Source organism: Lactuca sativa, chromosome 9 (assembly GCF_002870075.4).
Source record: "Lactuca sativa cultivar Salinas chromosome 9, Lsat_Salinas_v11, whole genome shotgun sequence".
Taxonomy (NCBI): Eukaryota; Viridiplantae; Streptophyta; class Magnoliopsida; order Asterales; family Asteraceae; genus Lactuca; species Lactuca sativa.
Window position 1 is genome coordinate 14,857,093 of NC_056631.2, and position 118,325 is coordinate 14,975,417.

A 118,325-nucleotide genomic window follows, 5' to 3' on the forward strand; every position below is an offset into this window, starting at 1 on the left:
TCGACGCTACGGCTTGGCGGTAATCCAGGCAAATCTTCTGGAAACACATCGGGATAGTCAAATACTTGGTGTATGTCCTTGATTTCTTTCGTTTTTCTCTTCTTATCTATCACATGTGCCAAGAAGGTATAACACTTCTTGTGTAGATATTTTTTAGCCTTATTGTAAGAAATAAGGTTCAAGTTTTGACCCCACTTATCACCACAGATTATCATGGTCTCTCCGTTAGGTAGAGTTAGTCGTATAGATTTTTTGAAGCACATAATTTCACCATGGTGAAGAGCCAGCCAATCCATACCGATAATAATGTTAAAACTCCCAATTGGCATTGCCATTAAATTGGCATAGAATGTATGGTCATTTATAGTTAGGAGACAATTACGTAATATTTCGGTGGTGCTTTCTATCTGACTGTTTGCTACTTCTACTTCGTATGCTACGTCTAATTTACTAGACTCGTGATTTAATAGTTGTTTAAATAATAGGGTTATAAAACTTCTATCGGCATCGGGGTCGAAGAGAATGGTATCATATACATTATTGATGAGGAACGTACTAGTAACCACCAAGGGATCTTGTATAACATCTTTGTTCCCAATCACAAAAGCCCGACCACGAGCATTCCCATTACCTTTGTTCATTTTTGGTCAATTTCGCCTGTAGTGCCCATTTTCTCCATATTCGAAATAAGATCCTCCTCCACTTGAACCTGATCCATTACCCCTTTCCTGTACTACTACAACCAGTGTCGTGCCACGGAAAATGTTTGCAGTATGACCTTTCTTGTTGCATGTGGTACAATGGAAAAATTCCCCAATGTGGGCCGGTTTCATTGGGCACATAAAAGGCTTGTTCCCGATGTAACACTTCTGTTGGGTTGGAATTGGGGCTGATGCCACATCATACACTTTTTCAGTTTGTTGCTTTTTTTTGTTGGTTCTGATTTCCTCCGTTGAATTTGCACTTGTGGTGGTAGTTGTTAACTTTTGAAGTTTCAACTTTTTCCACCATTGATCCTTGTTCGATTTCGTTTTGATCAATTGCAGAGCTAGACGCTTATCATAGAGGTATGTGGTAGGTTTTGACGAAAGTACCATCGCTCTTATTAGTGGTTCCAGACCCCATTATAACGCTCCTCCTTTTTGCTTTTTGGGTTCACCATGTCAGGACAAAGGAGTGTAAGGTCATTAAACCTTGTGGTGTAAGCTTTGACATCATAACCTGTAACGTCCCAAAAATACGAGCCAAAAATTTCATTTTTAAAACATATACTTAGCAAAACATTAGAAATAAAACGTTCACCGATCATAACATTTCATAAAAGATATCGCATGTCTAGAAAAACATTTTCATAAAACATAATAGTGTCAGAGTACAAATCCCCAGGAAGATCTCATAGTGCGGAATGCAAAGCATGTGTGTGATGGGCCACTACCACGCCAGATCCTTCCCCTTCGAAGAAGAGGTACCTGAAACCAACATACCACATACCATACAATCACATAACATACATATATTGTCAGGCATATCTGGGTGCCCGACCTACCCCTTCGGTCCTCTCGACCGGATACTGTCTAGTATATCTGGGAGCTTGCCTCCCCTTTGGTCCTCTCGATCGGATACTGACCAGTATATATGGGAGCTTGCCTCCCCTTCGGCCCTCTCGACCGGAAGCTGACTTGCATATCTGGGTGATGGCCTCCCCTTCGGTCCTCTCTACCGGGTACTGGGGACTATTTCACCCCTACTACTACCCCATAACACATATATCTATCTAGCATGGTTGGGCATGATCACCCTTTCCGCCCTATCGACCAGTAATCTGGGGGACTATCTCCCTTTACTGTCTTTAGCACATAGCATCGTATCATACTAGCACAATAACATATCACAAGTAGTAGCAACCCAGGATGAATATCAAAGAGACAATCATCCATCATACAACTCCTATTGGTGGGTCGGCATTGTGGTCGTAGACCCACCGCTACTGGAAGGTAACTCACCACAAAGTAGCTGCTGATCGGTGTGGGAACTGACTGTCTTCTGCTGCTACTGTTCCGGATATCCTCTGGCTATAATCCCACAAAACACTTAGTCAAATACTGCTAACCGACCTCAGGGTAAAATGACCATTTACCCCTAACCAAACCAAGAGTCAAAGTCAAAGTCAATTGCCAGTTGACCCGACTCGCCGAGTTGGCTTGCCAACTCGCCAAGTCCCTATCCCTTTGTCTGACCATAAACCCGTCTCTACTCGTCGAGTTAGGCATTGACTCGACGAGTTTTCCTTCTAAACCAAAGTCCAATAATCCTTCATCCTACTCGCCGAGTTGTATGAACAACTCGTCGAGTTCATCTTCATCCGAAGAACACTCTATGCTGAGACTCGTCGAGTTGTATGAACAACTCGTCGAGTCTGTTCTTGAGGCAAGAAGATTGCCTTGAACTCGCCGAGTCATGGCATTGACTCGCCGAGTTACTTCATGGGTCAGTCCGGCTTCCGACCCACTGAGTCACACCCTATGACTCGCTACCCCAACCCGCAAACACAAAAATGGGGAAAACTCAGGGACTCACGACTTGACTAGCCGAGTCCGATGAACGACTCGCCGAGTCTGCCACATGCAAATACTATATACTCGATTTTGCTTGAATGCAGCTCATGCCATTCATAGATCTGGGTTTCTAGGGATCGATTAACACGTAAAGTTTCCAACTTTACGTGTAAATAAACACCAATGAAGGTTTTAGGGCTCAAAATGCACTAAAAGAGTAGATCTAGGGCTTTCATGCAATATGGCTCCATAAAGGTAGTAGATCCAAGATCATGGAGCTCAATCATGCCTAGATCTAGAGGCTAAACAACTTGTTACAAACCCTAATACACAATCAAGCTTGGGGAAAGGCTAAAGAAGGACTTTCATGGAGCTATAACGGACTATAAGCATGAAAACAGGGGGAAACTGAGTTATACCTCAAGGAAACCACTGAGATAACACAAGGATGCCTGGCCTCCTTCTTCTCTTCTTGATCTACTCTCATTCCCTCACAAAATCTTCAAGAAAACACACCAAAATGCTTCAATCTCACAAGGAACAAGGCTTAGACGAAGTAGAGAGCTTTGAGGGTGAAGGGGGCGAGCTTGGGGGCGGATAAGAGGGTTTAAATAGGGTGCAAACCCTTGAAATTTAGGGTTTCATCAGACAGCGGGGACTCGTCGAGTCCAGAATGTGGACTCGCCGAGTCGCCAACTTAAACGTGCTCCCAAACCCGTCTCTACTCGGCAAGTCAGGCCTACAACTCGCCGAGTCCAAGGCCAAAAATGTAAAATACTTAGATAAATTTTACGTACCAGGAACCTGGTGCTACAAATCTCCCCCACTTATTTTAGACTTCGTCCTCGAAGTCTGCTACTCGATCCTGAAACAGCTCAGGGTAATGCTCCATCATTCCTTCCACCGGATCCCAAGTCCATTCCGAACCCTTTCGGTGCTGCCATTGCAACTTTACTAATTCCATTCTCTTTTTCCTCAGATCCTTCGACTTTCGGTCGAGGATTGCGACTGGGCGCTCAATGTAATTCAGGCTGTCATCAACCTGTATATCCTCTAGCGACACCACCGCTGAATCATCCACTAGGCACTTCCGCAGCTGGGAGACATGGAAAGTGTTGTGGATCTGACTGAGCTCGGCTGGTAGATCCAGCCTATATGCCACCTTGCCAACCCGGGCTACAACCCTGAATGGACCAATGTATCTCGGGCCCAACTTGCCCCGCTTCCTGAATCGAATGACGCCTTTCCAAGGTGACACCTTCAGGAGAACCATATCCCCGACCTGGAACTCCAGGTCTGATCGACGCTTGTCGGCGTAACTTTTCTGCCGACTCTGAGCAGTCCGAAGCCTGCTTCGAACCTGCTGGATCCTCTCGGTCATCTTGAGCACCACCTCGGTGCTCCCCATGACCCTCTGGCCAACTTCACCCCAACATATCGGGGTCATGCACCTCCGTCCGTACAACATCTCGAATGGAGGACGGTCAATACTCGCGTGGTAGCTGTTGTTGTACGAGAACTCATCCAAGGGAAGATAGGTATCCCAACTACCACCGAAGTCTAGCACGCATGCCCGCAACATATCCTCCAACGTCTGGATGGTCCGCTCGCTCTGACCATCCGTCTGCGGGTGAAAGGCGGTGCTAAAATGTACACGAGTGCCCAACTCATCATGAAACTTCTTCCAAAACCTGGAAGTGAACCGCACATCTCGGTCTAATATCACTGACACTGGCACCCCGTGCCGCGCCATTATCTCCCTGATATAGATATCGGCCAACTTTTCGGCCGAGATACTCTCCTGAATCGGAATAAAATGGGCGCTCTTGGTCAGCCGATCCACGATGACCCAAATTGAATCTACTCCTCGTGCCATCCGGGGAAGCTTTGTGATAAAATCCATTGTAATATCCTCCCATTTCCACAACGGGATATCCAACAGCTGCATCTTGCCGTGCGGTCTCTGATGCTCGGCCTTGACCTTCCTGCAGGTCAAACACCGCTCGACGTACCACGCCACATCCCGCTTCATGCAAGGCCACCAATAGTCTAGACGAAAATCCCGATACATCTTCGTCGCCCCTGGATGAATAGAGAATCGGGATTTGTGCGCCTCCTCCATTAAGATCTGGCGCACGCCTCCGTGATACGACACCCACACCCTACGGTGTAGGGGCAATAACCCTCGGCTATCATAATCGAAGGAGGTGACTTGACCCACTATTCGCTCACTCTTCTGATGCTCCTCCTTCATAGCCTCCTGCTGAGCTTCCCGAATCTTCTCTAACAGTGGAGTCACCACTGTCATCCTCGTACACACATCCCTGATCGTTGCCGCCTTACGGATAAGCGCATCGGCCACCACGTTGGCCTTCCCCGGGTGATAAAGGATCTCGCAATCATAATCCTTGACCACGTCTAACCACCGACGCTGCCTCATGTTCAGATTCGGTTGATCCATGAGGTACCTCAAACTCTTGTGGTCCGTGTAAATGGTACATCGAACCCCGTAGAGGTAATGCCGCCAAATCTTGAGGGCGAAGACCACCTCCCCCAACTATAAATCATGCGTCGGGTAGTTCACCTCATGAGGCTTCAGCTGCCTCGAGGCATAAGCAATGACATGCCCCCTCTGCATCAATACTGCGCCTAAGCCCGAGATAGATGCATCATAGTATACCACAAAATCCTCTACACCCTCAGGTAGGGCTAAGATTGGCGCCTCGTACAATCTCTGCCTCAGATCCTCGAACGCGGCCTACTGCTCAGGCCCCCATCGAAAGACCACGACCTTCCTAGTCAACCGCGTCAGGGGCATGGCTATCTTGGAGAAATCCTGAATGAATCTCCGATAGTAGCCTGCTAATCCGAGGAAACTACGAATCTCGGATGGAGACTTCGGAACCTCCCATCTCATCACGGCCTCCACCTTGGCCGGGTCTACTGAAATCCCGTTCTGGTTGACGAGGTGCCCAAGAAACTGCACCTCGCGCAACCAAAACTCACATTTGGAGAACTTGGCGTACAAGCTCTCCCTCCTCAAGGTATCCAAAACCTTTCCCAGATGCTCCTCGTGCTCCTCCTGTGTCTTGGAATAAACCAAGATGTCATCAATGAAAACTATCACAGACTGATCCAGCATCGCTCTACACACGTGGTTCATGAGGTCCATGAACGCGGCAGGAGCATTGGTGAGCCCAAACGGCATCACCACGAACTCATAATGGCCATAACGCGTCCGAAACGCGGTCTTCGGTACATCCTCCTCTCTGACCCTCATCTGATGATAACCTGAACGCAAATCGATCTTAGAGAACCAAGATGCTCCCTGTAACTGATCAAAGAGGTCATCAATCCTCGGGAGTGGGTAACGGTTCTACACCGTCACCTTATTCAGCTTCCGATAATTTATACACATCCGATGCGACCCGTCCTTCTTCTTCACAAAGAGGATTGGGGCTCCCCAGGGTGAACTGCTCGGTCGAATAAATCCCTTGTCTAGCAGCTCCTGCAGCTGCGTAGACAACTCCTGCATCTCGGGAGGAGCCAACCGATAGGGTGCCTTGGCTATCGGAGCCGCTCCAGGAACTAGGTCGATCCTGAACTCTACCTAACGCTCCGGAGGTATTCCAGGAAGCTCCTCTGGAAACACATCATTGTAGTCTCGCACCACTGGAACCTCGCTCATTGTCGCCTTACCCGTCTCCCGGGTATCCATAACATACGCGACATATCCCGCGCAACCCTGTTGAAGGTAGCATCTAGCTCTCGCTGTTGAACATACTGCAGGTCCATGCTGTGGCCTCTCGCCATGGATCACCAACTCTCCCCCTCTTGGGGTCCTGATCCGCACTATCTGCTGTGCACAATCTATCACCACCCCATTAGGGCTCAACCAATCCAAGCCTATAATCACTTTGTTCCCACGCAACGGAATGGGAACCAAATCCACCAACTAGCGCTCCTCAAATAACCTTAGAACACAATCCCTGAATACTGCTGACGCTCGCACCGATCGATCATCGGCAATCTCTACCTCTAAAGGGGAATCCAACATGCCCGAAGACTCAGCAAACCTCTTGCTAAGTGTAAGGGAAACAAATGATCGGGTGGCACCCGAGTCAACCAACACATGAACAGGGATACCGTTCACATGGAACGATCCTAACGCATATACACAGAGCACATATCAATATCATAACATCATAAAAATAAGATAGAGGGAAAGAATCATACCCATCACCACATCGGGTGCGGCGGGTGTCTCCTCTGCAGTCAGCTGAAATGCCCGGCTCCTCACCACTGGAGCCTCTGCCTTGCCCTGCCGGCCATCTGTAATCTGCAGGGTAGCTGGAGTTGGCGCCTTAACCGGCACTGATGTTGTCAACTGGGGGCAATTGGCCTTCTTGTGGCCCCTCTGGTTGCAGTGGAAACACAGCAACTCAGACGTCTGTATCACAGGTGCAGGGGCGGTACAATCCCTGCTGAAGTGCCCTAGCTTGTCGGACTTGTAGCAGCCTGACAATCCCAACTTGCACGCTCCCTCGTGCGTCTTGCTGCATTTCCTACAGCGGCCCTGCCCCTGTTGGCCTTTCGGCCCCGCATCTGGTCCCTTGGGCTTCTTCCCCGAAGCCCCCATAACATGCCCCTCCTCCGCCTTCCTCTTCCAGATGTGCTCCAGATCTATCTCCCTCTCCCTTGCCCTAGCAATCATAGAGTCCAGGGTAGGGCAAGCTAAAAAACTGACATGCTCCCGAATATCAACTCGTAGCATGTCATGATAGCGAGTCCTCCTCATATCCTCATCACCCGCATACTGGGGCACCAGCAACGCCCTCTCCCAGAACTTGGCAGTGATCTCCACCATAGTCTCCATCGTCTGTCTCATATCTAGGAACTCCCTGGCCAGCTGATGAAGCTCGACAGCTGGCGCAAACTCTGCCCTGAACCTGGTCATGAAATCCGACCAGGTCATAGCCTCGACATCCGAGGCTCCCAACGAGTCACCAACAGACTCCCACCAATCCCTAGCTCGATCTCTCAAACATCCTTCTGCATATCTCACCTTTGACCCCTCAAGGCAGAAGGTAGTCAACTGCGCAGACTCAATGTCTGCAATCCATCGCCTGGCAGATATGGGGTCCTTCGCCCCGTGATAATCCGGCGCACCACTGCCCCTGAAGTCCTTAAAGGACAATGTGCGAGATCCCGACTGGACAGATGCCATGTCGCTCCTGAATGCCCGGAGGCGATCCTCCATCAGCTCCAATATCCCTTCCTTGATCGACCCGAAGATAATGGGGGTCGACTCAAGGATGCCTCTGGTAATCTCTGACGCGATGAACTCGCGTAGCCCCTCATCTACTGCCTCGGAACCTGATCTCGAACCCGATCCCTCTCCTATACTGCCAACTGCTGGCCTCGAGCGTAGTACCACCATTCTGAAATACATAAATAATAACTGTTAGCGATACTAATACCTCTGGAGGGATCACACCTACTACAAGTTCCCTGGTCTTATCTTGGCCTTCCTCGGTTTGGGTACGGATCCTCTGCTTTCAATAGTACGGGCCCATACTACCTTCCACATCTATTCGTACCTTCTCCAAGGACTGCCTTGACTCCACCAGGTCCCTTTCACTACTGCTGATCACTGCTATACTCAACCTGGGCTTGCCCCAAGAAAATCTCTAACTCCACCCTACCCGGTCCTCAGCTGCTGAAGGCCTCCTTGTAATGCCAATTAGTCATTACTTGAATACCATCAAATGTGGTGAGGCTCATATAATCCTTCGAGTAACAAACTCGGCTCTACAACGGTTAGACTCAGACAAGAGCTGCGCAATAGGGCCAAATCCAGCACTCTAAGATTATTCAACCCTGATCACATGTGACGTGACATATTCACCTAATGTCTAACTCCCATCACTCAGAGACCCACGAAGCACAAAGCAAGCAACATTCAGACAAAAGGGAACAATCTCAAGCAAATCCGTCCTCATAGAGAAAAGCTGAACTAGCATACAATGCTAAACTCATACTACCAGGCATAACCTAAACAAGCTATCCTACTGCTGTCTACTCAATTCTAGCATGCAGTTTCTCATACACTGAAGCACATAAAACAGGCACATAAGGCATCACTCCTAGATCCTTAGTCCTATTCTAGCATGTTGTTCTACTAAAACTGATAAACATAACATAAGCTTGTATGGGTACTTTGGGGAATACTTACTTGAGCTCGGTCGGTCGCGCACATCACACACTTCGTTCCTTCTTAAAACTCTTTACTTAGCTTTTTTTTTTGAAAATATTTTCTTCTTTAAAATCTTTTAATCCCTCGATTTGAGTTCAGACTCCCCCGAAGGTGTGTCCGAATCCCTAAAACCAGGGCTCTGATACCAACTTGTAACGTCCCAAAAATACGAGCCAAAAATTTCATTTTTAAAACATATACTTAGCAAAACATTAGAAATAAAACGTTCACCGATCATAACATTTCATAAAAGATATCGCATGTCTAGAAAAACATTTTCATAAAACATAATAGTGTCAGAGTAGAAATCCACAGGAAGATCTCATAGTGCGGAATGCAAAGCATGTGTGTGATGGGCCGCTACCGCGCCAGCTTCTTCCCCTTCGAAGAAGAGGTACCTGAAACTAAACTAAAAATTGTAAGCACGAAGCTTAGTGAGTTCCCCCAACATACCAAATACCATACAATCACATAACATACATATATTGTCAAGCATATCTGGGTGCCCGACCTACCCCTTTGGTCCTCTCGACCGGATACTGTCTAGTATATCTGGGAGCTGGCCTCCCCTTTGGTCCTCTCGACCGGATATTGACTAGTATATATGGGAGCTTGCCTCCCCTTCGGCCCTCTCGACCAGAAGCTGAATAGCATATCTAGGCGGAGGTGATGCGGATGATTCTTAATCGGTCACCATTATTACTTCGTCTACGTCATCCCCATCCATATCTTCTTTAGAGTCCTCCTTAGGATCCTCATCAATTTCTTCTTCTGGATCATCCTATGGATCTTCTCTAGGATCGGTTTTAGCTAGAGGAATGGGTTGGTACACGACTGGATGGTCTGGGTAGTAAGGGTCTCCTGGTAGCACAGGAAACATAGGCTCGTCTGCTGGTGGCATGATTGCTCTCCATAAATCATCCATCTAAACAAAGAACTCTCAAGTATTTTAGTATCTCAAATATGTTACACATATTTTATACACATATTAAAGAACATTTTAATTATTGACATTTATTGATTTGTGATCGTATTTTAAGTTTCTTAAATCACCAAGATTTTAGTTTATCAACTACTTCCTTTAAGTTGGATAATGCATGAGGCCCGACCAAAATATAACTTAGGTGCACAAGCTAGGTTTAGTTGTGGTATGACCTATGTCTTATGAAACCTAATTGAGTATTTGATATAAATCCTTGTGTTTAAGTTTATTTAATTTTATTAAATTCCTTTAAAAATTTTGGTTCAAAAAGTTTTATTTTTAATTGTTGTAGAGTAAGGATATACATAGACCTACTAGAGCAAACCATAGACTATACTTGTATTTTTATTAAAAAGAAGATACTAAGTTCTCTATAGTCACTAGCTCTGACCAATCTATCACACCTCGACCGCAAAAACATCGGGGTGGCGACGTTACAATTGGATCACAGTCAACCACATATATTGAAAAATTAACATATTTAAATTAATATATTACAAACTTTTGAGTTTGCAAACGAAATTATATCATCTTAATTTAAACACACAACGATAATATAAAACATATCAAGTTTATTGCAAAAGAGAGGAAATATAATTTACTTAGAACCGATGTCCTACCTCCAACTTCTTAGTTACCCGAAAATACACATTTTTTTTTTAAATATGTGAACAAAAATTGTTGGTGAGTTCCACAGGGTTTGACTCTGTGAGTTTTATAAAAAGAAATCTTTATAAAACATAGAATGTTTAAACGGAAAAGTTTGTACAAAAACATAGCCAACAATGTTACTGATATGATTTGTGTGAGACCCGATACTTGTAATCCAATACAAGTATTCATGTTGATTTACTTATAATAAATAAGTAAAAATTAACATATTTTCGTGAAATGAAATATTAAGGGTTTATTTTATATAAATAAACACTAAAAATTTGTTTAACATTCTACATGTGAATCCTTATATTACAAAGAACCTTATCTTAGTCTGTAGTAGTATTTTTGTATCCGTGATTTTGTGGAACAATAATCGAACTATATGACTTGAACCCGCCTCCATGAAGCACAATGAAAAAAGTTCGGTGCTTGTTGTCCTAACGGAGCTTCATCGACATCGTGATGAAAAGTGTAAAATAAAAATAAGAAGTTGTCATCAAATTTTGTTTCAACAAACGATAGTTGTAGCTAGCAACCGTAGACAAATGTGTCAACCTGTATAGATCTATACACACATTCTTCGCTCACAAAAGATTAACTGTTATTACAGAGGACTTCACTAAGTTGGTGTCTTAGTTTGATGAATGAGAAACTTTCACAACAATCTCACGTTTTAGTTACAATTCCCAATTGTTTACATTCGGAAACTTTTTTTTAAAAGTTTAATTACTTTTAAAGTAAATCAAAATTGTTTCCTATCTAAATTTTGACAACACCCCGAATCTAAGTAACCATAACCAACACATTTCTAATCATTTATACCATAAGACTTTTGACATCATCATTTTATGAACAACTTATTATAATTAACATCTTTATGTCTATAAAGTGTGTAAATTGAACAATATCATAAATTGTGTTTCTCTTATCTACAGCAAGTCTTTATTTATGTATTTAAACACTTATAATCACTTATAAGTTTTTAGGAAATGTTTGATTTAAGATCATAAGTTTTCATGACATATTTGATGGTTTTTCATACACTAACTATAAATAAGAGTATTGTTTGACACAAAAGTTTTCATGTAAAACACAAAGGTACCACAACACCAATATGGCATCATATATATATATATATATATATATATATATATATATATATATATATATATATATATATATATATATATATATATATAAACTTAAATAGTAAACTTTTAAGATTATATCTACTTTTTATGTGTACCCCCCCCCCCCCCCCTGCAAAAATGTTTAAAAACAATAAAATGGGGTCGTAGATACTCACATTTGTCGTGTGAAGTTATTCGGTTTAAGAAGGATTCGTGAGGTTTTCGGTTTTACCCAAGCAAGAGATTTGAGTACTTTTTGAGATGTCTTAATACATATAGACATATATTTACAAATAAGTTAGTCTTTTATCAAGTTTTAACTCACTTAAAACAAGTGAGTTTTATGACAAAAGGAAAGAGTAAAATCAAGAAATTACATGGCTTTTACTTGGATCTAAAGTACGTTGCCAAAAGGAGGTTGAAACACAAGCTTTTTGAAGGATGGAAGGTAAATTTTTTAGGGTTTAAAGTACTTGAAAACAACAATTTATGGGCTCCTATGATTCTAATAAATGGGCAATAAAATGGAAGATTTTTGTGGATTGTTTTGATGCTCGAAAACAACCACTGTTTTGGGTGGTTGTTGTCTTGAAATTTCCAGCAAAGAAGCAAGAAAAAGAGTGGTTTAGCTACTGTTTTGAGTACATGTTACATCCATAAATTTCATAAAAATTTTAAACTTTTCAAACATTCCAAAAATCCATTCATTGATTAGAAATTATTTTCAAAATAGTTTAACATCAGAGAAAATCCTACAAATCGTAACATAAAATGTGAGGAGGTGCATGATCAAGCCTTCACATTCCCACGATCATCAGAAGTACTTGAAACAAAATCCAAAATTGTAAGCCTGAAGCTTAGTGAGTTCCCCTAAAATACCGACACATAACAAATAGTACACATAATAACATGTAATGGGTCCACAACTTTTACAGACTGGATTACCCCTGAGCCCACAGTATGAGTCTGGCTTGCCTTACAGGCCCACAACTCATATCTGGATTACTCTCGAGCCCACAACATAAGTTTGGCTTGCTCTCGAGCCCACATCTTATATTTGTCTTGCTCCTTCAGTCCTCGGACTGGGATATAAATGACTAGCCCTCAGTGCGAGTCTGGCATGCTCTCCTTGGCCCCCGGCTAGCATCTAGAATGCTTAGGAGTCCTCAGTATGAGTCTGGCATGCTCTACCTGGCCCTCAGCTCATATCTGGCATACTCCAGGGTTTGTTGGCTACAGCACAGAGCAGTACAACCTCAACCCAACCCACACAACATGTAGACATGTAACAGATAAATACACATATAGATAAGTAGACAATATCACATGTAGTTTTACAGATCTACCAGACTAACATATCAAACTAGAATGCATATCTAACTCATACTCAGCATATCAATAACCACTAGGATATCTAATGGGCCGGCCTTGGTGCCTTCGACCCCTAAGTATAGTGAGGAAACTCACCTTACAAGTAGCACTAACTGTCAAGATCCAATTTGAATCACAGCTCCGAACTCAAACGCCTACAACCACTATGTGACTCATTTCATTAAAATACCAAATTACCAAAATACCCTTAAAGTTAAACTTGGTCTACCATGGTAAAAGTCAAAGTCAACAATTAAGGTCAACAGTCCATGTTGACCCAACTCGTCGAGTGCATCCTCCTGACTCGTCCAGTTCCTTCACAACTCAGAAAATTATGAAAAAGCTCGAGGCAACTCACCGAGTTACTAGAGAAACTCTTCGAGTTCTTCAGCATCCAGAAAGCAGGAAAACCCTAACCAACTCGTGGATTTGGTAGAGTAACTCGTCGAGTTTTCCTAGCCGTAATGCATTCAGACTCTTCCAAGTAAAACCAAAGCTCCAAAGTATAGATCTTGTCCCCTAGGATTGAGATACGATGTAAAGTTGTTAACTTTACGTCCATGCATGGCATCAAAGGGGCTAAAACACTCAAATAAGGCTTATCGAGGGATTTAGGGCATGAAAGAGGGCCAATACTTGATAAAGCTTGGAACTTTAGGCTCAAGGAGCCACAAAAGGAAGGTGCAAATGACTGAAATGGTGGTTGAATATCGAGGGGCAGCAACCCTCTTCTTGCTCTCGGTTTTAGTGGGTTTCGAAGGGGGTGTGTGGGGATGAAAAATGATGATGTTTGAGAGCATTTCTTGAGAGAGTTTTCTGGAAAAAGGAAGGAAGAAATGAGAGAGAGGAGAGCTTGAGATTTATAAGAGAAAAGGAAGGAGGATAAGAACTAATCTTTAGTAACATTTGATGTGGTCATTCTTATTACATCATATATATATATATATATATATATATATATATATATATATATATATATATATATATATATATATATATATAATAGCATTACAGTTTGTATGTATTGGAAATTAAATGTTTATATTTAATTATTTTATTTATAAACAGTTGGGTACATTTTAATTATGCCTCATAATAATCTATTTTATATTTACATAAATTAAATATAAGAATGACTGACCAATGTATAATTTTGTGATATTTAACTGTTTGAAAAATATCATTAACCACGTTTCGTTGTTTTCGTTCGTATAATTGTCAAATTTCGATCCCTCACTACTATTAGGCACAAGTTTGAATATAGAATTTAAATTACTCATCAACCGGAGACGTATTTAAATGATAATTAAATTTCGTGTTTGAATGACGTTATTTGCTATATATCACGAACCATTTTTAGTTCAGAATAATACGTCGTAACAAAATTTATCAATAGTCACTGGTTTTATTTCCGCAACACCATTTCTAAATAAAACGTATTAAATTCCTCAAACCATTTTTGATATTGGTTGATTTGGAATCAGGCCGAGTGTGCTCTCACGACGTAACCAAGGGCCGGTTATGACTTGAGACTCAATGGTGGACAATATTGGTTGTTGACTTTGAATTTGGCCGTTAACTTTTGGTATGGGTTGACTTTTGGTCAAATTTCTATTTTTGGAAGCTAGACTTAAGATTTACCTTGTGTGAGTTATTAGGAGGTGTTTGGCTCTCATTCTTTGTCTGGGACAGAACTATTAGATGTAGGCCACATGGCATTAAGTTGAGTTTTTTGCCCATCAACTACCTTATGGGCTATCAGTAAATCACTACCTTATGGGCTACTTGTAAATCTTCTCCTCCTATTATTGCAAAGTGGGTTGCTAGATGGGTGAAATGGGAACCTATTTTTACATAGTCGAAATAAACAAATTTGATATTAAAATAAAGAATAAAATTAATAGAGACATGTTAAAGATAATGGTCAATAAATAATTTTATTGATTGAAACAAATGAAAACCCATCTATTAATTAGTCTCTTGGCCATGTGTAAGTCCCCAAATCTGCTTGTGTATCAATCAGATCCGTTTGATGGTGCGGAATCCCAATCAAACGGATGATGCCAGATCAAAATAGAAGAGAAGGAGAAGAAGCATAACTTGAATCTATGATGTATTTTGTGAATAGAATGATGCTCCACACACATAGTTCACACACTAGCTCTTCTCTCTTCTTTCTCTCACACCTTAGAATACACACACTTAAGCTCCCCTCCAGTAATGCACTCCTCACCCACCTAACATCTATTTATATGAATATGGGAACATGGGCCGTAAATGGGTTTACAACCGTAAACACCCGCCTGACCGTAAACGAAACCGTAAACACTGAAAAATACATTTTCCTAGAAAAGTAAAGTATAAACCATAATTTTGACCCAACAATCTCCCCCTTGGTTTATAGCTTTCTTTTCTTAATTGACCCAACAAGCTCCCCCTAAAAAGCAGCTGGATTTTCTTGTCAATCTTCATCGAGAGCTTGGTTTCAACATTAATCTTCGAATTCTTCACAGCTTCAAGATGAACTTAATGAATCTTCAACGAATGACTTCATCTTGAGCAGTTGGCCTTGTCTTCAAAATTTGACTCTGAACGCACATTGGGTGAGGAGGCTTCTTGTAGAGATTCGGTGGTGCATTTGGTCTTGCAGCTTCGTTTTTCTTTGGACAGTTCTTTGAAATATGCCCATCATTTCCACATTCGTAGCACTTCTTGTTGTCGAATGTACAATCTTTGGAATAGTGATTGGTCCTACGACACTTATAGCACGTCACTTCTCCATCACATCTTCCGAAGTGTATAATGACGAGAATTAAGATAGGAAATATTTTATTTACGATCGACGTGTAAATCTTCCTATTATTCCGAAAAGTTACATGCCGGTTCTAATACCATATCTAAACGTTTAGAAATCTGAACACATAAAATTTCCAGATCCGGTCGGCAACAGACCATAGATCCGTTCAGACATTTAGCATCATAAATCATTTAGCACATAAAAGCATGTTAGGCATTTTCACTAAATAAGATAGTGCTTATGTCTATTCAGGTGTATTACCTAAGACACACTCCTCACAATCATTGCTTAGCATTCTAAGTTTAAGTCTAGAAATAAATCCATATTCCTAGTTCTCTGAAACTAATGATCTCATATCAACTGTGACTTCCCATTTTCACGGCCAGAAAAGACCGATTTTGTTTATGCTTTATAAAAATCAGAGTACTTCTTTTAATAAAATGTTGCGGAATTTGTTCCCAGAAAAACATGATAAATACGTTATCAAAGCATTTTCGAAGAAATGTTTTTTATTCATTTAAAACAACTGGGATGTCATCGTCAATACAGAAACATAAGCATAAACAGAACTTACATTCATTTACACTAGTGATCTACATCTCTTTTAAATCTCTCAGTGCAAAGTAGCTTCATCTCGACGCTTGTGATACAAATAAGCTGGAGTGGGTCAGGTTGGGAAACCTGACGAGTACATAGGGTTTTCAACCCACAATAATATAATTATTATATTTAAACATCAAACAATCAACCCGATTACTCATCCCCGTTATCTTCTTTAATATTCCTGAAAGAATTATCTTAAGGGTCATCTCCTATATCATATTTACCTCTCATCTTTTTACCTCACATTTCCTTAATTCCTTATATCCTCGTTCCTAAGGCATGAATACGTAGTTACAACGTCGCCTGAACTCGTAATTCATAGTAAGGGTTAGAGTATCATCACCTTAATATACAGTCACAACATCACCTGGACTCATAATTCATCACCTACAGGTTATAAGTCTGTTGGTGTTTCCACGGGTTGTCTAGAATAGTCCGTGGTCGCCATCTATACTCTAGTAGATGACTACATCTCCAAATTACCGGACAAGGTTATAGTATCTTTCATCCTACATCACCGATTCATCATCACCTATCCATCGCCTAATTATTATCACCTTCCTATCATCACCTATCTCTCATCATTTTATTTCATCACACACCAACTATTTCATCTACCGATGTTTTATCCCAACATATTCGTAGATATAAAATAAATATATATTTATATCATTTAAAACATGTATAAAATCATTCATCCATCATAGACAGCAAATATTCAGATAATATGCACACATAGCACGTAATTTATATAAAATACTTCATATCTATGTGTAAGGTGAAAGAGACCATGTATTCACTTGAAAAGGTGGTGAATCCGAACTCAGACAGTGCTTCGCTTCTTAAAAATAATTTCCTTTGACGAAACCTAGTATTATTACCACTAGAATTTAGTCTATTATTCGCCGAGACTAATTTATAGTCTAGCTATTATTATTATTATATAAGCGTTAAACAATACTTATATAACTCATAATAATAGCCCAAGTAATTATTATAAGTTCCTAATAACGTTACTATAATTAAATAAACGATATATTAAAAATAGCGTAGGCGTAGCTCACTTACAGCGGGTTTTATAGAAATTCGGGCTTTGCTTGTAGCAGCGTTCCTGAGCCGAAAAGCTCTTCTTCTCGGAGCCATCGAGCACTCCAGGGCTTTCACCTCGTGCTAGGCAGGTTCCCTAGGTTTTTCGGGGGGGGGGGGGGGTTCGGGGCTAGAGAGAGGTTCTAGAGAGAGAGTAAAGAGAAGAAAGAATGGGAAATGTGTGAAGAAAATGAGGGTGGGAGAGGTTCTATTTATAGGGTGAAAATGACTGAACTTGGTGCCACGTGTCACCATCTAGTGGCAAGACTTGGGGAGAAAGCAATGACCAAGATTGTGCCACATCACTCGTTTTCGCACAACACACTTCCGACTTCTAAAATCCGTAACTTTCACATACGAGTTTCGTTTTTGACATTATTTATATCCACGCGTAGGTAAAAATAAGATCCACAACTTTGATTTTGACTCCGTCAGCTAATTCTCGACCGATCATAAATTTAACAGTACGATGAGATTATATTGTTAAATGTCCGCGTAAAATTCATAACTTCTACATACGGACTTTGTTTTTGTCTGTATTTTTACCGTTGAGTTCCTATTAATGAGACCTTCAATTCTCATTTAGGTTGCATAGGCCAAAAACCGCTCGATCTAAAATTCGAGTTTCGAGCTGTGCACTGCTAAGCCAAATCTTAGAAAATTCATAACTTCCTAATATGAAGTCAGATTTGGGCATTCTTTTTATGGACGCTCTCGGTTTAACGTATACTACAACTTTGTTTTAGATTAATAAGGCCAAAAAGTCCTCCATCGCAAATTCACTATTTACGTATCCCAGTGTTGTGCTGGTTTTGCCGTTAAACTTCGACGTAGCATAACTTCTTCGTTATAACTCGGATTTCAGTGTTCTTTATATGTACGAAACCCTTGAGGCGTATTCTACAACTTGGTTAAGATTATTTATTCTAAATAATCTATTGTCGAAAATTCGTTTTCGACCCCTATTATCTCTAAATTGACTAGCCCAGATCTACGGGCTTTACAATAGAGAGCAAAACGCAAACCGTAATTCACCGATTGAATTTTCATCCAGAAGGTTTGAGAACTGCACGCATAGTCTCAGAACAGATCCAAAAATTCTTCATGTCATTAAGCACTAACCCCATTTGTGATCTCTTCCTTTCCTCATTTCCCGCAATAGGACACATAATCTCAAACAAAGGTTTGAATGTTGTACAGTTGAGAGATGTGCCCTATCATGTACCTGGAACAACCACTACCAACAAACCAAAGTCTGATGATATGCCTCCATAGCTTCTCCGACACAAAGCGGGATCATTTGGTCTTTGGAACCCAATCCATTTTGAAACTGGGTCTACCTTTGTCATCTTTGCAAGGAATCTCTCCCATGACATATCCTTTTTATCACAAACAGAATATGTAGAAATATTAGAATCATTAGAAGATTTAGGAGAGTGAGCCTTTGGAACCCATTTGTAGTTGGGTTTAACCCATTTCTTTTTCGATCTGATGGGTGGCTCAGTACTTGATTTTGAACTCGAAGTCGATCGTCGAGATGACTTTGACCTAGTCGGTCTTGGTTTCGCTGGAGCATCTCTTGGATTGGACTTCTTGGTTGGCATTCCCTTCTTGTTCTTAGGAGTTGGATTCTTGGCCTTCTGCGCATTCCAGACACCATGGTCTGAACGTGACCTTGAGGGGTTTCTTTCGAAGTATCTCCCTCTTGGCGCGTTCTGCCAGCCTTGTGCATAGTAGGGAACGTATGCGCGATTTGGACAATTTCTGGCAATGTGTCCAGGTGTTCCACAGTGAAAACATGTCTGCTTCATCACATAGGAGTTGTTTCTTCCTGCCCCTGGTGGCGTGTCCTTTCCTTGTCTCTTGTTGTTCCCACAAGCACAATTACAACAAGCACTCTATTTCGCTTGAATTGGTGGCCTGTATTTACCAACAACAGGTTTGTTAGGAGTGACTGAGTTATAAGCAACAAATTCAGAGTTCAAGGAGTCATTGGATTGTTCAATAGTGTTCTCCTTGTTCTCATCCTCTACTACTTTACCTGCACAGGAAGTAGAAACATTAGTATCTTTCATCTCAACACCCTCAGTTGGCCCTGATTATTCAGTCTTAACTGAAGCTGGAGCAGGGGTTTGGCCATACTGAGCAGACATTTCTTCCTCATTGGTCTCAAGGGGTGGGTTATAGTTGTCATTAAAAGGAGGTGGCACACTGTGATACCCTAAACCATTGGTTTGATTATCTTTAAAACTCAATTGTTTTTCTACTAAGTACTCGATTGTCTTACTTAACGCAGTATAATTTTTGAAACTAACATCTGTTTTTCCACACTTAATTTTCAAAGTGTCAAGTTCTTCAGTTACAACAACAAGTTTGCTTTTAATGTGGTCGTAATTTTCACACTTGTTGTTGTAATCTTCTTGAAGCTTTCGGAAATCCTTGATTTTGGCTTATAATTGTGCTTTTAATGGTTTCTGACATTTCCTAAGTGTATATCCTTCATTTTTAAGGTCCTCATTTTCTCTTTTTAGCAAATCAATTTGTTCACGAAGAAATTTAATTGTAGTTTCACAAGATAGAGTACATGAAACTTCATTAACCGGGATGATTGAGGAACTCATTTTTTTATAAAAAATATGCCCTTTGACTAAAAACTCAAAAGTCAACCTTAAAAGTCAAATTTAAAAAGTCAAACTTGAAAAGTCAAACTTCAAAGTCAAACCGAAAAGCTAAATTTGAAAATTTGAAATTCAAACGAGAAAGTCAAGATTTAAAGTCAAATGTCAAACTTTAAAGTCAAAGTCAAAAGTTTAAGGAAAAAGTCAAAATTAAAAGTCAAAAATTAAAAACTAAATTTTTGGGTTGACCGTAAACACAATTTACACAGTTTACGGTCAAGAATACTGTTTGGGTTTGCAGTGTGAGATTACGGTTTGGAGTTTGCAGTTTGAGAATATGGTTGGAGTTTGTGGTCTGGTTTACGGTTGAGGTTTGCAGTTGATGAAGATTGTCTGTTTGCGGTTTCTGAAGATCTTGAGATTACGGTTAAAGTAGAGTTTACGGTTGTAACGAATTCGACCGTAAACACCCAGATTTCGACGAAAACACATATTTTCCAGCTGATTTGATTCCCCAAGCTATGAAAACACCAAACCAAGCTTCAAATGCACACGAACACAAACCTATTGAGGTCGTAAACGTGAAAAAGAAGTGAATTGACACCGGTTTGAGCTCTGATACCAATTGTAAGTCCCAAAATCTGCTTGTGTATCAATCAGATCCGTTTGATGGTGCGGAATCCCAATCAAACGGATGATGCCAGATCAAAATAGAAGAGAAGGAGAAGAAGAATAACTTGAATTTGTAATGTATTCAGTGAATAGAATGATGCTCCATACATATAGTTCACACACTAGCTCTCCTCTCTTCTTTCTCTCACACCTTAGAATACACACACTTAAGCGCTCTTCCCCTAATGCACTCCTCACCCACCTAACATCTATTTATATGAATATGGGGAACATGGTCCGTAAATGGGTTTACGACCGTAAACCTGTTTACGGCCGTAAACACCCACCTGACTGTAAACGAAACCGTAAACATTGAAAAATACATTTTGCTAGAAAAGTTAAGTATAAACCATAATTTTGACCCAACACCATGTCAAGAAAATGGATTAGAAAAAATATGTTTGGTAATGATAATTATTTCATATTAATTTCACTTCTAAAACAAATATAAACAATATGATTATTTATACGTCTATGAAACTTATTTTAATTAAATAATTATAGGTCAATGTTATATAAAATTACTATTAAACAAATGATTTTATGTACAATTTTTAAATATTTATATAAACAAATTTATCTCGAGTGGTGTAATTAACTAGATATATTATGGATTTTGGGGCATGAGGATATTAAAACCAAATATCTTGTAGAAATGAAAAAAGAATATCACGTATAAATATTCCCATTCATATTTTAATGCCTACACATCATATATATTGATTTGTTAGATGTCTTTGTACATTATATTTATACCTACATACAAGCATCTTAATTTGCCTAGGTTATTTTTTAGCAATATTCACAATTTGTTTGCAACAATCAAATGGGTCTTCATCTATGGATGATAATGAAGATGATGGTCGTTTTGTCTAAAGTAATTTTCTTGCTTAGAGTTAGTGATGCAACACCGAATGCTAGCTTTGATGAAAATTATAAGATAATTTGGGGAAATCAACATGTTCAACTTCTTAACCAAGGACGAGAGGTTCAGTTGTCATTGGATAAATCCTCAGGTTTTCTACTAAATTGTATTTTTTATGAATGAATAATCTTTACTTGTTTTCTCAAAGTAATTATTTAGATTCTATATTTTATTGTTCTATCACTGACAAAAATAAAAAATAAAAAATTACATAACCATATTATTCTGGTTTTCAAATATTCAAAAAGAGAATCAAATTATATATATATATAAACTCCATCACTTTTGGATATATTAATTTGATGAGTTTGTTTAGTAGGGTCCATTATTATATGACTATATAGATGAATTTGATTCAAGGATTATGATGGAGTTTTTTAATTTGATGAGTTTATTTAGTAGGGTCCATTATTATATGACTATATAGATGAATTTGATTCAAGGATTATGATGGAGTTTTTTGGTTTGCTTGCAATTTTGAGGATTTTTTTTAACATGACTTGTTTGTTTTGTAAGTTACATTCTATAAAAACCATAAATTTTAAGGAACCAATAAATTGATCAGCTCTTTTGGACTAAAAATTTAAGGCTAATCATAGATATGACATTGTTTTTAGATATTAAGAAAAACATATGACCATAAGTCATTAGAATAGATAAGTCACAGACACTTTGACTTCAACATTAAAAATACACATTTTTTAAAATAATGTTAATCCTTTGATTTATGCATTTTTTCTATTTTTAGAGCTTTATTATTATCGGGAAAAATAAATATAGCAAAATACATAAATTTCATGATCTACAAATAGATATTTATATCGATATATAAACATAATAAATTTAAGCAATCTGGTCATTAACAAGTCAATGATCACTCCATCCAACTTTTACACTTGCATTCTAGTCATTCATAGGTGAGCCACCAATGTGATTCATATATGAATCTATTCAAATTGAGACGAAAATGTTATATAGTTAAATCATTAGCCTAAAAAATACACATGCATATCTACACTTTTACTAGAATCTACACCAGTAACATGTACTTATAAATTTATTTGTAGGTGCTGGATTTGGGTCAAAATTATATTTTGGATCGGGAAGCTTTCAAATGAAGATTAAGCTACCGGCTAAAGATTCCGGTGGTATTGTTACTGCTTTTTATGTATGTACAAATGTTTTAAACTTGTCTTCATAGTTCTTTTATATATATATATATATATATATATATATATATATATATATATATATATATATATATATATATATATATATATATAAACCTAACCCTATACATAGTTGTTATTGCTTGGACAATAAGTATTGTGTGGCATATAGTAATTGATATTCAATAAAAATTTAATAAAAAAATAGTCTTGTAAAGTAATGAAAATACGAAAAATAAATTAGTTTAAAAAAATCAAATCATTTATAAGGATCGTATGGACTTTGTATGATGACTTTTTATAATTCTCATTTTGTGAGAATGTTATTTTGTTAATATAATCTTTAAGAATGAAAATTCGTGAGAACAAGAATAAAAGAAAAATAATGAGAAAGTGTAACCTAATCGTTCTCATATAGCACTTGGTTCACAGTTAAACAATACTTGTGTGTCTTAATATAACTTGCTTATATATATATATATATATATATATATATATATATATATATATATATATATATATATATATATATATATATATATATATATATATATATATATATATATATATATGGGAGGCTCATGCGAAAATGCAAAAAATTTGCGAAAACTCAAAAAAAAGGAAAACATATGAGATTGTGTCACATCAAGCTTATATTTTGGACAATAATTCATCTAAATTTTGAACTACATGATGATAATCGATGATACATAAAAAATTGTTTCATATTAGCAAAACATGTTTTTGACTTTTTTATTATAAAAACTTGAATTTAAAAGTGGGTAAGGACATGAAAAAAAAAAAGTGAAACGATTGTTAAAACAACCTTGAAATCCATGTTATCTTAACATCCTCCTATATAAACTTATTATCTTGCTAATAAATTTAATTTTTAAAGTATATGTGTTTGATTTTTATTAGATAAATTTTTTTTCGCATTTTCGCAAAGTATTTATGTTTTCGCATGAACCTATATATATATATATATATATATATATATATATATATATATATATATATATATATATATATATATATATATGTATATATATATATATATATATATATATATATATATATATATATCATAATATATGAATCTATAAGTTTTAGATATAACTTTATTTTCATCACAAAACTCGAAAAGAAAAACATAATTTCATGTTCAACACAATAATATAACCAACATCAACAACATATTTAATAATATTTTTTGCAATACTACAATGAAAATAAAACACACACACACACACACACACACACACACATATATATATATATATATATATAATAGTACGAATGTCATATGTGAATATCGTATTATTGTGGATCATTTTTTAATAAATTTCATTTGCTGTAGAAAAATAAAATATAGGGGATTCCGCACGGTAGAATAGAAAAACATAACCATACATTTTATTTCATATTATTTTCAAACAATATAAACAAAATTTGTTTATATTCCGCTTATATAAATTTGTATCTTTATCTTCCTAATTCAATACGAATACATGCACTACAATGTAGTGTTTTGAGTTTTCGCAAATCGTATTTTTCTCACCATCTTATGCACCAAACTTCGACAATATTATCTATATATGGGAACTATATATATCTTTATACTAACCAAATAAATATAATAATTTTCACGTACTAACGATAAGTTAAGAAAACTTTTCACTTGTATTAATATAGCCACATATATAATGAGAGAATACAAAGCATTATTGGAAATTTTTAAATTTTATTAATTATGGAATATATAAGATCATATATATATATATATATATATATATATATATATATATATATATATATATATAAAGAAGGTTCACATGAGAACCAGAATAAAGTGAGAACATGAAACTAATCCAAGCCTTATGGTAAAAAAAATAAAAAAAAGGTTCACGTGAGAACGAGAATAAAGTGAGAACATGAAACTAATTCTAGTCTTATGGTAAAAAAAACAAGTGGTGAAGTTTTAAAAATGTCCATCATTATTCAAAGTCATAACCACAAAATTTATTTTTCGCTTGTAATACGATTAAAATCGTAAATGAATAAAAACTAAACGGTTGTCAACCTAATAACCCTTAAAGATCAATGATTTATGCATCTGATAGTATGCTTCTCATTATGTTGAGTTCATGTAGTTATTTCTAAATACAACTGTTCACTAAGAAATGGACTTTGAGTTCTTGGGAAATCGGCCAGGCAAATCAGTCATTTTACAAACGAACGTATTTACAAATGGTCTCGGTGGTAGAGAACAAAAATTCAGTCTTTGGTTCGATCCTGGTGCGGATTTTCATTACTACAAACTGCTATGGAACGACTATCAAGTTGTGTACGCGTGTATCTTATTTTATCGGAAATTACATACATCATATTGATATCAAACTTTATAGGTTTTGTTAGCTTGATTATGTCCAATGATCAAGAAAAGAAAACCAATCACTTTATAAATAAATACTAATTGTTACATTTTATATTCATTTCAGGTTCTTTGTAGATGACACACCAATAAGAGTATATAAGAACAACATAATTAGAGGTGTTGGGTACCCTACTCATACATTGCAAGTGATTACGAGCTTCTGGGATGGATCAAGTTGGGCTACTGATGGTGGAAAAACGAAGGTCAATTATTCAAATGCACCATTCCACGCCAGTTTCCAAGATTTTAACATTGATGGGTGCATATCAATGCCTAATAGTCCTAATAAGGACTGTGCTTCTCAAAAGTATTGGTGGAACAATAAAAAATATTGGCAATTGAACCCCCAACAACTGAAATCATTAGAAGATGTAAGAAAAAAGTATATGAAATATGACTATTGTACCGATAAGAGTAGGTATCCTACCCCTCGTCCAGAGTGTAGTGAAAAATGATGGGTAATAATATGTATTACATTTAATGAGATATCTTCTAACTCTAGAAATAAAATTCAAGGATTATGGTCTTTCATTTCGTAAAAGATGTACAAATTAGGAAGGATAACATTATAAAAATTAGAATAATGCCTTAGATTTCATATAGTTTTTTACAACTTACTTTAAAGATATAATTACAATACCCCATATTTTAAAATGCTTTTAAGATTATAAAGTTCTTGAAAAAGACTAGGACGATTTTCAAAGTTTTTATTATGATTTATTTTTAATTGAAAGATTGAGTTGTTTATTGGGTATGTAAAAATGGAAATATAACTCAAATAACTAATAATTAAATCATATACATATGTTGCTATTTTCTAAGTAACAATCCCTTTTCATTTGGTGGTAATTTCCGAGGGATTTTGCTATGGAATTTCAGGGGATTTTGCTATGGACTGAATTTGTGATTTTTGGTAAATCATACATACCATTTATGTAATTTCATCTTCATTTGATGACCAAGTTATATCCCCATCCAATGAGAGAATGCACAAGAGCATGCTTGGTCTCCTTTTTGTCTCTCACTGTCCCCTCTTCTTATCTCCTCATTTTCCCTTCCTCTAGCCCTATAAAAAAATACCTCATCCACCATATGTAGGACACGCATAAGAGAGCTCTAAATTGGACTCTACCTCGCACATACAGTTCTAAGATAAGATGGTTCTCTCCATTCTAGAGAAATTATTTCCAAGTATAGACCATATAACTTGATCGTTGGAGCATGCTCTCTGGACTCATGTCTTAGGAAGGTTCTAACGATTCTCTTCTGTGATGTTAGCTAGGACCCAAGTCGAGAACCCACTAATAACTGAAATATCAAATACGTTTGGACCAATCCAGATCCACACTTAAAGACTCGATGGCCTCTAATAACCTGAAAAAAAAATCAGTTTTACAGTTACAATATTGTTAAAGAAAGAATCTCGCATTTATATTCTTTGCATTTGATTTCCCACCTCAAATATAAGAATTTGATGGAGTATGAAATTTAAATCAGACATTTACCATATCCCCAAATTATCGACCACAAATAGAGAAGTATAAGATAACAAGTGGAAATGATATTTTTATTGAGTTCCTAGCAATGTGCCTAACTTAATTAGTTATACCTAACATAGTAACAACATTCATGGAACATGTATATTAAAAAAATACAATAGTTAAGACGATACGAAACACTACATCCTTCTGCAACTAGATCAAGAACCACTTTTATTTCAAACATTTTTTTTTTATGATAACCCAATATTCAAAAATATAACAAAAAGTTAGTAAATGGCTTATTACATAAAAATTATAAATTAATAATGTGTGGTATATTATTAAAATTTTAGAAAAAAGTTTTACATTTCTAAAAGTGTAAGAGAAACAGTTCATACTTAATTTTTATTTTTATTTTCTAAAAAACATCATTTTTGAGAAAAAAAATTTCAAAATACAAAACTGAACCTAAAAGGTTCAGTTTTTTACTTTGAAAATATCAAACTATAAACTTTTTAATTGTTTTGGTTTAGTGTTTACTTTTTTGCTTTTTTCATTGGTAGTGTTGTTGAAATTAAACAAAACCCTATAGTATCTTAAAACATAATCAAGACAAACCCAACACATGCATACAATTTTATTTTCAATAATAAACTTATTTTTCCCATTTTGATTATAGTATCTAAGCTTTTGATATGGACGTATACAATTAACTTGACTTCTACAAAGAGAAAGGTACCGGATGTGACTAGTGATATGAGAAAGATACCAGAGGTGACCATAGTGATATGTATTTGGACATATCGTAACAATGTGATGTTCCAATCGTTCAAAATGAATACAAATATTGTTTTCGAAAAGATTGTTATGTATTCTTTTGATTGGCTTTCAAATAGAAATACTAGAAGTAATCTGAACTACGGCTACAAAACTCTTTTATTAGTAATGTTTTGTAAATTTTCCTTTCTATTGGTTCCTTGCTAGTTGTTTTGAATAAAATTCAACTATTTAAATATAATAATAATAATAATAATAATAATAATAATAATAATAATAATAATAATAATATGATAATAATAAAATACTGATAATAATAATAATAATAATAATAATAATAATAATAATAATAATAAATCAACTACCTTATGGGCTACCGGTAAAAAATTAGCTACCTTATAGACCATTAGTAAATCACTACTTTATGGCCACTTGTAAATCTTCTACCCTTATTACCCTTATTATTGCAAAACGGGTTGCTAGATAGGTGAAATGGAAACTTATTTTTACATAGCCAAAATAAACAAGTTTGATATTAAAATAATAAATACAATGAAATGGGACATGCTAAAGAAAAAGGATAATAAATAATTTTATTGATTGAAACAAATGAAGACGCATGTGTTAATTAATCTTCGGTCCATGTCAAGAAAATGGATTAAAAAATATATATTTGGTAATTGTAAGTATTTAATATTAATGTCACTTCTAAAAACGATATGCTAATTTATACGTAGGTGAAATATATTTTAATTAAATATTTATAGGTCAATGTTATATAAATTTACAATTAAACAAATGATTTTACGTAGGTGTAATTAGCTAGTTATATTATGGATTGTGGGCATAAGGATATTAAAACCAAATATCTTGTTGAAAATGCAAAAAAAAAAAAAATATCACGTATAAATATCCTCATTCATATTTTAATATCTACACACAAGCATATATTGATTTGTTGGATGTCTTTGTACATTATATTTATACCTACACACAAGCAACATAATTCGTTCAGGTTATTTTTTTAGCAATAATCAGGGTTTATTTGCAACGACCAAATGGGTTTTCATCTATGGATGATAACGAAGATGATGATCGCTTTGTCTGAAGTAATTTTCTTGCTTAGAGTTAGTGATGCAGCAAAGAATGTTAGTTTTGATGAGAACTATAAGATAACTTGGGGAAATGAGCATGTTCAACTTCTTAATCAAGGACAAGAGGTTCAGTTGTCATTGGATAATTCATCAGGTTTTCAACTAAATTGTATTTTTTCTGAATGAATAATCTTTAATTGTTTTCTCGAAGTATTTATTTAGATTTCTATATTTTGTTGTTTTATCACTAACAAAAATAATAATAATTTTACAGAACCATATTATTTTAGTTTTCTAATTTCAAATGAGAGTAAAATTATATATATATATATATATATATATATATATATATATATATATATATATATATAGGGCTAGGTTATAATGTAGATGGACAATTATTGTGCGGACGTATGAACATTGCTATTCTAGGAGAATTACTAAGAGAATAAGTTGTTTACTAATACGAATACGTTCAACCTTACAAAAATATCGTCATTTTGATGCATTCTTACTAATTCTTATTCATTTTTATTCAAACACATCGTTTTTCACTCATTTTCATTCTGACAGAATACAACTCAATAAACATTATGACAAAATGAAAATAATAATAACAAGTCTATAATAACCTTATAAATTATTTAATTAGTGAGAATGTGTGTTAATGACATTAATTATGTAAGATTGAACGTATTCATATTATCTAACAACATATTTTCTTTGTCATTCTCATAGAATAATATTATCTACACGTACGCATAATAGATGTCAGTTCACATTTGAACCTAGCTCTCTGTCTCTCTATCTCTCTCTCTCTCTCTCTCTATATATATATATATATATATATATATATATATATATATATATATATATATATATATATATATATATATATTATACTATATTATAAAACATATTAGTCATAATTTGAATTTTAAGACGTATAAGTTACAAAACCTTTTGTACAAATCAATTATGCATAAATAATTCATTAATACTTGCCAAAAGTATGAAAACTTGAATTAAGGAAAGTTATTAAAAAATTCCAATTTGAAGCAAAATGAAAGAGAAATTAAATTGTCTTCTACCTTTTATGCCTACAAATATTTATACTCATTAAAATTATGAAATGTGTTAGCATTCCTTATTTACTTAAGTAAGTATATTAAGAATATATTAAGTAAAATTAAATTGAATGGTGAAATGATGACATGTGTCATAATATTAGTGGGTAGGAATATTTGTAGTCATAAAAGATAGAAGACAATTTAATTTCTCCAAAATGAAAATTTTAGAATATTAAATTCATGTATACAAATTAATTTATATTTCTTAAACTCGACACCAATATTAATTAACTTACATCAATACTATGAACAACCAATATAAATATAAGGTGTAAACATAAATATATTATTTAAAAGTGATATTTTTATTACATAATAACTAATAATAAAATCTAATGATAATTTCCCCATAAGAAACTATTTCCCAAAAGAGCTATTTATCGCCGCCGTATTGCGCGGGCACACATCTAGTGTGTGTGTGTGTGTGTATATATACACACACACACACAAGGAGAGAGAAAGAGAGTAAATTACAAGAATCGTCCCTATGGTTTGGATTATTACAATTCCATTTTTTGAAATGGCAAATCTAACTTATTCCTAAACTACATCTTAAATCTACCTATGTGCACGATGAGACTTGAACCCTCAACCTCAAGGAGAGAGGGCAACACCGGAAACCGCTGGGCTAAAAGCCCTTTGACCAATGACTTTTGAAAGTTTTGAATCCTATATTCAAATAAAATTACATTAAGATTGTCCATAACTATACAATATATATTAACTTGTTTGTATTAGTCTAAGAAGAGATTAAAGGCTTCAAGGACATATTAACTGCTTTGTAACTAACTTCCAGTCGGTTTTCTCAGATTTGGGCTAATGTCACAAAAGTCCTTAAATTTGCAGGAAAATTTCGGTTTTACCCAAAGTTGAAATTTAGGTTCGTTAATGCCTCAAACTTGGGTAAATTTTGTCATTTTTGCCATTCCAACATGTTTTCCGGTCAACATAGAATTTCAGGTGGTGATTTTCTGGTAATTGTTTACGTGGCATTCCACGTCAGCTTGGTAGCTGCACAAGACAAATTATTAGCTTATAAAACAGAAAAGGGGAAGGACAAGGTTCGAACACACAACCTAACACACACAAAGGCAATGTCTTACCAGCAAGCCAAGGACGATTTCATGTATATCTTTACGCATTAATATAGCTAGAGTAAATTACTGAAATCGTCCCTGTGATTTGTTAAAAATTGCACGTTTGGTCCCTAACTTTTTTTTGCACTCGGATCGTCCTTGTGGTTTGATTTTGTTGCGTTTTTCGTCCCTATGATTTGGTAAAAATTGCAAGTTTGGTCCCTAACTTTATGTATGTAAGGGACGAAAAATTCAACAAAATCAAACCACATGGACGAAAATCGCAACAAAATCAAACCACATGGACGATCCGAGTGCAAAAAAAAGTTAGGGACCAAACGTGCAATTTTGACCAAACCATAGGGACGATTTCAGTAATTTACTCATATATATATATATATATATATATATATATATATATATATATATATATATATATATATATATATATAACACAACGGATGGATTACTATTATTATTATTATTATTATTATTATTATTATTATTATTATTATTATTATCATTATCATTATCATGCATTTAAAAAGTCTATTTATTTCGTATTAATATATATATATATATATATATATATATATATATATATATATATATATATATAGTATAAAAACATATTGTATACATATAAACATAAAAATACCGTATAAATATTTATTTTTTATACATTAAAAACGTTTTTTACATAATATATACATACAAATATGCTAAAAATATCTCTATACATAATATACATATAATTATTTTCATAGTTGTATGTATAAAGAAATACGTTTTTGTGCATGTAGAATTAAATAAATATTTATATGGTATTTGCATAGTTGTATGTATAAAGAAAATAAGTTTTTTTAAATCCATATACCAATAATAATAATAATAATAATAATAATAATAATAATAGATAAATATTTGGATTCATTAAGAATACATTATATATAATAAATCGGAATGTAAAACATGTAATCGTGTGTAGCTTGGCTGGAAAGGCGCTGTGGTTTTATCCGACAGATACGTATTCAAATCCAGGCGACACCTTTCATTCTGCGAGCTTCTTTTTTTAATTAAAGGACCAACAATGACATGGCTTGCTTTGTCAGCCCCATGTCAGCGTTTCTAGCCTAGTAAGTGTCCTAGTTGGATTTGGTGAAGGTTGAGAAGCTCTAAACCGGATAAAAGGGCAAAAATGACAAAATTTATCTAAGTTTAAGGCATTAACGAACATAAAATTCAACTTTAGGTAAAACCGACAATTTCTTGAAAATTTAAGGATTTTTGTGACATTAACCTTTGGTTTTTCTACTACCATTCAGTAAATAGGAAATAATTACTTATGTATTTTTATGACATTCAATGCTTAATATAATGATTATAATAATTCAATAATAATTAATAATAAAAGGTTTTAATTAAATGTTGGACGAAAACAAAGTCAAAATTACAAAGTATAAAACTCAGGGAAGAAATTAAAAAAACTAACACCAAGAGAGACGTGAAGGAGAGAAACAGATGTTTTGAAACTCAGGACTAAATGTGTTTTCCTTTTTCCAAAAATTCTGGCAATTTATTAAGAAACTTTGGTTGGATCTAAAGATAATAATTAATTATTGATTTATGTTTTCCGATTGTTTTCGGTTTGATACTATGTGTCTATTGTATTTTTGGGAATCAATGTTATTTATACGAGCCCAAACAATGTACTTTTTTGTTCTTCGATTGTTGTCATTTCTTATATTTGTCCGGATAGGAATCAATGTATATTTGGATGAGAGATTCCTAGGAGGCAACAATTACCATCTTGAAGATTAATGAAAGTAATTCTAATCTCAAGAATTAATGGAAGTTACGTTATGATTAACACCACGAATTCTAGTAAATTTTAGGAATTAATTCAAAGAATTTGATGGTTACTTAAACAAGTAATTGTCTGTATTCATAACAATCAAGAACAAGTTACATCATTAATACCAAGAATTCTATCATTAATACCAATAACACCATAGATTTAGGTGCCAAATAGACAAACTATTCCAAATCATAAAGACGATTTTTGTAATTTAAATAATTGGACATGTGTCATTTTATGATTGGTATTACCTATTAACCATAATATATACTTTTTCTATTGATTTCCCTTATATATATACCAGACGAATGTCCGCGCGTTGCCCAGAAAGACCTATATAGTTGAAATTTTTACAAATATATGTTTTTATAAATATAACAATAGCATTGTTGCTAAATTTGATATAATAATCTGTATACTAAATTGATATAATATATTGACTATTTTGAATTATATGATAATATATAAATCTATTATAACTGCATAATCTCAATCGTTTGGATAACTTCTACCTGCTAGTTACTCATGAATAAAATTAAATATAATATATGGTTTAATGTATTTATCGTTGTTGTTATTGTTAATTAATTTTTTTTAAATTTATTTATTTAACGTTTTAATTTATATCATTATAATTATTTAAAACATCAAACATTGTTTTTTGATTTTAAAGGTAACAATATAATCATTTATATAGAGTTATTTTTAACTATTATTATTATAAGTTATTTTAAGCTACTTATTTGAAAACTTTTGACGATTATAAAAATATCTTTAGAAAATATTTTAGTTAAATTGAGATTAGAATTTAGTTTTTGCATTTAGCACTATAATTTATCACTTTTAACTTTTCACAAAATATTCATTGGGGTTTTTAAGTGGAACTAAAATTTATATTTAAGTTGACACTATAATGTTTTATTTAAATTAACAATTTAAGTATTTTATCCAAACTGTTTAAAAGTTGTAGTTTTAAACTGATAATGGTTTACATACATAACATATTAGATTTAATAAATTAAGTATAATATGTTAAAAGTTAAACTCATAACTTTATAAGTAGAAGTAAAGATATTATTTTAATATTGAAATTTAGTTTATTTATGGTTACACTTTAGTTTTGATATTTATTTAACATTATTAACCAAATTGTAATCATTATTAGAAAGACATTACAACTTATCACTTTTAATTATTTACAAAATATTTTTTAGGTTGTTTAAGTTAAATTAAAATTTATATTTAAGTTGACCATGTAATATGATATTTAAATTAATAATTTAAGTATTTTATAAAAATTGTTCAAAATTTATAGCTTAAAAATGATAATGATTTATATTCAATAATATATTAAAATAAATAAGTTAATTATAATATATTAAAAGTTAAAAAAACATAATTTTATATGTAGAAGTAAATATATTTTTTAATATTGAAATTTAGTTTATATATGATTATACTTTAGGTTTGATATTTATTTAACCTTATTAACCAATTTATAACCAATGTTAGAAAAGAAGTTGAAAAGTCATGAGAGTTTCAAATGAATGTGGTGGAATGAAAAATGCATGGGAGTTTCAAATGAATGTGATGAAAGAAAAAAATGTTTCCTTTATAGTATAGTATGATATGATATGATATGATATGATATATATATATATATATATATATATATATATATATATATATATATATATATATATATGAACTTCATCACTTTTGGATTTACTAATTTTGAGGATTTTTTTTAACATGTCCCGTTTTCTAAGTAACGTCCCAAAAAAACCACAAATTTTGAAGGAACCAATAAATCGATTAGGTGTTTTTTGAATAAAAATTTAAGACTAAACATAGACATGACATTTTTTTAGATATTAAAAAAAATGTATGACCATATGTCATTAGAATAGATAATTCACAGACACTTCGACTTCTATCAAATACATATATCCTAAAATAATGTTAGTCGTTTAATTTATGTCTTTTTTTAATTTTTAGATCTTTATTTTTATCGAAAAAAATAAATAAATCAAAATTCATAAATTTCATGATCTACAAATAGACATTTATATCGATATATAAACATAATACATTTAAGTCATTTGGTCATTAATAAGTGAATGATCACTTTATCCAACTTTTAGACTCGCATTCTAATCATTCATAAGGTGATCAACCAATGTGACTCACATATGTGAATCTATTCAAATTCACATGAAAATGTCATATGATTAAATCATTGGCCTAAAAAATACACATGCATATCTACACTTTTAATCATATCTACACTTGTAACGTGTATTTATAAATTTATCTGTAGGTGCTGGATTTGGGTCAAAATCATATTTTGGATCTGGATGCTTTCAAATGAAGATTAAGCTACCTGATAAAGATTCTGGTGGTATTGTTACTGCTTTTTATGTATGTACAAATGCTTTAAACTTGTCTTCATAGTTCTTATATATATATATATATATATATATATATATATATATATATATATATATATATATATATATATACACACACACACACACACACTAAATCACATACTCATATCATATCAAACATAGTGAGTTGTCCAAGATACCACATACCAAACATACTAAATTACATATTGGGCCCCCACCCTCCATTGGGACCCACCCGACATCGAGTCCCACTTGGCATCAGGCCCCACCCGACATCGAGCCCCGCTCGGTTTACATATATGTCAATCTCCAGGCCCCGTTCAATACATATAATCATATAAACATATAATCATACTAACACATGTGATAATCACAAAGACAATGGCATACCATACGGTCATTGAGCCCCGCCCGACATCGAGCCTTGCCCAGTAGCATAAAACACATATTGATAACTAGCATACAATATACTCATCAGGACCTGCCTAGCATGTAGCCTTGCCCGATTAACATGCCATCACATAACACATGCAAGAGTTACGCATACATCTAGCATCCTAACATATAAACCATGGGCCAACATTGGTGCGTTCGACCCACTAAACTTAGTAAGGAGACTCACCTCGCACCGCCGAATCTTACAGAAAGAATCTATGGCTGCTGGCCCGCAAGAATCCCACGCTAACAATCACATGTTAATCACCCATCAATAACCGGATCCGACCCACACTAAGTGTCCAAACTAGGGTAAAAGACCTTTTACCCTCTCCATAACTTGGCCCAAGGCCAAGGCCCAATCCAACAATATAAAGGCCCAATCTTAATTAGCCACCCAAGGCCCAAATCATGGCCCAATTTTCCAAATTGGGCCCAAATCTCATAGTGGGCCTCCTCAAATAAATATCAAACCAAAACTTGATGGCCCAACAGGGCCCATGTCACACCCCAAAACCGGAACGGCGGAAAAGTTCTGGGGTGGATGACGTCATGTCAAGTATCACAACATATGCAGTATAGTAATCAAAGTACAATGACCATTGCATTAATAGTAATAATTTTACATCAGTTACATGTTATAGTAATATCAAAGTAATTACAGAACATAACATAGATGTAGCTCGGTACTAGACTGTCTTCACAAAAGCTCTTGGGATGTACCTGTCTATCGCTGACCTGAGAATACAAGTCATTTTGAAAGCGAGAATCAGCATTTTACAATGCTGGTGAGTCTATAAGTATTTAGTGTCATTTGTGTAAGTAAGCATTTTTATTCAAAATAACTTTACGAAAAGTAGTAGTTTAGAATCTACGGTGTATTAGCGTCCTCTCCAGAAAATCCTATATTTTCTAACTAAAAGCAGTCTTCTACCAAGACCCGACAGAGTTATGTTTTAAAGAGTAATTTTCCCCGAAATACTATCATTATCAGAAAACAGTATTTACTTTAAAGGAAAAATGAGAAAATCACAAGTAAAAATACCAGGGGAAAAATAACATATGCCTCAGCAGTAATACTGCTGATTAAGGAAAAAGAAATCATAGACTCCAGGAGAATATCGAATGAATGATACGTCTGGCTCAGTCTAACAAAAGGAACATAGACCCCAGACGATATCAAATGAACGATACGGCTAGCAAGGTCTAAAACAAAGAAACACAGACCCAGACAGTATCAAATGAACGATACGGCTAGCAAGGTCTAAAACAAATGGTAATTCTAAGTGGGTTGTTTCAAGAATACCATGTTAATTCTCGTTACCTTAAGGCCATGAATTATAAGGTAAACATGGATATACTCATAACCATACTAATTGACACTAGAGTACTTGGCACCCTGCAAGCGTCAGAATAAATGTGACATTTGTCACCCCTTGGCTTGGTAGGCCGAGGACTGTAGCTAGCAGTCAGGGTGCGGGAGTGTCAGTGCCGTATAGATCTATACACACAATGCCCGCTCTCCCTCCAGGAGACTCTGGTTACCAACTTGACAGCGGGGAAATCCGTGTCCTGAAGATGTATCTCGTATTCTGAATTCTGTTAGAGGTGCTGGAATAATGATATAGACTCACGAATGAACTGACTCCTTTGAAATTCTCATACTAGAAAGAGTAAATAGAACCTCCTAACTATTCCTATAATAGTTACTAGTGTCTCTGATCTATGAATGATGAATGGAAGGATGCCCTTGCTACCCAAGGGAAATGAACTGGTCGATGTAAACCTTTATGTCCATACATGTATACATGATATATAACTAATGCTTAAACGACCTTTGGATGGATATCCGATACCTACCATACCACATCCCAACGAGGAAAAGGAAATAGGGCGAACTAGCCTTCCTAAGTCTTTTAAACATTATTTATATAACTATACAAGTACAGACAAGCATTTAACGAAGTAGAGGTATAGAAGCATAGAAGAAAATTTTGGTAAAACCTTTAAAAATAAGAATTTACGACTTGATATCGTTATGTAAAACAAGCTTTGAAAACCGTTCATAAACACATTTAGAATATAATTTGATAAAACAATATAAGTAAAGAAAACCTTTGTTTAAAACCCTGGTGTAACTGGTTTTGAACTAAAACATACGGCGGAGAGACAATTTGAGAAAAGATTTAAACAAGTAAAGACGTTTTGGAAAACCATCTATAGTTTTATACTTGGTAAAACAACTGAAAGTGTGATAAATCATTGTGCATGCGGGTTATTAATCACATATTATTGATATGATAACTAGCATGTTTTAACTTGTATTCCCCCCCCCTATAAAAGCATGTAAAAACATTTAAAAGGTTAATTCATGGGAATGAACTCACCTGACGTTGGCGTGACGTTGGCGTTTCGGATGAATGGACGGTATAGGATGCTAAGTGTCAAGTGAGGACTTGACCACACATGCGAATCCTATTTAACATGTAATGATACATTTAAGTATCTAATTAGTCATTTAATAACTAATTAAGCAAGTAATGAAGTCCTACTATATAAAAACACTTTTCTACAAGTGCTAGGAGTACCAAGGGTTGCATATAAGGTGTGTATGGACTCACATTGGAGTTTACTCTTCAAATGATGGCCCTTATGGGTGTTTACGGTTTCAAGACCACTTCCCCCATGAGTTTACGGCCGTAAACTCATGGTAGTGGTGTCATGGGATGTTTAAACGTCTTATCTCACTCATAGAATCATGCTAGAGTCGAATCAAGGGCTAAGGAAGTGATTGGGGCTCAAAATGGACACAATAGGGAGTTTACGGTCCTTGGACCACTCCTTGAGGAGTTTACGGCCATAAACACATGAGTTTATGGTCGTAAACTCATGTTAGTCCATTTCTTTTGTGCTTTGGTGGTTCTAGGCTATGTAGGCAAGGTTCTAGTCACTTATATGAGCATATGAAGGTGTTAAAGTCACTTAATCACCTTGGAAAGGTGTTTACGGTCTATAAAGTTGTTCTTGGTGAGTTTAATACCTTAAACACATGATTTTACGGTATTAAACTCATGTTAGTCCATGAATCATGTGTTTCGGTGCATCACATGAAGGATTACAAGGCTCTAGGCACTCATGGAAGCTTTTGGAGGTGTTTGAGGGGTAATTTAACACCCAAAAAGGTGTTTGTGGTCCTTGAAGATGGGTTTACGGTCCAAGAATGTTCTTAGACCGTAAACTCATGTGTTACTCCCCATTTGTTAAGATTTTGATGCTCTAAGTCTTTTCATGTAAGCCCCTAAGTCATAAGTAAGCTCCATAAGTGGTTTGGAAGGGTTTTTGGGCATCAAAACCCCGTTTATGAGTGTCTATGGTCCAAGAGTGTTCTTGGACCGTAAACTCATGGTTTTGAGGGTTTTGGGTGATTAAAACACGAATTCGCAAGAGTGACAAGCTAAACAACAAGTTAGGGTAGATTACTTACTAGTTTGGGGCTTGAAAGAGGTGATTTTGGACCAAACCCAATTTGTAGAGAGAGAGATACTCCTAAGGTGTGAAAAAGGGTTGGAATGAAACCCACTCAACCCTTATATAGGGTGGAGTTTATGGCCTGGTTGGGGGTTCACCCGACACCAACCGCGAACGGGGTTTTTCACGACTACCGTTAAACACGACAATTTTTAAAATTAGACCGCCTTATTTTTGGTTCGCTTGACGAATATTATTTAAATCCGGTCAAAAATATTTTTGGGATAAATTTGGCTAATTTTTGACGTGCTTAATTACGACGTTAAAATTAACGGAAATTTTTGGGTTGTCACAGCCCAAAACAACTAAGTCCAAAAGATGGCCCAAACACTGAAATCCCATCTTGTTGAGTACACGGGGCGTACTCAGCTTGTACGTTAAGCGTACTGGCTTAAGGGCATGTACATTGCACATATAGGTCTGTACGCCCAACGTACTCTGTAACGCCCATAGATCCGGGCTAGTCAGTTTAGAGACAGTAAGCATCAAAAATGAGTTTTTGGTGGAAGATTATTTAGAAGGATTAATCTTTTCCAAGTGGTATTATATGTTACAAGGGTTCCGTAGATATAAAGAACGCCGGAATCTGAGTTATAACGAAGAAGTTATGACCCGTCGAAGTTTTACGGTTAAACCGGCACGACATCAGGAGTCGTAAAAAGTGAATTTACGAAAAAATACTTTTTAGCCTTAGCGATCTAAACAAAAGTCATAGTATATGTTAAATCGAGAGTGTGCATAAAAAGAACGTCCAAATCTGACTTCGTATGAGGAAGTTACGATTTTTCTAAGATTTAGCATAGCAGTGCACAGCCCAAAATCTGAATTTTAGATCGGTCGATTTTTAGCCAAAATAATCTAAACAAGAAATGAAGATATCATTAATAGAAGTTAAACGATAAAAAGACAGTCGAAAACGGAGCTCGTATGCGAAAGATATGGACGAAGCTTAGTCCCTACTCTTCGAGCGCGGCGAATTCGATACAGTTTTGTAAATCTGAGATAGAGTGAGAATTAGCCGACGGGATCTAAATGAAAGTTGTAGTACTCGTAAATACCAACGCGTGGATATAAAGAAAGTTGATAATAGAGCTCGTATGCAAAAGATATGGATGAAACTTAGTCCTTACTCTTCGAGCGCGATAAATTCGATACAGTTTTGCAAATCGGAGATAGAATGAGAATTAGCCGACGAGGTCTAAATGAAAGTTGTAGTACTCGTAAATACCAACGCGTGGATACAAAGAACGCAGAAAACGGAGCTCGTACGCGGAAGATACGGACGAAGCTTAGGGGCTACTCTACGATAAAATCCCTATAAATAAAGGATGAATCCTTCATAATTTCTTCACACCATAACCTTTCTTTCTCTCTCTCTAACTTCTCTCTAGCCTCCTTAAACCTCTCCCAAGTCTAGGGAACCTCCCTAGCACGAGAAGAAAGCCCCAGAGCGCCCGACGGCTCCGAGAAGAAAAGCTTTCGGCTCGGAAACGCTGCTCCAGCAAAGCCCGGTTTTTAATAAAAACTCGTTGTAAGTGAGCTACGCCTATACTATATTTAATATAGATTTTATTTAATTATAGTAACATTATTAGGACCTTAAAATAATTATTTGGGCTATTATTATGAGTTATATTGAGTGTTATTTAACGCTTATATAATAGTAATAATAGCTAGACTATTAATTAGTCACGGTTAACGTTAAAAACTAAACCCTAGTGGTATTGATACTAGGTATTGTCGAGGAAAATTGTTTTGAGATAGCGAAGTGCTGTCTGAGTTCGGAATCACCATCTTCTCAAGTGATTGCGTGGTCTCTTTCATCTTACACATAGATATGAGGTATTTTAATATAAATTACGTGCTATGTGTGCATATTGTCTGAATACTTGCTGTCTATGCTGGTGAAAGATTTTTATACATGTTTTAAATGATGTAAACTGTATAAAGTATTTTATATCTACAAAATATGTTGGGTAAAACATGGGTAGATGAATGATGAGGGATAAAAGCTGAAATAGAGGAACATTAGTAGTACGGACCTAGTGCTCTATAGGTATACATTGGCAGCAGTGGACCTAGTACCCTATAGATGAGCACTGGCAGTTGCGCCACAACCCATAGATGATTTAGATCTACGGTAAACTTCCTAGCAGATGCGCTCTAAGGACAGTATCGGTAGCTGCGCCTAATAGGGAGCCTTATGACCATGACAGTAGCGTTTAAAGGCCAATACCGACAGAAGCGCCTCATAGAAAATGTCCCAATTCTGGCAGCGGCGCCTAAATGATAGAACTAGCAGCTGTGCTTGACAGCTGTGTCATTGAAAGCAATGGACTTTGTACATACTCCTTAGGATAATCCTTAGGAATGAATGAATGAGAAATAGCTGATCCTTAGGGTAAATCCTTAAGAAGATAATGGGAATGGGTAATTGGGTTGATTGTTTGATGTTTAAATATAATAATTATATTATTGTGGGTTAAAAACTTTATGTACTCTCCAGGTTTCCCAACATGACCCACTCCAGCTTATTTGTATCACAGATGCGATACGAAGCTACTTTACACTGAGAGATTTAAAAGAGATGTAGATCACTAGTGTAAATGAATATAAGTTCTGTTTATGCTTATGTTTTTGTAATGACGATGACATCCCAATGTTTTAAAATAAATAAAAAAATACATTTCTTCGGAAATGCTTTGATAACGTAATTATCATGTTTTTATGGGGACAAATTCCGCAACACTTTTATAAAAAAAAGGGCTATGATTTTTATAAAGCATAAACAAAAATCGGTCTTTTCTGGCCGTGAAAATTGGGGATGTCACATACTCCTCCGTTCAGCCCAAACTCAACTTGCTTCTTAATCCGCTAAGACATTGATCCTGAAACATATATCTGACTTCTTTGAGCTGGGTAATCACGTAAAGTTGCTAACTTTACTATTCATGCATGGCTTAATGAAGCTTTTAAAGCTCAAGAGGACTTAACAGGTGACTTAATGCATGCATGTGACCAAAAATCCCATAAAGCTTGCACCTTTATGCCAAAGGAGTCCATAACAAGCTCAGATCTAAAAGAATTGGTCCTTATAACGATCCAAGTCCTCAAACCAACCCAAAAAGGTACCAAAATCATAAAACAAATAAATGAAGAGATCTAATCATGGTGAAGACAATGTTTGAACTTGATACCTCAATAAGCTTGCAACAAGGGTGAAGATTCTGGATCTATAACCTTCTTACCAAGTAAAGCACCTTCCAACTTCTATACTTCTTTCACAAGGAGCAAAACAACCACCAAAGTCTTCTTAGGAACTCAAATGCACAACCATGGAGGCTAAGGGATGATTTCTAGGGTTTTGGAGCCTTAAAGGGTTGGTAAAGATACCAACCTTAATGACTTAAGGTTTTTATATATGGTGCAACTCCCTAAAATTAGGGTTCTTATTTCCATTGTACGCCCAACGTACGAGGCCTTGCACTCACGATCCACCCTTCGCAAACCAAATTACATTTTGCGTACAGTCTTCGGATTGGTACGCCGCGCGTACTACCTATGTACGCCCCGTATACTAGGGTTTTTCCTTAAAGCCTAAGTTTATATGAAGGCCATAACTTCTTCGTTATAAACCCGGTTTCGATGATCCTTATATCCATGAAGAGGTAAAAATAAACTCTACGATTTAATCAACTCATATTACCAAAATACCCCTTGGCTCCAAAACTCAAACTGAACACCTGGATCATCTAAATTACAGCACCCACCTCCAAATGAGTCAAGATCTTAATTCTTCAAAGGTCCTGAGCCTGCTAATACCCGATCTTTGATCACTACCCCAAAATATGAAACGATTCGGAACAGGGCGTTAAAGCACCAAACTCCAACAATCTCATCTATATATGTGAACTATTTATATCTTTATATTAACCAAACAAATATAATAATTTTCACATACTAACTATAAGTTAAGAAAACTATTCACTTGTAGTTATTAATTATTTGAAAGTTCAAATCATAAGTACACATAACTAATCATATATATATATATATATATATATATATATATATATATATGCACATAAGTTACAAAACTCTTGTGTTGTAGTTACTAATTAATTCTTAGTTAAAAAGACTTGTGTGTTGTAGTGGAAGTTTTAAATGAATATGTTGTAAGGAAAGTGACATATGTTATAACAGATATTAGGCGAACCCTCACGTGTCACACGCTAATATAACTATTTGATTAAAATAATAACGTTTAACAAATTGTGATTTTATATTCAAAAATGAAAACGAATGTTAGTTGCAAAACAAACACCTATAGTTAAACTATTAGTTTTATTAACTGTAATAAGTTTATATCATTGGTTATTCATAATATTAATTGATATTTTATAGATTGTTTTATGTTATGTATATTATATATCAAGTGTACGTTGATTTCTATATATAACAAATGCAAAGTACTATGAAAAAAACAAATACTGCAACTTTTGATGATTTTATAGACCGTTTTAAGTTGTGTAAATTATATATAAAGCTTAAGTTGATTTGTATATAAAAAAATAACAAATAGTATTGAAAAATATTACAACTTTTAATAACATAAAAACACTACATCGTCTACTATAATGTTTACATCAAATGAAAGTTATTAAACACTTATAAATCGTTCAAAATTAATATTTAGAAATCAACATACATTGATATATAGAAACATTGTTATTAGAAAATGGCGTTGAAATAACCATTGATGGGGTATAACTCATTTTTTTTAACTCTTTCATATTTGAATCACAAACTTTTTCAAACATATGATTTTATTTATCAAAACTTACTTATATACTATTAATATAGCTATAGTATTTATAAATAAGTGGAAAATAAAAAGGAACTGCATATTAATAACCATAAGTTAAAAAAAATCTTGAATGTAGTGGAAAATAAAAAAGCTTGAGTGATTACATTAAATTTGAAATCATAACTACATTTAAATTAGAAAACTCTTTAGATGTAATGGGAGTTTCGAACTCTTAATTTGTGCATAATAATGTAATATGAATAGTGACAATTATATGTTATAATAACAATATTATCAACATTTATCCCTGAAATAATGATTTTTATACTAAGATACAACTAATACTATAATTTTGAAGTATATAGTAAAATAGATATAATAAGTTGTGCTTAAATTGAATTCAATAAAGTTTTTGATTTAATATTTTTTAATTATAAGTATTTTTAATTAATTTTGAAATAATTTATTTGAATTTTTTTTTATTTCATTCATTATTATTATATTATTTCAAATAACAATCATTTTTAATATAATACAATATGTTTTTTAGTTTTATGTTATCTTAAACTATTATTATTTTTACTTAATTAATAACTATATGTTTTAAAAAAATTCATTATTATATTTAGAAAAATAACTATCGATTTTAGTAATGTATTTTTATTTTGTCCTTAAATCTTTGAAGTAATAGAAGGAAATAAATGGCCCAAGTAAAATGGTGATTTGAATTTCAAAGCTATAGTAATTGTTACCTTTGAGTTATATTTTTAATCACTTATATTTTTCTTATGAAAGTATTAATATATTTTTTTATTTTACTTTTTCATTACGATGAAAAACTAATAGGGAAAATGAATTTGACAAACATAATAAGATATAATAGATCACTTATTTTTATTACTATAAAAACATTTAAAAAATGGGTACATCCATACAGTGGCGGAGCCAGACTCAAAGCAAAGGGGTATCCCAATTTTTTTTTTCTGGGTATCACCGCAACCGCTGAGCATGGGGCGGGTCGGGTCAGTTTTACCTAAAATCGAACCCAAAACCGACAGCCTCAGTTTTGAAACTTTTAAACCCAAACCAAACTCAAACCCAAACCCAAACTCAAACTCATCGGTTCGGTGTTTCGGTTTTCAGTTTGTACATGGGTTTCCCGATTTGGTTTTGGTTTTAAACCTAAACCTTAATCGAGTCCTTAGCTATCTTTAAGTCTTGTTATATAAACATGAAGTTGAAGTATCTTTTGATACTTGAATCAATGTGGGACTCAAAGTTGATATAAAATGAATCATGAAGATAACAAGTTTATATAATAGATGAAAATAACCGAGTTTACATGTGTTTGGCGATGTGAGATAGAATAGCTTGGAAATTAAAAGAGAATAGAATAGCTGGAAAAATAAAAGAAATGTAAACAAAGATTTATAAGGAGAAAGAATTGATCCTAAGACCTTTGTTTCAGTAACTCAGCACCTTAACCAGTACACTTGCTATTTGTTTGTGCTTATAAGTGAAGGGATGCGTATATATACACTACAAAAAATGAAAATTTTCTACAAAAATTACACTATCGAAATTTTTTTGAGGGGTATCCCGGGCTACCCCGAGATACCCCTTGGATCCGCCTATGCATCCATATTAGTTTTGCGAGAACACAAAGAATGTATTTTATTAACACATAAATAATCATTGGTTTTCAACAATAAAGTTATATCATATTTTATTTTTTCTCTACGATGAAAAAATAATTGACAAATGTAATAATATATAGTAGATTACTTATTTTTATTACTATAAAATTTTTTAAAAATAGATACATCCAGATTTGTTTTGCGAGCACATAAATAATTTACGTTTATAAAATATAAATAATCATTGGTTTACAGATATAAAGTCATATCATATTTAAAATCATTCGTTTTAATTAGTCATTATCACCAATAATTTGAAATAATAATTGTACTCCTTTTATCAAAATCAATTATCAAATATTCTATCGATGTTATTTAGAACAAAATAAGTGATAGAAACTAACATAACATGTAATTAATAGCATAAAATACATGTTGAATAATGTTATCTTGGATAGAAAAATAGATTGTCTTAACATAAAGAAAAAGGCAGCATAAAGATACACATATGTTAGCAACGTTAATTGTTCTAACCGATAAATAGTTGCAATTTCTCTTTACATGCACCCAACTTGAATTTATTTGAATTTACATTTGGAAAATTTACAATTGCTCTCTTACATCCATGAGACTACTCACATAACTCTTCAAACGCTAGCAAAATAATCTATCATTTTGTGTTAACATACATGCAATATAAAAGCTACAATGTTCTTATATAAACTAAATTTTCATATAATGCATCAATTAAATAAAATGATTTGAAGAGTTTTGGGAGTTACAAATCACAACATTTCAATTAATCATAAATTAAGTTGTATAAGTTGAATAGTATTATGAGTTTCAAATGCATGAGGTTCAAGAAAAAATGTTTGTTTTATAAGATATATAGATATAAACGACCTCTTGTCATGTTGTTATATTTTTTTAACTCATATATATTCTAATAATATAATTATATTACTTGCATACTCAACGATGAAACTCAATCAAAGAATCATATAAGACATTGCAAACTAAAAACATACATCATTAAGAAATTATAATAATTAAACTAAAACATTATCTTCTTTTTCTTTTGGCTTTAAATATACAACTATAAACTTTTTCTTAAATTGAAAAGAAAGTGGAAGGAGCAATATATAGATATAAATTATAAAAATGAGAAAATAACACCATATAGCTTTTAGTATTTCAAAACCTTGATTGTGATATCCTATTTGAGTTCTCTCCAACATACTTCACCATTTGCTTTCTTTTACAAATTAACACTTCAAAAACCTTCAACCTTGTTGATCTATTACTTTTTTTTATCTTCATATTCTCTCTAAATTTTGTATGTGATTTGTGTGTGGAGTGTTTACTAAAATGATTCATCATTTTTATAGTAATACAATATATACATAAGTAGGAATTTAAAAAGTGATTAGAAATTTATAATTATTGTAGTAATTGACATTAATTTAAGGAATATAAAAATGTATAACTTTCAAATCTATATGGTTTGAAATAACAATTTATTTATAACCACATGAGTTTGAGTGACCTCTTCTATAATATACTATACGAATGTCCACACGTTGTGTAGGTTAAAAAATATTGTTTAAAATGGTTATGTTATAGACATAAACATTGGCATAATAATTATTCAACTAACTTTATATTTATAATTACAATTATTTTGAACAATATTACTCAATAGTCTATACCCACTGCTTGCACATAAATAAAACAGAATATGATTTTTGCTTTAGTGTTATTCATAATAACTGTTATGATCGATTAATTTAAAATTTTACTTATATGACCATTTTTTAATTTTGATGATAGATATAAATAAATTTATGTTGATTTGTAACTATTATTATAAAAAAATTAGTTTATGGATAGTATTTTAAATGATTTGATAAATCGATTAAGGTTTGTACTCAATACATTTAAACATTTAAACATTTTAACAATTTAAAATATATTTTTTTGTTTTGTAAGCTTATTTGAGATTTTAGTTTAGGTTTTATATCTAATATCATATACAAATTAATATATTAAATATATATTATATCGACAATTTAAGAGTTGTATATAAACATTGTATTTAACACCATATTTAAACTAAACAACTAAGTATATTATAATAATATTTCAAATAATCTACCATATTTACCATATTAATGATAATATTTTATTTAATAAGTTAAACAATGTTGGAAATTAAAAAGACATGAGTTTCAAACCTCTATATATATATATATATATATATATATATATATATATATATATATATATATATATATATATATATATATATATATATATATTCTTATATATGAAAAACACAAAAAACTATGAAAGTACTATAAGTTTTATTAACTAAACAACACCAAATCATATATTCTAAAATTTGTATGTAATAAACATTTTAGACACTCATAAAATTATACAAAAATAAAAAATATATAACACAATATACACTTAATGTATTCGATACATTCAGAAAAATAAGAAAATTATTATTTTTATGCAACAAAACCTATTTCTTCAACCATTTCAAACATTTGAACTTTTTGTAGGAAAACCTTACATATATATACTACTAATATAGCAAGAAATGTATCAACGAGGGGAAAAATAAAAAGTTATTAGTAAATGAAAAGTAATTTTAGGAACATGAAAGTTCATTTAGTTAATTAATTATAAGATATAAGCTAAAAACTCTTGAGTGGTTATTATTAATTGGTTGAAAGTTGAGAGGTTGTGGAGGTTTCAAAAGAATATAATGCAAGTATATGAAAGATATGTTGAATCATATTTATTTGGATAACCTTTTTGATAATATTTATTTTTAAAGATAAAGACATATATATATATATATATATATATATATATATATATATATATATATATATATATATATATATATATATATAAAGAGAGAGAGAGAGCTAGGTTATAATGTGGATGAACAACTATTGTGCGGATGCGTGGAGACTGTTATTCTATGAGAATTACTAAGAGAATAAGTTGTTTAGTAATGTGAATACGTTCAACCTCACATAATTAATGTCATTTTCATGTGTTCTCACTAATTCTTATTTATTTTTGTTCTCAAGCATCGTTTTCACATAGTTTCATTATTACAAAATATGACTCAATAAACATTCTGACAGAATGAGAATAGAAAAAATCTATAATAACCTTACAGACGATTTAATTAGTGAGAATGTGTGATAAGTACAATAGTTATGTAAGATTGAACGTATTCACATTAGCAAACAACATGTTTTCTTTGTCATTCTCACAGAATAACATTGTCCACACGTCCTCACAATAGATGTCAATCCACATTTGAACCTAACTATCTCTCTCTCTCTCTCTCTCTATATATATATATATATATATATATATATATATATATATATATAACCCTCAATTTTGGTTTTTTTATGATTGCTGGTGAGCACAATCAACATTTCATATGCTTGCTAGTTGTGTACACATTCAAATTTCAAAAATAAATAAAAAAGCTTGTCAAATCTTTTTTTAGCCTAGATATAGTTTAGACATACCATTTGGAGAAGATTGGTGTTGTTAGTATTGAAAAATGATGAGTTTATTATGAGTTTGCAAGTTCACACACTTTTTTTAGTTCTCACAATAACTCAATCACATATATATATATATATATATATATATATATATATATATATATATATATATATATATGTAAAAAGTTAATGGAAATTTATAAATGTTATAAATACTATTCATTAACTAAAGTAAAAGGTTATTTAGGTTTCAAATCAATATGGTTTGAGAAAACAATTTTTTTCTAACCACATGAGTTTGAATGACCTACTTTATAAGATACTAGGCGAATGCCCGCGCGTTGCGCTGAAACACTTATATAGTTGAAGTCTTTACAAATATATGATTTTTTAAATATAACAATAACGTTGTTGTTAAATTTGATATAATAATTTGTATATACTAAATTGATATAATATATTGATTATTTTGAATTATATGATAATATATACATTTATTATAACTTCATAATCTCAATCGTTTGAATGTCTTCTACCCGCGAGTTACACATGAATAAAATTAAATATAATATATAATTTGATGTCATTTATAGTTGTTTTTATTGTTAATTAATTTTTTAAAATTTATTTGCTTAATGTTTTAATTTCTATCATTATAATTATTTAAAACATCAAACATTGTTTTTTTTATTTTAAAGCTAACAATATAATAATTTATATAGAGTTGTTTTTAACTATTGTTATTGTAAGTTATTTTAAGCTACTTATTTAGAAACTTTTAATGATTATAAAAATATATTTAAGAAATATTTTAGTTAAATTGAAATTACAATTTAGTTTTTGCTTTTATCACTACAATTTATCACTTTTAACTATTTACAAAATATTCTTTAGTTTTTTTTTAATGGAACTGAAATTTATATTTGAGTTGACATTGTGATGCGTAGAAACACCTATATAGTTGAAGTCTTTACAAATATATATTTTTTAAAATATAACACTAACGTTGTTGTTAAATTTGATATAATAATTCGTATATTAATTTGATATAATATATTGACTAATTTGAATTATATGATAATATATAAATCTATTATAACGTCATAATCTCAATCGTTTGAATGACTTCTACTCGCGAGTTACACTTCAATAAAATTAAATATTATATATGGTTTAATATTATTTATAGTTGCTATTTTTAACTAATTTTTTAAAATTTATTAGCTTAATATTCTAATTTCTATCATTATAATTATTTAAAACATCAAACATTATTTTTTTATTTTAAAGGTAAAAATATAATCATTTATATAGAGTTATTTTTAACTATTATTATTATAAGTTATTTTAAGCTACTTATTTGAAATTTTTTAACGATTATATAAATATATTTAGGAAATATTTTAGTTAAACTGATATTACAATTTAGTTTTTGTATTTATCACTATAATTTATTACTTTTAACTATTTACAAAATACTATTTGGTTTTTTTAGTGGAACTGAAATTTATATTTGAGTTGACACTGTAGTGTTATATTTAAAATAACAATTTAAGTATTTTGTTCAAACTGTTCAAAAATTGTAGCTGTAAACTGATAATGGTTTAAATGCAACAACATTTTAAATCTAATAAATTAAGTATAATATGTTAGAGTTTAAAGACATAACTTTATAAATAGAAGTAAAGATATTATTTTAAAATTGAAATTTAGTCTATTTATGATTACACTTTAGGTTTAATATTTATTTAACCTTATTAACCAACTTACAATCATTATTAGAAAGACAATTTATCACTTTTAACTATTTATAAAATAATCTTTGGGTTGTTTAAGTTAAATAAAATATATATTAAGTTGAGCCTATAATGTTATATTTTAATTAATAATTTAAGTATTTTATACAAATTGTTCAAAAATTATACCTTTAAAACGATAATGGTTTACATTCAACAATATATTAAAACTAATAAATTATGTATAATATGTTAAAAGTTAAAAAACATAATTTTATAAGTAGAATTAAAGATATTATTTTAATATTGAAATTTAGTTTATATATGAATACACTTTATAATTATTTAACCTAATTAGCAAATTTATAATTTGACCCAAGTCCTCACATGGGCCTTATCCTAAAGCCCATCTAATTACTTTGGTCCATTAACTTGTTCTTGGATGGCCCACCAATAGTCCAATTGCCGAAACCCAATAGGAAGGCCCAACTCAAGGCTTATGTGAAATTAGGGTTTTCACATGAAATGACGATTAGGGTTAAGTGTTCCTACTTAACCCATTAAGGACTTAATCCATTAAGTCCAATATTGCTTTAGGTTAATTTTTGCCCATGATTATTATTTAATATTTCAAGTTATTAAATAATTCCCGTGTGTGTGTATGTCCCGATTAGTTTCCACAAATTGGGGTTTTATGCCCTTAAGGTTTTTCCAACCCAATACTAGTTCATTAATCCATTGGTTGGGCTTTTAGGTCATATTGGGCCTTATTGGCCCATTAGGGTTCCATTGGTCTCACTAGGGTTTCATTGGGCCCATTTTGTCCAATCATCCCAACCGAGGTTCAAATGCAATCAAAGCACACCGCCACCCGATACGACGGCAGGAGGCGACAGCCACCACCCCACGGTGGTGGTTTCAAGTTTTTCTATTATCATTCCGATTACAAATTACAATAATGCACACACCCAAAAAAATAACAAACTCAAATAAAATATACACTCATAGCCACCTCGTGGTAACATGCGGCGGTAGGGAGTGGCAGCCACCACTTCACTATGGTGGTGGTGGTCCTTCTTGTGACTCCGACCAAAACCAATACACACGCACGACACACACACTACACACACTCCTCTGCTTGCGAGATAAGCTCGACCACCCACCTGGTGGCACGTGATGATGGCAGCAACATCCCAAATGGCCACAACCATGACTACCGGCGGCGGCAGATGGCCACAACGAAACCCGACGTCAGCAAGTTCGACCTGCCCTTCATACGACCACATCTTCAGTTCAACCTCTCATCTACGGTCTCCGACGTCCCACAGGGAGCTCCTTGCTGCCCACAATATCCGGCAGCAGCGACATAGAACTGAAGAGGGTGACAGCAGCAGCAACGGCTAACAGAAAAAGAGAAGAAAGATGGTGGCAGGCGGTGCTCACAGTGGCCTCTTAATTTCACAGGAAGGAAAACAACTGCAAAATTGGAGATGGCGATAACCAGAGCACCACAGAAAACAACCACTCGAGCTGTGATGGCGACGGGCACGGCTGGGGCGTATCTTCATTGAAGAAGAAAGAGAATGGCAACTGGGAGTGACAACAGCGGCAACCCCGTCGACGGCCTTGGTTGAACGGAACTAAGGAGGTGGCGGCTGCAAGGATTAGGTTTAGGGTTAAGGGAGGTTGCATGCGATTAAAGAATATATATATATATATATATATATATATATATATATATATATATATATATATATATATATATATATATATATATAGAAGGGTTCAATTGAGAAAAAAAAAAGGTTGAGAATGGGGGAATCATTCTCAGTCACTCATTTATTTTTGCCACAAAAGCCTCCGTCGTACCTGCAGAAATTGGAAAGGAATAGACATGTGTTTTCCAACAAAACATGTTTCCTTAAACTATGTTAATCATTACCTTAATATATACAAAAACATTGTTTTTTCGTTTTTATTTTAATTTTTAAGAAGCTATTTTTATCGAAAATGATTTTAAATATACCAAAATTCATGATTTTTTATTCTCTACAAATAGACATCAATATTGATATAGTTTTAAGATAAAATAAAAAATTTATTTTTTGATATTTTCAGCTATCGTTATTCATAAGTGAATAAAAATGAATCAGGTTTTTACTACAGTACATTCGTTATTCAGTTATGAATAAAAACTATGATTAATTTTTTTTTACAATTTAAGTATTATTCATATATGAATATAGCATATAATAAACATAGTATATTCATATTTAAATATTAGACGATGCATTCATTTATGAATATTACATAGTATATTCACTTGTGAATATTAGATGGTATATTCACTTATGAATATTAGATAATATTTTCATATCTGAATATTACATAGTATTACATGGTATATCATATGTGAATATTACATAGTATATTCATTTGTGAACATTAGATGATACATTCACTTATGAATATTACACAGTATATTCACATATGAATATTACAAGGTATTTTCACAAATATATATAATTTTTATATGTTATTCACATATGAATAACATACAGACTTGCATATTTGTTTTTTTGTTTTAATAATCATATACTGAGAAAACATATTCATATATGAATATAACGTGGTAATTTAGTTTATGCATTTCATCAAACAGTTGGAGTGCATACAATTTAACTTTTTTTAAAAATGTTAAAAACATGATATTTTGACTATTTAAATCTTACAAAAGAGTAGATTGATAGAGAATTATATGAAATTTTTCAAAAAAAAAACGATTTGATTTTTTTCTAACCTCAATTTTGAAGTTTTATTTGATAATCGATGTTGAATGAATGATATGAAGTGGATTTTTGTTGATTATCGACGATGTTGATCTAATAACGCTGGGAGTATAATTAATCATAGATGTTGAAGATCTGATCGTATTCAAGTATAATTGAAGGTTGAATTAAAAGAACCAAAAACGAATTTTTATTGTTAACTGTTGAATCGTTGATTATTGACGAAGATCGATGATTTAGCACTGGATGATGTTGATGATGGTTTAATTGAAGAAATCTGGATGATTGTTGAAAGTTGGAGAATAAATTCGGATGATGAACGATGAATGAGTTTGAACTACAGATACGTATTTGAGATTGAAGATTGTTCTCATATTTACAAGTTTGCCACCGTGTCTTTTTATGCTTAGATAAAATGAGTGGCTGATAATGATTCCCCCATTCTCAACCTTTTTTATTTTCTTAATTGAACCCACCTCTCCCTCTCTCTCTCTCTCTCTCTCTCTCTATATATATATATATATATATATATATATATATATATATATATATATATATATATATATATATATATATATATATGGGGCTAACATGGCGACGGGGAAGGGAGTCGGGTTTAAGTCCTGCTCCATACAAACTTATACACATTTTACATATCTGGCCCCTCCCCATGAAATCTTTTTCAAACTAAGGCTACAATTTACAAAACAGCCCCTAACATCCAAAATTTATAACAATTCAAGTCCCAAAGGTTACCATATAGCCCCTCCATGACAATTTATTTTCAACTTGGGTACATAATTTACACTTTAGCCCCAGCCATTCAAAAACCTTTTATATTGAGTTCAAATGATACCAAACGCCCCTTGACTTATGAAAATCTTTAAAAATTAAGTCCCGACATTACACTTTAACCCACGAAATTATCATCCGATAATTATTACTTGTTTTTGGGCTATAATAATATAAAATAATAATTATTATTATTTCTCAGGGTCCCGGGTTATTATTTTAAATTATTCTATTTAAAACGGGATGTTACACATAAGTGCTTGAACTATACGAAAACTTTTTTAATCACAATAACTTCAACCACATGATGAATTTTTGTAAGAAAAGAGTACCAATATAGCTACATATTTAATGAGAGAATACAAACAACAATTGGAAATTCATAAATATTATAACTGCTATTAGTTAAGGAATATAAAATGACATTTAGGTTTCAAATCAATATGGTTTAAGAAAACAAAATACCTCTAACCACATGATTTAAAATTGACTCCTTTATAATATATATACTAGGCGAATGCCCATGCATTGCACATAAACACCTATATAGTTGAAATCTTTACAAATATATGTTTTCTTAAATATAACAATAACATTGTTGTTAAATTTGATATAGTAATTTGTATACTAAGTTGATATAATATATAGATTATTTTGAACTATATGATAATATATACATCTATTAAAACTGCATAATCTCAATCGTTTGAATGACTTCAACCTGCGGGTTACTCGTTAATGAAAATAAAAAATAATATATGGTTTAATGTTATTTATAGTTGTTGTTATTGTTAATTAATTTTGAAAAATTTATTAGCTTAACGTTTCAATTTCTATCACTGTAATTATTTAACACATCAAACATTGTTTTTTTTTGTTTTGAAAGCTAACAATATAATAATTTATATAGAGTTATTTTTAACTATTGTTATTATAAGTTATTTTAAGCTACTTCTTTGAAAATTTTTAATGATTATAAAAACATATTTAGCAAATATTTTAGTTAAATTGATATTACAATTTAGTTTTTTGCATTTAGCACTACAATTTGTCACTTTTAGCTATTCATAAAATACTCTTTGGTTTTTTAAATGGATCTCAAATTTATATTTAAGTTGACCATGTAATGTTATATTAAAATTAACAATTTAAGTATTTTATTCAAACTATTCAAAAATTGTAGTTTTAAACTGATAATGGTTTACATACAACAAAATATTAAATCTAATTAATTAAGTATAATATTTTAAAAGTTAAAGACATAAGTTTATGAGTAGAAGTAAAGCTATTATTTTAATATTGAAATTTAGTTTATTTATGATTACAATTTAGGTTTGATATTTATTTAACCATATTAACCAACTTATAATCATTATTAGAAAGTCACTATAATTTATCACTTTTAACTATTTACAAAATATTCTTTGGGTTGTATAAGTTGAATTAAAATTTATATTTAAGTTGACCCTATAATGTTATATTTAAATTAATAATATATGTATTTTATCCAAACTGTTAAAAAATTGTAGCTTTAAAATGATAATGGTTTACATACAAGAACATCTTAAAAATAATAAATTAAGTAGAATATGTTAAAACTTAAAGACATAACTTTATAAGTAAAAGTAAAGATATTATTTTAATATTGAAATTTAGTTTATATATGATTAAATTTTAAGTAAAAGTAAAGATATTATTTTAATATTGAAAAGTCATAGGAGTTTCAAATGAATGTGGTGAAAAGAAAAATAATTCCTTTATAAGTATACTAGGCGAATAGCCGCGCGTTGCGCAACGTAAAATTACGTACTTAAAATTTTAACAAATAAATATTAATATATGTTATTGATATTTATATCATAATACCTTTCATATTTTACCCTACTATTTCATGTTATTCAAAATACAACGTTTTCATTTTTAGAAATATATTAATGTTGTTTTTTTTTAAATTTGATGGGTTCTTTTCTATCAAAGCCAAAACATCCAACAAATACTAAGAAATCTATGTTTGTTTATCACCACACAACTCTACTTCTCGGATTCAATCCCGATTACGCTACTGCAAATGCACAAAGTGTCATTCATATCCATTAATATCGATTAAGTAAATAATGTGATGTACTTATTATTTGTTAAATGCGTATCGATGCATCATATTAATTTTCATATTCCAACATCAGTAAACTAAAACCACATAGGCATAGTCTGGATATCAACATCTAATTTCCATTAGAGACTAATAGAAACACACCCATGCCACACAAATGCTTGGTTCAGACTAAATGTATATATACAAAAAAAAATGAAAGCTAAAAGGATTACATTCTCATGACTTGAAAAGGAGCATGTCAACTCATTGGTATCGGTTAATACCAGTACAACATTAAAATATGCATGACCTGCCTTTAGTTCACATGTGATATTTTATAGGATCAAATAGGAAATCATGACTTTAGTGGAAACTAAGACCAATTGACATGTAAAACAATTTATATGTAGCAATACATTTGCTAATATGACTTCATATTTTCCAATATCTTCTAGGGTTCAATAAATCCACCTTGTGATGCCAAGGATGAATATTTCACTGTTTTCCATCTTTTTTTTATATTCTTAGATATTAAAATGGTTTTAACAAAAAAATCTTAAGAAAAATAGAAGTTCTTACACGCATGGATACATATGGAAGTGTCAAATAGTGAAGGTAGAGATAATTTCCATTGTTGAAGGAATGATGATGAAAACCGAATCTATTCAAATAATTTAAAATGCTCAGCAAGATTTGTTTGTGTGTGCGTGAGTCAAATATTAATTTAGTGCCTGTAATGAATGGAATTAAGTGCATCTTTATGCAAAAGTTTTTACTCCGAATATAACATGTGACATATCAGAAGCAACCACATATTGAACAGTTGGTAAAAACAAAAAATATATATATTGAAATTTGTATGAAAAGCAATACACACATAAAAGTATTTTTTCCTTCTTTAAAGGTCCTTAATCCTTGCAAAATATGACAAAGATGTTCCTATTATTCATCGTATTTATACTTGGTCTTGTTATGTTTGATGTTGTTCATAATATTTTTACATTAAAGAACCAATTAATAATTATTATTAAAAAGTCTTTTGAATGGTATTAATTAAATTAGGAGGTTTCAAATGCATAATAATCGAGGAAATCAAATTAAGGGGTTTCAAATGCATAAGAATCAAGGAAAAATGCTTCTTTTATAAGTATGTATGACTAGACGAATATTCGTGTGTTGCGCAAAATAAAATTATACGGTTAATTTTTTTGTAATCATACATCATTGAAAATATTTATGTCATTTTTATTAATTATAAAATAATAATAATTACATTTAGTTAATGCAAAATTATAATTAATTTGAACAATAAATAATATAACACTTATTAAAATCAAATTATTTAATGGTCTCTGCTCATACTTTACATGTGTATAAAATTAGTTGTGGTGACTTAATAAGATATGATGAATAAATTTTTGACCCATATTTAAATTATCGCACTACCCCACGACATGATGCATAGCCTTTTATTTGCATCGGGGGATTAAACCATCGTTAAGGAAGTTCTCTTTCCAAAAAAATAGTTATAGTACTCACTATTTTAATTAACTATTGTTATAATTTATTAAAAATTTAATTTTTTTGATGTTGTTTTAATTTCATCATGAATATTATTTAAATTATTAACCACTGTTTGTAATGTAACATAATTTATTTTATAATTTCATGTTATTTTTAACTATTATTATTATTATTATTATTATTATTATTGTTATTATAAAGTAATTTAAAAACAACTTAATTGAATTTTAGTTATTATATTTATCATATTTAATAATTTCCTTTCAACTATTTTAAAAAATATATGCTAGATTTTTATTACTTTAGTTTTTAAACTTTACATTATATTTTTAAGTTTGTTTGATATTAATTTTGGTTATGCATTTAACACTGTATTGAAGTCAACAAATTTAGTATATCATATTGATAATTCAAGAAATCTTCAATTTATGATAATGTTTATAATTAACAACATATTTAAGTTAATAATTAAATATATTATGTAGAAATATGAAGAGTTAGGAGTTTCAAAATGATATGGTAAAAGAAAAAGTGTTTCCTAGATTATTTAAGTTATCAACCATTGTTTGTAATGTAACATAATTTAATTTATAACTTTATGTTATTTTTAATTTTTATTATGAATTAATTTAAAAATAGCTTAATTGAGTTTTAGCTACTATAAAAAATAGCTTTTAGACATCTTTTAGTTAATTCGACTTTTAAATTTAAGATTTTTATATTTATCGTATTTAATATTTTCCCTTTAACTATTTTAAAAAATATACGTTGAATTTTTGAAAATGTATTTGATATTTTAGTTTAGATTTTATTTTTTACACTATATTTTTAAGTTTATATAATATATTAATTTAGGTTATATATTTAACACTATATTGAAGTCAACAAATTTAGTATATCATATTGATAATTCAAGAAGTATTTCATTTATGATAATTTTTATAACTAACAACATATTTAAGTTAATAAATTAAGTAATTATATGGAAATATAAAGAGTTGGGAGTTTCAAATTGATGTGGTGAAAGAAAAAAATGTTTCATTTATAGTATAGTATGATATATATATATATATATATATATATATATATATATATATATATATATATATATATATATATATATATATATATATAAGGGTCACATGAGAATGAGAATGAAGTGAGAACATGAAACTAATTCTAGCCTTATGGTAAAAAGACAAGTGGTGAAGTTTTAAAAATGTCTATCGTTATTCAAAATCATAACCATAAAATTTGTTTTGCGCTTGTACTATGATTAAAATCATAAATGAATAAAAATTAAATGGTTGTCTAACTAAAAACCCTTAAAGATAAATGATTTATGCATCTCATAGTATGCATTATGTTGTGTTAATGTAGTTATTTCTAAATACCACTGTTCACGAAGAAATGGACTTTGAGTTCTTGGGAAATCGGCCTGGCAAACCAGTCAGTTTACAAACGAACGTATTTACAAATGGTCTCGGTGGTAGAGAGCAAAAATTTAGTCTTTGGTTCGATCCTGGTGCAGATTTCCATTACTACAAATTGCTATGGAACGACCATCAAGTTGTGTACGCATGTATCCTCTTTTATCGCAAATTACATATAAACTTTATAGGTTTGGTTATCTTGATTGTTTCCAATGATCAAGAAAAGAAAACCAATCACTTTACAAATAAATATATTTAGTAATGGTTACATTTTATATTCATTTCAGGTTCTTTGTGGATGACACACCAATAAGAGTATACAAGAACAACATAATTAGAGGTGTTGGGTACCCTAATCATACACTGCAAGTGATTGCGAGCTTCTGGGATGGATCTAGTTGGGCTACTGATGGTGGAAAAACGAAGGTCAATTTTTCAAATGCACCATTCCACGTCAATTTCCAAGATTTTAACATTGATGGGTGCATCTCGATACCTAATAGTCCTAATAAGGACTGTGGTTCTCAAAAGTATTGGTGGAACACTCAAAAATATTGGCAATTGAATCCCCAGCAACTGAAATCATTAGAAGATGTAAGAAAAAAGTATATGAATTATGACTATTGTATTGATAAGAGTAGGTATCCTACCCCTCGTCCAGAGTGTAGTGAAAAATGATGCGTAATAATATGTATTATATATAATGAGCTACCTTCTAACTCTATAAATATAATTCAAGGATTTTGGTCCTACATTTCGTAAAAGTTGTACAAATTTAGGACGGATAACATTATAAAAAATTACAATAATACCTAATATTTTATATAATTTTTTACAACTTATTATAAAGTTATAATTACAACAATACCCTATATTTTAAAAGACCTTTAAGATTATAAAGTTCTTGAAAAAGACTTGGACGATTTTCAAAGTTTTTATTATGACTTATTTTTAATTGTAAGATTGAATCGCTTATTGGATATGTACAAATAGAAATATAACCCAAATAACTAAAAATAAACTCAAATACATATGTTGTTATTTGCTACTTAACAACCCGTTTTTTCATTTGGTGCTAATTTTCGGGGGATTTTGCTATGGATGCTTGCTGGATGTTGGTTTTTTTTGTCATAATTTAATTGAAATATTTTGCGGATCTTTGCTTGATGCAAAAAAAGTACATCGATGGGAGGTACACACGTTGCATATAAAGAGCTAGAACAAGGTACAAAGAAGCAAGAAACAATAGGTGCAACAAAAAATATACATAGCTACTGGGTTATAACACCATTCTATTTGATACATAGACTGATCTTTCTTCTTGTGATTGTTGATTCTATTTGACAAAATAGATAGAATATGTACATTGTTTGATGTTGTGGATTGTGACTTGGACTCCAAGGAATATAACTCCTGATTTTTGAATATCGCACATGCAATGTCTTTATGATTCAAATTCACAAACTAGATAACAAAATACACGGGTCGAAATTTGTTTTGTATCAGGTCGTGTGTAAATAATATTATATAACGAATGTACAATATTAACTTTAAACAGAGATAAATTAAATATCATCCTACAATTTCTTCCTACATGTGTCATATTTAATTTCCTTAATAATATTTTAATCCACTTGTCACCATTTAACATGGGTAGGAGGATATTGTATGAGGACATTTTAATCCACTTGTCACCATTTCATATTTTTATCTAAAAAAATCATAATTTTACTTAAATATATACTAAATTAATAATCAAATGAATAATATGGACCTTTCCAAATTCTTTGATTCAGGTTCTTAACACAGTTATGAATAAATAAATTATTTGGAGAATATAAAAACTAAAAGAATCAAAATATAAAAGAAATTTTGATTTTTTATTTCTATGCTTTCTTTTAAAGAGGAATAATGTTTTCCATCCTTTCTATCAATGGAAGAGGAAAGTACGTCTTATTCGTGCTAGTTTTTTTTTTTTTGAGTTGTTGACTTTGACTTTTAATTAATAGTTACTTTACATGTATCTATAAGAACTAAATAACATCACAAAGAAAATAAGAGAAAGAAAATCAACATTATACTTTAAAGAGATCGAAGCTCGACAGAAAAAATAGAGAAGTAGGCCGGCGACAAGAAAGAATCACCATGGATGGTGGGGGGATGAGTGGCAGACAAAGGTTGAAGACGACAGCTTCTGATGACCCAAAAAAATTGCAAATATTGTTTTCAATAGGGTTTTTTTCTTTCCACTCATCTTTTTATTGTTTTTCCATATGAGATATTATTTTATGTTATGTTTAACAATTTTTAAAGAGTAAACATATATTATGTGTCTGCAGAAAAAAAAAATTCTTAACCATCTTAACCCTTCTTAAATATATGTAACTTTATAAAAAAAATAAAAATTGTTGTAGAATTTATGTTTTAACTTTTGGTTGACCATAGTGTCTTTACCAAACTTCTAATAGAATCTAAACAAAAAGAATCAAAACCGAGTGCATCCATGGATACCCACAACATCAACGTTGGTTTGTCCGTTTCGCCATTGTTTACATGACATATAGTATAAAATAAAGTGTGATGACTTTACACACTTCATATATAGGACATCAACCTATTTTGATGAATTTACAAGAGAGTAGGTCTTCCAAGGAAGAATGAACTTCATCCAAATAAGGAAATCATTGGGCAACATGAGTCGACACTTCAAATGAGATCGAACATAACACTAAAATATGATTAATTGGTTCAAGAGACCCTCCATATAGAAGATATTTGGGGTCAATATTTACTCCAATAAGTTGCAAATTAGATAGTCGAAGAAATTGATGAGTTTGTAAAGTTAATGAGTTTGTAAAGTGTTATCTCATTAACCTTCAATGAAAGAACTATACATAATATATACAAGAGAGAGATAACCAAGTATCTAAATAACTTAACTAATACTTGTTAACTAACTATGACCAACTAACTCAGTTAACTAACAAATTATTTATTACAAACTAACTGCTAACTGCTAGTAACTAACAAGTCAATATAAACATTGACTTATTAAAATACACCAATACCCCCTCTAGCTGGAGGATGAGGAATCATTCATATCTTGGAAATTGAATCAATATGATCAACTCCTGATAAAGATTTGGTAAACATATACATTGGTTGTTGTTTGTTTGGAATATGGGACAAAGAGATCAAACCCGATTGTAAATTTTTCCCTTACAAAGTGACAGTCCAAATCAATGTATTTAGTATGTTCATGAAAGAAAAGGTTTTTAGCTATGTATATTGAAACCATGTTATCAAATTTGAGGGATAAAGGCTTAATTTCATGTATGTCAAACTCCTTCAAAATTATGCTTGGCCGTGCTAACTCAAACACACGCTCCTCATAGATTTGTATTATGCTTCAGCTAAAGATAAATAAATAATGGTTTAATTTTTGGATTCCAACAAATAGGACTTCCTCCCATGTTGATCAAATAACCACTCATAAATCTTCTTTTTGATGAACATGTTGTCCAATCGGAATCACCAAATCTAAATCATCAAGATCATGTGGAATAGAAGGGCCATAAGAAGCTATTGTATGGCCATTATGCAAAGGAAAGATGTCTTCAACAAATTTAACATTCCTTGAAACAATAATAGCCTTTGTCTGAATATTCAATACTTTATACCCTTTTTTGCAGGATTGTGCACTTGGCATGCACTTGTCTCTATTAGTAGAAACAATGAATACATAACAAAGGCAGCCAAAAGATTTGAACATTGGCAAGTTTGGTTGTTTCTTGAATAACATTTCATAAGGAGTTTTGTTACTTAAAACTCTTAAGGAATTCAATTAATGATGTAGCCATGTAGGTATCAATAAGTACACACTCTCCCCAATATGCTTTGCCTAATCCATAATGAAAGAAAAAAGCTCTTGAAAGTTCAAGGATATGTTTGTGTTTTCTTTTAGCAACACAATTTTGATGGAAAGAAGATTTCTGATGAGAAATTACATCAGATTGAAAGAATTAAACTCATTCCTTACTTGATCCCAATGCAAACTATGGCTATGAAATTGATTTAATTAACTATATGTTGAATGAGCATTTAATATACAAGCACCACCACAAAAAACTGTGTAAGCAGAACTATTACAAATTTTTTTTATCAATTTCAATTCTTTTTTAATTTTATAAATTTAACAATCAATGCATATAGTTTTGAAAGAATGATTCTAATAGAATCGACAAATTTACAAGATATACAAATATCATATCAGATATGGCTTACCAATGTTATACCGAAAAAATAAAAATTAATTGAAAAAGTTATCATATAAAAGATGTATTCCCAAGAGTTATCACAGAAAAAAGTTGATCGATATACATTTCCCATAATTTAGAAAAAAAAAATAGATCAAATGTTAGTCCATATACAAAAGGATATCAAAACCAAACATTATTCCAAATTAAAATCCAAATTTGAGGTAAAGAGTCTAATTGAATTTTATCACATAAGATTTATTCTATATTAAGTTTCTTGGATGAAAGCTAAGGCTTTCATATACTTTGAATTCAATTTTAAAAATTCAAGGATAATAGACTATAATGGAAATATAAATAAATATTAAAGGAGTCTGATCATAACACCATTAGACACAGTAAAAACCTAAAATCATAATACAGAAGGCGACCATAATCCCTTCTCAAACATAATATTTTCTTTGATGATTAATAGCAAGGTAATCAATAATATATTGAAAGAAATGACTGTAATCGCTATGCAGAAACGTTTACCAATATGCCAATGCTAATTAGAAAAAGTAGAAGAATTTTACATGGACATTCCTTGCGGCCGACATTGTCTATAATGATGTGGTGAGTATCCTTGCGTCAGAAGCTATTTTGATCAAAATCTGGTTGTTGTTGGCGTTGATTGTAAAATAGAGATAGCATAGCCGTTGATTTGGATTAAACTACGGTCACGACAGTAACGTTACTGGTTATGAGAGGCGGTGGTGGAGGTCGTAAGAATATGATGCAGTGTTTTCAATTGTATGACTTTATCGTGGGCTGATCCATATAATTTGGCTGAAATAAAGGAAGGGGTTATATTTGGATTGCGATTTGATTTAATTACTTTACATAATTAACTAATAGAGATAATTAATTAATAGGTAAGATTATTTTTATACCCTTATATTATTTATTGATTATTTATATTTTTCTTAAATCTTATTCGTACTTACATCCACACAATAAATATTCATCCACATATGAACTTACCTACCTACCTACCTATATATATATATATATATATATATATATATATATATATATATATATATATATATATATATATATATATATATATATATATATATATATATATATATATATCATTGGCTATCTCATTAGACAAGATGATACTAAAGCTTGGTTATGAGGTTATGCCACGAGGGACCAAAACCAAGTGGAAAGACGAAAATACACTCTCTTTTTGCTAGATAATACTAAATTTTAATGTCTATCACCAAGAGGGACCAAAACTAAAGATCAAATTTTAGACAATTGGTGCACCATCAAACGTTTTTTTTTTTTTTTTTATCAAAACCATATATTTTTTACAACCATAAGAAGCATTTTTGTAATTTTATCATAAATAAACGCTATAAACCGTTTCTGCAAGCAACAAGTAAAAAGAAAACCACAATTAAAATGACAAACGCCAACATAATTTTTGTGGGACATTTTAACATGAAAAATTTGTAAACTTTTACAAGGAGAATATTCAGTAGTGTAATAAATGGCATTCTTATTTCAAAAAAAAATTAAAAGTGCACAATGGTAAGATTAAGTTCAACTCAATAAAATGACTTCAAAAGAATTTTTTTGAATGATAGGCTTTTTATATTAATAGCAAAAATAAACCGAAAAAGTAGCTCACACCCATAAAGCATTTCCCCAAATTAGCCTCATGATGTAACTGTGTTATGGGCTTGAGGAAAATTAGAAACAAACAAATCGTAGAAAATGTAAACAGAATATACACTTAATGCTTATATAATCTCATTCATATGCACAAAACCATACACACTAACAACTAAATATTCATGGTTTATTTGTGTTGTCAAATGGTTTTTCGTCAATGGATGAAAACAATGATGATTGTCTTTTGGTTCGAAATTTTTTTCATGCTTATTGATGCAACAAGAGATACGAGTTTCAATGAGAATTATTATGTAACTTGGGGAAATGATCATATTATGTTTTCTAAGCAAGGACGTGAAGTACAACTTTCGTTAGATCGTTATTCAGGTTTTATATTTCTTGGAGGGATATTCTTTTCCTGCTCTTTAATTTTATATATTGATGGTTTTCTAATTTTTTACTAGTAATTAATAAGGTTTGTCATATAAAGATAACTATTAGCTTGTTAAAAATAAAACTAAAGAATCCTTTACATTTTTTTGACAAAAATGTATTTTTTTTATATTGTAAAATGTTTTTGATATGATGTTATCCAATTTAACCTTATAATATTATCTTACAAAACGGATATATATATATATATATATATATATATATATATATATATATATATATATATATATATATATATATATATATATATATATATATATATATATATATATATTAGAAACCCTATGATTCCATAGAAAATACATAGAAACTAGAAACCATATAAAATCAATAGAAATACCCAGAAAAAAAAAACTTTAAGATATTTATTTATTTATTTTGACTTTACAAACCTAAAAATCGCAAGTTTTTATAAAGATTATTTGAAAAATATTGAATTTTCTTTAAAAAAAAAATCAAAATTTTAATTATTTGTCAACGAAGTTGTATAAACCTTGCGATTTTTAGGTTTGTAAAGTAAAAAAAAAAAAAAAGATATATCAAAGTATTTTTTTTTCCTTGCAATGTATTTCTATTGATTTTCTAAAGTTTCTAGTGTTTATGCATTTTTTATTGAACCTCACTCATATATATATATATATATATATATATATATATATATATATATATATATATATATATATATATATATATATATATATATATATCGTAAAGAACCATTATCCATATTTTAATAAAATAATAGTTTTAATCTTTTTTTGACATGTGTCATCCTATTATACATAGAAAAGAAATATTTTAAGATATCTATTTTTTTGACTTTACAAACCTAAAAATTGAAATTTTTTATACAAATTCTTTAAAAAAAATTGAATTTTCTTTAAAAAAATCAATTTTTTAATTATTTGTCAATGAATTTGTATAAAACTTGCGATTTTTAGGTTTGTAAAGTAAAAAAAAAGATATATCAAAGTATTTTTTTTCCTTGCAATGTATTTCTATTGATTTTCTAAAGTTTCTAATGTTTATGCATTTTTTATTGAACCTCACTCATATATATATATATATATATATATATATATATATATATATATATATATATATATATATATATATATATATATATATATATATATATATATATATATATCGTAAAGAACCATTATCCCTATTTTAATAAAATAATAGTTTTAATCTTCTTTTGACATGTGTCATCCTATTAGGCCTCCTAATTAATGTATATTTTATTCTTTTTTTGTTATGTGTCACCTTATTAGGTCTCCTAATTAATGTCTGTCACTAGTCAACTTATTAATTCTCCCTTTCAAATTTCAAATTTTAAATTTTCCACTCTAATTACATTAAATTAATAACATTCGAATAAAAATTAAAATAAAATTAATACAAATTATAATGTGATATAATTTCACATATTTATTTAAATTAACGAATATAACTTTATATAACTAAAAAATATCGCTTAATTAATAACTTAATTAATGAATAAACCAATCTAAAATATCAAAAATTAAAGTGATTGACAGGCAAAGAAAGGGTTGTAGATTGGTAAATTGGACGCTCGTGAACCAGATTATACCAAACTCACTTCCTTTTTTAGTTTTATTTTTTATGCCTTTTTTTGTCGAAAAAAATGAATATACAAACTTTCATGATTTTTTCGTCCTTTTTAAATACAGATTCATAGTTATATACAAAAAATGAACTTTTTTTTTTCAAAAAAATCCACTTCTTTTTCATTGTTTTTTGAAAAGTTAAGATTTACTTTTTATCGGAAAAAATAAATAAATATATCAAAATTCATATTTTTTGTACTCTTTGAATATAGATTCATGTTCATTAAAAAAAATCGAAATTTTAGATTAGATTTACATTGTAAATCTGTTGAAAACTAAATTATTTTCAATTAAGATTTACACTATAAATCTATTGAAAGCTGAATTATTTTCAGTTAAGATTCACAGTCTGAATAATTATAAGTAAGATTTACATTGTGAATACTCAAAACTGAATTATATACAGTTGACATTCACATTGTGAATAAATTCACTTGTGAATTTTACAAAATTAATTATAAAAAAAACTTACTTTTTTTTGGTTTTTAATGTTTAGGTTTATTTTTTTATCATATATATATATATATATATATATATATATATATATATATATATATATATATATATATATATATATATTCATAATTTTCTGTACTTTTGAAATAGATATTCATACATAAGTATAAAAATATAATTTTTCGAAATTAGTTGAGATTCACATTATGAATCTGTTGAGATTCACATTATGAATCTGTTGAGATCCACACCGGGAATTTAATGAAAACAGAATTATTTTCAGTTAAGATTTAAAGTATGAATAATAGTAAGTTAGATTCATATTGTGAATTATGAAAACTGAATTATATACAGTTCAGATTCACAATGTAAATGAATTCACTTATTGATTTTTACAAAAGGGATACGTACACTAAAGTCCTAATATTTTCATCGATGTGACAAGAAAGTCATAAACTTTATTTTTTTGACAGTAAAATCCAAATTACCGGCAGTTTTTGACACTTTTACCCTTTTTTTCCGGTTAGCCGGTAATTAGGACTTTTTTGTCAAAAAAATAAAGTTTATGACTTTCTTGTTAAATCGTCAATTAGGACTTTACTGTCAAAAAAATAAAGTTTAGGACTTTCTTGTGAAATTGTTGAAAATATTGGGACTTTAGTGTTGTAAAGTCCCGAAAATAGATCTACCAACGATCAAAGACAATCACAGATGCAAACACAAATTAATAAACCAATAATGAGCAAAATACCAAGCTTGCATACGCTTTAATACTGTAAAACGTCTGATACAACTTGGAAGTATACGAGAGCATCAACAACTCATAAAGACTGACATAACTCGCTATTTAAAGACCTGACTAGGAACCGTAAGGTGTTTACGGCCGTAAACAGTTTACGGCCGTAAACCCATTTTGGCCATAAACACCGTAAACTCAAAACAAAACACGAACAATTACTTTTTTACTGCTATCTACGACTATGCCTAGACCAAACCATTTTACAGAGTCTTTCAATCTCCCCCTTGGTTTGGACTAGCTCGGCCCCATTCCTTTCTTTACTAGCATGACATCCATTTGGCCCATAGCACCATTCCACATCTTTTTGCTCAAAATCTCAGCAACCATCCTGGTATACGCCTTGGCTCCTTGTTCATAGATATCTTCAACCACTTTGATTTGAAAATTGCTCAGATAATGAATATCCCACTTCCTGAACTGCAGAAGGTCTCTTCGATCATACAACCGTATGCACCCATTCTTGAGCTTAATGACAGCACCACAAGTATTTTCATCATAAACCCAACACTCCATAGAACCGAGAGATCCATCTTTATAACCTTGAATAATGGGAAATTGTTTAACTTGAGTCGTGGGCGGCCACATAACCAACTGTAAAGGTTTATCAGAAGAAGCTTCAAACACATCTGGATGTTCCAGAATGACTGACTCAGCAGTTGGCATTGTAGGAAATCCCTTCTTCACTTGCTCATCTAGAAAGAATTTGAACTGCGAAACCTGAGGATTGTTTAATAGATTAATAAACGGAGCTTGTGATAACTCCGCAAGATCAACCCTTGTCAACGAACTAAAGGCACGAATATCCTTATACAACTCTGAATTACCACTCTTGCGAATAATAATCCAAAGTCGAAGAGGATCGTGAAATCCCCAAGCAGCTACACCCGACCGATCTCCAAAAGTATCTCTGAATCGAACAATTTCAAGATCAGTGACAGTAATCAAAGATTCCCCCTTAGAATTGCTCTGAGTAACATTTCGCTTGAATAATAACTGCCCCCTTTCAGTATCATCTTCTTGATTTTTCCGAATGATCTCTTGAATATGAGAAGCCATAGGAGGAACAACTCTAATACGCTCAGCAGAACCAGAAGATTGACCAGCTGGCACATCTACTGGATACGCTTGCACATGTAAATTTATTCTTTGTTCTTCTACACTTGTTTTATACTTTTCACCAAAATCATCCTCCAGTTTCTTTTTCAGTTCGAAGTAGCTTGAAGTCAGCAGATTGAAATGTTCTTGAAGGTCAGAAATCTGCTTATCTTTTACTTTTCTATCCCTCTTAACTTCTGCGAGTTGTCCGCCAAGATAAGTTCTATCTGACTGAAGTTTAGACACTTGAGTACATAGCTCAATGTTCTGAGCACGAAGTTCAGCTACCTGAATGTCAAGCTCTATGTTCTTCTGACTTAATACCGAGATCTCCTTTCGTAAACTATCATCAGATGAATCATCATCAGGAGCATCCCCTTCACTTATAGAAATGTTCTTTCCTTGAGGGCTAGACGAACGAAACTGTTCCTCTGCCATATGCAAAGCTAGTCTCTCAGAAGCAGCATCCCTACTAAATCTTGGAACAGGAAAACCAGGCGGAGCTGAAGGGCCACCAACATCAAAAACTGAACTAGGTCCAGTTGCAAACATCTTTGTTACAGAAAGTCGTGTAGTAGCAGTAGTGATTGGTGGTGTAGGAAGACCACTGACCAAACTAGTAATTAGCTCAGATTGTCTTTCATCAAGTCTTCTCCTCTTAGATTGAGGTTGGTCAGCCTGTGGAGGTATTACACTAACAAATGGTTCAGATGACGGAGAAATAGACACGGGAGGGGAACATCCCACAACTACCTCCATTGGAATTGAAGTTGATACCATCTGCTCGGAAATTGGAGTAAGAGTTTCGCTCGTTTTTCTCTTCTCAGTTGATGGCAAAACACTATCATCAACATTTTGAAAAATTGTGTCAAATATCTCGTTAGACACAACATTAGCACTACTGGCTAAAGAAGCAGCAATATCATCATTATCAAATCCCGTAAGATCAAGATCTTCAAATGAGTCTCGTCCATCATCACCGGTACCTATTTCCTTTTCATCCTGTCTTTCATTCGACTCATGTTCATGACTAGAGGTACCTTGATCTCTCTGAGCTTGTGAATCGTCATCATCTTCAGTCACGTCTATCACAAAGTTTGCTGGAGTCGAACCCTCAGTAGACGTTTTCTCAGAGGAAGTCGGTTCTGATGATTCATATGACACTGGCGTCGCATCCAATTCTGTAAACTTACCGAATTTTTCCAATCGATAACGCCCTCGAAAGACAACTTTTCCTCTTCGGTTTTGCTTAATGAGTCCCACAGTGTGTGGACCCAAAGATTTCATATCCAGGGTATCTCCTGACTTCCTAACCTCAGGAAACTGCATCTCGACAAACAATTGAATGAAGCGGGGATATTGGAGAAAAGTATCCCTTGTAGAAGCCCGGATGTTTATGACAAATTCCTCTAGGATGAACTTTGAGAAATTGAAATGAATTCCAGAGGCCAAAGATACCAATGCACCGGTTGTGCATTGAGAAATTTCATCATGCCCACTCCTTCTACCGGATATACAACTTACGAACACATGAGCCAGAAATCTCCAATATGGATGAAGCAGCTTTTTCAACGTTGGCGGGTAGGTTCCTTCATAACTCATACGTCGTAGTATTCTCTGAACATCCTCTATTCCAATTTCTGTTGGATAGTTCGGTTGATCATCAATCAGCAACGCATTTCGAACAAAACTTTCATCGATTACAATATTTCGTCCTTGCACCTTCGCCGCGACTGTGAAATTTCCATCATCATCCAGCTGCGTCCTTGCCGTCGCCCAAAATTCACGAACGATGTTCTGATAGATCACCGGATTGACTGTCAAAGCTGATGCAATACAACATTCACGCAACCTGTGAATCATTGAAAGCATGTCGGAATGAACGACAGGTGGATCAGCAAGAACTATCGCCAGATTGTGCATGTCTGCAAACTTGAGATTTGCCATTTTCCTTCACGATGGTATACTTGTTTTTCCGAAAATCGAAGAAAAATTTTTCGACACCTTGAGAGCCTTTTGGAAGAGGTTTGCGGCCGGAAACTGTTGAGTGGGGAGATTCCGGCCGAGAACTCCTCTTTTTACCTTTTTACCTTTCCCTTTTTCTTACCCTCCTGCCTGATAGCTACCCAGTCTTTCTAATTTTTCGCCAATTAATAAAAATAAAACCTTTTGAGGATTAATTTAATAAAAACTTTTTAAAATAAAAGTAAAATAAAATTAATATAGAATTTTAAGTTGAAAAATTAAATAAAAATAAAATTAAAAGTAAAATTAAAATTAAAAATTAGAAATAAAAATAAAAATAAAAATAAAAAATCAACGTCAAATAAATTAAGAAGTACTTTAACTACCACTTCTTTTGTGATGCTTGGATCAAAGTTATTGGACGGCCTTATTCTACTTGTCGGTACCCTTATTTTTACATCTTCGTCTGACCGATTGCCAGTATTGTGGTCCACTTAAACGCGAAGGATTTGTGACATTTTGGACCTTTTACCAATGACATAGTTCGGGCATATACCTAATTGTAAATTTCTGGTAATTATTATAACTCCTAAATCTTACGTGAAATTACCTTATGACCATTTAATTGACTACAACCAGGGATATTGTTGTTCACCTAAATCGAGCAGCGAGATCTACAGACAATCTGTATGAATTCAATTTTTAGGTGTACTGGAACGTGTTTCCCGCTTCCTGATATGCCCCAGCCATCAAGAACTTCCAGAGTACTCCTTACACCGGGTGAGCAGACAATCATTCAGAGAGAGAAGGGATACAGAATCCTATTGCTAACTACTTCAGAGGGGTTGAGAAGAAGAAGGTTGCATATGCTGTGTACCAGGTCGGATTAGAAGTCGCGCAAAGGAGACAGCATGTGGCTAACAGATGAGAAGTTTTTTCACATATACAGTTCACACATATATTTCAAGCGCATATATATTTCCTACAGAGAAATGGAGTTGCATATGTTGTGTACCAGGTCGGATTAGAAGTCGCGCAAAGGAGACAACATATGACTAACAGAAAGAAAGAAAGAAAACGATTTTCTACAGACCTAATTTATCGGAATTTACCAGTCGCCCCATCCAACCGGAATTAAGGACAGAATCCGCACATCGAGGAAAAGTTAAGCCACGGTTCCAAGTACGGGTTCAATTAATGTGACAAGTAGATTCTCATGTTTATCTCCCTGCTCAACCTATCCGAGCGTCGTGATGTCAGATTAAACGGATCTAACTAGGTCAAGTTTGTCGAGTCCTTAAATTCATTAGGTTCAACTTTCCTAGTCAAGTCCCCTTTTAAAATCTTTCGCGCCTACCAGCACATCGAGCGCAGAGCGTAGATGATTCAACGTAGGTACGTTACGCTGATTCAGGTCGTCCTTTATCACTTATTAATATCATTTCCCATCACACTACTTACAACGAAGGCTGCTTTGAAATAACCCTAATTTAGATTCTTTACTGAAATGACATTATTTTTGGATTTTTGTATTTTCTTTCTCCCCCTAAATTTGTGCATAGTTGAGAGTTTTAAACAAAAGAAAAAATGCGCAAATTTAAACATACCGAACAAAAATTGAAGACAAACTTGGTAAAATGTTAAAATAGACTAAGAGGACCAAAAAAAAAGAAATAAAATTAAAATTAAAAAAAAACTTAATCCTCAAAACGTATCATTTTCAGAAATCCCACAAGCACATCAAAACGAGCTTTGTTAAAAGGTTTTGTGAACAAGTCAGCCACATTGTTATCAGTGTGGACTTGTTCAATTCGAATTAAAGATCGTTCATAACAGTCTCTGATGAAGTGAATTTTAATATCGATGTGCTTGGTTTTAGAGTGTTGGACTGGGTTCTTAGCAATTTGTATGGCAGCCTCATTATCACAATAGATAGGGGTTTCTGAGTAATTCAAACCGTAGTCCAACAGCTGATGTTGGATCCAAATAACTTGAGAACAACAGGCTGATGCTGCCACATATTCTGCCTCTGTTGTCGAAGTCGAGACAGTGTGCTGCTTCTTGCATTGCCATGAAACTAGTCTGTCACCTAGGTATTGACATCCTCCTGAAGTTGATTTCCTGTCAAGCTCACAACCTCCATAATTGCTGTCAGTAAAAGCATAAAGATTAAATTCAGAATTCTTCGGATACCAAAGACCCAATTTAGGGCTTCCTTTGATATACCAAAAAATTCTTTTAACAGCAATAAGATGAGAGAGTTTAGGATTAGCCTGAAAGCGAGCGCATTGACAAACTGCGAACATAATGTCTGGTCGACTTGCAGTAAGATACATTAGGGATCCGATCATCGATCGATAAAGAGTTTGATCTACGGGTTCGCCTTCTGGATCTGGAGACAGGAGGGGTCGTTCAGCCATCGGTGTTGAGGCAGATTTAGCATCATGAAGTGCGAACTTCTCAAGAATATCATCCACGTACTTGGCCTGATGAAGAAGGATGCCGGTTGAATTTTGTTTAACCTAAAGCCCCAAAAACATGGTCATTTCTCCCAAAGAACTCATTTCAAATCGTTTCTTCATTACACTTTCGAACTCCTTGCAAATTTGTTGGCTTGTTGATCCAAAGATTATGTCGTCGACGTATATTTGAACAAGTATCTGGTCTTTGTCGACATGCTTTATAAATAATGTTTGATCGATAGTACCACGTGTATAGCCATGTTCGAGCAAGTGCTTTGTTAGAGTTGCATACCATGCTCTAGGAGCCTGATGCAGTCCATACAACGCTTTATCCAACTTGTAGACATGATTAGGAAACTTTGGGTCGACAAACCCTGGAGGTTGATCAACGTAGATTTCGTCCTTCACCTTGCCATACAAGAAGGCAGTCTTGACATCCATCTGAAAAACAGTGAAGTTCATATACGAAGCGTACGCCAAGAAGATACGAATGGCCTCTAAGCGAGCTACGGGAGCATAAACCTCAGTGTAGTCAAGACCCTCGACTTGTCGAAATCCGCGAACTACCAATCTGGCCTTGTTTCGCACAATGACCCCTGAATCGTCCTGCTTGTTACGATAAACCCATCGTGTGTCAAGAGACTTTTTGCCCTTTGGTAACTCAACTAACTTCCAAACACCTAGTTTTTCAAATTGATGCAATTCTTCATGCATCGCATCCACCCAGCTAGGTTCATTTAGAGCCATTTCTACATTCTTGGGCTCAATTTGAGAAATGAAACAAGAATACAGACATGTATTCACGTCTCCACTTTGACTTCTGGTTTTAACACCACTGTCTAGCTGGCCTATAACATTCTTGAGCGGATGATCTCGTTGAATCCTAGAGGGAATTTCTTGGCTGATGTCATTGATAGTGACAGGTAGAGTGTGAATGTTAAGTCCTCCTTCATTTGTTTGTTGAGTAGAACTAGATGGTTCTGCAACATACTCATCTGCGATAAGGTCAGGAAAGAGTAATTCCATCAGGTTTGAAGAGACAGCGGAAGCATCAGTTGGAATGAGCTCTTTCTCTAATAATGTGGAAGGTCTTGATTCAACATTCGAAGAATCAATCTGGTCTGATTGAGGATTGAAGGATGTTACAGAAGATTCCCTTTCAATTTCAGCAGACGGCTCCCCCTCAGATGAAGCAGAGGACTCCCCCTCAACTGGAGCAGAAGATTCTCCTTTGTGCGAAACGGAGGACCCCCATTCAGTAGAAGCTTTAGATTTTTCTTTCAGTGAATTGGAGGTTTTAGATACAGGTTTGTATACTACTTCTTCGACTTCATCTTCAGAGATACTCTTCAAATGCAAATCAGTTCTTGAAACATCATTTGAATACACGTTTAAGGATTTGAAAAGTGACGTGTAATCAAACAACCAGTCCGGACCCACTCTCGCGTCTGTCTCATTCTCTTCTAACCAACGCACGTCATAGGATTCCACAATCTGTTTGGTTTTCTTGTTGTAGACTCGATAAGCGGTACGTGCAGCATACCCAACAAAATAGCAGTCATCAGCTTTGGCATTAAACTTTGGATTGGCATCTAGGTGAAGAAGGGTGCAAGGACAGCCAAAAACTCGAAAATGACTAACTGACGGTTTGTGACCATAGTAAATTTCATACGGAGTTTTCATTTGAGCTTTGTTGATGAGTACTCGATTTTGAACATAACAGGCAGTGTTGATTGCCTCTGCCCAAAAGAAAACAGGGAGCTTGGAGTCACACAACATCGTTCTTGCTGCATCCTTAAGTGTTCTGTTTCGCCTCTCAGCAACACCATTTTGTTGAGGTGTGTGAGCGGAACTAAATTGATGTAAGATCCCCTTCTCAGAACAGAAGTGATTGAGAACCGAATTCTTGAATTCCGTACCATTATCGGTGCGAATAGCCTTCACCCTATGATTGGTCTGATTCTCAATAAGTATGATGAACCTCTTGATCAATTCAACGACGTCAGCTTTGTTGGATAGAAAGAAAACCCACGTAAAACGAGAAAAATCATCAATGACAACTAGACAGTAGGAACTCCTATTAATGCTTAGCACATTCACTGGACCAAATAGGTCCATGTGAAGAAGTTGTAGAACCTGACTTATTGAGTTAACTTGCTTCGGTAAATGTGGCTTTCGATGATGCTTTCCTTGAGCACAGGACACACATTTCTCAAACGTGATAAAGTCTTTGACAGGTAATCCTCGGACCATCTCATTCTTTGCAAGACAATTGAGATTTTTGGCATTGGCATGACCTAATCTTCGGTGCCATAACATTGCGGTTTGCTCAGTGATCTTGGAGAACAAACAAGTAACCTGCTTTGGAAGATTGCTATTCATATCGATAATATAGGCATTTCCATCCCTTTTTGACTTTACGAGAATCCATTCTTCAGGGATGACAAAACCTGGCTTTAAAATCATGCATTCCTTGTCAGTGAAATGCGTAGAATAGCCTTTGTCACAGATTTGCGAAACACTTAGCAGGCTGTGTTTTAGCTCTGGAGCGAAATTCACATTTTCAAAACTCAAGACTCCATTTGATACCGTGCCCTTTTGTGTAATTTTTCCTCCATCTCCACCCGCAAAAGAGACGTATCCCCCATTAAATGATTGAATGTCGTTCAATTGGGTGATGTCTCCTGTCATGTGCCGGGAACAGCCGCTGTCGACGAACCATGGTCTGACGACATTTCCCCGCAACTGCCCCTGCAAAATGGGTGGGTTTAATTAGATTTGGGCACCCAGGTCATAATCTTCCTGGGTAATCCCGATGCCTTTTCAGATTTATTGCACATGAGCTTCTCTGAGGATACAGAAGACGTATTGGGAATAGATTTGGGTTTCCATATATAATTAGGTTTTTTGAAAAATTTAGTCAACTTTGTCATTTTATGTCTGACGATCTGCTTAAAGCAATATTTACTTCTACCAGAATTGGTTGAAGATCCATTATAGCTTTGGGATGAGCTTGACCTTTGCATGGTTATGCTCCCTTTTGACAGACTGTTCAGGACAAGGTGATTAAAAAACCTTTTATGACTGTGAAATATGCCCCTTTTTCTATTTCTTTTATCTACCCAATAGTCATTTCGAGAGCGACTTCTAGAGGAATTTCTATTTAATGATCTTCCTCTGAATTCGTTCTCTCCTCTTGGAAGATTATAATTCACGAACATTCGATTAAGACAATTTCTAGCAATATGACCCTTAGTGCCACAATTAAAACAAATCTGATAGTTATTGTTAGAACTTGTGTTGCATTTGTCAGATTTGTTTTCCCCACAAACATACTTGCTTGTCTCACAAAAACATGCAGTATTATCAAGTGGTGAGGCAAGTGAGGGTGCTGTATTTATTGAGGGTTGTGAGACTAATGGTATGTTAACATTTTTATCACAAACGTTTAAATTGTCAACCAAATTGTTCAAAGATTTATCAGACATATCAGAAACATTCAAAACTGTATCAGAGATAGCAGCTACTGTATCAGAATAATTTAAAACACCACAAGAAAAATTGTCACTCAACACATTTAACAAAGAATTGTCTTTATTTAAAACAAAAGCTTCAGGTTTAGACTCGATTTTATTTTCAGAAACACATCCTTCAACTTTGTGCTTTGACTAATTCAAGGATTGATCTGCAGGAGAAGTAGAAATGTTAGTACTTTCAACATTAATAAATCCTCCCGAAACAAAACCGGAGGGCTTGCCATAAATCATAAATGATTCATTGGCAATCTCTTCTTTGGACAAAGGCTTGGGATCGTATGAATGATTGAAGGGAGGAGGTACATATTTATACCCTAGACCTTTTGATTGATTTCTTTTAAATTGCATACTTTGGTCTATCATATTTGCAACCACCTCACTTGAGAAATCATATTTTCTGACATCAAGTTTGGCGGTCTCAAAGTTTCCTTTCAATGATTCAACTTCAGCTACAAGCTCAGCATTTTGTTTGACTACATAATTGTAATTTTCACATTTGTTGCTGTAGTCTTCCTGGAGTCTCCTAAAGTCTTTAATTTTTGATTCTAGTTGAGCTTTAAGTGGTTTTTGTCCTTTTCGAAGTCGATACCCTTCATATCTAAGGTCTTCTACGTCTCTTATTAATTTATCATTGAGTTCACGAAGAATCCTAAGATTTTCTACTTCATTATCTAATGTCTCAATTTTATCCTGTAAAGTTTTCACATAATCTATACAAGCCTTAGAACATGATGGGAGACTTACCTTGTATGAGTTAGGTTCATGGGAGGAGGATACCATCAAGCTAAATTGAAGTTTCATCATGTTATCTTCAGCTGCTGCAGTCCTTGCTTGAGCGTCATTCCTCACTTGTGCTAGATGAGCATTTTCTGGTCCAGACAAATTTAGGGCTTGTATTTGATCATCCCAGTCAAATGATTGAGCAACCATAGCCTTTTCATTGTTTGCTTGACCACTGCTTCGATTATTCCTAACTGCAACCATTGTTCTGTCATTATTGACCCTTCTATCAGGGTGTGGGCAATCACGAGCAAAGTGCCCTGGCTCGTGGCAATTGAAACATCGAAGCTTTCCTTTGTTGAATCCAACCTTCTTGTCAGCACTTATTCCCCAATTGTTCTTTCCTGTCTTTTTGGCAAACTGTTTTGCCCTAAATACAGCCATTGCAATTTGCCATGTGATGTCCATTTCCTCCACATCCTCTGGATGGATTTGATCGAGATCTGCAAATGACAGTTGAGGAGGAAGTTCCCCAGCTACAAGAGCATTGTAGCAATTCACAAGTCCTGCTGCAAAGACAAGGTTTTCATCACCCTCCTTTCCCTTTGTTGAAGAGGCCACATTAGAGGATGAAGCATTTTGGGTGGATGTAATTGGTTGTCCTTGAGGGTAAGGAATGACCGGTGCAGAGGAAGATGAACCTGCAGAAGTATAAGAAAAAGAGGAGAGAGCATTATTAGATGAAATGCCAAGATTGGCAGATGAGTATGAGTTCACATGATTGATCTCTCGCTGTTTGTCATCAATATCACATGCTTTGATGACAGCCATCACTTCAGCTAGGGAAAGTCGACTAAGATCCTTAGTCTTCTTGATTACTGCTACATTCATGTCCCAAGATTTTGGGAGAGCATTTAGTAGCTTCTTGTTAATCTCTGACTTCGTATAGAAAATCCCTGCCACAGTCATTTCAGTGTTGAGAGTGGTAAATCTCTGTAGTTGGGCTTCGAGAGTCTCTCCAGGAACATAATTAAACATGTTGAAGCGTTGTCTCAGCATATCTTGGCGACTTTCCCGCATGTCTTCATTTCCCTCATATACTTCAATGAGAGCTTCCCACAAAGCTTTGGCAGAAGTATACTCTCTGAATCCTTGAGCAATGTCTGGAGATAAAGCCATAGTCAAAATGGCCAAAGCCTTTTCTTGTTCTTCTACACTCTCAAAATCTTCATCAGTGTAATTTTCAATTTCCTTATCGACTACCTTTCCCCCAACCATAGTGGTGATTCTGACTGGATCCTTTAAGACACATTTCCAAATCTTAAAGTCTTTCATCTTTATATACTTCTCAATTCTATATTTCCACTCGGGGAAACCATCAGCTGACATAAGTCTTGGAATTCGCGTGGTTGTACCCATCACAGCATCAATCTCTTGGTATTGAGTTGAATTTTGTGTATCCATTTTTTTTATTTAAAACAAAAAACAAAAAATTTAAGGCTGTAATAATGTTGATTTTGTCGTGAAAATTCAGGCAGATAATACTAGGCCGTAAACTCCCAGCCGTAAACTGGAGTTTACGGTCAAAAATTATCTTGTTTTAACAATTAACTCAATAATTAATTTCAATTTTATAAAATCAATCAACGTAGCCGTAAACCCTTAAGCCGTAAACTCTCTACCGTAAGCTTAGGCCGTAAACTTGAGTTTACGGTCAAAGAATACTTATTGATTTAAACTCCGGAAAAATAGTGATGCAAATTTCGATTTTCGGAAAGTCAATTTCTGTGAAAAATTTCAGTTTACGGTCAATGAAATTCAAATAAAAGGTTTAGTTTTAATTTTAAAACACAACTCAATTAAATCCCAGAACTAAGGTGTGAATACGAAGGCTTGGAGACGAAAAAGAACTATCGATTTCGAAGAGTGCAGATGAGGCCGTAAGAGGAGTTTACGGCCGTAAACAAAGGCCGTAAACTTCTGGAAACCTTGATTTCGACTGAAATAGATTTCTCTAAACTGCAGTGGGTGTCGATTTAGTTATAAACGCAACTGTTGAACGCCTTTGACACTGGTCTAGCTCTGATACCAATTGTAAAGTCCCGAAAATAGATCTACCAACGATCAAAGACAATCACAGATGCAAACACAAATTAATAAACCAATAATGAGCAAAATACCAAGCTTGCATACGCTTTAATACTGTAAAACGTCTGATACAACTTGGAAGTATACGAGAGCATCAACAACTCATAAAGACTGACATAACTCGCTATTTAAAGACCTGACTAGGAACCGTAAGGTGTTTACGGCCGTAAACAGTTTACGACCGTAAACCCATTTTGGCCATAAACACCGTAAACTCAAAACAAAACACGAACAATTACTTTTTTACTGCTATCTACGACTATGCCTAGACCAAACCATTTTACAGAGTCTTTCAAGTGTATATATCCCTTTTTTTTGTTTAGAAATTTAATGGTATGATACTCTTTAAGCATAAGAGTTATCGAAACCTTCTCTAGTCAGCTAGATCCTATTGATACCCTTAACGTTTGCTTCTTGTTAAACCATTTTATTAATCTCAACAAACCAATATTGAAAAAAATTGAGATAATCAATAAAGAAAGAAACAAACAACCAGGGTTGTGTTGGATTTTTACAGTCCCAAAAATGGAGAAATAAGAAACCGAAAGAAAAAAAAAAAAGCGAAATTGCCCTTCTTTCCCTTCTCCACATTCACACCTTTTTTACTAGGCATGTGTTGTTTGTGTTTGTATAATTTGTCCTCACTTTTTAGTTTAAGATTTGGTGGCGAAGCAAGAAAAAAGTTTTACAAGTCTTTTCACCCTTTCTCACTCTCTCTTTTGCATACGTTTCTCCTGATCATGATTGTGTCAGGGTAACGATGATGGTACGAAAAACAGTGGTGATGCAACAAAAGTCACAATTAAAACTTCTTGGGTTACGAAAATACACTAAAGTCCCAATATTTTCAACGATTTGACAAGAATGTCCTAAACTTTATTTTTTTTTACAGTAAAGTCCTAATTGACGATTTAACAAGAGTAAACTTTATTTTTTTTTGACAAAAAAGTCCTAATTATCGGATAACCGGAAAAAAATGGTAAAAGTATCAAAAATTGCCGTTAATTTGGACTTTACTGTCCAAAAAATAAAGTGTATGACTTTTTGTCAAATCGATGAAAATATTGAGACTTAACTGTATATATCCCTTTACAAAACTAATTTATTAGTAATCAAAACATTAAAATATTATAAAATTACAACTAAGTATCTTTTGATTCATTTGTAAAATTCACTAAATTAATTAGTGAATGATCAAATAAGTGAAATAGTAAGTCATATTATTATTGTGAATCTTAAAACTGAAATATTTATAGTTCACAGATCAAGGTGATTTTTTTACCGATGTTGATGTCTATTTATAGAGGACAAAAATTCAAAATTTTTGGTATATTTAGTTTTTTTTGATGAAAAATAAACCTAAATATAAAAAAAAACAAAACAAATCGAAATGTTTTTTTTTAAATTGTTTTTTTATATAACAATATGAATCTTTACGAAAAGAGGACAAAAAAAATATGAATTCTTTTATGTTTGAATTTATTGTTTTCGATAAAAAAAATTACCTAAAATAATTAAATGAGAAAAGGAAATGAGTTTTTTTAGGATAATCTGTTCATTCGCGTCTAATGTAAAAATCTACAACCATTTCCTTGGTCGTGGATCCTTTTAATTTTTGACGCACACGAGTGATTCATTGGTTTGTTGTTAATAACAGTTTTATATTGAACATCACCACACATACACATATACATACATACATACATACATACATACATACATACATACATATATATATATATATATATATATATATATATATATATATATATATATATATATATATATATATATATATATATAAAATAGTTCATTCAAGATTCTGAGTTTTTTAGTTTTTTTTGAGACATAGACACAATTAAAACCATTTATTTTGAAAAACAATAAATAAAAAATAACGAATTTTTTTAATATTAATTGTGTCATTTGTTATCCAAAAATAAATTAAATAAAAAATTAGCATATATATATATATATATATATATATATATATATATATATATATATATATATGTGTGTGTGTGTGTGTGTGTGTTTGTGTGATATTTTAATAGATTATTAGCATATTTCAACAATTTTATTAGACTATTAGAATATTTTAACAATTATAGTAGAATATTAGAATATTATAAAACTTCTGTTGAATATTTATAATGTAATATGTACTAAATTAATTAATGTAATATATATATATATATATATATATATATATATATATATATATATATATATATATATATACACACACAGAGAGAGAGAGAGAGAATAAGTATTTTGAATTCATTAGGATCAATTTTTCAATAATTGTTATCAAAAGATAACTAAAAATACTTAATTCACTAATTTTAACCTCTTTCTCAATGATATACAAAAATATATCATGCATATAAATTATACTTGTTTTAGAGCTTATTTAATTTGAAAAAGCATTTTTTTTGAATTTTTTTAATGAATTATTTTCTATTTCAGTGTCTTAACTTATTAAGACATTTTACATCTATAATTTAATATGCACAATTCTTACAAATATTTGAACTTTTTTCATGTATATAATATAAATGGCACTATATGTTGAGAAAACTTTTTTATTTTTAAAATAGTTTTCAATAAATCACCTTCTATAGCAACGCCAAATGAGATGTTTTTTTTAGTAATCTAGAAAAATGTGCATGTATATGTTTGTTATGTGCACATATGCAAAATTATAGCAAAAACAACATCAATAATACCCTTAATCTTATTCCAAACATACGAAATATCACTCGAAAAAACATATATATATATATATATATATATATATATATATATATATATATATATATGTTTTTTCGAGTGATATTTCGTATGTTTGGAATAAGATTAAGGGTATTATTGATGTTGTTTTTGCGTGTGTGTGTGTGTGTGTGTGTGTGTGCGCGCGTGTGTGCGCATATACATATGAAAATATGCACATTAACGTACAGATGCAAAACGTTTTAATAAGTTAAGATACTATTGTAAAAGGTGATTCATTGTGAAAAAAACAAACGAAGTTTTCCAAATGATATACATATAGTTCATATTTTATGTTATATGCAAAAAGAAATTGTTTATCATTATGGAAAAGGTTGAAAAATGATTAATTTACATGATTTGAGTTATTTTTTCGATAGAATATAAACTCTAAAACAAATATTGAAAAAATTATCATAATGATCTCGTTATTCATATGTGAATAAAAGTGTATCGGATGTTTATTACATTACATTAGTTATTCACTTATAAATAAAATGTATGTTTAATTTTTGTTACAGTTTAAGTATCATTCATATATGTATATAAAATATAATAAAAAAAATCTAACCTAAATTATATTTTTTTACATCAACTTTTCGTTACATTCTATATTCATATATGAATAAAACGTATATTAACTCACGTCATATGTTATATTCATATGTGAATAAGATATTTATTAGATTTTTTTTACAGTTCATTTGTTATTTATATATGAATAAGTACTTATTTATATATGAATAAATATTTATTCTTTATCAGATTTTTATTATAGTTCATTTGTTATTCATATATGAATATGTACTTATTCATATATGAATAAGTAATATATTAATAAAAGACGAAGTATTTTGAATATTCGACTCACTTATTCATATATTAATAATAAATAAACTACCATAAAAATCTGATAAATGTTTTATTCACTTATGAATATAACATAATGTGAGAGCTAATACACATTTTATTTATATATGAATATAACAAGTGACAAGAGCTTATGTAAAAAATATATTTTAGGTCACAAAAAACTTTATTACATGTTATATTCATGTACTAGGTGTATGACCCGTATTGTACACAAGTTTATTAAAAATAAAATTTTAACATAAAGTTGTAAATATTACGTATTTTTTAAATTAATAATTATCTATAAATAAAAAAAATATATAATAATGAATAAAGTAAGTAATTCAATACATACTAATAAAAAAAACATTGACATATTTTAAAAAATTATGTTGAAAATTAATATGTAAACACTAAACATTTTTTAAAGTAAACTTTCGAAATTAATATAAACAAAATGATAATAAGTAGGTAGTTGAATGTATACTAATAAAAAAAACTATTGGCATATTGATATGGCGAACATATTAGTGAATTTTCTTTTATCAAAATATAATTTATATGTTTGCGTTTGTCTTTAGGGTCATTTGAATCCATATTATATTTTATCTTTAAAACAATAATATATCCTTAAATAAAATTACGATGAAAAAATGCTATCAAATTTTAAAAATTCAATTATTAAAATGGAGACATTGTAAATCTAAATGTGTTGCTATATAAAAATATTGTTAATCACTATACATTTTACATGACTTGAGTTTAGTGAAATGTAAATTCACATTTTAGTCATTGTTTCAATATGTATTACATGTATAAAATATTATATATATATATATATATATATATATATATATATATATATATATATATATATATATATATATATATATATATATATATATATATATATACTATTTAATTGTCATATAACGTGTATAAAAATGATATTATAGATAGATATAATACTTAGTATTTTCTTAAATATATTTAGAAAAATTTAGGAAAATATATGCATATATAGATAAATATAAATTTATATTGAAAAAAATATTTACCTGAATACGTGACTTAAAAAAATGCTTAATTCTAATCTTTTAAAAATATGTATTAAATATCTACTATATATAAATATTTACCAAGGAAAGAAATGACTTAAGCATTTATTCTCAAGATAAATAGAATTATTGTATCTACCATATATAAATCCTTATTAAAAAGTGAATTTTAAATTCTAAGAAAATAAAAAATATAAGAAAATAACTAGTAGAAAAAAAATCAAAAAAGATTAGAAAAATGACATGTGTCAAATGTAATGAGAAGATGATATGTGACAAAATCATTTTCATTTATTAGGGTAGATGAATGATACTTAAAAATGTAATAAAAAAATAAACATATGTTTTATTCATAAGTGAATAAGTAATGTAATATAAAAAAAAATTCAATACACTTTTATTGACAAATGAATAATGAGACTTAAAACTATATATATATATATATATATATATATATATATATATATATATATATATATATATATATATATATATATATATATATATATATATATATATATATATATATATATATATATATATATATAAAAGGTGAGGTTCAATGGAGAACCATAATTAACTAAGGAACCAATATTTTTTTCAACTTTTAGAACTTATTTTTTATCAAAAAAAACTAAAAATACAGAAATTCAAAACTTTTTATCCTTTTTCCAATGATATCAAATTCGATTTTTTTTACGTTAAATTGACAATGTGAATTTTTGAAAATTCACAATGTGAATCCGAAAAATATTTTTCACATTCACAATGTTAATATATGAATTTAGATATTTTTAGATTTTTTTTCGATAAAGAATAAGCTCTAGAAGTTGAAAAAAAAATTGGTTCCTTGAAAAACCAATAATTATGGTTCTCTATTGAACTTTTCCCTATATATATATATATATATATATATATATATATATATATATATATATATATATATATATATATATATATATATTGTTAAAACTATATCATTATCAATGTCAATCTATAGAGAATAAAAACATTACGAATTTTGATATATTTAAAATCGTTTTTCACTAAAAATAGATCCTTAAATTTAAAAAAAAATGGAAAATTATGTTTTTATATATATATTGCGAAAAAATAAATGTATAATTGAGATTGATTCTTTCATTCTCAACCTCTGATTTATTTTTTTAATTGAACTTAACTTTCTCTTTCTTTATGTATGTGTGTGTGTGTGTGTGTATATATATATATATATATATATATATATATATATATATATATATATATATATGTTCAAATGTTTTCAATATCTATTGTGTGCTAGAATGCACCAATAGAAATTTAGTATTAATTGTATGTACATTAAATGTTATCCATACTTATAACTCGTTTTTTATGGAAACCAATTAAATTTGTTATTAATGTCAACAATAATATTCTTTCAGAAGGAATTCATATCTAGAAGAATGAGAGTGTAATCCAGCAGAATGAGAGTGTAATCTACTAAAATACACTCTCGTTCTTCATATTCTATGCAACTTTATTGTATTTTAAATGAGTGAGTCTTGAAACAAAATACGAACTCATATATAAAAACATAGATGCAAATTAATTATGAAAGAATGTTATTGCTGACATTAATGACGGATGTAATTAGTTTCCATAAAAAGAGAATTATAATTATGGATATCACTTAATATACATATAATTATGGAAATCATTTAATATCTATATTTATTTAATTAAATAATTATTTAATTTACAAAATTTCTATTGGTGCATTCTAGCACACAATAAATGTAAAAAACAAAATAACCTAGCCCTATATATATATATATATATATATATATATATATATATATATTCTTATACGTAAAATTACATGATTGTTTATATATAATGAGTACTAACAATTACACATATGCATAGGTTCTGGATTCGGGTCAAAAGATTATTATGGATCTGGATATTTTCAGATGAGGATTAAATTACCGGGTTGGGATTCTGCCGGTGTTGTTACTGCTTTTTATGTACTCACGAATGCCCTAAACTTGATCTTTTATATTTCTCTCTCTCTCTATCTTTCTCTCTCTCTCTCTCTCACATACACACGATCACTTACTCTTTCTCTCACACACACGCGTGCGTGTGTGTGTGTGCGCACACACACACACTCACACACACACACACACACACACACACACATATATATATATATATATATAGAGAGAGAGAGAGAGAGTCAAACTATGAAAATTAATGTCATCACACCCAAAAATAAATGAATTTAACTATGGATAATAACTCATTAATATTTTCATAACAATGAGTAGGTTTCTTTTAATACGACGTCCTAGATATGGTATTACATTTTCATAATATTTATTCGTATACATGTGTGTATATATAACTAGGCGAACGCCCGTGCGTTGCGCAGAAACAACTACATAGTTGAAGTCTTTACAAATATATGTTTTATTTAAATATAACAATAATGATGTTGTTAAATTTGATATAATAATTTGTATATATACTAAATTGATATAATTTATTGATTATTTTGAATTATATGATAATATATACATCTATTATAACTTCATAATCTCAATCGTTTGAATGACTTCTACCCGCGAGTTACACATTAATAAAATTAAATATACTATATGATTTGATGTTATATATAGTTGTTTTTATTGTTAATTAACTTTTTAAAATTTATTTGCTTAATGTTTTAATTTCTATCATTATAATTATTTAAAACATCAAACATTGTTTTTTTATTTTAAAGCTAAAAATATAATCATTTATATAGAGTTATTTTTAACTATTGTTATTGTAAGTTATTTTAAGCTACTTATTTGGAAACTTTTAAAGATTATAAAAATATATTTAGGAAATATTTTAGTTAAATTGAGATTATAATTTAGTTTTTACATTTATCACTACAATTTATCACTTTTAACTATTTACAAAATATTCTTTAGTTTTTTAAATGGAACTGAAATATATATATTTGAGTTGACATGTAATGCGCAGTAACACCTATATAATTGAAGTCTTTTCAAATATATGTTTTTTTTAAATATAACACTAATGTTGTTGTTAAATTTGATATAATAATTCGTATATTAATTTGATATAATATATTGATTATTTTTAATTATATGATAATATATACATCTATTAGAACGTTATAACCTCAATCGTTTGAATGACTTCTACTCACGAGTTATAAATCAATAAAATTAAATATTATATATGATTTAATATTGTTTATAGATTTTGTTATTGTTAACTAATTTTTTAAAATTTATTTGTTTAATGTTTTAATTTCTATCATTATAATTATTTAAAACATCAAACATTATTTTTTGATTTTAAAGGTAAAATATAATCATTTATATAGAGTTATTTTTAAATATTGTTATTGTAAGTTATTTTAAGCTACTTATTTGAAAATTTTTAACGATTATAAAAATATCTTTAGGAAATATTTTAGTTAAATTGATATTATAATTTATTTTTTGCATTTATCACTATAATTTACCACTTTTAACTATTTACAAAATATTCTTTGGTTTTTTTAGTGGAACTAAAATTTATATTTAAGTTGACACTGTAATGTTATATTTAAATTAACAATTTAAGTATTTTGTCCAAACTGTTCAGTAGTTGTAGTTTTAAATTGATAGTGGTTTACATATAATAACATATTAAATCTAATAAATTAAGTATAATATGTTAAAATTTAAAGACATTACTTTATAAATAGAAGTAAATATATTATTTTAAAATTGAAATTTAGTCTATTTATGATTACACTTTAGGTTTGATATTTATTGAACCTTATTAACCAACTTATAATCATCATTAGAATGACACTACAATTTATTACTTTTAACTATTTATAAAATATTATTTGGGTTGTTTAAGTTAAATAAAATTTATATTTAAGTTGAGCCTGAATGTTATATTTTAATTAATAATTTAATTATTTTATACAAATTGTTCAAAAATTATACCTTTAAAATGACAATGGGTTACATCCAATAATATATTAAAACTAATAAATTAAGTATAATATGTTAAAAGTTTAAAAAACATAATTTTATCAGTAGAAGTAAATATATTATTTTAATATTGAAATTTAGTTTATATATGATTACACTTTAGGTGTTATATTTATTTAACCTAATTACCAAATTATAATAATTATTATTATAAAGAAATTGAAAAGTCATGGGAGTTTCAAATGAATGTGATGAAAGGAAAAAAAAAATGGGGGTTTCAAATGCATGAGATTCAAGAAAAAAATGCTAGCTTTATAAGTATGTATGATTTCAATAAGGAACCAAAAAGTCAATCTAAATTGTTTGATTACAAATATAAAAAAAAAAAAAAAAGATGTAAAAATATCGTCTACAAAGCCATATACAAAATTATAGCAAAAATATGGACATTTTAGGAATAATGTACATTGATCGTAACTACTTTATGTTTATAAATGTTTAGTTTTTTTTTTATTTCGTCAATTTTACGGCTTTATTTTTCTCAGAAAAAATGAATATAAAAATTTATAATTTTATGCTCTACAAATAGTTTCATATTTGTATTAAAACACAATTTTTTCTTCACGCGAAGTCGCTGATATTTAGAATGTGAATCTGAACCGTATCTAATTTTTTTACACATACTAATTCACATTTGAATGATATTTATAACTGTTGTTTTTCTAACTAATCATTAATATATAAATAATTGATACTCGATATTTGATATAAATTTTCATTATGTACAATAATCGTACAACATCTAACAATCTTTGGGTTTATATAATTTTCATTTACTTTCATTGAATGATGAATATGGATGATAAATTTTCATGCAAATAATTCATAATCTAAAAATATGAAAATTTCATAAAGAAAATTGAATAAATACTACATATACATTTGTATTATTTTGATTATGAACATGCATTGTAAGTTATGACATTCAAATGTGAATCTTGTAATATCATTTGCAATATTATCTAATATTTCAAGTGTGTTATTAGTCACAAGTGAATTTATTTATATTTACAAGTGAATTTATTTATATTTATATCTGAATTGTTAGTTCGATTTGGTTTTCGATTTCGAACCAAATAATACGAACCCTTAATACATAGATACTTGTTATTAAGATGAACTATTTATGACACTTATCATGATCAATGTATACATGCTTTGCATATTTCTCAATACCTTCATTTCAAATTTTTGCATAAAATTTTATGTAGTTAAATACAAATCTTGGCGCGCACGATGAGTTAGACTTTGAGTTCTTAGGAAACAAACCAGGCAAACCTATTACCCTACAGACGAATGTATTTGCAAATGGAGTTGGAGGTAGAGAGCAAAGAATTCGTCTTTGGTTTGATCCCTCGACAGACTTCCATTACTACAAACTATTGTGGAACCAACATCAGATTGTGTATGTACTCATCTCATTTTATCCTAAAAACGATACATTGTCAACAATATATTTGTTTTAAGATGCCTTAAATGGTTCAATTAGCTTTTATTTATTTCATTTGAACACAATTCCGAGTCCACCAACAAAAAATACAACTCTAACCCATTAAAAATTATTTTTAAATTGGTTGTGTATATCATGCAAGCATTAATATAAAATTTATAATTTATAAACCAATTTAAAAAATTATAAATCAATTTTTTATATTTTAAAACTTCAAACTGTTAAAAAAAATCAAAACAATCATACCCATGAGCGATAAGGGCGAGGGTGTCATAATATTTATGTTTCTTTTTATATATATTTTTTTATATATTACTTTTTTCTTTTTAACTTTTGTGTATACTTATCTTCATACTCACTAAATCAAGGTAAATGTCAATTAAAGAGAGAATTATTGACTTACAAATGTCATTATTTATATGAGTAAAAATAAAACAAAAAGTAAAAGGATATTTAAGTTTCATAATTATAATGTACACTTCAAACTTAGAACATATTCATCTATTCTTTTCATTGCAATATATTTCTATATTTTTGAGGTTCGTTTTTCTAACATTATATTGATGTATTTTCCTCAACCTACTTTTATTTTTATTTCATCTATTTTATTTTAGGAAAGGTCTCCAAAGTCTTTGATGTAGTGAAATATATTGTTATTTGGTGTACGGTAAAAGAAATACATTATCCACAACGAAAATGATTACAACATATTACTATTACGTATAAAAATGGTCGCATTTGCTAAAATAATAATTAGCATATAGTAGTTATTTCTTTGAATTTAACACTAATAAAACGTTTGTCAAGTGAGACTTAAACTTTTCTTTTTCTTTCCTCATGTTTTTTGTATGGAATACTAATAAAAAATTATTATTGTCAAGAATGTCTTAAGGAAAAAATATATTATGATGGCACATACTCTAATTAGAAATATATTGGGTTTTACAGCCACCATCAATTTAAACATTCTAAAATGAAGAAACATCATGTTTCACGTATTTCAAATTTAAGATGATCTATCGTTCAAATATATATATATATATATATATATATATATATATATATATATATATATATATATATATATATATATATATATATATATATATATATATATATATATATATATATATATATATATATGATGAGATTCAAAAGAGAACCATAATTAACCAAGGAATCAAGGAACCAATCTTTTTTTCAACTTTTAGAATTTATTTTTTATCAAAAAAAAAACTAAAAATACAGAAATTCATAACTTTTTATCCTTTTTCCAATGATATAAAATTCGGTTTTTTTTACGTAAAATTCACAATGTGAATCTTCAAAAATTCACAACGTGAATCCGGATTCATACGGTGAATCCGAAAAATATTTTTCACATTCACAATGTTAATATATGAATTCAGATATTTTTAGATTTTTTTTTTCGATAAAGAATAAGCTCTAGAAATTGAAAAAAAAAATTGGTTCCCTGAAGAATCCATAATTATGGTTCTCTATTGAACTTTTCCGTGTATATATATATATATATATATATATATATATATATATATATATATATATATATATATATATATATATATATATATATATATATATAGATTTACAACTAGTTCTTAACATACAAAAACATTGTTAAATAAGGCCTAACTATATTATAATCTTGTTTCAAGGTTTTTTGTGGATGACATACCAATACGGGTATTCAAAAACGACATGATGAATGGTGTGGGATTTCCTAACAAAGCAATGCAACTGGTTGTAAGCTTATGGGATGGGTCTAGTTGGGCCACCGATGGTGGTAAAACGAAGGCTAATTGGGCTCATGCACCATTTCTAGCTCATTTTCAAGATTTTAGAATTGATGGATGTGTCTCATCACCCAGTGGTCCTAATAAGGACTGCTATTCCTCAAGGTATCCATGGAATAACCAAAGGTTTTGGCAATTAAACAGTCGTCAATTAAGAGCTTATGAGAATGTGAAAAGAAAGTATATGAATTATGACTATTGTACCGATCGATCTAGGTATCGAGTGCCTCCTCCAGAATGCCATGAGTGGTAATTTAATAATTTCATCAATCAAAAGTATGATAATGTTAGAATAAAGTATATGAATTATGACTAGTGTGGTAATATGGTGAAGTATCTTATCATTCCCACATAGTGCATTAAATGATAATTTAGTAATATACTTGATCTCGTATCTCGTTCTTATTTTTTGTACTTTATTTCCTACAAGTTTATATTAAAATGAATCATAATTTAAGTTTCTATCTAGTGCCATAATTAACTATTTGCAACAAAGGTATGTAGAGATACTTATGAGTTAGTGAAAAAGGATAATACTTTGAACACAAATTAACCAAATAAATATCCTAAATGCACCATTTTCTTTTATATAAAACTATGTGATAAAATTATTATCTCTATCTTTTTTGAAGTTGTTTTTGTTGGACTTTGATGGCTATTTATAATACAAATCAAACTAAACATGCAAAAGAAGCAATAAAATAAAACCATCAAGATCTAGTAATCTTCATGTTCGTTAAAAATTACCACAACAATATAAGCTACAACCAGTGTTTGTGTGTTTACTTTAATTCGATGATCAAGAAGAAACAAAGGTCTAGATTATCATATCTTGATCACAGTCGCACCCAGAGTAGTTCAAGCAAGCACAAATTCAAACATAGTTTGTGTGTTGATTTTTCTCCATGTCGCGAAACCTTAATCAGTATTTGTCATTTTGTCTGTGTGACTTCTGGGGGGAGTGTGTGTGTGTGTGTGTGTGTCAAATTTATGATACTTTCTTAAGGGTTAAAGGTTGCATTTTATAATTGTACAATCTCTTACTTGCCTAGGTTTAAACTATGATAATTTTAATTAGACAAAATTGTTGGATTAACGTGTTTAAGCCAATAACTAAATTGATATATTCTTGAATTAGAAGCAAAGTGATTTTTAGGTTGCCCTCATAACTAGTAACTGAATAGAAGGAAATAGATGTTGATTTATTAATTTATTATATGATTAATAAACTAATTAGGAATTGAAATAAATAATTTATTAATATATTATATGATTAATATATTAATTGGGAATATTAATAATTAAGAATTAATCAGAAATTAATTTTGTTAGTTGGAATTAATGAGAAGTGCAGGGGTCAAGCTGTAATTGTTCAATAGTTGCACAAGAGAAGGTTTGTAGAACCTACTAGGGGTGGCCGATTTTGGCTAAGCTCTTTAGGGTTTCTAGAATAATCATATTAGATAATAAATGGCTTGGATAATTACTAATTTGAAACATATTATTATATTGTTTAAATTAGGGTTTCAAGGTTACCTTATCAGCTGTAAATAAGACCCTTAGGATACCTATTTTTTGCCCACTCCTTCTTACTCTCATAGAGCCAAAAATTTGTTGTTGCCTCCTCTCTCCTCAAGTCTTCTAGTTACTATCGTTTTAGGTACAAGCCATTAAAGGCACTCAAGCTTTTGATGCTTGCTTTCCAAGGAACTTCAAGAGGATTTTGGTGTGGTTATTTGCTACAATAATCAAAAGGTATGTAACCTTAAATCTATATGAATTTCGATTTTCATAGCCTCCATTAGGGTTTCTTGATGTTCATAGATAATTGTTATCAATAGAGAAAACATAAATCCATTTTAGGTTGCATGTGAATTTAGTGGTTAAGTGTTTTTCCGTTACATGTATTTTTTTATAACCTTGAAAACCCATTAGAAATATCAAAACCATTGTTTTCTATTGATTAGTGCATTAGAAGAATTGATAAAATTAGGGTTTATTGAAAATAAACCCTACACTTTGGAAATTTCGACTTTGCTAACGTTTCTTGAAACCCTATCCTCTTTACCCTATTTTCAAAAATGCTAGGGTTTCCCTTTAGGTTTCTGGTTTCCTAAAATTATTATTCTAAATGCCATAAAATATGAATAATTAAAACCTGGAAACCCTTATCCCTATTTTGAAAATTAGAGGGTTAAGGATTAGGATTAAATTTGAACTATTTTATTAATTGTCTAGTTGAAGATAATTATTTAATCCCTAATGATTTAAATTAGTTTATTAATTGTTTAATTGAAGATAATTATTTAATCCCTAAAGATTTAAATTAATTAGTTAATTGGTTAAGTAAAGGATAATTGGTAAATCATTAATTGGTTAAAATTAATTAATTAATTGTTTGTTTTCAAAAATTAATTTTAGACCTAGTATTTCGAAAAGTTTTAAAATACACCTTATACTATATAATATTAATTGTTTAATAATATATTTATAAGAAAAGTCAGTGAAATTGCTAGTACGCCACATTCACGAAACCATACTATAAAGGGGTGTGAGGAAACGACCTATAAAAAGACCATTGAATGGTGTCCATTCTCACCCACCGCTCCCGTGTATGGTGGAGGATCGTTAGCCGAACAGATTTGATAGGACATAACATTATTAAAAGTATGATGTTATAAAGTACTAGAACCCACTTTAAAAATTTCACTCTAGTTACTTTAGGAAAAATGTGAAGTGTATGCTAATCCATGAAAACGAACATCACTCTTTATAACTCATTAGTGGAGTGTGCATGGTTCACCAGCACACTAATTGGGCACTATAAAGTTGAGTAATGGACAAATTGAAAATTATCTTTATTGATGGAGCGTATGTTGTTTACCAGCACATCAATTTGAGATGATAAATGACCTCGAAATTGTCTAGTGGGTTTGCATGGTTATTCACAACTTGTTTGTGATCATCAACATCTCAGTCACAAATTGAAGAGCATAATATGAGATTAAACATGTCATTGATAAGATTCAATGAATCTCAATTGATCTAGGAATATCATATTAGCTTGAAATTAGTAAATTTGTATTACTTACCTTGATAAATTCGCAATAAGATTATGGCATCCCTTTTCTTTATTGTGAATTGTATTTTGGATCCTAGCCTTGAATATTCATTTTTGGTTAAAATATTAAGGATTATATCACTAACTAATACTATATCTGTTTATATTGATGTCTGGAACTGGTGATCTCGCTACTACTCACACTACCACTCCCTAATCGAATTTCACTTGACTCTTGATTTTTTTCAAAAGAGAAGCTGATTGTTCCTAACTACAAGGACTGGATGCGAAATTTGAAGATGACTCTTCGGTACGAGAACAAGGAATATGTTCTTGAAAAAACTCTTCTTGAAATCAATCATTCCACCGCTACTCCTGAGGAAACTGCTTCATACAACAAACACTCCAATGACACTACTAAGGTCACTTGCATCATGGTGGCCACCAATGGCACTAGAATTGGCAAAGTTCTATGAGGGCTATTGACCTTATGAAATGTGCATCGCTCTTAATTTTTCACAAGAAAGCGAGACAATAACGCTACGAAGTGGTCAAGACTCTTATGACATGCAAGCTTAAGGAAGGAGAATCTATTTATGCTTACATACAAAGAATGAAGAGATATGTGGATCATCTGGAAAGGATCAATGTGTCGTTTGACAAGTAGTTGGCCATTCACGTGGCCCTTAACTCTTTGCCTCCTAGTTATGATCAGTTTATTCTAACTTATCATTTGAACAACATGGAGATGACATTGAACCAACTCCACAATTTTTTGCAAACTGTTGAGTCAGGGATGAAGAAAAATCATGCTCCTTCTTCAATGAGTACTCCTGTCCTGGTCATTGGATCTGGAAAATGGAAAAGAGAAAGTCTCCTTCCCAATCCAACTAGAAAGGGAAGGCCCATACTGGATGAACTAGTAGTGTGTCCAAGACAAAGCCCAACTTTGATGTCCCTGCGATCAATGATCCCAAAAAGGCAACTTGCTTCCATTGTGGCGAAAAAGGGTCATTGGAGAAGAAGTTGTCCCAAATGCTTGAAGGACTTGAATGATGGAAATATCAAGATGTTCTCTTTTGGTATTTACACTATCCAAGTCAATAACACACAAATTTCTCATTATTGGGTCCTTTACACATGATATGGTTTCCAAATTTGTTATGATTTGCAGGGGATAAGAGAAAGTGAGGCGGTCGAGCATGAAAGGTTAAAAATGATCATGGGAAATAGGCAGACTTCACCTGTTACCAAGATCGGGACTTATGGTCTTATGTTTAGTAGTGGTGTTAGGGTTTATTTGTTGAATTGTTGTTATTCGTCGAATATGACGCAAAACATTATTTCATTTCTTGCATTGTTCAAACAAGGTTTTAGATATTCATTTGATAATGAGATTGGATCTATTTCTGCTTATAAAAACGGTGTATTTATGTTTGAAGCTTAACCTTGTAATAGTGTGTATGAAACTATTGTTGGATTAGTGTCTAAGTCCATAACTATTTTGGTATGTACTTGACCCGATGGTGCATGGTCCTTTTGGGTTGCCTTCATCAAAGCAACTTGATAGGATGAATTATGGAGAGAAAGGATTAAATATGATTTATTAATATATTATGAGAATAATATATTATGAGAATAATATATTAAAGGAGAAATCATATTGTTTAATTAATATTAGTCAAGAATTAATAAGAATTAAGTTTGTGACTAAAAGAGATTAATTAAACTTAAGGGACTGGAATTGTAATTATAAGATAATTGCAATTGGGCCATGGATTGCCTTATATTATAAGGTTGGACGAATTCTATGGGGAAACCCATTAGAAATCGTCCAAGGCCTTTAAGGAAAGGAGTCCATGGGTTGCTTAGGGCTTAAGCATCCAAATTAGGGTTTCCTTGTTAGATAACCCTAATAGCCTCACTATATATAGAACCCTTATGCTCCAAAAACGTGGTGAACTAATGGTCTAGGGTTTCCACACGTTTTGGGCAGCCTCCTTCTTTTCTCCTCTTCATCCTCTTGCTCTTGGTGTTTGTGAAGCATTAGAGGAATGACATTTGTGACTCTAAGCTTTCTAAAGTCAATATAAGGAGGATTTGAGATTGTTATTGCTACATAACAATCAAGGTATGATCTAAACCCTAATTATATGTTATATTGATTATCATATGCTAGATCTAGGGTTTATAGTCTTGGATAAATTTCATGTACAATAGAGAAACCAAGATCCAAGCATTAGGGTTTGTATGAGCACATAGGATGTTCTTATGACTAAAACCCATCAATGGTATCAGAGCCTGGTTGGTTTCTATTGTATTGATGCCTTGTATGTTTGTTCAAGTTGAAAAATTCGATTTTTTGTGAGACTGCCTGATGAACTTGGCCAGTCCCATTGTGGACTCGGCGAGTAGGCCCCTACTCGGCGAGTTCGAGCGTCAGAAAGAGGGGATTTCGGGATTTCTTGCTGTTTTTCTCATGGATAATTGCCTTATCTGTTTTAGGTCATTAAAATCCGATTTTAATCATATTTATGAGTATATCCTTGATTAAACAAAAGATAATTACCAATTGATTAGATAATAACTTCCTTATATGATAAAGATTGGATTATTTGTATTAATTGGGTAACTTATTTTGCAAAAAATTGAAATTAGGTCAAATATAGATAATGATGAAATTAATTGTTTAATTTATATTATTTGTTATTTGATCCTTGTGTTATGAAAAGTTTCAATTTTCCCTTTTAGGTTTTATAGTTTAAATTTGAACTCAAAAGTTTAGTTTTAAAATTTAAATAGTTGAAACCCTAATGTTTTAAAAAGGTTTCAAAACTTGTCCTCAAGATTTGGAATTTAAATTTTGATTAAAAGTTTAATTTTGATGTATATTTATATTCTAAACCTAAATGTTTTGAAATGTTTCAAAACTTGCCCTCAAGTTTTGGAATTTAAAAGTTGATTAAAAGTTTAATCTAGGAATGTTAAATTCTAAAACCCTAGTATTGTTTTGAAAAGTTCAAATCACACCCTTATGGTTTTATTAATTAATTAAGGTGTATAATTAAAAGAGGTTTAATAAATCCATAAAAGTTTAGGTTTACAATTTAATTGAATTAAAAGTATAATTGTTAAATTTGACCTCCTAGTATTTTAAAAGTATAAAATACACCCTATACTATATATATATATATATATATATATATATATATATATATCATTAAAAGTCTAACATTATATATATATATATATATATATATATATATATATATATATATATATATGTGTGTGTGTGTGTGTATGAGTAAAAGTCAGTCTTACCGTTAGTAGGCCTCATTCACGAAGCTGGTCTATAAGGGGTATTTAAGGAAATTGCCTATAAAATGGCGATTGAATGTGTATCCACTCTTACCCACCGCACTCTTGACTAGTGGAGGGTCGTTAGCCGAATGGGTAGGATAGGACAAAACCTTCCATTATAAGTATAATGAAGTACAAAAGTAACTAAATGTTTTACAAATTCCCAATCTTAGTTATTTAGGCAAAAGTGAATTGATGCAATTCCATGAAATTACACTTTGTGCCCTTGCAAAGACGTTAGTGGAGCGTGTGTGGTTAACCGGCACACTAAATGGTTCTAAGAAAAGGTAGCAAAGGGTGACTCAATGTTTGTCATAGTTCGGTGGATCGTGTGTGGTTTACCGGCACATCGAATAGGTGACTGTAACATGTGAGTGTTGGGTTTTGAGCATTCTAACACTCCTAAGTGTACATGCAACCCTAAATACCTTGGATCTATGTTTTCTCTATTATACATGCAAATAAGAATATCCAAGGTATCACCCTAATCTATCATACAAAACATGAATATAACAAGATAGAATACATACCTCTTTGATGTAGAAAGTCTTCATGAAGCTTGAGTGCCTAGCCCCAATAGTGTGGAAGCCTCAAATGGAATCACAGTTATCAAAACACTTAGAATAACTTGAGAGAGTTCTACACTTCATGAAATCGGCTAGCCCTCTCTAGAATAATCCTAGTGGCCGATTTTTGTCAAGAATAATATCATTATATAGTGTTACAATTAGGGTAAATCCTTAATTGTCATGACTTTCCATTTCCTTGGATCCATGGGTTCAAATACACCATGGAGCACCCATGGACCATCCTATGGGTTTTAGCCCAACTTGATTATCCATGGAGCATTAGCCCACTATATAAGTATGGATGATTTACACAATCAATCCATATATTTAATTAGTCTTCTTTTGATCACTTAATTAATCCTAGATTAATTCTTGATCAATACTAATTAAACAATCTTATTATTCTTATTATTAATATACTAGAACTTATAATATATTAATAACCATAAGTGTCTTATTTCTCTCATTATAGTCTATCTAAGTGCATGAAGGTTTGCAACCCAAATGGACCATGCCGGGTCGGGTCAAGTCTTACCAATTATAGTTATGGACTTAGACATTAATCCAACAGTCTCCCACTTGGATAAGTCTAAAACTATTATTGTGTATGACTTCAGGAACCAACCGACAATCGTAGCTCTCAAAAGCTTCTGTCGAACTCTGACCTTGTAGATGAACTCTGATCTTGTCAATGACTTGTCCATTAGATAAGGGATCATATAATCCTCTGTTCTCATGATATCAGCCGGACAAATACATGGAACAACGTCGTACTTATTGTCCAGCAGTTTGTTTCCCGATTTTCGATTTGTTTGACAAAGAACTTAATCGAACACATCAATTCAGTTCTGACCGGCCGGTACATAGGTCACAACAAAATCATCGAGGGGCCCAGATATCGCTTCTATTTCTAGAAGGAACAGATAAACTTCGACTCATATGCTTGTTCTACTACTTGTTGAATTGTACACAAAGGCACGTTTTATAACATCAAGTTACTGATGCGTTTACGTGCAATCAATGCACAACCAACTCATAGGTAACAACTCATATCTCTAGGTTTGAAGATTTATATGATATTATCGTCTCACGATCACTCGAGATAAATTCCATGAAGTGATACAAGTGAGCGTGGGTTTATTCCAATACTCATAACTTATGAGTACTCATGAATGTTGTAGCAACCATTGCCATGACTAAACTCATTTAGCCATCTACAAACCCGATTCATGACAGTCTTGATTCATACCTACTTCCAACATATGAACGACTGTGGAGTGTTTAAATAACTTAGTCATCCGGAAAGAATAACCTAGCTATTTTGGAAGTCAAAACATGCAAAGTGAAATACAATAATAATCGAATCTAATATGGTCTCAGAACCCTTTTGACTATAAATAAAACCACCTTTTATTTATCACCATATTGATTACACATTATTCAATGTTTCAAATAATCAACTTAAGACTTGAATAAAAACAACAGTCGTCCCATGCTCCTAGCATGTACACTTTGTTTTTCTAAACAATAGTTATGCCATACCCCAAGTATGCACACTATGTTTGTCTATGATCCTTACATTGTGATGTAGATCAATTGAACATGATTCCAATGATACTCATTTCACAATCCCAAATCCTTATTGTAAATGCAAGAATTCCAAATTTATGTCATTTACTGAAATCTGTTAGATTCTAAACTTATATGCATTGATCCTCTTGTAATGATTATGCACAAAGTCAGAAAGACTTGACAACAACCATTACAGAGCATTCCAAAGGAGATCAGCTCCTTGGGAACATCCTTTTTGCATTAAGTTTCCTAATCTTACATAGATTGAATCACTTCCACCTATGGAGACATTTCCATAGTCCTATTTGACTATCACTTCCGAACAAGAGTTACCTCTTTTCAGAAAATGTCGATATGGTCCTACCAAAATTAACACTAGACTTCCAAATGTCCCTGAGCAACCAATCTTTGGCGAACCTCAGATTGTCCTCGACAATTGCTTAATCACTTTAGTCATATCCAGTTCTAGACTTTTCCCTTCTAAATGCCTTAAGCATTTGGAAAATTTAGAAAGGATGAATATTATAGCACATGAAATCGATCCTATATCCGAAGCATATGGGATACTATTCATGATGTTTGACATAAAGACATGACACTAGACCAGTCTTTTGCTACAATATTTTTTATTTGCCATGTTTTCAAAATTTAACTATGAAGAGGGATGCCGTAATCATAATCGAATTTTGAAAAAGCAATATATATAGAATTTCTTCAAGTTGAACCATTCCAACACAAAATTCACATATATTCTTGACTAAAGATGATTAAAATCTCAATCTAAGATTTAGAATTGACATGAAGTATAATTTCCTCTCCCTTAATTATAGCAAAACAACTTTTCAACCCCTGCAACTTCACGGATTGAAACTTTGTTTTCTATAATTAACATTGCTAGCTTGCAATACTAATCATAATAGTCATGCTCCCACTAACATGATGATTATCAGCATAACACTTATGCTCCCACTAGCTCTGACACATTTCCAGAAATCTGTTGGACTTCTGAAATTTAGATTCATACACCCTTTCTTAGATAGCTCACATGTGTGTCTAAACAATTTTCAGAACTATGAAAAGGGATGCCGTAATCATAGTCTCAATTGCTTAGGCATTTGCCATTTCTCACAAGTCCATGTTAGTGTGCCGGTTAACCACATGCGCTCCACTAATGACTTTTGAAAATGCAAATGACACAATTGATATCTACTTAAAATCTATTAAGTGAAAGCATTTCCTCACCATCATTTTCATGAATCGGAGAGAAACCTTATGACACTTAGATTTAATGGTGTATGAGTTCCTATCCATGCGAATTTGTCAAAACCATAATCACAAGATAAGGTTAGTGACAAATTCAGCCCTACATGGATTAAACTTATTCAATCTTAGTTTCTTGTCACCTTGGTAACACAAGGCCCACCAATGCTTCCAAGTTGAACTCTGATAACTCACATGTAAATTCAACTTATTTGAAGTAGGTACAGAAATAAGAATTATGTCAACACGATAGGTTGAAAACCTTAAGTCGTGTGCTAGTGATAAATTACAGGTTTCACTCTTGATTAAATCTTGAAACTCTTTCAGGATCTTTAAGGCTCCCACTGTCCCTTTGACATATAAGTTTTCCTAGTCAAGAACCATTCCTTGATAAAACAAATATTCAAGGGATAGTGCGGATTCTTATCAAGACTAACACTTCACACAATTGGTCTTAGTTGGTCTTTGTCTCATCCAAGACATCACAACTTACCAATTTCAAATGTACAAGAGTAGAAAACATTTTACTCTTACATTTGATAAGTGTTTTAAACCTTCTTTAAGACATGTCACTCAAATTACAATCTTGGAGTATGACTCCAAGACTTGTATTGGAACGAAGTATGATTCATCTTCTTGATTTAACCATTTCAACAATTTCAAGATCCCTTCTTCTTAGTCATAAGAATGCACTAAGACTTTCTTAGAGAACAAATTTTGATATGGTTTCTTAATCATTAAGATGATCACAAAGCTGATACTAAAGTACTCTCCCGTCCTTTCAGATTTGAGAAACTTTTATCTTTCTGCCTAATTTGATTCTTCTTATTCGTTTTCCAATGTTACAAAATTATACTTAACCTTATAAGTATAATCATATTTACTAATCTTTAGTAAATCATGACAAATCAATCTTTGTGGTGGACCTTGACCAGCGCACACCCAGTGTACCTAATTCCTTAGTCCTTCAATTGACTCACATATACATGTGATCAAAGAATTAGTCTTAATTTTTCAAAGATGAAAATTCTCATTCATCATACAATACAACTTGTATGATTCCAAGTTTCTGTCCAATTGAAACTTGGGTGATGAAAAACTTTCTTCATTTGGTAAATTCAGACACTACCACAAATGAAAGAATCAAATCCACTTTCCAATATTGCTATTACTGGAAACATATAAGCAACAATTTTCCACCGATGTCATTGTAAGGATATTTTTAAAATAAATAAAATTAAAACCTTTTTTTCTTTTATTTTAAAACTTTGCGGAAAAACTTATCCTTACAATCCACATGAAAACCTTGTTGTTATCTATTCACAAGCAATATATTATAACTCTTAAGCAACAGCTCAAAATTCTGATTACCGAACCATGCGATCGAAACCCATCTTCGCAATCAGAATCAGCATATACTTACTTTAAGCTTCCTATCTTTTCTTTGATTCTTAAAAGACATCAGCATGTGACCCATTCACATTATGTAATAAGAATCTCCAAATAGGAACTTAACAGAGTTATACAATGTATTTTACCCGAAGTAGAGTCAAACCTCTTGACTTGATCAACCTTATGACCTTTCAGGTAAATAGGGCAGCTTCGCAACCAATGCCCCTTTCTTTGGCAATATAAACATATGGAGACCCTTTGATAATGGCACATGAGACTATTTCAGACTTAGCCTTTCTCTTTACCATTTGGTCAACCGAGTTGACTATGGCCGATCCCTTTCCATTGGGAAGAGAAATGCTTTTCTAGATATCCAATGCTACCATTGCCAATGTCCATTTAAGGTTTGGGAAGTTGATCTTCTAACAAAATTTGCTTTACTAGTGTTCCAAATCATTGCTGATTCCACAGCACAAAACAAATAGATAAGATCATTAAGGCTCGTGTCATAGTCTGTCTCATAGTAGTCCCAAAGTGACCCGCTATGTTACTAAGAAAGTGATTGAACATCCAACTTTCACGAGACTTTGACACCCAACTCTCCCGTCTTGTCAATATGTGACTACATCTCCAAGATGTGACCACACCAAGACCTTAACTTGCCAATAGGGCTTGAGTGACTTTAAACTTTTCAAGAACTTGTGGGTGAGGGAGAATAATTAGAGGAGATAAAGGAAGTGAAGCATGATGTTGAGGAACATCATCTTCAAGAGATTTGGGAAGATCATAAATGTCTAAACCAGACATGTTTTGGGAGATATTCAAGATAGTTGATTTAAAGTCCTTAATATGACACCCAATATGAAATATTAAGGCTAGGACCCAACAAACTATTTTATAACTTAGAAGAGGGATGCCGTAATCCAAGCTATAAAATATTTGAAGGTAGGCGAATGACGATTCACCAATTTCCACCATGAAAAACGAAATAATTTATTAGGTTTTAATTGGATTTGAAATTCCTAGATCTTTTGAGATTCATTGAACTTTTCAATGGCATGTTTCAATCTCGAGTGTGCCCTCTCAAATTTTGTGACTGGGATGCCGAGGATCACAAAACAAGGTGTGAATAACCATACCAATTCACTTGGTATCCTTAATATTATCACCTAATCAATGTGCCGGTTAACCACACACGCTCCATTGATCTATGACAAACATTAAGTCACCCTTCGTGGTCCTTACTAGTCCAAGTTAGTGTGCCGGTTAACCACACACGCTCCACCAACGACTTGGTAAGGTACAAAGTGTGAATTCCATGGGTTAGCACCAAATTCACATTTTTCCTAAAGTAACTAAGATTGGGAATTATTAAGATTTTAGTTACTTTAGTATTTATCATTAATACTTTTAATGAAGGGAGAATTTAAAGTCATTGTCCTACCCGTTCGGCTAACGACCCTCCACCAGTCAAGCAAGCGGTGGGTGAGAGTAGACACCCATTAAGTCGCCATTTTATAGGCAACAACCTTATACCCACCTTATAGACCGGCTTCGTGAATGAGGCCTACTAACGGTAAAACGACTTGTTCTTATACATATATATAATAATTAACCATTAATGTTATAAATAGTATAAGTGTTGAATTTTAACCTTTTTTTTAAAATTCTAAGGGCTAACTTGGAATTAAAGTATTCATAAGTGAAAACTTTTCAAATTCCAAAACTTGAGGGCAAGTTTTGAAACTATTCAAAACTAATTAATTCCATAACTTATGTGTTTAAAGTAGTTTTAATCCAAAAACTCTTCAAGTTCCATAACTTATGGAAGACTTTAAACTAATAAAAGAATTAATCTTTTCTTTATTTTATAACTTATGGAATTAATTAAGGTTACACTTTTTTTTATTTTATTTTATTTTATTAAATGAAGTGACTCTTGAATTTCCATAACTTGAGGACAAGTTATGGAGTCATAAAAAAAAAAAATTCAATGACACATGACTCTTCATTTTGTAACCATTACCAACTTTTATGAGTTTTATGAGTCTTTAAAGTGACTCTTCATGTAACTTGAGGACAAGTTACACAAACACATTTTAAACTCAACTCTTAGATTAAAATGGATTGAAAACAACTATTTCAATTAACTTTTCTATTAATCTAAGCAACTCATAAGAACAAGATAATTCATATCAAACTTCTTCATGTAATTAGTCTAAACCTTAAACTAATACAAAACATGAATCTATTGACAATTATCTTTGAAAATGGATTAGCATGAACATTACCACATTAAAAAACAAGTTTATAAGTTCAAAAACAACGTAGGGTAATGTTCCTAGTCCATTTCTAGCCAAAAACCTCGAAAATATGCTGTCTGGGGTCCAACTCGTCGAGTGCATGAACATAACTCGGCGAGTTGGATGAATTTTGCCTTGGACTCGTCGAGTCCCTTCATGGACTCGGCGAGTCTGCTGGGCTGACAGCATCACAACTCGATTTTTCAGCTCCATTTGCAAGTATAACAAGAAAACATGCCTAGGCTCTGATACCACTGTTGGGTTTTGAGCATTCTAACACTCCTAAGTGTACATGCAACCCTAAATACCTTGGATCTATGTTTTCTCTATTATACATGCAAATAAGAATATCCAAGGTATCACCCTAATCTATCATACAAAACATGAATATAACAAGATAGAATACATACCTCTTTGATGTAGAAAGTCTTCATGAAGCTTGAGTGCCTAGCCCCAATAGTGTGGAAGCCTCAAATGGAATCACAGTTATCAAAACACTTAGAATAACTTGAGAGAGTTCTACACTTCATGAAATCGGCTAGCCCTCTCTAGAATAATCCTAGTGGCCGATTTTTGTCAAGAATAATATCATTATATAGTGTTACAATTAGGGTAAATCCTTAATTGTCATGACTTTCCATTTCCTTGGATCCATGGGTTCAAATACACCATGGAGCACCCATGGACCATCCTATGGGTTTTAGCCCAACTTGATTATCCATGGAGCATTAGCCCACTATATAAGTATGGATGATTTACACAATCAATCCATATATTTAATTAGTCTTCTTTTGATCACTTAATTAATCCTAGATTAATTCTTGATCAATACTAATTAAACAATCTTATTATTCTTATTATTAATATACTAGAACTTATAATATATTAATAACCATAAGTGTCTTATTTCTCTCATTATAGTCTATCTAAGTGCATGAAGGTTTGCAACCCAAATGGACCATGCCGGGTCGGGTCAAGTCTTACCAATTATAGTTATGGACTTAGACATTAATCCAACAGTGAGGGCACCATGTAAGTTTGCATGGTTATTCACACCCGCTTTGTGATCCTCGGCATCCCAGTCACAAACTAGAGGGGCATATCGAGATTTAAACATGCCATTGAAATGTTCAATGAATCTCAAAGGATCTAGGAGTTTTCATAGATTTAAAAATTAAATTTCTTTTTTCATTTTTCATGGTGGAAATTAGTGAATCGTCATTCACTTACCTTCAAATATTCTGCAACTAGATTACGGCATCCCTTTTCTAGGTTGTAGTGTATTGTGTTGGGTCCTAGCCTTAGTATCTCATTTGGGTGATTTACTAAGGACTCAATCAATCAAATAACTTGAATTCGTTTTCTCCCGTTTTGTAGATGTTAAAGTACGACAACTATGGTCTTCCCAAATCCCGTGGAACAAGCATTCCACATGAAGATGATATTCCACGATTCGATCGAGGAACAAGAGATCATGCTTCACTTCCTCCACATCCTCCAATTATTCTCCCTAACCCACAAGTTCGAAGGCTTGAAAGGTTCAAGCTCACTCAAGCCCTTTTGGCAAGTAAACATAAAGAAGAAACGTCGGTGTGTGCACATGTCCTAGGGATAAAGTTACACATTGATCGGTTAAGAATGTTGCGATCTGTTGTCTGTGAGGAGATGGCTGTTGATTGGGTTCTTCAGTCACTTCCTAACTCGTATAGTGGGTTCGTAAGAGAGTACTATATGCTGAACTGCGACGTGACCCTTATAGATCTCACCTATATGCTTATTGCTGCTGAATCAGCAAAGGTTTGGTGCAATAGAAAAGCAAAGTTGATTGGTGAATCTGCCTTCCAGACCTCTATGGATATAGGCAATGGCAACGAAAGACGTGCCATGATCGAAGAGTTTGATCATAAGAGAAAGGCAATATCTGAAGTAGTTCCATGTGTTGTTCCAAAAGAGTCGATTTGCTTTTGTTGCCAAGAGAAGGGGCATTGGAGACGAAGCTGCCCTATTTACCTAAGAGATCTAAGAGATGGGAGAGTCAAAACGTATGACTCTGCTTTAGGTAAAATCCATTGACTAACTCTTTTAAGCTCCTATTCTAGATTCTTAATACATAATGTGATAAGATTACAATTGATGTTTTGTAGGATCAAAGAAAAGAGAGGAAGCTTAAGGGAAGAAGTGAGCAGAATCTAACCGTGAAGGAATGGATTTCGATCGGATTACTTGAAGATTAGATTCTCGAGCTACTACTTAGAGTTAGAATTAGATTGCTAAGAAAGATGTATTAGCATAGTTTTTCAATGAATAGCATTGTAAGGACAATTTTTTCCGCAATAAAATAAATTTTGATTTTTATATAATTTATTTATCCTTGCAATTGCATATATGAAAAATTGATGTTTGAATGTTTCTATTATTAGCAATAATGGATTTGATTCTTAATTATATTAATTGTGGAGATGTCGAGAATTTACCAAATAGGGAGAGTTTCTCATCACCCAAGTTTCAATTGGACAGAAACCTGGAATCAAGCAACTTGGTTGCACGATGAATGAGAAATTTCATATTTGGAAATTAGACTTATTCATTGACAAAGTGTCAAGTGAAGGACTAGGAGATCGAGTACACAAAGTTGCGTGTTGATCAAGTCCACCATAAGAGTAACAAAGATATTCGTCATGATTTGCTAAAGGTTTAGTAAATATGATTATACGTACAAGATTAAGTGTAATTCTGAATTGATTGAAAAAGTTTAAATCAATAGCAGAACGAATAAGAAGAATCAAGTAGGCAGAAAGATAAAAGTTTCTCCATTCTAAGAAGAAGGGAGGGTACCTTTTATGCTTTATGATAGGTCTTAATGATTAAGAACCATATCTAAATTGATCCTCTAAGTGAGTCTTAGTACAATTGTATGTCTAAGAAGAGGAATCAAGAATTGAAGAAATGGTTAAATCAAGAAGTCAATCATACTTTGTTCCAAAACAAGTATTAGAGTTAAGATTGTGAAATTGAGTGATAAGTATTAAGAAGGTTTATAACATTCATCAACTGTGGAAAGTTGTGATGTCTAGGATAAGACAAAGACCAACTAGGACCAATTTATGAAGTGTTTTGATAAAAACTACACTAACTCTTGAATATTTGTTTGTCAAGAAATTTTTATTGACAAGAGAATCTTATATGTCAAGGAGTCAGTGGGAGTCTTAATGGTCTTGAAAGGTTTCAAGAACAAATCAAAATAAACCTTATCGATCATCACTAGCACACGAGTTGAGGTTTACAACCTATCGTGTTGACACTATTTTGTTTCTGTGCCATTCCAATTGAGTTAATTATGCATGTGAGTTCTATAAGTTCTCATTTGAACGCATAAAAGGCAGGCACCTTGATCAATGGAAAGTACATTGATAGGAAAGGGTGAGCTGCTTAACTACTTGGAAGACATGGTGGGCAGCTGTGTTACCATAAGGCAAGAAATCAAGATTAAGAAAGTTCAGTCCATATGAGCTTGAATTTGTCGTAAACTTTGGTTTTGACAAATTCACATGGATAGGAACACATACACCATTAAAATCTAAGTGTCATAAGATTCGCTCCTTCATGAAAATGACTGTGAGGAAACGCTTTCACTAAGAAAGATTTTAAAAAGATAGTGATTGTGAAAATTGTATTCTCGAATTCGATTATGGTTACGATATCCCTTTCCATGATTTGAATTGTGAGGTTTGGAAATTAGTCTGAATTGTTTAGACACACATATGAGCTATCAAGGGAAAAGGTGTATAAGCTTAGATAAAGAATTATCAAAGCATTAGGTATTAGAAACATGAACTTAAGAAATTCAATAAGCATTGTTTTTCTGAAAGTTAAGCTGTTTGTGAATACATGTCAAAGCTAGTGGGAGCATAAGTGTTATGTTAATCATGATAGTGGGAGCATAAATGTTATGATTGTATGATTATTATGGAAAGTATTGCAAGTTAGAAATATTAATTATAGAAAACAATAGTTATACTTTGCAAAGTTGCAAGAGTTGAAAAGTTGTTTTGCTATAATTAAGGGAGAGAATATTATGCTTCATTTCAAAATTTAAAGGCTTAGGTTGTGGAATGTTAATAAATTTAGTCAAGGAAACATAGTGTGTTCACAAATTTCGATTATGATTACGACATTCCTCTTCATAGTTCGAATTTTGAGAACGTAGCACATAAAATATTATGGCAGAAGATTGATAAAGTATCAAATCTTTATGTAAGACATTATGCATCGTGTCCCATACGCTTCGGGTTTGAAGTCATACGCACAATGACTATGGCAGAAGATTGATAAAGTATCAAATCTTTATGTAAGACATTAGGCAACCCAGAAGATCGATTGCAAATGCTATAATATTTGACCATTCTAAAATTTTCCAAATGTCTAGCGCATTTAGAGGGAAAAGGACTAGAATCGGTTTTGACTAAGATAATTAAACAACTATCAAAGGACAATCCAAAGTTCGTCGAGGATTGGTCGCTTGTGAGTAGTTGGAAGTATAGTATTGGATGGAACATATCGACATTATTATAAATAGATAAGATTCTATTAAGAATGAGTTGTCATATGGAAAAATATGGAAACGTGTCCATATTGGGAATTGAATATTGAAAATCTATATCTAGATTAGAAACTTTTATGCAAAAGGATGTTCAAAGGAATGTACTTTGAGTGAGAGACATCATATCTAAGGAATTGTATTGTAAAAATCTCCGATAGAGGACTTTGTAATATCATTGGCAATAGTCATTGTGACTTTTGTGCTATGACATTACGAAAGGATCATTACATAAAATGTTAGAATCTAGCATATTCCATAAGTGGCAAGAATTTGATATTCTTTCACTTGTGAAAAGAATTGGGAGTTGTGAAATGAGTATGATTGGAAATGTGTTCATTTGATCCATTTCACAAAGTAAGAACCATAGATAAACATTGTGTGCATGCTAGGAGCATGGGACAAGTGTAGTAATAATTCAAGTAAAAGGTTGATTACCCAAAACAACAAATAATGAGTAATCGATATGGTGATAAATAAAAGGTGTTTTATTTATGCTCAAAGGTTTGAGGCCATATGGGATTAGTATTATTCTTGTGTTTCACTTTGCATGTTTTGACTTCCTGAATAATTGGTTTAGAACAGTCAAATTATTCGAACGGGCCACAGTCGTTCATATGTTGGAAGTAGGTATGAATAAAGACTGTCGTGAATTGGTGTGTGGATTGTCTAAAGAGTATTAGACATAAGCAAATGTTTGCTGCAACGTTCATGAGTGCTTATGAATATGATTTGAGCATTGGATTAAACCCACGCTCACTTGGATCACTCCATGAATTATATCACGAGTGATTGGTGAGACGATAACATCTTATATTCTTGAAACCGAGATGTGTGAGTTGTATCTTGCAAATCGGTTGCACATTGATAATATGTAAACGCACCAGTAACTTGGTGTTATAAAACATATTGTTGTGTGTGATTCGGTGAGTAAGTGCAAGCGAGCATTGAATCAAAGTTTATCCGTTCCTTTTATCCAAAGTAGGATAAAAGCGATATCTTTGGGCCCCTCGATGATTTAGTGATGACAAACGTAAATGCTCGGCCGGGCAGGGGCTAATTTGATTTGTTCAATTAGTCAGTCATCATAAATCGGAAGTCGAGAAATAGTACCGAGAGGATGATTAGAAATCATGTCTCATACGATATCTAGAATGGAGGAATATATGATCCCTTATCTAAAGGACACGCGTATCTGATAGGATCAGAGTTGACAGCGGCTTTGGAAAGCTACGATTGCAGATCAGGATCTGAAGTCATACGCAGAATAGTTATTAGACTTATCCAAGTGGGAGATTGTTGGATTAGTGTCTAAGTCCATAACTATTTTGGTTTGTACTTGACCCGATGGTGCATGGTCCTTTTAGGTTGCCTTCACCAAAGAAACTTGATAGGATTAATTATGGAGAGAAAGCATTAAATATGATTTATTAATATATTATGAGAATAATATATTAAAGGAGAAATCATATTGTTTAATTAATATTAGTCAAGAATTAATAAGAATTAAGTTTGTGACTAAAAGAGATTAATTAAACTTAAGGGACTGGAATTGTAATTATAAGATAATTGCAATTGGGCCATGGATTGCCTTATATTATAAGGTTGGACGAATTCTATGGGGAAACCCATTAGAAATCGTCCAAGGCCTTTAAGGAAAGGAGTCTATGGGTTGCTTAGGGCTTAAGCATCCAAATTAGGGTTTCCTTGTTAGATAACCCTAATAGCGTCACTATATATAGAACCCTTATGCTCCAAAAACGTGGTGAGCTAATGGCCTAGGGTTTCCACACGTTTTAGGCAGCCTCCTTCTTTTCTCCTCTTCATCCTCTTGCTCTTGGTGTTTGTGAACCATTAGAGGAGTGACATTTGTGACTCTAAGCTTTCTAAAGTCAATACAAGGAGGATTTGAGATTGTTATTGCTACATAACAATCAAGGTATGATCTAAACCCTAATTATATGTTATATTGATTATCATATGCTAGATCTAGGGTTTATAGTCTTGGATAAATTGCATATACAATAGAGAAACCTAGATCCAAGCATTAGGGTTTGTATGGGCACATAGGATGTTCTTATGACTAAAACCCATCAACTATGACTTGTGTTGATTACCTAGGCAATAATGTGTTTCATATTGATTCGTCTAATGGTATAGACAATACATGTTTGTGGCATTGTCGTCTTGGGCACATAAACAATAAATGCATCACCCAGATCCAAAAGGATGGAGTGTTGGAAACATTTGATCTAAGGAAAGATGATGAATGTGAGGCTTGTTTATTGGGCAAGATGACTAAGGCACCTTTCAATGGGACATTTGATGTAACCCCCCATTTATGGTAAGTAATTTAAATATGTATTTTTTTTTCAGTTTTCAAGAGGAACTCGACGAGTCAGTAGCCCGACTCGTCGAGTAGAGACGGGATTTTGAGAACGTTTAAGTAGACAACTCGACGAGTCCATATTCCTGGACTCGGCGAGTCCGCCAGTCTGGATGAAACCCTAATTTCAAGGGTTTACACCCTATTTAAACAACTTTTTGGGCCTCAAGTCAGCCCCCATCACTTCCAGAACGCTCCTCTCGAAACCCTAGCATTCCTTTTGGTTTTTTGAGTGTATTTTGTGATTCTTTGAAGATTTGGAGAGAAGAAGGAAGGTAGATCCAAAGGAGGAGAAGAATATCCAAGATCTTGAGTCCATTTCAGAGCTTTGTGGGTACAACTCGAACATTTACTGTTTCCATGTTTGAATCTTCATTAAAACCCCAATAAATTAATTTTTGGGACATTTCTTGTCTTGTTAGTGAATAGAGAGCTTGTAGGAGTGAAAGGACATCAGATCTGGTCATGATCGAGCTCTAGAAGCTCAGATCCATTACCTTTATTGAGTCAAATTTGTATGCAAGCCTAGATCTACGCTTTTAGTCCATTTAGAGCCCTTTAAACTCTTGGATATGCATGCATGCACGTAAAGTTGGAAACTTTACGTGTGAAACCCACCCTAGGAACCCAGATCTATGAGTTGCATGCGTTGGAATCGATCAAAATCGTCTGTTTGGTGTCTGCATGCAAGAGACTCGACGAGTTGTTCATCGGACTCGACGAGTCAAGTCGCGAGTCCCCGATTTTTCCCCTTTTGATTTGTTTCGAGTGGAACCAGTGAGTTAGAAGTGGACTCAGTGAGTCGGGAGTCGGACTCAGTAATGGAAAGACTCGACGAGTCAATGCCCTGGCTCGACGAGTCCAGGGCAATCTTCTTGCCTCAAGAACAGACTCGACGAGTTGTTCATAAAACTCGGCGAGTCATAGACCAGAGTGTTATTATGATGAAGGAGGACTCGACGAGTTGTTCATACAACTCGGTGAGTCAAATGAAGATAGACTGATTATTCGCATCGAAGAGGAACTCATCGAGTCTATGCCAAACTCGACGAGTAGTAGCGGTCAGGGAATTAAAAATGAGAGCAGGGACTCGACGAGTTGGGGGCCCAACTCGGCGAGTCAGGTCAACTGCATGTTGACTTTGACCAAGGTGTTGACTTTGGTCAGGGGTAGGATAGTCATTTTACCCTCAGATTAGTTACCAGTAGTGATTGAATGTGTTTATGGGAATTGTAGTCGGGGAGACACTGGAGCAGTAGCAGAGAGTTCCCGAGTAGATTTTCAACAGCCAGCTTTCGAGGTGAGTTTCTTTCCAAGAGGAACGGGCCTATGGCCACAATGCCGACCCGTTTAGTTAGTAGTAGTTCCGGACCTTGGTTCGATGCAGTAGCATGTATGCCTAATGTCTTCGTGATTCATGCATGTTTTGTTACGTGTAGTATGTCGGGCAAGCCCGATACAGAATGTGATTATGCTATATGTTCATTATATGTTATATCCAGTTAGTTCCGAACTTCGGTCTGATGCTAGGTGGGGCCCAAGTTATTCCAGACTTCGGTCCGATGTTGGGCGGGGCCCAAGTTATTTAGGGCTTCGGTCTGATGTCAGGCGGGGCCCGATGCAGTGGGCGGGGCCCACTATGTGTTATCTATATTATGGTATGATATGTGGTAGTTGGGGGAGCTCACTAAACTTCATGCTTACAGTTTTAGTTTTCGGTTTCAGGTACTTCCGCTAGTAAGGGGAAGAGCTCGGGATGATAGCATCGCACACACCACAACTTCAGTTTTCTTATCCTAGGAGTTTTCATTAGAAACTGTGATATGTTTTGATATAGTTGTTATGTTACTTTTGTTATGATCTTTGGGGATACTTTTTCCACAGTTTTGTTGGTTTGTTATCGATGATGTGATTTTTAGTATTATTAAAACAAAAAATTTTGGGTCGTATTTTTTGGATGTTACATTTGAAATAGGCAAAGGATTGTTGGACCTCATCCATACAGATGTATGTGGGCCATTCAAATTTTCCATAGGAGATGCTAATCGATATCACATGATCTTTACAGATGATTATAGCAGATATGGTTATATATACTTAATCAAACATAAATCATAAACCTTTGAAAAGTTCAAATAGTTTAAGCACGAAGTTGAGAATCAATTGGGTAGGAAGATAAAGATGCTCAAATATGACAAAGGTGGTGAGTATTTTAGTATCTAGTTCCACAATTATCTTATGGAATGTAGAATTGTTTCACAATTTAATTTTTTCAGAACACCATAACTCAATGGTGTGGCTAAAAGGCGTAATCAAAATTTAATAGATATGGTTCATTCCATGATGAGTCGAGCTTCTCTTAGGGGTATGCCTTAGAGACATTCGCACATATCGTGAATCTTGTTCCAACAAAGAAGGTTGCCAAAAGACCTCATGAAATGTGGACATGGAAAGCTCCATCACTCGCACATATCAAGGTTTGGGGTTGTGAAGTGTAAGACGAGAGACTCATGAAAAACTTGAACCCATATCTGAGAAGTGTTATTTCATTGGCTACCCATAGAAGTCCTTTGGATACTTGTTCTACAAACCTAGTGAGTACGTGGTCTCCGTAGCTTGAAGATGAGTCTTTCATTAGAGATATCTCATATTCAAAGAGTACAATAAAGTGATGTTGATCTTAAAGAAATTCAAGATTCAACCAATGAAGGAATCTTATTTAACACTAGCACTCAACATGAGGAAGAAATTCCAGTTGAGCTAGTTGACAACTCATTACCCCTTCGTCAATCCAGTAGGGTTAGCATGTCACCTGAGCTCTATCGTTTCTATATAACTACAGATGGTGATACGTTTGTCAGGGATGGCATGCCTTGAGGCTGCTAAATGGAAGGAGGCAATGGATAGTGAGATGTAGTCCATGTATGATAAGCAAGTGTGGAACTTGGTTGATCATGTACCTGGTCGAAAGACAGTCGGGTGGAAATGGATTGTCAAGAAGAAGACTGACATGGATGGGAAAGTACACACTTTCAAAGCTAGGATGGTTGCTAAGGGATTTACTCAAACCTAAGGGATTGACTATGATGAGACCTTTTAACCAATAACTAAGATAACGTCTATCGGGATAATGTTTGATATAACTGTTGGAATAATGTCTAAGGCTGCAACTATATTAGGCAAGTATTTGATCCGGTTGTGCATGGTCCTTTTGGGTTGCCTTCACCATAGCAACTTGATAGGATGATTTATTAAGAGAGAGTAAATATTATTAATATATTATGTGAATAATATAATGAATAATATATTGTTATTTGATTAATATAAGTCATAGAATTAATTAGAATTAATTTGGTGACTTAAAGAGATTAATTAAATAAAGGGGTATAAACTGTCAATTGTTTGATAGTTAAGCTTTAGACTGTAAATCCATTTGGATATGGTATGGACGAATTCTAAGAGGTTTAGGATAGCTAAAATCGTCCATATGATTATCTTAGGAATGGATTTGGATAGCCTTAAGAGAAGATTATCCAATTAAGGTTTAGGTTGTAACCCTTAAGGAGTCTACAAGTATAAATAGACCCTATGGCTGATGGAATTCGACACTTGACCTAAAGCAAGGAACCTCTGGTCGAATTCCTCCCCTCTCCTCTCTCCTAAATCATTCTTGTTGCTATTGGTGTTTGTAAGCCATTAGAGGAGTGACACTTGTGACTCTAGAAGCTCCAAGACCTCAAGATCAACAAGGAACTCAAAGGTATGATTCTAGATCTGTTTCAATGTTGTTATTTAACCTAATTGGTCATTAGAAGACTTGGATTCAATGCATGTTTATTAGAAAGCCTAGATCCAAGCATTAGGGTTTTGCATGCGCACATAGGAAAGTTCTTATGGCTAAAAAACCATCAGTGGTATCAGCACTACAAGAAAAAGACCCTTTTACGACGCGCAAACCACGACACTCCTTGATTTATGTTACGTAAAAGCGTGTGACATTAAAAAAGTGTCATCTCTTCAAAAAATTTAAGGATTGATGTCACGCATTATTGCGTGCCCTTAAATTAGTGTCTAAATAAAAAAAGAAAAAAATGCGGAGGGCACCTATAGTAAAATGCGTATCGTCTAAGGATGTCGCTTTATAAGTTTTAATGGAACGCGCGTTTTCCGACCTTTAATAGCTAAGCGGGAACGAAGTCCCCAAAAATTAGAAAACCCCGCTTTGTTCTCATCTTCCTTCGTTTCTACTTTTCTCTTTTCCATGGTTTGGCTTAACGAAGCTCTGTGAATTCCATGAGTTATCGCTATGAAGTGTGGAATGCAAAGCTTGATTCTCGTTTGTTTTTGATTTCCCATAGATAAATCAAAACAACACACAACGAAGAACCCTAACGTGCGTCTTTCTTCTTAGTAGGTAGCGGGAGGTCTTTTATTTTCTCCTAAAATTCCGATTCTCTCATTTTTCTATCGACTTAGTACGTGATAGGGTTTTTGGTGGTGATCGACGGGTACGAGACATAATAGAACAACTGAAGAGGCTATTACAAAGGGTTGAAATCGTATGGAATGGAGATGATAGAGTTTAGCTTTCACCTTCATCAAATCTTAAGGCGGAATGAGATTGTTGAGATTGAGGCTTTTTTGCTCCCAAAAATAGACATTACAAAATCATTACGATCGAGGGCTCTATTATGCAGAACTAGGGATTCTAAGCCCAACACGGTTTCCTCCTCTCCTTGAATTCACGTTTTCAAAACCTAAAAGGCAATTTAGGTTTCTATCTCCTATTTTAGAATTATCTTATTAAATCGTCTTACTCCTTCACCCAGCTTGGCTACGGATTCCCGGTATGGCAACACAACCCTGCGACTTGGTTACTCTTGAGCCTACAACGGTCGTTTAAACCCTCAAGAATCTCACCACAAGGTTTCATGACTACAAAGTGGTTGATTTCGTGAACTTGTTACCCACTGCCAATGATGGAACCATCAGGCATTTATAGATACAGGTGAGTAATCAAATCTTAGTATAGTCATCAGTAAATACTTTTTTTTTCTGAATTACGTTGTTTGTAAATCTTTTGAATCTTCTAAACACAATAGATGTTTTATTTCTCTACGCTCCTACAACTTGGGCTACTACTTGTTATTTTTGGTTGCTTTGTTACTATATAAGACAACAACCTGGTAATCTTTGAATAATTAATCACCGTCTGTTTAGGGATACTTTGTGGTG

At 32.2% G+C, this 118,325-nt stretch overlaps 2 protein-coding genes and 1 pseudogene across 2 annotated transcripts; all 3 read left to right on the plus strand.

Moving 5' to 3' along the window:
• The first annotated feature begins 21,577 nt into the window (after nucleotides 1-21,577).
• LOC111885565 (xyloglucan endotransglucosylase/hydrolase protein 2-like) lies at nucleotides 21,578-26,742 on the plus strand (annotated as a pseudogene).
• Nucleotides 26,743-28,486: 1,744 nt separating this feature from the next.
• On the plus strand, nucleotides 28,487-60,147 carry LOC128128509 (xyloglucan endotransglucosylase/hydrolase protein 2-like). The gene is made up of 4 exons (XM_052767469.1): nucleotides 28,487-28,764; nucleotides 34,995-35,095; nucleotides 59,351-59,544; nucleotides 59,691-60,147. The coding sequence occupies exons 1-4, from the start codon at nucleotides 28,575-28,577 to the stop codon at nucleotides 60,079-60,081; spliced, it is 876 nt and encodes a 291-aa protein (XP_052623429.1). The 5' UTR covers nucleotides 28,487-28,574; the 3' UTR covers nucleotides 60,082-60,147.
• A 5,346-nt stretch (nucleotides 60,148-65,493) lies between these two features.
• LOC111885512 (xyloglucan endotransglucosylase/hydrolase protein 2) lies at nucleotides 65,494-92,843 on the plus strand. Its single transcript, XM_023881756.3, has 4 exons — nucleotides 65,494-65,714; nucleotides 87,186-87,286; nucleotides 90,538-90,731; nucleotides 92,453-92,843. The coding sequence occupies exons 1-4, from the start codon at nucleotides 65,510-65,512 to the stop codon at nucleotides 92,841-92,843; spliced, it is 891 nt and encodes a 296-aa protein (XP_023737524.3). The 5' UTR covers nucleotides 65,494-65,509.
• The last annotated feature ends 25,482 nt before the right edge of the window (nucleotides 92,844-118,325 follow it).

Bases quoted from the DNA above. Each gene is read 5' to 3' on its own strand.
- LOC128128509 (XM_052767469.1), top strand. From the start codon at position 28,575: ATGGGTTTTCATCTATGGATGATAACGAAGATGATGATCGCTTTGTCT. The intron at 35,096-59,350 runs GTATGTACAAAT...GTGTTAATGTAG, and splicing joins GTATTGTTACTGCTTTTTAT to TTATTTCTAAATACCACTGT. The intron at 59,545-59,690 runs GTACGCATGTAT...TATTCATTTCAG, and splicing joins TGGAACGACCATCAAGTTGT to GTTCTTTGTGGATGACACAC.
- LOC111885512 (XM_023881756.3), top strand. From the start codon at position 65,510: ATGGTTTATTTGTGTTGTCAAATGGTTTTTCGTCAATGGATGAAAACA. The intron at 87,287-90,537 runs GTACTCACGAAT...AATTTTATGTAG, and splicing joins GTGTTGTTACTGCTTTTTAT to TTAAATACAAATCTTGGCGC. The intron at 90,732-92,452 runs GTATGTACTCAT...TCTTGTTTCAAG, and splicing joins TGGAACCAACATCAGATTGT to GTTTTTTGTGGATGACATAC.